At 43.6% G+C, this 113,236-nt stretch overlaps 25 protein-coding genes across 25 annotated transcripts; 14 read left to right on the top strand and 11 right to left on the bottom strand.

The window, feature by feature from the left end:
• Positions 1-33,693: 33,693 nt before the first annotated feature.
• Positions 33,694-36,019, top strand: CPAR01_12933 (bZIP transcription factor; the record flags this gene model as incomplete). The annotated part of the gene is made up of 5 exons (XM_060497187.1): positions 33,694-33,718; positions 33,823-33,902; positions 34,232-34,288; positions 34,388-35,255; positions 35,310-36,019. The coding sequence occupies 5 exons, from the start codon at positions 33,694-33,696 to the stop codon at positions 36,017-36,019; spliced, it is 1,740 nt and encodes a 579-aa protein (XP_060343580.1).
• Positions 36,020-36,786: 767 nt separating this feature from the next.
• CPAR01_12934 (uncharacterized protein) lies at positions 36,787-37,999 on the bottom strand (the record flags this gene model as incomplete). The annotated part of the gene is made up of 2 exons (XM_060497188.1): positions 36,787-37,830; positions 37,886-37,999. The coding sequence occupies 2 exons, from the start codon at positions 37,997-37,999 to the stop codon at positions 36,787-36,789; spliced, it is 1,158 nt and encodes a 385-aa protein (XP_060343581.1).
• Positions 38,000-38,753: 754 nt separating this feature from the next.
• CPAR01_12935 (protein transporter sec-13) lies at positions 38,754-39,947 on the top strand (the record flags this gene model as incomplete). The annotated part of the gene is made up of 4 exons (XM_060497189.1): positions 38,754-38,756; positions 38,815-38,859; positions 39,019-39,134; positions 39,200-39,947. 4 exons carry the CDS (start codon positions 38,754-38,756, stop codon positions 39,945-39,947), a joined length of 912 nt encoding a protein of 303 aa, XP_060343582.1.
• A 268-nt stretch (positions 39,948-40,215) lies between these two features.
• CPAR01_12936 (uncharacterized protein) lies at positions 40,216-41,806 on the bottom strand (the record flags this gene model as incomplete). The annotated part of the gene is made up of 3 exons (XM_060497190.1): positions 40,216-40,610; positions 40,669-41,419; positions 41,489-41,806. The coding sequence occupies 3 exons, from the start codon at positions 41,804-41,806 to the stop codon at positions 40,216-40,218; spliced, it is 1,464 nt and encodes a 487-aa protein (XP_060343583.1).
• Positions 41,807-42,701: 895 nt separating this feature from the next.
• CPAR01_12937 (dipeptidyl-peptidase III) lies at positions 42,702-44,977 on the bottom strand (the record flags this gene model as incomplete). Its single annotated transcript, XM_060497191.1, has 6 exons — positions 42,702-42,987; positions 43,045-43,391; positions 43,455-43,590; positions 43,648-43,684; positions 43,736-44,304; positions 44,808-44,977. The coding sequence occupies 6 exons, from the start codon at positions 44,975-44,977 to the stop codon at positions 42,702-42,704; spliced, it is 1,545 nt and encodes a 514-aa protein (XP_060343584.1).
• A 1,269-nt stretch (positions 44,978-46,246) lies between these two features.
• CPAR01_12938 (uncharacterized protein) lies at positions 46,247-48,476 on the bottom strand (the record flags this gene model as incomplete). Its single annotated transcript, XM_060497192.1, has 2 exons — positions 46,247-48,197; positions 48,268-48,476. 2 exons carry the CDS (start codon positions 48,474-48,476, stop codon positions 46,247-46,249), a joined length of 2,160 nt encoding a protein of 719 aa, XP_060343585.1.
• Positions 48,477-51,790: 3,314 nt separating this feature from the next.
• Positions 51,791-55,228, top strand: CPAR01_12939 (uncharacterized protein; the record flags this gene model as incomplete). Its single annotated transcript, XM_060497193.1, has 3 exons — positions 51,791-52,525; positions 52,613-53,246; positions 53,298-55,228. 3 exons carry the CDS (start codon positions 51,791-51,793, stop codon positions 55,226-55,228), a joined length of 3,300 nt encoding a protein of 1,099 aa, XP_060343586.1.
• A 1,787-nt stretch (positions 55,229-57,015) lies between these two features.
• Positions 57,016-58,347, top strand: CPAR01_12940 (cell differentiation family protein; the record flags this gene model as incomplete). Its single annotated transcript, XM_060497194.1, has 4 exons — positions 57,016-57,466; positions 57,521-57,676; positions 57,735-58,110; positions 58,164-58,347. 4 exons carry the CDS (start codon positions 57,016-57,018, stop codon positions 58,345-58,347), a joined length of 1,167 nt encoding a protein of 388 aa, XP_060343587.1.
• A 3,130-nt stretch (positions 58,348-61,477) lies between these two features.
• On the top strand, positions 61,478-62,197 carry CPAR01_12941 (uncharacterized protein; the record flags this gene model as incomplete). Its single annotated transcript, XM_060497195.1, has 1 exon — positions 61,478-62,197. The coding sequence occupies one exon, from the start codon at positions 61,478-61,480 to the stop codon at positions 62,195-62,197; it is 720 nt and encodes a 239-aa protein (XP_060343588.1).
• Positions 62,198-63,504: 1,307 nt separating this feature from the next.
• Positions 63,505-63,864, top strand: CPAR01_12942 (uncharacterized protein; the record flags this gene model as incomplete). Its single annotated transcript, XM_060497196.1, has 1 exon — positions 63,505-63,864. One exon carries the CDS (start codon positions 63,505-63,507, stop codon positions 63,862-63,864), a length of 360 nt encoding a protein of 119 aa, XP_060343589.1.
• A 4,515-nt stretch (positions 63,865-68,379) lies between these two features.
• Positions 68,380-68,754, bottom strand: CPAR01_12943 (uncharacterized protein; the record flags this gene model as incomplete). The annotated part of the gene is made up of 2 exons (XM_060497197.1): positions 68,380-68,464; positions 68,564-68,754. The coding sequence occupies 2 exons, from the start codon at positions 68,752-68,754 to the stop codon at positions 68,380-68,382; spliced, it is 276 nt and encodes a 91-aa protein (XP_060343590.1).
• Positions 68,755-71,358: 2,604 nt separating this feature from the next.
• CPAR01_12944 (uncharacterized protein) lies at positions 71,359-71,655 on the bottom strand (the record flags this gene model as incomplete). Its single annotated transcript, XM_060497198.1, has 1 exon — positions 71,359-71,655. One exon carries the CDS (start codon positions 71,653-71,655, stop codon positions 71,359-71,361), a length of 297 nt encoding a protein of 98 aa, XP_060343591.1.
• A 7,953-nt stretch (positions 71,656-79,608) lies between these two features.
• Positions 79,609-80,554, top strand: CPAR01_12945 (uncharacterized protein; the record flags this gene model as incomplete). The annotated part of the gene is made up of 3 exons (XM_060497199.1): positions 79,609-79,801; positions 79,863-80,380; positions 80,441-80,554. The coding sequence occupies 3 exons, from the start codon at positions 79,609-79,611 to the stop codon at positions 80,552-80,554; spliced, it is 825 nt and encodes a 274-aa protein (XP_060343592.1).
• Positions 80,555-83,149: 2,595 nt separating this feature from the next.
• Positions 83,150-83,350, top strand: CPAR01_12946 (uncharacterized protein; the record flags this gene model as incomplete). The annotated part of the gene is made up of 1 exon (XM_060497200.1): positions 83,150-83,350. One exon carries the CDS (start codon positions 83,150-83,152, stop codon positions 83,348-83,350), a length of 201 nt encoding a protein of 66 aa, XP_060343593.1.
• A 2,821-nt stretch (positions 83,351-86,171) lies between these two features.
• CPAR01_12947 (complex I intermediate-associated protein 30) lies at positions 86,172-87,009 on the top strand (the record flags this gene model as incomplete). The annotated part of the gene is made up of 3 exons (XM_060497201.1): positions 86,172-86,215; positions 86,325-86,768; positions 86,826-87,009. 3 exons carry the CDS (start codon positions 86,172-86,174, stop codon positions 87,007-87,009), a joined length of 672 nt encoding a protein of 223 aa, XP_060343594.1.
• Positions 87,010-87,138: 129 nt separating this feature from the next.
• CPAR01_12948 (homoserine dehydrogenase) lies at positions 87,139-88,331 on the bottom strand (the record flags this gene model as incomplete). Its single annotated transcript, XM_060497202.1, has 2 exons — positions 87,139-88,199; positions 88,295-88,331. The coding sequence occupies 2 exons, from the start codon at positions 88,329-88,331 to the stop codon at positions 87,139-87,141; spliced, it is 1,098 nt and encodes a 365-aa protein (XP_060343595.1).
• Positions 88,332-88,570: 239 nt separating this feature from the next.
• CPAR01_12949 (uncharacterized protein) lies at positions 88,571-89,963 on the top strand (the record flags this gene model as incomplete). Its single annotated transcript, XM_060497203.1, has 4 exons — positions 88,571-88,666; positions 88,719-89,166; positions 89,228-89,564; positions 89,669-89,963. The coding sequence occupies 4 exons, from the start codon at positions 88,571-88,573 to the stop codon at positions 89,961-89,963; spliced, it is 1,176 nt and encodes a 391-aa protein (XP_060343596.1).
• Positions 89,964-90,351: 388 nt separating this feature from the next.
• On the bottom strand, positions 90,352-91,500 carry CPAR01_12950 (fructose-1,6-bisphosphatase; the record flags this gene model as incomplete). The annotated part of the gene is made up of 3 exons (XM_060497204.1): positions 90,352-90,482; positions 90,540-91,321; positions 91,376-91,500. 3 exons carry the CDS (start codon positions 91,498-91,500, stop codon positions 90,352-90,354), a joined length of 1,038 nt encoding a protein of 345 aa, XP_060343597.1.
• Positions 91,501-91,999: 499 nt separating this feature from the next.
• On the top strand, positions 92,000-92,410 carry CPAR01_12951 (uncharacterized protein; the record flags this gene model as incomplete). The annotated part of the gene is made up of 1 exon (XM_060497205.1): positions 92,000-92,410. The coding sequence occupies one exon, from the start codon at positions 92,000-92,002 to the stop codon at positions 92,408-92,410; it is 411 nt and encodes a 136-aa protein (XP_060343598.1).
• A 1,277-nt stretch (positions 92,411-93,687) lies between these two features.
• On the top strand, positions 93,688-94,465 carry CPAR01_12952 (peroxisomal biogenesis factor 11; the record flags this gene model as incomplete). Its single annotated transcript, XM_060497206.1, has 2 exons — positions 93,688-94,229; positions 94,303-94,465. The coding sequence occupies 2 exons, from the start codon at positions 93,688-93,690 to the stop codon at positions 94,463-94,465; spliced, it is 705 nt and encodes a 234-aa protein (XP_060343599.1).
• An 876-nt stretch (positions 94,466-95,341) lies between these two features.
• Positions 95,342-97,014, bottom strand: CPAR01_12953 (pre-mRNA splicing factor; the record flags this gene model as incomplete). Its single annotated transcript, XM_060497207.1, has 5 exons — positions 95,342-95,761; positions 95,818-96,051; positions 96,447-96,619; positions 96,773-96,901; positions 96,963-97,014. The coding sequence occupies 5 exons, from the start codon at positions 97,012-97,014 to the stop codon at positions 95,342-95,344; spliced, it is 1,008 nt and encodes a 335-aa protein (XP_060343600.1).
• A 3,683-nt stretch (positions 97,015-100,697) lies between these two features.
• On the bottom strand, positions 100,698-105,969 carry CPAR01_12954 (uncharacterized protein; the record flags this gene model as incomplete). Its single annotated transcript, XM_060497208.1, has 4 exons — positions 100,698-104,583; positions 104,630-104,743; positions 105,219-105,702; positions 105,762-105,969. 4 exons carry the CDS (start codon positions 105,967-105,969, stop codon positions 100,698-100,700), a joined length of 4,692 nt encoding a protein of 1,563 aa, XP_060343601.1.
• Positions 105,970-107,415: 1,446 nt separating this feature from the next.
• On the top strand, positions 107,416-107,910 carry CPAR01_12955 (uncharacterized protein; the record flags this gene model as incomplete). Its single annotated transcript, XM_060497209.1, has 3 exons — positions 107,416-107,481; positions 107,536-107,748; positions 107,824-107,910. The coding sequence occupies 3 exons, from the start codon at positions 107,416-107,418 to the stop codon at positions 107,908-107,910; spliced, it is 366 nt and encodes a 121-aa protein (XP_060343602.1).
• Positions 107,911-108,565: 655 nt separating this feature from the next.
• CPAR01_12956 (uncharacterized protein) lies at positions 108,566-109,615 on the top strand (the record flags this gene model as incomplete). The annotated part of the gene is made up of 1 exon (XM_060497210.1): positions 108,566-109,615. One exon carries the CDS (start codon positions 108,566-108,568, stop codon positions 109,613-109,615), a length of 1,050 nt encoding a protein of 349 aa, XP_060343603.1.
• A 511-nt stretch (positions 109,616-110,126) lies between these two features.
• Positions 110,127-112,479, bottom strand: CPAR01_12957 (uncharacterized protein; the record flags this gene model as incomplete). Its single annotated transcript, XM_060497211.1, has 2 exons — positions 110,127-111,291; positions 111,347-112,479. The coding sequence occupies 2 exons, from the start codon at positions 112,477-112,479 to the stop codon at positions 110,127-110,129; spliced, it is 2,298 nt and encodes a 765-aa protein (XP_060343604.1).
• Positions 112,480-113,236: the final 757 nt, after the last annotated feature.

Genomic DNA, 113,236 nt, shown 5'->3' on the forward strand with positions numbered 1-113,236 from the left:
TTATTATTATTATTATTATTATTATTATTATTATTATTATTATTATTATTATTATTATTATTATTATTATTATTATTATTATTATTATTATTATTATTATTATTATTATTATTATTATTATTATTATCATCATTATTATTATTATTATCATCATTATTATTATTATTATCATCATTATTATTATTATTAAACTATCTACTTTAAAAATATTTAGAATACTTAAACGCTAACTCGTCGACTTATAAAGATATTTTAGGGGCTAGTAATTTAATTTTATTAGTATTATATTTAACGATCCTAATTTATAAAAAGATTATTTAAAGGAGTATAAACTAACTATTATCGATTTAAAAATAAAAAACGTATATATTCTTATAAATATCATTATTATTAATACCTAGCTTATAAAACATAATAGCTTTAAAATACCTAACTTACTCTTAAGTATTATTATATTTTAATATTATTATAATAAAATAGGAAATTTAGAAAGACTAAAAGAAAAATCTAGAGCTATTAACAAAAATAAAAAATAAGGGGTAGTTTTTAACTATTTAGAGGGCGATTAATATATTATAATAATAAGGTTATTAATAATATTTTAAGTTTAATATATATAATAAGCGAGTAAAATAGATAAGCGAGTAAAACACGAAATCGTAATTATAACGTAAATATAATTAAAAAGCCCCGCTAATAGTCTTATATTAATTTAAACTACTTAGTATCCTCTTTTTTAAATACTTTTTTAGCAATTTAATATATTTATATATTATAATTAGTATTTTTATAAATATTATATTATTATTAACCCGTTTTAATCCTTAGCTAACGACTATTACTCTAATACGTTTTTTTTTTAATCTAAGTCGTTATTTTTTTTTATAACTAAAAGTTTTTTTTATTAATTATTATAAAATTTCTGTTTTATTTAAGACGTATTTTTTTAGCCTTTTTATATTAGTTAAATAGGTTATTCTTTTTTTAAAAAAATCTAATTCTCTAATTTTAATAAAATAATTTAATATATAAATCCTCGTACTTTTCTTAATAAATACTTAATAATTTTAATAATCGAAGTTAAAGAGCTATTTTAATCTTAAAAGATTTATATTTTAATAAGTTTAAATTAAAAAAATACTTTTATTAAGTTATTTAGTATTTAAGAAGTCTAGTTTAGAAGTATTATTAAAAAAGATCCTAGGGGTATTAGAGTATATAACTTTACGTTAAGTTTAAATAGAATACTATTTATATTTATAAATATAAGCTTAGCTTTTTTAAATCCTCCTTAAATATTTCTTTCTATAATGATTTATATAAATATTTTATAAAATATAAAAAAGAAGTCCTCTTTTATAATATAAGTATTACCCCGTTATATTTTCTTTCTAATTTTTTAATTATATACCGTTTTTAAAAGCTTAAAATATTTAATATTTAAGGGCTATAATAAATAAGATAAATAAGTTAGTATATAAAGGGTAATAATATTATTCTTTTTATAATATAACTTAAAATTTATAGAGTAATAACTTTTATATTTATTAATAAATAAAAAATAATATTAACTTTTTATATATAGTTTTATATACTATTTAAAATACTTTACCTAATCTAAGCCTCTTTTATTTATTATTTATCCGTTTTAAAATATTATAATAACTTAGTTACGTGATAAACCGGATTTTATATATTAAATAGAGAAGTAATATTTACTTATAATAATAATATATAATAAGATACTATAGCCCGACGAATTAATAATTTAAATAACTATAACCTATTTATAATTATTAAGTTATATTACTTTCGTATTTAAACGCTTTTTTATATTCGTAACGACTATTCTAAATATAATCTAGCTTATTATAAAACTAATCTTATTAAAATTATAAATATTAGACTTTATAATATTATATTTTATAATTATCCCTTTGGGGTCCGACCTGCCTTATTGGGGACTATCTTTGCCTTTATGGGTAAGCTAGTCTATTAGGGTTAATATTAAGTATCTTTATTACATACTTTAATAAAACTTTATATTAACTAACGATAGCTAGCTATAGCTAGTATAGCTATTATTAATTATTAATATTAACTAAACTTAAGATATTATTAATAACCCCGCTGCCGTAGTATATTAATCGCCCTCTAATAGCTAAAAACTACCCCCTACTTTTTGCTTTTTTTAATAACTTTAAATTTTTTTTTTAGTTTTTTCGAATTTCTTATTTTATTATAGCGATATTAGAGTATTAATAATACTCGGGAGTCGGTTAGGTATATTAAAGTTATATTATATAAGCTAGGTATTAATAATAGCGATATTTATAAGGGTATATACGTCTTTTTAAATCTTTAAATTAATAGTAGCTAGTTTATACTCCTTTAAACAATCTTTTTATAGATTAGGATCGTTAAGTAGAATATTAATAGGATCGAATTACTAGCCCTTAAGGTATCCTTATAGGTCGATGAGTTAGCGTTTTAGTATTTTAAATATTCTTAAGAATAGGTAGACGGTTCGATAGTAATAGCAATAGTAATAGCGATAGCGATAATAATAGCGATAGTAATAGTAATAGTAATAGTAATAGTAATAATAATAGTAATAGTGCGATAACGATAAATAGCGAGGGAAGTAGCGTTTTTTAATTTTAATAAAAGAAACGAGGTAACGAATATATATATATATATATTAGGGTAGATATTAATAAGGTTAGTATTATTCTTAATAATAGTAACGAGGGTATCTCTAATACTATACTATTATAAGCTACTATTACTTAGAGGGGTAGTAAACTTAGCTAAGTACGTAGTAGGTTTATAAAGTAGTAGCGTCGGGCGCCTAGTATCGCTATTAATAATCTTAAACTTTATAAGAGAGAAAGTTAGAAAGGTAGAAAATTTAAAAAAAAAATAGTTTATTAAGATAGTAAGAGTATATATTAATACTATGTATTAATATTATATAAACGATATTAAGAATCGCCCGAGTAGTTAGTAAAGGTAGAATATAAAAATAAAAAAAATTAAAATTTTATAATTATATTTATTATAAAGTAAAACTACGTATTTATTATATTTAGATCTTTATATTAAGCCCTTTTATAATTATATTTATAAAAAAAACGTATTTAGAGCTATAATTAGCGTTTAACGAAATTAAAAACCTAGCGCTTCTTAATAATAAGTACGTCGTAGTTAGTAAATAATTAATTAGCTATATTTTTTATAGTATTAAAATAGGGAAGAAATAATTAAGAATCTAGATTAAGAATATACTTAACTAGCTTTTTTTTTAAGTAGTATTAAATTCTATAAATTAGGGGTAGTATTATAACGTAATTATATTCCCTTAAGTTTATAAATAAGCGTAACGTAGCTAATTAAATAGATCTTAGTTATAGCCTGAGCGCTTAGTTAAGGATTATTTCTAATAGCTTAGCAGGTAAGCTAAACCTAAGACTCTTTACTTAAGTATACTATAATATATTATAAAAGAAAAGTACCCGGTTACGTTAGAGTATTATAGTCGTGATTTTATATTTTACTTACTTATCTATTTTACTCGCTTATTATATACGTTAATTAGTATTAATAATTAATAATAGCTATAGTTAGTTATAGTTAGTTATAAAATCTTATTAAGTACGTAATAGAAACTTAATATTAACCCTAATAAACTAGCTTATTTATAAAAGTAAAAATAGCCCCTAATAAGGCGGACCGGACCCTAAAGGGGATTTAAATATAATAAACATATAGTTTTACCTCGTAATAAATATAATTATAAAATATAATATTATAAAATCTAACATTTATAACTTTAATAAAACTAGCTTTATAATAAGTTAGATTTTATTTAAAATAGTTATTACGAATATAAAAAGGCGTTTAAATACGAAAATAATTTAGCTTAGTAATTATAAATAAGTTATAATTATTTAAATTATTAACTTATTAAACTATAACGTCTTATTATATATCATTATTATAAATAAATATTACCTCTTTACTTCGTATATAGAATCCGGTTTATTATATAATTAAGTTATTATAATGTTTAAAAATAGAAAAATAATAAATAAAAAAGGCCTAAATTAAGTAAAATACTTTAAATAATATATAAAACTACGTAGAAAAAGTTAATCTTATTTTTTTATTATAAATAAATATATAAGTTACTACTCTATAGATTTTAAATTATATTATAAAAAGAATAATATTATTACCCTTTATATACTAGCTTATTCGTTTTATTTACTATAGCCTTTAAATATCTAATATTTTAAATTTTTAAAACCGGTATATAATTAAAAAATTAAAAATAAAATATAATAAAATAATATTTATATAATAAAAAGGGATTCTTTTTTTAGCATTTTATAAAATATTTATATAAATAATTATAAATAAAAATATTTAAAAAGGATTTTAAAAACTAAGCTTATATTTTTATATATAAAAAGTATTTTCCCTTTAGGGTCCGGTCTGCCTTATTAGGGGCCATCTTTGCCTTTATAGGTAAGCTAGTTTATTAAGGTTAATATTAAGTATCTTTATTACGTACTTTAATAAAACTTTATAACTAACTATAGCTAGCCGTAGCCGTTATTAAATACTAACGATCCTACCGTAATATATTAATTACCCTCTAAATAACTAAAACCTACCTCCTATTTTTTAACTTACTTAATAATTTTAAAATATTTTTTTTAGTCTCTCTAAACCTTTTATTTTATTATTATAATACTAAAGTATTAATTATATTCTATAATTAACTAGGTATTTTATTAAGGCTATATTATATTAGTTAGGGATTAATAAGGGTAATACTTATATCGATATATATATTTTAAATCTTTAAATTAATAGTATTTAATCCGTATTCCTTAAAACGACTTTATTATAATTTAAGGTCTTTTAGTATAATATTAATAGGATTGAATTACTAAGTATATCCCTTAAAGTATTCCTTTAAGTTAACGAGTTATTAATATCTTAGTATTTTAATAAGTAAGTAGACGGTTTAATAATAATAATAATAATAATAATAGTAGTAATAATACGATAATAATAAACGGCAAGGGAAGCGTTTTTTAATTTTAATAAAGAAAACGAAGTAACAAATATATATATATATATATATAAATAAAGTTAAAATAGGGTAAATATAGTGAGGTTAATATTATTCTTAATAACGGTAATGAGGGTATCTCCGATATTACTATCATAAGTTATAATTACTTAGAAAGGTAAGGAACTTAGCTAGGTGCGTAAGCTTATAAAGTAGTAATATTAGGCGCCTAATATTACTATTAATAATCCGTAGTTATAAACTTTATAAAAAAGAATATAAGAAGGAAAGTTAAAAAGATAGAAAATTTAAAAAAAATAGTCTATTAAGATAGTAGGAGTATTTATTTATACTATATATTAATACCGTATAAATAATACCGAGAACCGCCCGAGTAGCTAGTAAAAGTAAAATAAAAAAATAAATAAGAAGTATTTTATTTAAGTTTAATATAAAATTATTTATTTATCTATTTTGCCTTTACTAGCTACTCAGGTAGTTCTTAATATCGATTATACAGTATTAGTATATAGTATTAATAAATATTCTTACTATTTTAATAAACTATTTTTTTTAGATTTTCTTTAACTTTCCCTCTTATAAAGTTTATAATTACGGATTATTAACGGTAATATTAAGCACCCGACGCTACTACTTTATAAGCTTATATACCTAGCTAAGTTAGCTACCTTTCTAAGTATAATAGCTTATAATAGTAATATTAGAAATACCCTCGTTACTATCGTTAAGAATAATACTAACCTTATTAATATCTATTATACTTTTAACTTTAAGTCGTATATATATATATTTATTACCTCGTTTTTTTTATTAAAATTAAAAACGCTTCCTTTATTATTTATTATTATTACGCTATTATTATTACGCTATTACTATTATTATTACTATTTAACTATTTATTTTAAATATACTTTATTAAAATACTAAGACGTTACTAATAACTCGTCGACCCTTAGGGCTTCTTTAATAACTAGAAGTTCAATCTTATAAATATTATACTAAATAACCCCGAGTTATAAAAAGACCGCTTTAATAAATACTATATTTATAATATTAACTTATAAAAAATAAATAAATATATTATAATAAGCGTCGCCCTTATTAGTACCCTTTTAATATAATAAAATAATATAAATAAGCCTAGACTTAATAATATAATTAAGAGCTTAAAAAAAGTATAAGCGAGCGTATTAAATAAGAATATTAGGGAGAGGTTATTATTAAATAAAATAAAAAGAAAAAATAAGGGGTAATATTCGGTTATTAAAAGGGCGATTAATATATTATAGTAGGATTATTAATATTTAGTAATAACTACGGCTAGTTATAATTAATTATAAAATCTTATTAAGTATATAATAAAAACTCGATATTAACCCTAATAAACTAGCTTACTTATAAAGGCGAAAATAGCCCTTAATAAGGCGGACCGGACCCCAAAGGGAATATAAAATTATATACCCTAATATTTTTGAGATTTTTTTTAATAATACCCCTAGTTTAGACTTTTTAAATACTAAATAACTTAATAAAAGTATTATTATAATTATAACTTATTAAAAATCAAATTATTTAATATTAAAATAGCTTTTTAATTTTAATTATTAAAACTATAGAATATTTATTAAATAAAGCGCAAGGATTTATATATTAAATTATTTTTTTAAAATCGGAGTATTAAATCTTTTTTTTAAAAAAAATAACTTCTTTAATTAATATAAAAGGGCTAAAGAAAATACGTTTTAAATAAAAAAGAAGTTTTATAATAATTAATAAAAAAGACTTTTAGTTATAAAAAAAATAATAACTTAAATTAAAGAGGAAACGCGTCGGAGTAGTAATTATTAGCTAAGGATTAAGACGGGTTAATAATAATATAGCGTTTATAAAAATACTATTTTTTTTATTTTTTTTTACTTTTACTAGTTACTCAAGCGGTTCTTGTTATCAATTATATAGTATTAATATATAATTTTAATAAATATTCTTATTATTTTAATAGACTATTTTTTTTTTAGATTTTCTAACTTTTTAATTTTCCTTTTTCTAAAGTTTACAACTACGGATTATTAATAATAATATTGAGTACTTAACGCTATTATTTTACAAGCTATTAACTTAGCTAAGTTTACTACTTTTTAAGTAATAATAGCTTATAATAATATAATATTAGAGATACCCTCGTTACTATTATTAAGAATAATATTAATTACTAATATACGCTTTTAACTTCGACTCGTATATATATATATATATATATATTTATTACCTTATTTCTTTTATTAAAATTAAAAAACGCTACTTTCCTCGCTATTTATTATTATTACTTTATTACTATTACTTTATTATTATTACCCTATTACTATTATTATTAAATTATCTACTTGTTTTTAAATATTTGTTTTTTTATTTTGCTTTTACTAGCTACTCGGCCGGTTCTTAGTATCGTTTATACAGTATTAATATATAGTATTAATAAATACTCTTACTATCTTAATAGACTATTTTTTTAAAATTTTCTACCTTTTTAACTTTCCCTTTTATAAAGTTTAAGATTATTAACGGCGATATTAGGCGCTCGTTATTTTTAAATATATACTATTAAAATACTAAGATACTAACTTATTAATTTATAAAGATACTTTAAGGGCTAGAAGTTCGATTTTATAAATATTATATAAAAGGACCCCGAACTATAATACGATCGTCTTAAAGAATACGGATTCAATATTATTAACTTAAAAATTAAAAATATTAAGGTAACTATTATTATAATTAGTACTTAGATTAAATAATATAATAGCCTCGAAATACTTAACTAATTCTTAAGTATTATTAATATTTTAAAATTATTATATAAGAATAAATTAAAAAGAATTAAAAAAAAAATCTAACGTTATTAAAAAAAATAAAAAAATAGGGGGTAGTTTTTAATTATTTAAAGGGCGATTAATATATTATAATAAGGTTATTAATCTTTTAAGTTCGGTTAGTATTAATAATTAGTAACGGCTACGGCTAGTTATAAATAATTGTAAAGTCTTATTAAAGTACGTAATAAAGATATTTAATATTAACTTTAATAAATTAGCTTATTTATAAAAGCGAAGACGGCCCCTAATAAGGCAGGCCGGACCCTAAAAAGAAAATACTAATTATAATATACAAATATATTAAATTATTAAAAAATGTTTTAAAAAGAGGATATTAAATAGTTTTAATTAAATTACTTTTTTTTAATATGACTTTTTAGTTACGAATATAATCTAATCGTAGTTAAGTAGCTAGCTTACTTATCTAGCTAGCTCGCTTATTATATACGTTAACTCTTTTATAAAAATTAATATCTCAATAAAACTTACCCTGTAATAAGCTTATTATTTTAAATAGAATAAGGTTAAAGAGTTAAGTCTAAATAGTTATAACTCGTTAATACTAATAACTTTTTATTAATAACTAGGTATTACTTTGTTAACGTTTTATTTATTTTTATAATTTATTATTATTTATATTAATTATTTTATAAAAATAGAAGCTTTAAAATTATAAAAAATTAGGCTATAAATGCTTAATTAGCGAGGTTATAATATAAGTATAAACTATATTATAAAACTAAAGCTTATATAGTCATTTATACGGGCTCTATTTTATAAAAAGGTCTTTTATAATATAATTTATTTGATTTTATATCCTGCCTTTACTGGCTGCTCGGGCGGTTCTCAATATCGTTTCTACGGTATTAATACACAGTATTAGTGGATATTCATACTGCTTCGGTAGACTATTTTTTTTAAGATTTCTAACTTTAATTTAGATATATATATATATATATATATATTTATTACCTCGTTTCCTTTATTAAAATTAAAAAACGCTACTTCCCTCGCTATTTATTATTATTATGTTATTATTATTATTATTAAACCGTCTATTTTAAGAATATTTAAAATACTTAAACGCTAACTCGTTGATTTATAAAAATACTTTAAAAGCTAGTAGTTCGATCTTATTAATATTATATTTAATAATCCCGATTTATAAAAGAATTATCTAAAAAAATATAAACTAATTATTATTAATTTAAAGATCTAGAAAAACGTATATACTTTTATAAGTATTATTATTATTAGTACCGAACTTATATAATATAGCCTTAATATACTTAATAAACTTAGCAATATTATTAATATTTTAAGTTTAGTTAATATTAATAGCTACTTAATATTAGCTATAACTAGCTATAGCTAGCTATAGCTAGCTAGGGCCGGCTATAATGAGTTTTAAAGTCTTATTAAAATAATATATAATAAAAACTTAATATTAACTTTAATAAACTAGCTTACCCATAAAGGCGAAGATGGCCCTTAATAAGGCGGACCGTCAAAGGGACTTATTATAATATATTCATTCGTTTTTTATAAGTTAATACTATATATATAATATTATTCTTAAAAATAATAACGAGAGTATCTCTAATACTATTATTATGAACTACTACTACTTAGAGGGGCTATAAACTTAGCTAAATAAGTAGTTTAGAAAGTAATAGCCCCTTTAGGGTCCAGCCCGCCTTATTAAGGGCTATTTTTGCCTTTATAAATAAGCTAGTCTATTAGGGTTAATATTAAGTTTCTATTACGTACTTAATAAGACTTTATAACTGACTATAGCTAGCTATAGCCGTTATTAACTACTAATACTAACTAAACTTAAAATATTTTAAATAACCCCGTTATTATACTATATTACTTACTTTTTAAATAGCTAAAAACTACCCCCTATTTTTTACTTTCTTTAATAGCTTTAGATTTTTTTTAAACCTTTTTAAATTTCTTATTTTATTATAATAATATTAAAATATTAAAAATACTTAGAAATTAATTAAGTATTTCAAAATTATTATATTATATAAGCTACGTATTAATAATAATATCATTTATAAAAGTATATACGTTTTTTTAGATTTTTAAATTAATAATAATTAGTTTATACTTTTTTGAATAATTCTTTTACATTAGGATCGTCAAGTATAATATTAATAAAATCGAACTATTAGCCCTTAAGGTATTCCTATAAGTCGATAAATTAGCATTTTAATATTTTAAATATTCTTAAAATAGACGGTTTAATAATAATAATAATAGTAATAATAATAGTATAATAATAATAAATAACAAGGGAAGTAGCGTTTTTTAATTTTAATAAAAAACAAAGTAATAAATATATATATATATATACGAATTAAAGTTAAAAGCGTATATTAGTAATAAAAAGGTCGGTATTATTCTTAATAACGGTAATAAGGGTATTTTAAATACTATATTATTATAAGCTATTATTATTTAAAGGGTAGTAAACTTAGTTAAGTAGGCGGCTTATAAAGTAGTAGCGTCGGGTATTTAATGTTATTATTGAGAATTCGTATAGTTAAAAACTTTATAAGAGGGAATATTAAAAAGTGAAAAAATTTGAAAAAAAAAATAGTTTATTAAGATAATAAGAGTATTTATTAATATTATATATTAATACTATATAATTAATATTAAGAACTGCCCGAGTAAATTAATAAAAATAGAATATTAAATTAAATAAAATAGTAGCGTCGGGCGCTTGATATTACTATTAATAATCCGTAGTTGTAAACTTTATAAAGAGAAAATTTAAAAAAAAATCATAAAATTAGTCTATTAAAATAGTAAAGTATTTATTAATACTATGTATTAATACCGTATATATAATATTAAGAACTGCCCGAGTAGTTAGTAAAAGTATTATATTTGAAAAAAAAAAAACGTTAAGAATATTTTAAAAAAGGGGGTTCTAAAAGCTCTTTTCATAATTATATTATTATATTTATAATAATATAAATATTTTAAATTGGGCTTATTTAATATATTAATTTATAATATTTTTATATGAAAATTACTACTTATTTCTATAATGATAATTTAGTTTATTATTTAAATACTTATAAATTCTTTTTTAATTAGTTTATAATTATAAAAAGAGGCTTTTCATAATTTGAGTAACTTAAATACGTTATTAATTATTTGATAACTTATTTAATAAGCTCTTTATATTAATACCGTTTTTAATTTTAGTTTTTAAATATTATTTTTATTATTTTATAAAAATAAGTTATTATTAAGTTTATAAAGTTAATTAACCCTTTGGGGTCCGGCCCGCCTTATTAGGGGCTATCTTTGCCTTTATAAGCAAGCTAGTTTATTAAAATTAATATTAAGTTTTCATTACGTACTTTAATAATACTTTATATTAACTAATAATAACTAGCTATAACGTATATAATAAGCGAGTGGGCTAGATAAGCGAGTGGGCTACCTAACTATTATTAAGCTACTTATATTACTATAATACGTATTCCTTTATTAAGAAGAATAATAGCGCTAACTAAAAGTACCTAATTAAACCTAGCTATTTAAGCTATTTAGAAAGACCGAAATTTTATAATTCGGGCTATAATAAGCATTTATAATATTAATTATCCCTTTAGGGTTCGACCTACCTTATTAAGGGCCATCTTCGCCTTTACGGGTAAGCTAGTCTATTAGGGTTAATATTAAGTTTTTATTATATAATAAACTTTATAACTAAGTATAGCTAGCTATAGCCGTTATTAAAATACTAACTAAACTTAATATATTAATAACCCCGCTACTATAATATATTAATTACCTTTTTAATAACCGAATACTACCCTTTATTTTTTATTTTTTTTAATAATATTAGATTTTTCTTTTAATCCTTTTTAATTTATTTTTACGTAGCGATGTTAAAATATTAATAATACTTAAGAGTTAGTTAAGTATTTTAAAACTATTATATTATATAAGCTAGGCGCTAATTATAATAATAACTACGTTAATATTTTTAATTTTTAAATTAATAATATCTAATCCGTATTTTTTAAGATAACTATATTATAGTTCGGGGTCCTTTAATATAATACTTATAAAATCGAACTTCTAGCCCTTAAGGTATCCTTATAGATTAATAAGTTAGCGTTTCGGTATTTTAATAATATATATTTAAAATAGACGATTCGATAGTAATAATAATGGTAATAGTAATAGGGCGATAATAATGGGGTAATAGTAATAAGGTAATAATAATAAATAGTAAGAGAAGTAGCGTTTTTTAATTTTAATAAAAAAAACGAAGTAATAAATATATATACGTATATAAGTTAAAGTTAAGAGGTAAATATTATAAAGTCGGTATTATTTTTAATAATAGTAACGAGGGTATTTCCGATATTATATTATTATAAACTATTATTACTTAAAGGGTAATAAACTTAGCTAAATAAGTAGTTTATAAAATAATAGTATTAGGCGCCTAATATTACCGTTAATAATCCGTAGTTATAAACTTTATAAAAAAAAAAGTTAAAAAGTTAAAAAGTCTAAAAAAAATAGTCTATTAAAATAGTAGGAGTATTTATTAATACTATATATTAATACTATTTAATCGATATCGAGAACCGCCCGAGTAACTAACAAAGGCAAAATAAAAAAGAATAAATAATATTAATTATATTATTTTGAATTATGAATTAAATAGAATATTATTACGATATAATACTATTTTTAACTTATAAAAATTAATTATATTTAAAAAAGAAAAGCTAGTTAAGTATATTTTTAATCTAGATTCCCGATCGTTTCTTTTTTATTTCAATAATATAAAAAATAAAATTAATTAATTACTCGCTAATTAGAATGTGCTCCTTATTAAAAAGCGCTAGGTCTTTAATTTTATTAAGTAATAATTATAACTCTAGATACGCTTTTTTTATAAATATAATTATAAAAAAGCTTAATACGAAGATCTAAATATAATAAACGCGTAATCTCGCCTCGTAATAAATATAATTATAAAATATAATATTGTAAAATTTAATATTTATAACTTTTATAAAACTAGTTTTATAATAATTTAAATTATATTTAGAATAGTTATTTTAAGTATAAAAAAGCGTTTAAATACGAAAATAATATAACTTAATAATTGTAAATAAGTTAAAGTTATTTAAGTTATTAATTCGTCGGGCTATAGCGTCCCGCTATATATTATTATTATAAATAAATATTATTTCTCTACTTAGTATATAAAATCCGGTTCATTATATAATTAAGTTATTATAATGTTTAAAAACCAATAAATAATAAATAAAAGAGGCCTAGATTAAGTAAAATACTTTAAATAGTAAATAAAATTATGTATAAAAAGTTAATATTACTTTTTTATTATTAATAAATATAAAAGTTATTATTTTACGGATTTTAAATTATATTATAAGAAAATAATATTATTATTATTTATATACTAGCTTATTTATTTTATTTATTATAGCCCTTAAATATTAAATTTTTTAAATTTTTAAAAACGGCGTATAGCTAAGAAATTAAAAGAAAAAATATAATAAGGTAATATTTATATTTTAAAAAAAGACTTCTTTTTTACGTTTTATAAAATATTTATATAAATAATTTATAAAAAAAATATATTTAAAGAGAATTTAAAAAAGCCGGGCTTATATTTTAAAATATAAAGAGTATATAATAGTTTTTTTCCGGCTTTATAAGTATAAAAGCCCTTCAGGGTCCGGCCCGCCTTATTAGGGGCCATCTTCGCCTTCACGGGTAAGCTAGTTTATTAAGGTTAATATTAAGTTTTTATTACGTACTTTAATAAGACTTTATATTAACTAATAATAGCCGGCTATAGCCAGTATAGCCGTTATCGACTATTAATACTAACTAAACTTAAAATAATAATAACCCCGCTACCGTAGTATATTAATAACCCCGCTATTATAATATATTAATTACCCTCTAAATAGCTAAAAACTACCCCTTACTTTTTACCCTATTTAATAACTTTAAAATATCCTTTTTAATCCTTTTTACTCTACTCCTACGCTACGTTTTTAGAGTATTAATAATACTCTAGAATTAGTTAAGTATTTCGAGGCTACTATATTATATAAGCTAAGTACTAATTAGGGTAATAGTTATATTAATATACCTCTTTCCGATCTTTAAGTTAATAATATTTAATCTATATTTCTTAAGACGATCGTATTATAGTTCGGGGTCCTTTAGTATAATATTTATAAAATTAAACTTCTAGCTATTAAAGAAGTCCTAGGGGTCGATAATAACTAAATATTTTAGTATTTTAATAGTATATAGTTAAGATAAATAATTCAATAGTAATAGTAATAGGGTAATAATAATAGTAATAGGCTAATAATAATAAACGGCAAGGGAAGTGGCGTTTTTCGACTTTAATAAAAGAAACGAAGTAACGAATATATATATATATATACGACTTAAAATTAAAAGTATAATAAATATTATAAGGTTAATATTATTTAATAACGGTAACGAGGGTATCTCTAATACTACCGTTATAAACTACTATACTTAAAAAGGTAGCTAACTTAGCTAGGTACGCGGGCTTATAAAGTAGTAGTATCGGGTGCCTAATATTGCTATTAATAATCTTAAACTTTATAAGAGGGAAAGTTAGAAAAGTAAAAAATTTAAAAAAAAAATAATCTATTAAGATAGTAGGAGTATTTATTAATACTATATATTAATACTATATAACCGATATTGAGAATCGCCCGAGTAGCTAGCAAAGGTAAAAATAAAAAAACAAATAAGCATAAAAAATCGACTTTAATAGGATTATATTTTTAAAAGAAATTATATAATACGGTATACTTTTTAACTATATAATATATATAATATACCCTAAATACGTACTTAATATAATATAATAATTTTAATATAAAAACCGCTATATAATTTAGGATAAGTAAGTTGCCCTTTATATAGCGGTACTAACTAAAAAAGTTAATAATAAAAGTTAGTTATAAAAGTTAGAAGCGGCCTTTTTTAACTATAGAAGTTCTAAACTTTAATAGCGACGTAAAGGTTTTCAAAAAAAAAAGGGCTAAAAAGGCTAATATTTAGCTACTTAGAGCTCGTAAAAATTCTTTTTATTTTTATTATTTTTAATATTACCTAAAGCTCTATTTAAACTAAATAAATTTACTAAATAAACTTATTAAACGAACTTATTAATATATAAACTACTATTACCTCGTTAAAAACCTACTCTACTCTTAGTATATAATTAGTAACTAGCGGGCTAGGACTCTCTAAAAATACCCTTTAATAAGTCCCCCCCTCTAAGGCTTAATAGATTCTTAGGCCCCCTCGATACTTTAGCTATTATAATTAATATAAATATACTTAAGGAGTAGTATAGTATTTTTTAATAATATAAAATCTAGCTAGGTAATAATACGAACGCTATAAATAGCCGGGCTAATATAGATATTAAAATTTAATATATTAATATTAACTTAGAAATTATACTTTATAAAGTTAGAAAATTTTTTTAATATAAGTTATATTATAAATATAAGGGAATATATAAGGGGCTCTTTAACCCTTAATAAAAAGAAGTATATAATATAAGATTTAGTTACTTACGCAGGCTAGTATTAAGAGGTTTTATATATATTAAAATAAGTATAGCTCGCTCTTTAAATAAGTAATAAAAAGTTAGGAGCTATTTTAATTAGTAATTAAGTATAGAGCGTAATATACCTAGTTTTTTTTAATACGTAATATATAGTACGGCCCTAGCGAATTGCTCCGTTAGAGGGAAGTACAAAGAGTATATTATTTAAGTATAATATAAAATTATATACTCTAATATTTTTAAAATCCTTTCTAATAATACTACTAACTTAGACTTTTTAAATACTAAATAACTTAATAAAAATATTATTATAGTTATAACTTACCCTTTAGGGTCCGGCCCGCCTTATTAGGGGCTATTTTCGCTTTTATAAGTAAGCTAGTCTATTAAGGTTAATATTAAGTTTTTATTACGTACTTTAATAAGACTTTATATTAACTAATAATAGCTAGTTATAATTAGTATAGCTATTATTAATTATGAAGTTATTAATACTAACTAAACTTAGAACATTAATAACCCCGCTATTTTAATATACTAATTCGTCGGTATAAACTTCATAAGAGGGAAAGTTAAAAAAGTAGAAAATCTAAATAAAAAAAATAGTCTATCGAGACAGTGGGAGTATCCATTTATACTATGTATTAATACTATATAGTTAATATTAAGAACCACCCGAGCAGCTAGCAAAAGCAGAATAAAAAAAATAAATAATATATTAATTACGCTCTAAATAACTAAAAACTACCCCTTATTTTCCGCCCTATTTAATAACTTTAAAATATCCTTTTTAGTCTTTTTTACTCTACTCTTACGCTACGTTTTTAGAGTATTAATAATATTTTAAAGTTAATTAAATATTTCGAGGCTATTATATTATATAAACTAAGTACTAATTAAGGTAATAACTATATTAATATACCTCTTTTTAATTTTTAAGTTAATAATATTTAATCCGTATATTTTAAAATAATTATATTATAGTTCGGGGTCCTTTAGTATAATATTAATAGGATTAAACTTTCAGTTATTAAGAAAGTCCTAGGGGTCGATAATAACTAGGCGTCTCGGTATTTTACTAATATATATTTAAAATAGATAATTAGATAACGATAGTAATAGAGTAATAATAATAAAATAATAATAATAAACAGTAAGGGAAGCGTTTTTTAACTTTAATAAAAGAAACGAGGTAATAAATATAAATATATATACGAGTTAAAATTAAGAATATTAAAATAAATATTATAAAATTAATATTATTCTTAATAATAATAATAAGGATATTTTTAATATTATTATTATAAATTATAATTATTTAAAAAGGTAGGGAACAAAACTAAGTACGCAGGTTTATAAGGTAGTAACGTTAAGTACTTAATATTATTATTAATAATCCGTAGTTATAAACTTTATAAAACGGAAAGTTAAAAAAGTAGAAAATCTAAAAAGATAGTTTATTAAGATAGTAAGAGTATTTATTAATATTATATATTAATATTATATAAATAAATCGAGAACCGCCCGAGTAGCTAATAAAGGCAGAATAAAAAAAATAAATAGTTATAACTTATTAAAAATTAAATCGCTTATTATTAAAATAGCTTTTTAATTTTAATTATTAAAATTATAAAGTATTTATTAAAAAGGGCGTAAGGATTTATATATTAAATTATTATATTAAAATTAGAGAACTAAATTTTTTAAAAAAAGAATAACCTATTTAACTAATATAAAAGGGCTAAGAAAATATATTTTAAATAAAAAAGAAGTTTTATAATAACTAATAAAAAAGACCTTTAGTTATAAAAAAAAGTAATAACTTAAATTAAAAAAGAAATATATTAAAATAATAATTATTAATTAAGGACTAAGACGGTTTAATAATAATATAATATTTATAAAAATACTAGTTATGTGGTGGTTTTTTTCCGGCTTTATAGGCGCAAAAGATCGACCTTAACGGGATCACGCTTTCAAAGGAAATTACACGATACGGTACACTTTTTAACTACACAATACGCGCAATGTGCCCCAAGCACGCGCTCAACGCAATATAGTGATTTCGATACGAAAACCGCTATGCAATTCGGGATGGGCAAGCTGCCCTGCGGCGGCGCCGGCCGGAAAGGTCGACGGCAGAGGTCGGCCGCAAAGGTCGGAGAAATACTAGTTATAATACGTCAATACATTAAATTATTAAAAAAATGTTCTAAAAAAAAAGAATACTAAATAGTTTTAATTAAATTACTTTTTTAAGTATTACTTTTTAGTTATGAGTATAATATAGTTACGGTTAGGTAGCCTACTCGCTTATCTAGCCTACTTACTTATTATATACGTTAGTTAATATAACTATTATTAATTATAAATACTAACTAAACTTAAGATATTAATAACCACGCTATTATAATATATCAATAACCCTCTAAATAACTAAAAACTACCCCCTAATTTTTATTTTATTTAATAATTTTAAAATATTCTTTTTAGTTTTTTTTAACCTATTCTTACGCTACGGTTTTAAAATATTAATAATACTCTAGAATTAATTAAGTATTCTAAGCCCGTATTATATAAACTAAGTACTTATTAAAATAATAGCTATATTAGTATATATTTTTTTAGTTTTTAAATTAATAGTATTTAATCCGTATTCTTTAAAACGACCGTATTATAGTTCGGGGTCCTTTAGTATAATACTTATAAAATTAAATTTCTAGTTATTAAGGAAGCCCTAGAGGTTAATATTAACTAAGTATTTTAGTATTTTAATAAAATATACTTAAAGTAGACGATTTAATAATAATAGTAATAAGGTAATAGTAATAAATAGTAAGAGAAGTAGCGTTTCTTAACTTTAATAAAAAAAGACGAAGTAATAAATATATAGTATATAAGTTAATATATACTAAATATTAGTACTTATAGAGGTTAGCGCTAGCTATTTTTAATAATAGCGATAATAATATTTCTAATACTACTATTATAAGCTACTATTACCTAGAGGGCCCTAAACTTAGCTAAGTAAACGGACGGCTTATAAAGTAATAATATCGTACTTAATATCGCTATTAATCCGTAATTATAAACTTTATAAAATCGCCGTTAATGATCCGTAGTTATGTTATAAACTTTGTAGGAGGGAAAGTTAAGGAAAATTCAAAAAAATAGTTTACTAAGATAGTATAAGTATTTACTAATATCGTGTATTAATACCGTAGAAACGATATTAAGAACCGCCCGAGCAGCTAGTAAAGGCAGAATATAAAATCAAATAAACTTTATAAAAAAAAAGTTTAAAAAAGTAAAAAAATATTTTAAAAGAAAATAGTTTAATAAAATAGTAAGAGTATTTATTAATACTATATATTAATATTTTATAACTAGTATTAAAAATCGCCCGAATAGTTAGTAAAAGTAGAAATAAAAAAAATAAATAAAGTTTATTAAATTAGCTATTTTAATATTATTTACGCTTTTATATAGGGTTTTTTTTCCGGCTTTATAAGTATAAAAGATCGACCTTAACGGGATTACGCTTTTAAAGGAAATTATATAATATAATATATTTTTTAAATTATATAATATATATAATATACCCTAAGTATATGCTTAATATAATATAATAATTTTAATATAAAAACTACTATATAATTCGGGATAAGTAAGCTATTTTATTACTTAATAATAATAAGCTAAGTAATATACTTATATAATAGCGCTAGTTAGAAAAGTCGATAGTAAAGGTCGGCCGTAAAGGTTAGAAATAGCCTTCCTTAACTATAAAAGTTCTAAACTTTAATAGCGACGTAAAAGTTTTTAAAAAAAGGGCTTAAAGGGCTAATATTTAGCTATTTTATCATACTAAAGCTTATAAAAATTCTTTTTATCCTTATGATTTTTAATATTACTTAAAGCTCTATTTAAATTAAATAAATTTACTAAATAAACTTATTAAACGAACTTATTAATATATAAACTACTACTTAAAGATACCCCTCGATAGGTCCCCCCCTTTAGGGCTCAATAGATTTTTTTAATAAACTAGGCCCCCTCGACGCCCTAGCTATTATAACTAACGTAAGTACGCCTAAAGAGTAGCATAGTACTTTCTAATAATATAGAATCTAACTAAGTAATAATATAAATACTATAAATAGCCCGGCTAATACGGATATTAAAATCTAATATATTAACGCCGGTTTAAAAATTATATTTTATAAGACTAAAAATCCTTTTAATACGAGCTATATTATGAATATAAAAAAATATATAAAGGGCCCCCTAATTTTTAATAAAAAGGAGTATATAATATAGGATTTAGCCGCTTATATAGGCTAGTACTAAGAAGTCTTATTTATTTATATTTTCTACTTTTACTAATTACTCGGGCGGTTCTTAATATCGATTATATAGTATTAATACATAGTATTAATACATACTCCCACTATCTCGATAGACTATTTTTTAAAAATTTTCTACTTTTTTAATTCTCTTTTTTATAAAGTTTATAACTATAGCTAGATATCGAGCGGGCATTAGTATTTAATATTATTAATAGCAATATTAAGCGCCCAATGCCACTACTTTATAAGCCTGCCGCGCACTTAGCTAAGTTCCCTACCTTTCTAAGTAACTATAGCTCATAATAGTAATATTAAAAATGCCCTTATTGCTATCGTTAAAAATAATATTAACTTTATAATATCTACGCTAGTACTCTTAACTTTAACTTATATATATATATATATTTATTACCTCGTTTGTTTTATTAAAATTAAAAAACGTTTCCCTTATTATTTATTATTATTACCCTATTACTATTACTATTAAATCGTTTACTTTAAATATATATTATTAAAATATTAAAATACTTAATTATCGTTAACCCCTAGGACTTCCTTAATAACTAAAAGTTTAATTTTATAAATATTATACTAAAAGACCCCGAACTATAATACGATCGTCTTAAAGAATATAAATTAAATATTATTAAATTAAAGATCGGAAAGAGGTATTTTAATATAATTATTACCCCAATTAGCGCCTAGCTTATATAATATAATAGCCTCGAAATACCTAATTAACTCTAGAGTATTATTAATATTTTAAAACGTAATATAAAAATAGAATAAGAAAAACTAAAAAGGATATTCTAAAGTTATTAAATAGGGCGGAAAATAAGAGGTAATTTTCGGCTATTTAAAGAGCGATTAATATATTATAGTAATAAGGTTATTAATATCTTAAGTTTAATTAGTATTAATAGTTAATAATAGCTATACCGGCTATAGCCGGCTATCGTTAGTTAATATAAAGTTTTATTAAAATACGTAATAAAGACACTCGATATTAACCCTAATAAACTAGCTTACCCATAAAGGCGAAGATAGCCCCTAATGAGGCGGACCGGACCCCAAAGGGCTAAGAGGTCTTATATATATTAAAATAGGTATAGCTCGCCCTCTAAACGGGTAGTAAAAGGTCGGGAGTTTTAATTAGTAATTAAGTATAGAGCGCAATATACTTAGTTTTCCTTAATACGTAATATATAGTACGGCCCTAGCAGATTGCTCCGTTAGGGGGATAGATTTTATTTATATAACTTAACTTAATAAAACTATAAAACTATTATTTTACGAAATTAAATTTAGTTACTAGCCTCGACTATTTTTTAATTAAGTTATTAAAACTTAACGCTTTAACTTAATTAAAAGAAAGTTTAGTTATATTGAAACTTAAAAAAAAGCTTAGGGTATTTATAAGGTATAAGAAATTATTAAAAATAATATAGAGGTTATTTAAATAAAATATCAAAGATATACTAACTAACTACTACTAATAGCTCAATAATTTTAAAATTAATAACAAAGTATTTATAAATATATTCTATTAAAGAACTTAAGATATTAATAAATTATAATAGCCTTAGGCTAGCCCCTAGCTTATTATTAATATTAACTTGAATAGTATATAGATTATAAAACTACTTATAAGGAGATAAATTTATTTAAACCTGTTATTTAAATAAGCTAAAAAAGGTTATAAAGAACCCCTTATTTAAATAATACTAAGACCCCCCATTATTAATTTTTTATAACTTTAATAAGCTTAAATATAAAGTTTTATAAATAGTTAAATTATAAATATAATATAATAAGTTATAATATTAGGATAATTAAAAAGGATATAATAAGGACTTTATATAATATAATATAAAGAGCTTTTATAATATACTAGCGGCTTTATAAGCGTTTTATAAATAATATTCAACGGCCGTAGGATTATTAAAAAACCTCTTATTATAAATAGAGATAGTAGTTAATAATAACCCGGCCTTATTATAAACTAATAATAATATAATAATTACCCTTAATATAGGCTTATAAAAAGTAATTATAAAAAATTTGAATAGGGAATTAAGTATTATAAATAGCACTTTTTATATTAAAAGGGGGGGGGGTAATATTACGGTACTAAGTACTAGGCCCTTTAATACCTAGGCCTTAGGTACCTAACGAACCCTTTATAAATTACGTAATTACTAAATTACTAGGCCTAAAAGCTTAGTACCCTAGATTCTATTTATTAATTTACTTTTTCCCTCTTTATATTAAGTTATATTTATTAAGTTAATATAATAGCGTTCTAACTTATTTCGAGTTCCCTTTTATAATATATATATATATATATATATATATATATTTATTACTTCGTTTCTCTTATTAAAATTAAAAACGGTTCCCTTATTATTATTATTATTACTATTCTTATTATTATTAAACCGTTTATTTTAAATATATTTTATTAAAATCCTAAGACGTTAATGGCTTATCAACCCTTAAAGCTTTTTTAATAACTAGAAGTTTAATTTTATAAATACTATATTAAATAACCCTGAGTAATAAATAAACTACCTTAATAAATACTATATTTATAATATTAATTTATAAAAAATAAATAGATATATTATAATAAGTATTGTTCTTATTAGCGCCTTTTTAATATAATAAAATAATATAAATAGGCTTAGACTTAATAATATAATTAAGAATTTGAAAAGAGCATAATTAAATATATTAAATAAAAATATCAAAGAGAGGTTATTATTATATAAAATAAAAAGAGAAAATAAGGGGTAATGTTTAGCTATTTAGAGAGTAATTAATATACTATAATAAGATTATTAGTATTTAATAACGGCTATAGCCGGCTATAATTAGTTATAAAGTTTTATTTAAATATATAATAAAAATGCTTAATATTAACTCTAATAAACTAGCTTATTTATAAAGGTAAAAATAGCCCTTAATAAGGTAGGTCGGACCCTAAAGGGTTAGATTCCGTATATTAAATTAAGAAATAATATTTATTTATAATAATAATATATAATAAAATACTATAATTTAATAAGTTAATAACTTAAATAACTATAACGTATATAATAAGTAAGTAGGCTAAATAAGCGAGTAGGCTACCTAACCGCTATTAAGCTACTTATATTATTATAAGACGCATTTCTTTACTAAAAATAATAATAATACTAATTAAAAATACTTAATTAAACCTAGCTATTTAAGCTATTTAAAAAGACTAAAATCTTATTAATCGGGCTATAATAAGGATTTATAATATTAGTTATATTACTTTAAGTTATAAATTAAATAGAATATTATTATAACGTAATATTATTCTTAACTTATAGAAATTAACTATATTTAAAAAAAAAGAAGCTAGTTAAGTATATTCTCGATTTAGATTTTTAATCGTTTCTTTTTTATTTTAATAATATAAGAAATATAACTAATTAATTACTTACTAATTACGACGCGCCCTTTATTAAAAAGCGCTAAGTTTTTAATTTTATTAAGTACTAATTATAGTTCTAAATACGATTTTCTTATAAATATAATTATAAAAGGGCTTAATATAAAGATTTAAAAGTAATAAACGCGTAGTTTAAGTTTATAATAAATATAATTATAAAATATAGTATTATAAAATCTAATATTTATAATTTTAATAAGAATAGTTTTATAATAAACTAAATTATATTTAAAATAGTTATTATAAATATAAAAAGGCGTTTAAATACGAAAATAATATAGCTTAGTAATTATAAATAAGTTATAATTATTTAAGCTATTAACTCGTTAAGTTATAGCGTCTTATTATATATTATTATTATAAGTAAATATTACCTCTCTACTTAGTATATAAAATCCGGTTTATTATATAATTATATTATTATAATATTTAAAAACGAATAAATAATAAATAAAAAAGGCTTAGATTAGGTAAAATATTTTAAATAATATATAAAACTACGTATAAAAGGTTAATATTACCTGTTTATTATTAATAGATATATAAATTACTATTTTATAAATTTTAAATTATATTATTAAAAACATAATATTAGTACCCTTTATATACTAGCTTATTTATTTTACTTACTATAACCCTTAAATATTAAATATTTTAAACTTTTAAAAACGGTATATAACTAAGAAATTAAAAAAGAAATACAACGGGGTAATATTTATATTATAAAAAAGGACTTCTTCTTTACGTTTTATAAAGTATTTATATAAGTAATTCAAAAAGAAATATTTAAAAAGGATTTAAAAAAGCTAAGCTTATATTTTTAAATATAAAAAATATACTATTTAAATTAAATATAAAGTTATATTTTCTAACGTTTCTAAGATCCCTTTTAATAATATTATTAACTTGGACTTTTTAAATACTAAATAACTTAATAAAAGTATTATTATAGTTATAACTTACCCTTTAGGGTCCGGTCCGCCTTATTAGGGGCTATCTTCGCCTTTATAAGTAAGCTAGTCTATTAAGGTTAATATTAAGTATCTTTATTACGTACTTTAATAAAACTTTATAACTAACTATAGCCGGCCGTAGCCGTTACTAACTATCGATACTAACTAAACTTAAAATACTAACGATCCTACTTTAATTTATTAATTACCTTTTTAATAACTAAATACTACCCCTTACTTTCTCTTTTTATCTTATTTAATAATAACCTCTCTTTAATATTCCTATTTAATACGCTTACCTATGCTCTTTTTAAGCTCCTAATTATATTATTAAGTATAGGCTTATTTATATTACTTTATTATATTAAAAGGGCGCTAATAAAAGTAATACTTATTATAATATATCTATCCGTCCCCTTTGGGGTCCGACCTGCCTCATTAGGGGCCATCTTCGCCTTTATAAATAAGCTAGTTTATTAGGGTTAATATCGAGTTTTTATTACATAACAAACTTTATAATTAACTATAACTAGCCGTAGCTATTATTAAAATATTAACTAAACTTAATATATTAATAACCCTATTACTATAATATGATTTTTTTTCAATAGTACTAGATTTTTTTTTTAATCTTTTTTAATTTATTTTTACGTAGCGATTTTAAAATATTAATAATACTTAGGAATTAGTTAAGTATTTCGAGGCTATTATATTATATAAACTAAGTATTAATTATAATAATAACTACGTTAATATTTCCGATTTTTAAGTTAATAGTATTTAATCCGTATTTCTTAAGATAATTATATTATAGTTCGGGGTTTTTTAATATAATATTTATAAAATTAAACTTCTAGCCCTTAAAGTATCCCTATAAATCGATAAGTTAATATCTTAGTATTTTAATAATATATATTTAAGAATAAGTAAACGATTTAATAATAATAATAATAATAATAATAATAATAATAAAGTAATAGTAATAAAGTAATAGTAATAGGGTAATAATAATAAATAATAAGGGAAGCGTTTTTTAATTTTAATAAAAGAAACGAGGTAATAAATATATATATATATACGAGTTAAAGTTAAAATAGGGTAAATATCATAAAATTAGTATTATTTTTAACGATAGTAACGAGGGTATTTCCGATATTATATTATTATAAGCTATTATTATTTAAAGGGCGGTAAACTTAGCTAAGTAAGTAGCTTATAAAGTAGTAGCGTTAGGTGCTTAATATTATTATTAATAATCTATAGTTATAAACTTTATAAGAAGGAAAGTTAAAAAATTAAAAAATCTAAAACAATAGTTTATTAAGATAGTAAGAGTATTTATTAATACTATATATTAATATTATATAATCGATATTAAGAAATACCCGAGTAACTAATAAAAGTAGAATAAAAAAAATATCTATCCGTTTTTTATAAGTTAATATTATAAATATGATATTTATTAAAGCAGTCTTTTTATAGCTCGGGGTCGTTTAATATAATACTTATAAAATCGAACTTCTAATTATTAAAGAAGCCCTAAGGGTTAACGAGTTAACGTCTCGGTATTTTAATAAAATATACTTAAGGTAAATAGTTAAATAGCGATAGTAATAATAATAATAAGGGAAGTAGCGTTTTTAACTTTAATAAAAGAGACGAGGTAATGAATATATATATATATATACGAGTTAAAGTTAAAAATAATAGGGTAAATATCGTAAGGTTAATATTATTCTTAATAATAGTAACGAGGGTATTTTTAATACTATTATTATAAGCTATTATATTTAAAAAGGTAGCTAACTTAGCTAGGTACGTAGTAAGCTCATAAGGTAGTAGCGTTAGGCGCCTAATATTACCGTTAATAATCCGTAGTTATATTATAAACTTTATAAGAGGGAAAATTAAGGAAAATCTAAAAAAATAGTTTATTAAAATAGTATAAGTATTTATTAATACTATATATTAATATTATAAAAACGATATTGAGAACTGCCCGAGTAGTTAGTAAAAGTAGAATATAAAATTAAATAATTATAACTTATTAAAAATCGAATTACTTATTATTAAAATAGCTTTTTAATTTTAATTATTAAAGTTATTAAATATTTATTAAAAGGGGTATAAGGATTTATATACTAAATTACTTCATTAAAATTAAAACACTAAATTTCTTTTAAAAAAATAACCTCCTTAATTAACGTAAAAGGGCTAAGAAAATACGTTTTAAATAAAAAAAAAGTCTTATAATAATTAATAAAAAAGACTTTTAACTATAAGGAGAAGTAATAATTTAAATTAAAGAGGAAACGTATTAAAATAATAATCGTTAACTAAGGACTAAAATAGGTTAATAATAATATAGCGTTTATAAAAATATTAGTTATAATATATAAATATATTAAATTACTAAAGAAATATCTAAAAAAGAGGATACTAAATAGTTTTAATCAAATTACTTTTCTTAGTACTACTTTTTAATTACGAATATAATATAATTACGGTTAAGTAGCTTACTTACTTATTCAGCCTACTTGCTTATTATATACGTTAACTTATTTATGAATGTTAAATTATATTATTTTTATATTTAAATACCTTTTTATACTTATAACGATTATTCTAAATATAATCTAGCTTATTATAAAACTAGTTTTATTAAAATTATAAATATTAAAATTTATAATATTATATTTTATAGTGGTTTTTTTTTCGGCTTTATAAGTATAGAAAATCAATTTCAATAAGATTACGTTTTTAAAAAAAATTATATAATATAGTATATTTTTTTAATTATATAATACGTATAATATATCCTAAGTACGCGCTTAATATAATATAATAATTTTAATATAAAAACCACTACTTAATTTAAAATAAATAAGCTACCTTACGGTAGTACTAATTAAAAAAATTAATAATAAAAATTAATTATAATAATTAGCTGTAATAGTTAAAAACGGCCCTTAATTATAAAAGTTCTAAATTTCAGTAATAATATAAAAGTTTTTTAAAAAAGGGCTAAATAGGCTAATATTTACTACTTTTTAGAGCTCGTAAAGATTTTTTTTATCCTTATTGTTTTTAATATTACCTAAAGCTACTCTCTATTTAAACTAAATAAATTTACTAAATTAATTTATTAAATAAACTAGTTAATATATAAACTACTACCTAAATAGCTAGTTAAATAACTAATTAAGAAGTTAACTAATTAAAATACTATTTTAATAAGAACTTACTCTACTCTTAATATTTAGTTAGTAATTAATAAGCTAGAACTAAAAATACCCGTTAATGAGTCTACCCCTCTCGGGCTAAGTGCCCTCGGCTAGTTCGATACTATAATTATTATAATTAACATAAATACGCTTAAAAAGTAATAAAATACTTTTTAATAATATAAAATTTAGCTAAGTAATAGTATAAACGCTATAAATAGCCGGGCTAATACGAATATTAAGATTTAGTATATCAATATTAACTTAGTTATAATACTTATAATAAATAAGTTAAAAATATATAGGGTTAAAATAATAAGTTAATATTTTAAATAGCTCTTATAAAACCCCCTAAATAATAATAATAATATTTATATAAAAAAAGAAATTATATTAAACTTAATTATTTATATAGGCTAGTATTAAGAGGTCCTATATACGTTAAAATAAGTAAAGCTCGCTTTATAAGTAGTTAAAACTTAAGAAGATTATAATAAAAAGTTAGGAGCTATTTTAGTTAGTAGTTAAGTATAGAGCGTATTATACTTAGTTTTTTTTAATATGTAATATATAGTACGGCCCCGGTAGATTACTCTGTTGGGGGAATATTATATTTTATAATTATATTTATTATAAGACAAAACTAGGTATTTACTATATTTAAATCTTCGTATTAAGCCCTTTTATAATTATATTTATAAAAAAAAGTACATTTAAAGCTATAATTAATAGTTAATAAAGTTAAAACCCTAGCGCTTCTTAATAAGAGGCGCGTCGTAATTAATAAATAATTTTTTATTTTTTTATTTTTTTATTTTGCCTTTACTAGCTACTCGGGCGGTTCTCGGTATCGTTTATATAGTATTAATATATAGTATTAATAAATACTCCCACTATCTCGACAGACTATTTTTTTTAGATTTTCTACCTTTCTAACTTTTCTTTTTATAAAGTTTAGTTTTATTAACGGTAATTAATTAATTATATTTTTATATTATTAAAATAGGGAAAAAACGATTAGGAATTTAAATTAAAAATATACTTAACTAGCTTCTCTTTTTTAAATAGTATTAAATTTTATAAACCAAAGAGAGTATTATAACGTAATTGTATTTCCTTAAGTTTATAAATAAGTATAACGTAGCTAACTAAATATTTTCTACCTTTTTTAATAGCTTTAAATTTAGTTTTTTAATTCTTCTTAATTTATTTCTATATAATAATTTTAAAATAGTCATAATACTTAGGAATTAGTTAGGTATTTCAAAGTTATTATATTATATAAGCTAGGCACTAATTATAATAATAATTATATTTAATTTTATATTCTATCTTTACTAGTTACTCAGGTAGTTCTTAATATTAATTATATAATATTAATATATAGTAATAATAAATACTCTTACTATCTTAATAGACTATTTTTTAAAATTTTCTACCTTTTTAACTTTTTTTTTATAAAACTTAAAATTATTAATAGCGATACTAAGCGCTTGATACTACTATTTTATAAGCTTATTATATACTTAGCTAAGTTTATTACCCCTCTAAGTAATAATAGCTTATAATAATATAGTATTGGAAATACCCTTATTACTATTATTAAGAATAATATCAACTTTTTTATTACTAATATCTATCCTAACGCTCTTAACTTTAACTTATATATATATATATGTATTCGTTACCTCGTTTCCTTTATTAAAATTAAAAAACGCTTCCCTTATTATTTATTATTATTACGCTATTACTATTATTATTATTACTATTGAACCGTTTATTTTAAGAATATTTAGAATACTAAAACACTAACTCGTTGACTTATAAAAATACTTTAAGGGCTAATAGTTTAATTTTATTAATATTATACTTAATAATCCCGATTTATAAAAGAATTATTTAAAAGAATATAAACTAATTATTATTAATTTAAAAATCTAAAAAGATACATATATGTAGGAATTAATAAAGAGGTATATAGAATTAATACAGAGGTATATATTTTATAGCGGTATGCGCATCCGCTATTATAATTAGCTAAAATTTTAATTGTTAATATACTTAGATTTTACTACTTTTTTTTAAAAAAATACTTATCTTTTTTTATAATCTCCTTTACGTAATTATATTTTAAAGGAGCTTTATTACGAAGCTATAATCGACGTATTTTACGTCCTCTTTTTTTCAAAGCTATATTAGTTTATATATTATAAAATAGCTCTTTTAATAGCTTACGTACCGAGCCTACGTTACTAAGCTTAATTTAATAGCCTAGATAATTAAAACCGTCTTATAAAACGCTAACGCTCCGATAATAATATATTATTATTTTTTTTATTTTAAATAATAGCTATCTTAATATTAGCTAGTTTTATAAAGTTAGCGATTTTTATATATATAATAACTTAATAAATAACTTATTACCTAAGTTATTATAAAAAATACGACTTATTATTTTATTATTTATATTAATATATTAAAATAGAACTAACCCTCTATTTTAATTATAAATTTTTTAATAAAACTAATATTTTTTAGCTTTTTATTATTTTCTAATTCTTATTAGTATATAGTCCTCCCCCTTTTAATAAAAAGTTTAAATAGTTTATATTTTATTTTATATACCGTTTTTTAAGGGGGATATAAACTACTTAATATACTACCCTCCCCTAAATATTACTAAAGCTTAGTTCCTCTCCTTTTTTTAATAAATCTTAATAACCTACTTAGCTTATTATAGAATAGTTTAATAATATTCTTTAATTTATTATATAAGTTATTAAGATTAATAAAAGGTTAATAACTAGCTTTATTTAATAATATAAATAAAGCCGTTTATAATAAGAAACGTAGGGATTTTAAACGAACTTATTATTTTATTTACTTCTATAATAAAACCCTCTTTTAAGTCTATCGTTTTTTTAAACTATAGCTTCTTATCGTTCAAAATAATAAATCCTCCTCCCCTTTTTAAAATAAAACCCTAAATTTATTAATCCCTAGCGACCTAGAGCTAATAATAAATACTCTTTTTAATTAAGTTAATATTTTTATTAAAGTTAATAAGTTTAGTTTTATAAAATAATATAACCCCCCTGACGGAGTAATCTGCCGGGGCCGTACTATATATTACGTATTAAGGAAAACTAAGTATATTACGCTCTATACTTAATTATTAATTAAAATAGCTCTTAACCTTCTACTACCTATCTAGAGGGCGAGCTATACTTATTTTAATATATATAAGACCTCTTAATACTAGCTTATATAAGTAACTAGATCTTATATTATATACTTCTTTTTATTAAAAATTAAGGGGCCCTTTATATATTTTTTTATATTTATAATATAGCCCGTATTAAAAAGATTTTTAGTTTTATAAAATATAATTTTTAAATTAGTATTAATATACTAAATCTTAATATCTATATTAGCCCGGCTATTTACGGCGCTTTTATTATTATTTAGCTAGATTTTATATTATTAAAAAGTATTATACTACTCTTTAGGTATACTTATATTAGTTATAATAGTTAGGGCGTTAAGGGGGCCTAAGAATTTATCGAGCCCTAGAGGGGGGGACCTATCGAGGGGTATTTTTAATCCTAGCCCACTAGTTACTAACTATATATTAAGAGAGTAAGTTCTTAAGAATTATCTAATTAATTATCTAAGTAGTAGTTTATATATTAATAAGTTCGTTTAATAAGTTTATTTAGTAAATTTATTTAGTTTAAATAGAGCTTTAAATAATATTAAAAATAATAAAAATAAAAAGAATTTTTACGAGCTTTAGTATAATAAAATAGCTAAATATTAGCCCTTTTAGCCCTTTTTTTAAAAACCTCTATATTACTATTAAAATTTAGAACCTCTATAGTTAAGGGCCGCTTTTAATTTTTATAACTAACCTTTATTATTAATTTTTTTAACTAGCGTCTCTATATAAAAAGTAGCTTACTTATCCTAAATTATATAGTAGTTTTTATATTAAAATTATTATATTACGTTAAGCGCGTACTTAGGGTATATTGCGTATATTATATAGTTAAAAAGTATACTATATTATATAATTTTTTTAAAAAACGTAATCTTATTAAGGTCGATCTTTTATATTTATAAAGCTAAAAAAAAACTATTATATATATATATATATATACGAGTTAAAGTTAAAATAGAGTAAATATTATAAAGTTAATATTATTTTTAATAATAATAACGAGTATATTTTTAATATTATTATTATAAGTTATTATTATTTAAAAAGGCTACGAACTTAGCTAAGTACGTAGGCTTATAAAATAGTAATATTAAGTATTTAATATTATTATTAATAATTTATAAATATAAACTTTATAAGCCCTTTAGGGTCCGGCCCGCCTCATTAGGGGCTATCTTCGCTTTTACAAGTAAGCTAGTCTATTAGGGTTAATATCGAGTTTCTATTACGTACTTTAATAAGACTTTATATTAACTAATAATAGCTAGCTATAGTTAGTATAGCCGTTATTAACTATTAATACTAACTAAATTTAAAATATTAATAATCCTACTATAATATATTAATCGCCCTCTAAATAGTTAAAAATTACCCCTTACTTTCTACCTTATTTAATAATTCTAAAATATCCCTTTTAATTTTTCCTAACCTACTCTTACGCTACGTTTTTAAAATATTAATAATATTTTAAAATTAGTTAAGTATTTCGAGCCCGTATTATATAAACTTAGTACTTATTAAAGTAATAGCTATATTAATATATATCTTTCCGATCTTTAAATTAATAATATCTAATCTATATTTTTTAAAATAATTATATTATAGTTCGGGGTCCTCTAGTATAATACTTATAAAATTAAACTTTTAGTTATTAAAGAAGCCCTAGGGGTTAATAATAGCTAAGCGTCTTAGTATTTTAATAATATATATTTAAAATAAACGATTTAATAATAATAAGAATAAACGGTAAAGAAAGCGTTTTTTAGCTTTAATAAAAAAAATAAAATAATAAATATATATATATATATATATATATATATATATAAATAAAATTAAAAATATTAGGGTAAATATCGTACTTATAGAGGTCGATATTATTTAATAACGGTAACGAGGGTATCTCTAATATTATTATTATAAACTACTATACTTAAAAAGATAGTTAACTTAGCTAAGTATATAGTAAGCTTATAAAATAATAGCGTTAAGTATTTAGTATTATTATTAATAATCTTAAACGTTATAAAAGGGAAAGTTAGAAAAATAGAAAATCTAAAAAAATAGTCTATCGAGATAGTAAGAGTATATACTAATACTATATATCAATATTATATAAACGATACTAAAAATCGCCCGAGTAGTTAGTAAAAATAGAACATAAAAAATAAATAAACTTTATAAGAAAGAAAGTTAGAAAAATAAAAAACTTTTTTTAAAAAATAAAGTTTTTTTTAAAATAATAAGAGTATATACTAATATAATATATTAATATTATATAAATAATATTAAAAACCGCCTGAGTAGTTAATAAAAATAAAAAATAAAAATAAGTAATATATTATAAAAAAAAGTACTTAGTTACGTTAAAGTATTATAATTTAATTTCGTATTATATTTACTTATCTATTTTACTTACTTATTATATACGTTATATTAATACTATATATTAATATTTTAAAAATAATATTAAGAATTACTTAGTTATAAACTTTATAAGAGGGAAAGTTAAAAAGATAAAAACTTTAAAAAATAGACTATCTAAATAGTGCGAGTATTTACTAATGCTATGTATTAATACTATACAATTAATATCGAGAACTGCCTGAGTAACTAGCAAAGGCAGAACATAAAAATAAATAAGTGTTTTTGCAACATCTTTCGTGCTAACAGCCACGTCGGTGGGCTCTTTACAGCCAGGCTCCTATCCAGGTACTCTAATAGTCTCACTGGCACTGTGCGAGGGAGATGCAAAAAACTGAAGTAACTCCTACTAGAGTACTTTTTTTTAACTAAACCGTCAGACTGCAGCCAGATTCGGAGGAATCGTTGTCGATTGAAATGGTCGTGTTTCAGGTCGCCAATGGTCGGTCGCAAGCCATCCTCACTGACACGGAAGGAAATGCATATTACAAACCCCATCTTTCCTCCACGCCATTCCTTTGTGAACATAGAATATTTAAAGCAAAGCACCTGTGAGACTTTTGACTCCTTCCACAAACATGTACCGGCTTGAGACTTGTGGAACTCTCCAGCATTATTGGATTGCGGTCCGTGGGATTACTGTGTCGGTATGGCAAGAGCATCGACAGGTAAACAGTAGGAGTTGAGCGGTACGTTATTAGAGCAAATTCCGCATGTCAGCGCAGCGCGGAAGCTCTAGGTGCCACGTACCTACCTACCTTAAGCGAAGAAGATGCCCCTCATCGTACTACTTATCGGAGTTGATCATTGGCTGCTGTTGGAGCAATGCCTTTAGTCCGCACTGTATTCTGCCTGCCATCGTCACAAACCAATGAGAGCAAACGTCCCGTGCGCTCGGTCAAGCCGAATCAGGCTTAGCATCAGAAAGTGTGACTCACACTCTCATTCCGTGCAGGGGTACCACTTCCTTCCTGTGGGCGCAGTTGCCTGCCTTGCGCTCGATCTGGAGGTGGTACTTCTGTCTAGGTAGCGCACTTGCGATCTGAAGACCGATCCGTGCGCTTAATGACATGGCGGGATACAAAGCCCCGCTGTACCTTCCAGACAACAGGGCTTCGACAACTGCGCCCTTCGCCCTGCTTGCGTATCCGGAAGTGCCGTCCCACAACCACCCGCCCTTTTCGGGGGGAGGGGGGGGGGGTTTGGCCTGTTGCTGCCTTTCAGGCTACAAAAGCTCGCTAATCCCTCCGTGCCTGATTTTTACATACCCTTTTCCTCCTTCCTCCTCACCACCACAATTTTCCAAACTACAATCAAGAATCATTCAGCCATAGAGCCCCGCCAAAATGCGTTAAATCATCGTCTTCAGTTCGATCCCGCTTCAAAGCTCAACAAAATTCAGTCTACAACAATTCACGACTTTTCTCCGCTCTTCACTTCAGCTCAACCTTCCCAGGTCGACCTGAACTACACTACGGCTTCCAGCTCTAGCTTAAGTTCCGCCTCCGCAAACATTCTACCTCGAGACTTTTCAGTCTTCACAACGGATTCCCAATCATCATGGCTTCCCTCCAGTTCACCCAGCCTGCCGGCACAACCCGCGCAACAGCCTCAGTTCAGCCCACCGGAACAGTCTCCCCAGCAGGACTTCGTCTTGTTCGATCAGCCTCGTACCAGTCAACCTAGACACTTGGCAACCCATACCGCCATCGGTTTGAACCAACGTCGCCACTCGTCATATCATCTCCGACAGAACCAGCAAGGTCGCGTCCATTTTCAACAGAAGCATCGTCTTGCTCAGATCCAAGCTTCCGGATCTAATTCCCGGTCACCTTCAGTGTGCTCCCCCGCTCAGTCAGCTCAATTCTACGCTTCATCCGCTCCGTCGTCTTCAGCTGCTCTGAACCGCCGTCAGCGTCCTCCTGTACCATTGTTCGCTCAAAGTACTCAGGGCGTAACCAACAAGATGGATATTCAAGGTAAACCGCTCACACTCTGGTCTCGCCCAGGACTGTGCTCACATGTCTCTACAGACCTTGACCTTGACGACTTCACCGGCTTCGAGGGTGGTGCGTCTACCACCTACTCGTCGCCAGCCATGCCCTCGGTCTTCGATGTCGGTCCTAGCACCCTGGGCACCGTGTCTCCTCATGACCTTCTCATTCAGGAGCCCTTCATGTCTGCTCCCAACTCAACAGCTTTGACCGCCTTGACATCGCCTTCGATCTACAATGAGTCTCCTGACTTTAACGACGGTTACGATGTTTCCCCCAGTTTTGACTCGGGCGACTTCGGGTCGGCAGATTTTGACACCACTGCTGGTGATCCTTGGTTTCCCCTCTTTCCCCAGGAATCTACCGCTGTCACAAAGGACGTCACCGGTATCGAGGAGATCCAGAAACTGCAGACTGATCAGTCTCCCGCTCTCAAAGGCGATGATCTGGAGGTGGTCGAGTTCACTTCAACCTCGGGCCGCCGGAAATCTGTCAACTCTTCCCCAACTAGTTCTGCCCGCCACTCTTCAGTCTCGGGCGTGAGCTCTCGTCGACGAGACAAACCGCTGCCTCCTATCATTGTTGAGGATCCTAGTGATACCACTGCTATGAAGCGTGCCCGCAACACACTCGCTGCACGCAAGTCTCGCGAGCGCAAGGCCCAGCGGTTTGAAGATTTGGAAGAGAAAATTCGTAAGCTTGAAGAGGAGCGTGACCACTGGAAGAGCATTGCCCTTGGTCGATCCTGAACTGTTTCCTCACAGACCACTAAGGCACAACTGGATGAATTGGAGGGATTACGGTACATTTTGTGCATTTCCTTCAGCAATATCCATTTTCCTCATCGCTTATTGTTTTTGTTTGTGCTGCTTGTCATTCTCGGCTGTAGTTAATACAATTCACACATTAAAAATCTAACATCTGGACTATCGAGTAAACAAATAAGATGATTACATTCCCTCGTAAGCGGAGGATACTAAATACAAGGTACGGTAACTCGATCTAGGCTCGCAAGCGTCTGCATATCTATCCCTGCTTATTCCTCCTGTAATCCCAACCCCGATGTCGCAGATCGGCAGAATCACAGGTTGCTAAATTCCTCGTGCCATGCGCGTTTGTCCTTCAAATGCCACCAACAAGCCTTAGAGCTACCGACCGACCGACATTTCGCGTCGCCGCCAGGGCAGCATCAATTTCGCTGTCGTCTCGATGCGATCTCCAGCGTCCTCTTTACGCCAGTAATCACAAGCCCTGCCTGTTATTGGAAGTCTCTCGATGACGATTCGTCGTATCATACGTAACGGTACCGGATCGCCAGAGCATCAAGTGGTCTATAGCTGTGTCAACGATATTTGCTACAGCGTTCGGTAATATTCATTTTACATACAACAACGCCGAATGCCGTCTTTGCGCGATGAACCCCTTTCATAACGGCTCTTGTACCGGGCTTTGCGGTTGACATTAGCCATGATATCAACGTGGTTGGGTGGTGTTTAGGGCATTGGAGTTCTCGAGGTCAATTCCGGCCGATTCGCTCGCCGCCAACTTTGGTTTCGAGAATTTCGTTGTTGACGATGTCTTTGTTTCCATCCCGAAAGTCTTTCATCAGTGATAAGAACCGAGAATTCTTCCATTTGTCTCCTTGTTCATGTTGAACCGAGTCAAGTATCTGTCTCGCTGCCTCCGAAATGTCAGATGTTGACTGGACATGTTCTGCAGATGCTTGTTCCGCTTCGTCGAGCCCTAGACGTTCCAAGTCAGGCATGTGGTCTGGAAAACTCGCTCTTTTTGATACTCCGATGGTATCAATCCCAAGGACCGAGGATGCGCCGGGTATTTGTTGGTTTGTTGAAGCTGTAGCATCGAATGTTTGTATTCCTTGTGCTTCATCTTGGACAGAAACATCTAGAGAGGTCGTGAAAGTATCCACAGAGCTGCCGGTGGTATCTCTGGATGCTTGTGTAGCGGCCTCTGGTTGCTGCTCTTGTTCCAGTTCTCGCGCGAGTTGTTCCATAACAGTGTCGAGGTCCTCCATCTGTTCGTCTCCGTTGGCCGCCATCCACCGATTCATCTCAACATCAAAGTCAGCTTCGGTGTTTGTAACTCCGTGATTTGTGGCGGTTACAGAACCGCCTTGAGGCCCGAATAACCAAGGTCTTAAATGCGACCCCATCATATTCTGCGTAAAACCGGCTACAGGCGCTGGATATTGCGAAGAAGAAAACCCTGTTGTGTAGTTTCCAGCACCTGGCGGTGCCCTAGAGAGTGATGCAAAATCTTGTGCCCAACTCGATGTCCTCGGTGGCGACGCCATAGACACATTTTGCCGAGAAGCTGTCGGAATTTGTGACGTAGATTGGTAGAGATTGGGTGGGAGAATTCGATCGGCAGGGGCCGCTGATGATTGGAATGATTGCAACCCTCGAGGGAAGCTTGATGCGGGCGAGTTGAGAGTTTGGGGAGTGTTTATGCTGACTTGCCCAGCCCCGTTGGAGTCGAGGAATTGGCCAAAGCCTGCTTCAGCCGGCGCCGAGACGGTTTGACTTGTAGATCGAAAGCCCTGTCATTGTTAGGAGAACTGCGTGAGAGCACGGGGGCGGTACTGTAGGCCTTACTTGCTGGAGACTAGGAGTACTGGAAAACCGATCTCGGTGCAGACTTCGATCTTGGGCCCCATGGTCAACGAGGCCTTTGAACGGCGTAGAGCCGCTACAGGAACTGTCAGTCATTACGAGGGCGCCTGCGATGGCTTCGTACGGGAAATGATCAATGGTTCCAGTGCTTAGGATGTACAGTATTCGAGTGCGCACTCAAATTGCATGTGGTGTCTGAAGAGTGTGGCCTTTGGTGTTTGAGGCTGATCACAGTTCTAGCAGAAGCCTATGGCGTGTCGAGTAAAGGTGTCGACTGAGATGGTAAATTATTCCGTCGAGCGCCAAGGTAGCCGGGTACATGGAGTAGCACTGTAGAGAAAAGTATCGCAACGTAGTCTGTTATTCATGGGTCGGTAGGCAGTAATGAGGCTTTCATCGACTCTCACTTCGGTTTACCTCGGCATCGGCTTGTACGCACACTACCTCTGCGTCAGCGCGGCACCCACCCCGTTAACGGGACCGGAGCTGGGGGAGGGGGAGGGGAGACGTCTCACGTGCAAGAAACTGGAAGCTCCTAGCCGTCAATCTAAAGGAAGTCACGAGACTCAGGTCACGGGAAGAACATCCCACCGCCTTCCTCATACGGAACACCCTACTGGTGGTCCTGCAACACGGCCCCATCCCGTTGGCCAAATTGGATCTCAAGCTTGGGCTAAGGCCAGCTGGGAGCTTCGATTCCCTTAGGTGGCACTTACAGTGACGCCGTCCAGTCTGCCATTCAACATATACCCAAGTCTTACCCAGCTCTCGACCTTCCCGCATCAGCCCATATTAGATGTTCTGAATGAGCGCAGTCCTTGATTAACAACACCAGCTTCTACTTCACGCAATGGTATGGCTTCTCAATATATACTTGGCAATCCGCTCCGCTAACATGGCTCTTCACGCAGGCGTCTGCCCAGGTCATATCGAATTCTGGCCACGATGATATGATTGTAAGTGTCTTTTCGAGTGTTGCCCCACGTTCCCAATCGCCCAGTGGTTTTCGAGACGGGGAAATATATACCATCGACGCCTGTGTCATGATGTGCGATCGGCGGCCGCCTCCTTGTCCTACATGTTCGGTTAGGCTAATACTTCACCACCCTTACCAGCACGATGCCGTCCTCGATTACTACGGACGTCGCCTTGCGACATGCTCAAGCGACCGCACCATCAAAATATTCGAAATCGACGGGGACTCCCAACGACTTGTCGAGACCCTGAAAGGGTAAGCATTGCACATTCGAGACCTTCAGAAACACGAGCCTACTACTCCTGCTGACTCTGTTGCAGACATGATGGTGCAGTTTGGTGCGTTTCATGGGCGCACCCCAAGTATGGAAATATTCTGGCCTCCGCAGGTTACGACGGCAAGGTCTTCATCTGGAGGGAACAGAACAATCAGTGGCAGAAGATTTTCGATTTCGCTCTGCACAAAGCTTCCGTCAATATCGTCTCTTGGTCACCACACGAGTCTGGGTGCCTCCTGGCGTGCGCTTCTTCGGACGGCAACGTAAGCATACTCGAGTTCCGCGACAACAGCTTCGACCATGTGACATTCCCAGCCCACGGGTTGGGCGTCAACTCCGTCTCATGGGCCCCAGCCACGGCACCTGGAAGCATTGTCAGCAGTTCTCCTGGTCCTGGTTCAGCTGGGGTGAGGCGATTTGTCACGGGCGGCTGTGATAACTTGCTCAAAGTTTGGGTTTTCGATTCAGCATCGCAGTCGTACAAGCAGGAGCAGGAGCCTCTTGCCGGTCATACAGACTGGGTTCGTGACGTAGCATGGTCGCCGACGGTCTTGCAGAAGTCATACATTGCGTCAGCCTCCCAAGACAAGACGGTTCGCATTTGGACGTCGGATTCGTCGAGCCGTGGACAATGGAACTGCAAGGTCCTCAACTTCGATGCAGCTGTGTGGAGAGTCAGCTGGTCTCTGAGCGGCAATGTGCTCGCGGTCAGCGGAGGTGACAACAAGGTCTCGTTGTGGAAGGAGAACCTCAGAGGCGAGTGGGAGTGTGTCAAGAGCATCGAGGAATAATACAGACATCCATGTAACGTCATAGGCGAGGCGTTCGCGGCAAAATAGGGCATAAATGGGTCATCACGTATTTGAACTCGTGAATTTCATGTCGTCTTGGAGTTGGATCAATCGTTACGGATGATACAAACCCAGACTAGCAAGCCACCGTCGATTGTACACCGTAGATCATTGATTACATGAAGCAGCATACTCTTGGTACCAACTGAATATTTGTTGACTCTTTGAACCCGGCCATTCCCAGACTGAGAGTATATGAAGCTGAATCTCAGAGAAGGATCAGCCTGACCACGCCCGCACTTCCCATGAAAACAAATACTGAGACCGCAAGGCTGCCAAAAGAGGTGAGCCGGGAGGGGACTGAAGTTGCTGCAGCGTCGGATGATGATGTTGGAATAGGGATGGCCGGAGAACTGGTCGAGACTGAGACATCGGTCCGCTGAAGGACATAAATTTCACCCGTCGAATCTGATGTCATGAAGAGTCTCTGCTGACTGTCCCAAGCAAGTCCTACCGGGCGAAAGCAGTGGTCAGGGCAGCTGCTGGTGTCTGCGTTACTTAAAATATCAGTAATTGGTGTCCGGCTATCAGCTGACTCTGCAGGCTCTCCGTTCGAGAAACGTATGCTAGATAGCTTGTAGCCGACTGCCTCGTCTCGGTTCCCTAGGCCGGTGTAAGTCATGGGACTAAATGTGGACAATAGAGCCCTGGCACCACTCACAACTGCCATGGAATGTTACAAAGGCTTCTGAGCCATCGGGCGTGAATTTTATATCCAATGGAGCAGTGTGCGCCTGGAAAGATAGTCTCGGGGGCACATAGGCGGAATTGCAAGTTGTATCGTTCAGGGTGCGTGATGGGTTGAGACTGAACTGATCTCCCGTCGTCATGTTGCCTTTATCGGGAAATCCCTCGGTCGACCAAACAGCAAAGCAACCTGGATATCCATAATTGCCGCCCTGATCCTTGTTAGAATCACTGAGGTGCCCGTGGAAGTTGAGTTCTTCGGCAGGATTGTCAGTGTGAATATCAACATTGTTCCTCCTCAACTGGTCCGCTGAATTCTCTACTGTCCATACACCGCCTGTGACGGGCTCTTCTGCCACGCCAACTGAGTTCCGCAATCCCCAGCCGAGCATCCTTCCCTCAGTTGGAAAGTTGAGCGGCCCAGAATTCTCACCGAGGCTCCCGATATCAAAGGCGCGAAGCTGGGAATGCCCAGTCGACTGGCGGGTCGCAGCCTCGTCAATGTTGGACGCGCTACCCCTCGACACCAAGAGTATGCCTGGACTTTTTTTGGATAGAAGTAACGTCCGGGTGATATGATCGGTATTGCTCATGTTCGCTATGAGTGTCCTATTCCTATCGCCAACGGTGGCAGCACTGCCATTGTATGCCCAGGAATATACCTTGTCGGCGGTCGAGGCATACAGAGTCTTCCCATCCGGGGAGAGGGCTATTCCGTGGTTCAACTTTGGGTCGCCGGACACATTACAATAAGTAAGCTCGCTACACATACTCGGCCTCTAGAGTTGCCATACCTCTGGAGAGTCAATAATCGTCCGTTTCTCGGCCACAGATAAGCAAGTGCCGCCATCGTCAGTCAGCTTCAGATGTTTTACTCCAGAGTTAGCATCGACAACCAGGAGAGCTCCCTGGTTGTCGAAAAGTATGCTTCTGGGTCGAGTGAGTCCGTTCGCGATCAGGCGATATGTCCAGCCACCGGCAGCAATGGGCGAGGTATACGTTGCTTTCAACGTATTTCTGCACTCCTGGGCCAAGGCCACAGAAATTTGAGTGGCGGCAAGAATATGCAAAGAAAGTAAGAAATTCATGCTGTTGGTAGTGGACACGTACATACTGGAACGGAGAAGCACGGTGAATGTAGAAAGGGCCGTATGGCGAATAACCGGATCGGACCTGAAGCCGCTGTTATAGTGCGGAGAGGCAGGCGTCACTATTCTGCGACGGAAGACCACCCTGTGTTGCACTGAAACTTAGCCTGGACCAACGGTCCAGCCAAGAAATGATGCCACACTTGTTTGTGCCGGGGGAACTTGGCTAGGATTGGGGGCTGATTAGTGTGCCCTGACGCTGATTATCCCCAAGTGAATGATTATGGGGAAGAAGGTGCGATGTCCCCTTCGTATGAGGGCTGCTTCTGTCTCCAAATAAAACATAGCTAGCATTGAGGTGCAAGGCATTTTCTCCTCATTGTCCAGGAGCCCAGTGGGGTGAAGGATGCGACAGTATGAGCAGGAGTTAGATGAAGACTACCTACCCATCTATACTGACAGATTGAGAACACAGCTGGCAGCGGCCCCGAGCCAAGACAACATAGACTTGAAGTCACTACACCTGAAATTATTCAATGGTCCATTCCGTTAAGACGATGGCGAGAACGTCACTACTGGGTTCCTCACAAGTATCAATCATGAGCCCACGTATCTAAGTGACAGTCATGATCAAGAAAACGCTTCTGTTTGATTATGTCAGAACTGACCTATGACTAATGTTTGCTTGGTCTGACGCACCTATGAACACGCTCAATATCAGCCTCAGATAGCGGTCTCGCCATTGAAAACGAATGTTGTCTATGCGTGGCCGACGAAGCCCACGAACCATTTCGCGCATGTGTTGAAAGAAGTAGACGGAAGGAAACCCATATTTCAGCCCACAAAGCCAGGCTGCGCTACACTATTACGCCCATTCCTGACCTCTCGCCGCACAAGATAGTAACCAAGCTTGTCGGCCTCATCGGAGGCCGATCACGCTCATTTCCAGGGTCCAAACGCGCCTGATCCAGACCTTCAGCTTCCCCTCAATACCCTCAACGTTGTCAAGCTCCACGCCTTCCCACCAGCAGCGTCTCGCAGGCTTCCTCCAAAAGAGGAGCAGCTTTTGCGCCATGCCAACGGCATTGCTGCCCATATCATTACCTCTGATATCGCTTCGTAGGCGTGCCAATGCTAAGCTACAAACGACCGCCTTGTTCGGTTCTCCTGCTCTGTGTCCCCAGTTGTCGTCATGGTTGAACCCGCTGGTGAATGGTTAGCTCTTGTCAAGGGCCGGACATTGTCATGCCGGGGGAACTTACCCTGCTGTGAGCATTTCGATGAGGTGAGCTTCCGTAGTACCCGGCTCATCACTGCGCTTCAGACCTGAGAAAATGCCCGTCTGTTGAAGAAGGGCTCTCCCCGCAGCTCTCTTGACTTCCATCATTTCAGGCTGCGTGATTTCGGCCCGCGGTGGTATGACGTAGAAGTCAAGATCCTCTCTCAGAACGATGATGCCAGCTCTCTTGGATGAGTCGTCTCGTGAGCCCATTGGGTCTCCCGTCGCAGGATCCTCCTCCTGAGAAACACTCGGAGATGAGTCAACAGGTATCGACTGCGCAACGGTGCGAAAGAAGTCCAGCATATACTGCAGGGATGCCGGGTCGTACTGCCGAGAAGTTGTCAATAATTAAAGTGCACTATGTAGGTCACTGTGAGAATCTGTACTCACGTCCACTTGCACTGCATCGCCCTCAGTAAATCCCCCCATATGCCCCTCGGGGAAAAGGCCGTTAGGGAACAACGATAAGAGGACAAATTCGGGCAGCGTCAAGAGTTCGTCTCGCGACAGAACAAATCGGGTGCCCCTGCAGATCACAACGGTTAGCGTTCAGGATAGGACGTCGAGTAGAAGCAAACCCTACCGAAGGTCCATCGCGATCGTCTCGTCGGCACCGACATCTGCCATTACGTTAGTCTTATTCGATTTGTCCTGGTCGAGTAGCAACTCACCTCCAATCGCATTGATAGGCGGCCCTCCTTGTTGCACCTGAGTAATGATACTCGACGCGCCTCCGGCGGTAGCCATCAGAAAGGCAAACGATTGGAGTGGACTGGGTCCCTCCGAGTATGCGGGGGGTGGTTCGGCGTTGTCGTCCTTTCCGGATGAGCCCCCTTTGGTGTCTCGAGGGAGCGCACGCTTTGTTTCTGTAAGAGCGTGATCAAAGGAAGTCGGAACCGATTGTTCTGTAGAGAAGCCTGGAGCTAGAGATGCATACGACGGTGCAGCAGGGGGTATTCCAGCGACTGTGACTGTGATCGCAGAGCGGGGGTCGTGAGCCGGTTCGGAGGGGTTTTCGAGCGAATCGCACACTGAAGAGAAGGGTGGCGGCCGGGAGGTTGATGCTTCGGAGGAGGGATACTGAGGAGGAGGAGGAGGCGGAGGAGGAGGAGGAAGAGGTGACGGGGCGCTGAGGCTGGACTCTCCTGCACTTTCTTGCTCGGTCTTTGCTGGTAGCTGAGGAGGATCTTCTTCTTCAGAGGCGGTGACTGTACGCCGGGCGGACACGGGCTGCCCGTTCCTGACGTGTTGCGAGCCTGGCAACGTGTTGGCGGTTTCGACAAGGTATCGAGTATCGGATCGTAGTTAGATACAACTAAGTAGGGTGCACCACTCGACCTCTTAGCTAGTTCCAATTGATGGCATTCGTTAACAGAGTTTGTAATCAGGCGCCAATGCGAAAGCCAAACGTATGGTTTATTTGTGCCGCTCCTAGCTCGGATGGCGAAGATGAGTTCAGTGAACAAAGTGGTTTGCGAAGGACAGACGTGTAGAGAGAGGGAGAGAGGGAGAGAGGGAGAGAGGAAGAGCGACGGGATGCTCGCCAAAGGTTAGTTCGTTTAGTCGAGTGCGAAACGGGGTAAAGGTCGCCTTGCAAGCGCAGGGGTGGCAGGCGTATGCTAGGCCTAGAGAAACCAATGGTTGATTGCGAGTGTCCGAGCAAATGGTGGATGGGAAATTGGTCGTTGGGGGGCAGTTTGATGAGGTAGAACAGGCAGGGGAGGATGGCGGCTATTTCCTTACCTTAGGTAGGTAGTGACCAAAGAGGCAAGCCCAAGTCCAGAGCACTTTTGCCCTCCAGTCCCAGTATTACGTCTACGCGCCTGCAGTAGTCTACTACCCCAGGAGTGAGTGGTCACCCGTTGACGGATCTCCGCTTTAAGGCATGGCAAATCGTAGCTTGCTTTGTTCATTATTATTGTTTTCAAAACAAATGACGCTAATGACATAAGTTAGACTAGACTGTTTTTTTCCTTCTACAAATTCGATTTATATAGAGTATTTTATGTGTATTTTATCTATTAAATACTAGGATTTAATAATTAAAAGCTAAACTATATAATATTCAATACAAATATTATAATAACTACTTAAATATTTACACAGCTTTCTCTAGTATAAGTCTAAATAATATAGTTTCAATAATACTTATGTCTTATTTAAAAAGAACTCTTATATTGCAAAGAGAATCGGCTAAACGGAGTGAACCGTCGTGTAAGTGAAGGACGCACCCAGACTAACAGGAACAGTTTATGGGCTATCTTACTGCGACTACAAAGTTGCTTGAGCACCCCTTTGAGGGCGGGGAACTACTTGCTTTTGTACCCAGACTAGGTACCTGAAGGCTGACGGAGGGAGATGGTTGGTGCAGCCAACCAACGCACCTCGGAGGCCCAGCGTGCCCGTAAAAATGGACGTAGCCCAGGTATCGTTATGAGATATTGCTTACCTTCCTCACAACCATTTTCCTTCTAGATGACGGCCAACAAAATTCAAGGCAAGTCACCATGTCATTAGTCACATGATTGGCCATGGGGATGTTATCGCGGGGCTTTCATGCATCGAAATAACATGTGATGACCTCACGTGCTATGCCGATAGTCTAGTCTGACGCTCCGAACACCTGCAGTGTCGACTTCCCTTACCGCTACGGTAGCTATAGCACAAACATAGGCATAGGTGTAAAGCTGTATGAAGAAACTACTAGTAGGAAGGTCTAGATTGCCCGCGGCGCCCGGTTCCAAGATAGTGTCGTTTCCCCATCTCATCTAGCAAATGCATTGCCCGTGCTTTTATGCCCGACATAACTGAGTTCCTGCCCGCTGTGTATTATCATTCCGAGCATGGCAGCACTTTCTTGGAATACCCCAGGTTCCTCAGCTCTATCGGCATCTATTGTTGGCCCTGTGGTATAAACGATTGTGAACTTTCAAAGCGCGATTTTCTTACGGAGGCATTTCAGTCAATCCCCGTATCTCGGCTTCCGCGAATACATCCAAAGCCGGTATGTGGAGCACCAGCCCTTCCGGTCCTGTGCTGCAAACACCTTGCTATATTCCTTGAGAGTCTAAGTCGAAGGTGATGGGTTTTGTATACAAGCAAGGCCCCTCTGCGAAGTATGGCTCTAGGCTTTCTGGTATACGTCATGGCGTCAGTCTCAGTGAAGACAGTTGATACTTACTTCATTCAGCCTCATCGCTGCTGTCACCAAAGATCGATTTGAAGATGTCGTTGCTTGGTCGCGAGACCTCGCCGGCCTCGCTTCCGAGCTTTGAGATGTCGGCCGTCTGCGTCGACAACTGCTTCGCCATATCGAAACCCAGCATGTCATCCATATCTGAGTTCGTTTCACGACTGAGCGGTTCGTGAGGTGTGACCTCACTCGCAGGTACTCCGTAGGAAGTCTTACGAGGCTCTAATGGAAATGCCGCATCTGAATCTGGTTGCGAATGAGCCGGGGGCCGGACATTGAACCGCTTGCACAGTAATCTGGTTGGAAAGAAGTCTGCAGTCAGCCTCGTCATGCGCCCATACATTCCCATCTTGGCCGCCGTTTCAATATGATCTGCCTGCCCAACTGGCCTCGGGACCTGCTGCGCATTGTGAGAAGAGCCTGCGTCTACGCCCTCCCCAGACCCAGTCGAAGCTGTCGTGAACCGTGTTGCCATAAAGCCCGTCATTGGCTTGAATAGCCGAGCACACCCGTAAAACTCTTCGATCTCCTTAACATAGTCATCTTCGGTCATGCCTGAAGGCTTGAGAGGAGCTGAACCCCCGAATCCCGCGGCATCCTGTAAATACAGTCGATATCTTGCCTGCTTGGCCTCGTTGTTTGCATAAGGCCCTCCTGTGCCTGATCCTCGACTCATTGCGGCAATGGCCGTCTCTTTGGCCAAGACAGGTATGTTCCCTAGCATATCCTGTAACTTTTGCTCTGCCGTGCGCGCATACTCTGCGGGAATCTCGCCTTTAGCGGGGGGAAGATTTTTTCTCCCAGTGGCCGCGGCCAGTCGCTCGCGAGCAGCGGATGACATGTAGTCAAAGATTGATTTGCCGGGCAACGTCGACTCACCCAGGAGCAGCGCGCGAGATCTGGGATCATGTTGAGCCGTCTTGGCAGCGTCTGCTGTAGAGATATACACTGCTGTTGTGTTCCCACCGACAGGGCGCTTCGTTGATATCCAGTGATCGGGTACGGTTGGGGGACGATATGACACCGCGAGTTGTCCAGTCAGCCGAGACTCTGTACTGCGGCCAAGGGCGAATCCCTTGAGCGGCAGCTTGCCGTCAAGACATCGTTTCTGGCCATAGGCATTTGCCGACGAGGATTTGGCGATGAAGACTGGTTTCGACCCCACGGTGGGGTTCGCAGACAGACTAGCTGGTTGCCTCTTCTTCTTCCTACTTTTGTCTCCACCTAGAACTCGATTGTATGATATTCGTGGCCCAATATCGTACGGATCTTCGTCATCTGAGCCGGTGTCATTCAGTATGCCCACACCCAACCCCCCACGCGGCGCTGCCTGGACTGGCTTTCCTGTCCTGCGTGAGATGCCGAGTGCGGGTTGGAGGCCATCCGAGAGTTCATTGCCGTTGCTCGCCTCGTCATCCACGCCAAATTGATCTCGACTCGCCCGTATGATGCCTGGACCAGAGAGCTGTGAGAGTTTTTGCTCTCCTATGAAACCCAAGCCTTGGCGGTTTCGCTTGCGATCGAACTCTATCATGTTGACATCATCTGGAGCGAACAAGTGAGTGTTTCCACTGGTTACATCTTGAGTGCTGGTCATGATACCCAGGCGAGCGGTCCGCCGTACTTTGGGGCCAATGCCCTGCCCGTCCTTCCAGCCCATCTTCCTCAGAAGCTTGAGGCCCATGGTATCGCCATAAGCTCTCGCTAAACCAGTGGAATCGTTCGCGTGATGTCTGTCATGGCTAGAAGCTCCGAGAGAGGAAAACGGATCAGTTGTCTGGATGTTCTGAGTGGCAGCGGTATCTGCGAGATCCTCTTCGTCCATGTAATCCTCTGGCCGTTGTCGGCTCGTACGTGGCTCGTTTTTTTGACGGTTTGTGCGACTTGAGACGAACGTAGATGGCGTCCATCCTTCTTTGGAGCCAACGGTGTTGAAGTATCTGGGTTCCTTATGTCAGTCAAGTGATGACTGAGTTTGATTCAGTGCCGGGGGTCTTGTGGGAGACAAACCCTGCACTCCATCCACCTGTAAAAGCGCCGTGAAGACGTCGCCTTCCGTGTTCATCCCTTACTTCCTGCTTATGTACTGGGATGTAGGCGCCATCATCGCGCACTTCCGGGCCAAGTGGCGGGAGAGGGGTGCCAAAGGCGACGTGTACGGCGGCTTCATCGTGCAAGTCAGCCTCGTAAGTAGCATGCGACCTCTTGCTACGCGACATGTAATGACGACGGTGAACGATTTTGTAGGCTTTCGTAGCTAGTCAATGTGTCGCTGCCTACATTCGCTTAGACGAATCGAGCGGACGCCTGCGTAAGATACGTCAGGTTTGCGGTAGGAAATAAGGCAATCGGGTGGAAGGACCTTGACATTGACAATGTCGGAAGCTTAGGGCCCAGAGGTTAGGTGAAATACCTGCCTAGGTCGGAACCTAAGGTACCTAGGTAGGCAAAGGTGGATTTGCTATCGATAAGATAAGATAAGATAAGAGCTCAATCCGCTATCTCAACCTACCTAAGGTACCTGTAATTAGAGGTTGATTAGTTACGGTACCTAAGGTAGGTAAAGACCTGTACCTTCAAAGATATCTTGAGTGCCTCACTACCTCAGTCATGGACAGCGCATGGCGGCTTTTCATTGCGTAAAGTAGTACGGATACCTGAATGTAGCGCAATACATTGAGCTTATTAGTCACGGATGGTGTAAAGGGAAAGAGTGCGGTTGAACTTGTCTATCACCTCTGGGAAGGTTCTTGCAGTGTAGCGAATAGTCTTGAAGGATCGACAATGCTCAGGTCTACAATTGAAATGCGGGAAAGGGGACAAACAGCAAGGTGGATCTCGCGATGCTTGTTTTGCAGTCCCAATCTTTCCTCGCAGCCGTTGCCCGGTATAGAGTACAGTGATCTACCATTGAGCATAGCTGCATTTTCAATTCTCACGAACGCGTGTTGTCACGTAATTTGCCTCCAGCGTGCGCTTGGTGGATGCTGGGAAAGGTGCTGCCCCGCCTATGGTTCTGTACGTGTACTTTGTACTTGATCAGCATGGCTGAGGGTGGGATGACATGCTAAACAAAAGATGACCGCGAATGCCCGTGTTAAGCAACTGTACGTAATCACGAGCCATCTCCCATCCTATAATGAGGTGTTGCAGTCCCGGTCTATATAGCACCCACACCGTGATTGATGAAGAACCGGAAGCTAGGGCAAGCTGGGATAGGAATCAAAGGGTACTTGAACTCTGCTCTGCATCAATCTCGGTCCAGAGACTCTTGGCTGCATCCGTACGGATACCGGTATTCTTGTCTTGGAAATAGACCTCGTCTGGTTCCTCCTGCTTGCTCTTGGGTACCTGACTGCTGTGTAGGGAAGTCCGTGCAGTTGTTGCTCGGCCTGGCCTAGACCCAGGTCGTCCGTGATTCCTCCAGTTACATGTACTTCATCGTCGGTGTATTCACGAATACCTACCATGCTAAGGTACCGTGTTACTTCGTACCTAACCCTGCTCTGTCTTTTAACTAAGGTAGGCCCAATCATATCACACTCTGGGAGTCGGGACTGGCATTGGGCAACTGCTCCAAATTGAACGCGGATACCCGATTTAATCATATCCAGATGCTGATCAGCGCGGCTTGATGTCCTCCAGGGCCCTAGTATCGTGTGCGAGACTCGAACGTTGAGCCGGTACGTAGCCCCCTGCTTGTCTTTTTCAGAGATCCGGAGATTCTACGGATAAATCTACGGCGCATCGTGGAGTTGTTCCCTGATGCTGTCCGAATATCCGACTTAAGGAATAAGTTGCCGCATGGTTGCTCAATGTTCCCTTCCTGTCTTGGCTTGTCTCGCTTGAGATACCTTGAGGTACGGACTATCTAGGCAGCGTGCCTAGGTTGGTCAGTACGGTCTGGTGAGGACTGGACGTTCTGTCCGAGGTACCCACGTAGTACGTTCCATACCGAAGGCAGGGCAGGGGACGTTGTGAACCTTGGGCCCTAGCAAAGAAGGCTCTGCGACCAAATGAATCCGAGGTTCTCCAGCGCGGGGTCTGCATTCCTATCCACGGCGTCTGTCGTCATCTCTGATGGGCTTGCTTTTGTCTAACTCGTTTCCGCCATCCTTGGCCCAATTTACCAGAGGATGGGATGAGAGGTATTAGATATCCGTGTCCATAGATGTAGATAACCAGACACAGGCATTCTACGGATACATCGTACCTCACTATTCGAATTTGGAGCGCCTGCCACCCGACACTAATTTCCCAAGGTGCAGAAAGATGCGTGCCCCCTGACGTCCGAGGCAAGGTAATGTGAGGTAGGTCGACATGGCACCACGCCAACAATGAGGTGGCTTGCCCCGTCAAACAAAGACACTGGAAAAGGAGATTTCATGTCGACCTCGCTCACAAATACTATACCTTGGCAACATGGAAAATCTAGTTCAAGCCAATGCACGTGCCATCAGTAACGAAGTGGCCATGTCTATTCATACCTATTTTAGGTACCTATCGTAGAGTATTGGGGGCTTGGCCGGGTATCGCTGGGGGGTTGCCAGTTGAAAGCGAGAGGCATTCGCAAGTAAGGCAGGTACGGATGGATACCTTACCTGACCTGGAACCTGACGGTAAGGCACCTAAGAAGGTCAGGTAAGGCAAGGCAGGCAACCGATAAGCGCCGGGCAAACACAACTTGAAGTCTTGAACAACTTAAGACAAGGTACCAGAAGTTGTAATCCGACTTTCTACCTACCTTACTCAAGTTTTCCACAATTCTTCTCTCCTTCTACAGATAATGTATTGCTTTCCCCGCCCTTTCAAGGTCATCCTCACTCCCATGCTTCTTTTGCGTGCAAACACACACAGACAGCACTCACGCCCGCACACCCGCATCAGACGAGACTGAACGTCTGCCTTCCTTGCTTTGCCTGGTGTGGATACCTCAGCTCTCAAATCATCCTTGCAGGGGTTGTTCACTGCCGCTCACTCTTGAGTTTCTATGAGTCTTGTTGCGCACACCTCCTCTCTCCCCCGCCTGCCACTGCGAATACTCTTCAACCATTTGTCGCTGTTTTCTCCCCCCCTCTCTCTCTCTCTTTCATTCACTCTCTGTGCGTCTGACCGCTCGTCTGCTTCGGTGCCTCATCCCCGACAAATTTCTACTTTCGCTTCAGACAGTGCAGCGCTTGCCCTCCTCAGTACCTCGACTCCTAGCCCCCCCCTCCCTCACTCTCCTCCACTCCCCTTCAACCATACGGACACCTTATTCTTGTTTGGAAGACTTGGTTGAAGTAAGCAGTGGAGCCGGTGGTTCCCCAGCCCCCCCATACCTTCCTTACTCCGTACTTACCCTCCCATCCCATCCCATCCCATCCTGAAAGTGTCCTACCGTACCTGACCTCACTGTTCGGTCCACGTTCTGCCTCTCCCCCTCTCGTGTCGCCAGAGGAGCCGGAAACTGTGCCAGCGCCAGCGTCAGTGCCAGTGCCAGTTCACACAGCGAACCCTCGCAGTGTCACACCCCCGTTTCCTCTCTCCTGCAATGACAACAGCAATCCCGGTCACCACTGATCTGCCAGCACATCCTCCTCCCCAGGCTCCCCTTCCTCTGTCTCGCTCTCAATCTCAATCCCAATCTCAACCATCGACTGCGCACCGCTCCCTCTCCACCCGAACCCGGCCTCCTGTCTCCGCCTCTGGCTCTGGTCCTCCTTTACAGCGTGGCTCCTCCACCTCCAATCAACAACACAACCACCACCAGCGCCGTCACCAATACAGCGGGAGCGAGCAACTCCAACACCGCTCTCACTCTCGACAACCTTCCTCCACCTCCGCCACCGTTCCTGCTGCTGTCGCTTCCGCTGCCTCAGCTGCTTCTCGTTTCGCTCAAGACATCCCCCCACGACATGAGTATGAAACACCAGAAGTAGTCCTTCACTCCAAGCGAAACGCCCCAAGCCAACACCCGCCCTCATCGACCCGCGCCGACGCCTCGCGTCCCCAGCGGCACAGCAGTACCAGATCAAATCATCGATACAATCACGCTGCCGACATGCCCGCGAGCACCGCAGTTGCCAACAACGCCGGGCCTGCTCCTGTCAGCAACCATGGCGGGCCCGATCCCCGGAGCCCAGGCGCACCCACTACCTCGAAGCACACGAGTAGATCACGCACCACGATACCAACCCCATCTGGAAAATGGATCTTGGGCAAAACAATCGGTGCCGGTAGCATGGGAAAGGTGAAGCTGGCCCGTAAAGAGGATACAGGCGAGCAGGTATGTTTCTTCCCCCTCCCATGGCGTACCGTGCTTATCGGCCCAAACATGTCGTGCTTGCTAACCTATGCTCCTCTCTAATCGCAGGTCGCCTGCAAGATTATTCCCCGTGGCTCAACGGAAGATACACAACATCAGACTCGAGCGGACAAGGAGAGAGCGGACCAATCTAAGGAAATCAGGACCGCCCGAGAGGCCGCCATCGTCACTCTCTTGAGCCATCCCAACATCTGCGGTATGCGAGACGTTGTGCGCACCAACTACCATTGGTACATGCTCTGCGAGTACGTCAATGGCGGCCAGATGCTTGACTACATCATTTCGCACGGCAAGTTGAAGGAGAAGCAAGCCCGCAAGTTCAGCCGTCAAATCGCCAGCGCTCTTGACTATTGTCACCGGAACAGCATTGTCCACCGAGACCTCAAGATCGAAAATATTCTCATCAGTAAAAATGGAGACATCAAGATCATTGATTTCGGGCTTAGCAATCTATTTGCTCCACGTGGTCATCTCAAAACTTTTTGCGGCAGCCTTTACTTCGCTGCCCCAGAGCTACTTCAGGCGAGAGCCTATACCGGGCCCGAGGTGGACGTATGGAGTTTCGGCATCGTTCTTTACGTTTTGGTGTGTGGAAAGGTGCCCTTTGACGACCAGAGTATGCCTGCCCTACACGCCAAAATCAAAAAGGGGTTGGTGGACTATCCAAGTTGGCTCTCAAGTGGTAAGTTGCTCAGACTTGTACTGCGTCTGGTCTCCATCTAACCTGATGCAGAATGCAAGCACCTGCTATCTCGGATGCTTGTAACGGATCCCAAGCAACGTGCAACCATGCAGGAAGTCATGGTCCATCCGTGGATGACGAAGGGTTACAACAGCCCATTGGACAACGGATTGCCTCCACGAGAACCCCTCTCTCTCCCCTTGGACACCGATGTTGTCAACGCCATGACTGGATTCAATTTTGGCTCACCAGACGCCATCAAGGCCCAGCTGGAACGGACAATCGAGTCCGAGGATTACCAACGCGCAGTCAAACTCTATCAGCGCGAAAAAGAGCTCCCTCAGCCTGCCAAAGACGTTGAGAAAAAGCGCGGCTTTGGCTTTGACTTTTACAAGAGGAGGAACTCAGGCACCAGTCGCGACACGTTGACGGCTCCTAGTTCTGAGGCCCTCCAGCTCGGCAACGATCCTCTCAACGCCTTCAGTCCGTTGGTCTCGATCTACTACCTGGTACGAGAAAAACAAGATCGCGATCGTGTTGAGAAGAACCCCGGAGCTGCCAGTGCTCATAAGGAGAAGGAGAAGCCTGCAATCCCGGAGATTACACCGCCGCAGGAGGCTCATACCAACTCCTCTACTTACGAAATGCCCGGCGAACGGGTCACGGGCGGCCGTTCTCGTCCTCGTGCAAGGACTCACGGTGAAGACGAAGCTCCCGACACCGTGAAGAACTCTCAACTTTCACCAACAACGCCCCTTTCCCCAGAGGTACCGCCCGAGCCACTCCCAAAGAAGGAGAGTACCGCTGCAGGCATCCTCCGTCGCTTCAGTACTCGAAGACGCCGGGATCCGGAAAGGTCGGATAGAGATCGATCTCATCCGCCTGTAGTCCAGGTTCACTCACCCTCCGAGGCCCCTCCTGCACCGATGCCCCGGAAAAGCTTCAGCATACGTCGCGGCAGACGGGAACGAGAAGAACCGGACCCCCTCCCGCTCAGATCCGGTAGCAGTCAGCCACAACACGGTGATCTTCTCAGCCCTCCTTTATCGGCCGGAGGTCAATCGTCACGGCGCAAAGGTTTGGGCCGATCTACAAGCGTAAATTCTGCAGACTTGCGTCGCCGTGGGTCGACGCGGACACCGAAAGAGCCACCGCCGACGAGCGGCTCAGACCAATCTACGGCCACCGATCGACCACCGCCCGCGTCTAGAGACAGCCAGCAAACACGGGCTGCATCCATGAGAGCGAAATCACTCGGTCATGCCAGGCGCGAGAGTATTCAGCAGCGCAGGCTTCGCCGGGAGGAAGCTCGAGAGGCTAACGTGCCGGAGGAAACGGATCAAGAGCAAGGCGACCAGAGTGGCGTGTCCACCGACAGGCTGGACAGCTCAGATTTGGCTAAGCCCGTTTTCCTCAAAGGCTTGTTTAGCGTTTCAACTACTTCTACCAAGAACGTCACAGAGATCCGGGCGGATATCAAGCGGGTGCTCAAGGGCCTAGGAGTCGACTACACCGAGATCAAGGGTGGCTTCTTGTGCAAGCATACACCTAGTATTGACCTCAAGAAAGTACCAGAGGTTCCCGGTAGCCCGGGACAAGCGCCACCAGGTCACAGGAGACGCTTCAGTTTTGGGGCAATCAGAGGTGGCGACCGGGAACGAGAAGACTTGCCAGCAACTGAACGAGGACCGAGTACGCCGCGTGGCTCTGGGCGTACTGAGGCAGATCACAGTTACTCCAACTCGGACGTCTCGGTTGATAGTGTCTCGCGGGAAGCGGGAGTGTCATCCAGAAGAGTACCCGGCGAGACGAGCACTCACGTTCAGAGTGATCTTGGCGGAAGCATGGTCCTCGAGTTTGAGATATTCATTGTCAAGGTCCCGTTGTTGTCTCTTCACGGAATCCAATTCAAGCGACTGGTGGGAAACACGTGGCAATACAAGAATATGGCCGATCAGGTTTTGAGGGAGCTTCGTCTTTAGATGGGGCGGAAGCGTTCAGATGAAAAGCGCGGAGAACATAAGTGGTCAAGGATTAGCTTCGATTTGGGAGCCCGACTCCGGGATACCAGAGCGGGTGGAGGGTATCGAGGGCAAACAATCTCATCGTACGACCTTTTTGACCTTTAAGTTATTTGTTTTCTTTTCTCGGTCGCCTCGGCGTCAATCGAGGTGTTTTAGTAGCCAACTGCCAGTCAGTAAGCACCTTTCTGCCTTGGCGAAGGAACGGCATTACTTGAATAGGTGTCCATCGATGCATGCAGCGGCGGTTGGGTAATGTCAACTAATTCAATAGGTGAACGTGTATAGAGAAGTTTAGAGACGATAATTGTGTGTACGTATGTGCGTGCACTTGGTTCTTTCTGAAAGCAGCTGGCCGTATAATTTGCTACTCCGTCTACGCTACATCGGTGTTGGGGCAGAGATGGTTCAAGTCAGTAGCTATCACTCAGCCATTGGATGCCGGCAAGCATGAGATATCCGGAGGCTCCACGAGGAGGGCTATTGGGATTCTGCTGGATGTAGCTTAGAATTATGATGTTGGCGCGGACAGGCGCGTCAGCCCAATATGAGCAATGGGCAATGATCATCCTTCTCTACGTTGCTGGGCAGACTCGGAAACTTGGAGACATGACCAGCCAAAGTGACTTCCCTCTATGTTAGTTGAATCCATAATACTCCGCACCAAAGAGCCTATTTCAGGACTTGAGCCGCACGGGCAACCGCAACATTGAACGCAGAAAGCTATGACAGCAATTTCGGTCCGGTCTTACAAGTCTCCTAGGCACACCGGTCACATTGAGGCTAGGCGTGACACTGGACTGCCGCTTCCTCCTCTCCTGTACCTAGGTCTTCTATGTTGTGGAATGTAGGTACTTCATGCTGGCCAAGGTAAGGTCATTGGAGAAAGGGATTTAAGCAATCACCTAGTCATTGCTATATGCTGTGCTATGTGCCCCCTGTCATTATAGGATTGCCTTGCTCTCCAGCCTTAAGTTAAGGCGATGTATGAGAGGCACCTTATGTGGTCGAAGGACAGGCAGCTTAGGTAAGTACACGCCAGTCAGGAGGGGGGGGGTGGGGGACTTGGGGTGATTCAAGGTGAGAAAGTAGGTAAGAGCAAGAGCAACGGTGCTGACTAACCCGCCCTGATGCTGGTCTAGGTAGTTGCGCGCTATTTCATCCATGCCCGTGCATGGGGCACCTGTGCTCCCTGCCTCCAACGCTCTCCATAGATACACCTGACCTTAGCCTGACTACCGACCAATTACCTAACCCTGTCTCGCCTTGCCTTCCTCTGTGTGTGCCTCATCCTCTCAACCTTCCCTGCCCAGTTTATTGTTCACAACCTCGACCCTGATTGAGTACGCACATTTGTCACCTTGACTACGAAGCACCCGCCAAAGGTTTGAAGTTTGCGCCACCACGAAATAACGACGGCTCAATTTTCGGGCCTTTGAACCCATTACGAATCTGCGATTAAGTCTTCCAACGGCCTCGCGCGCAAGAGCCCAAAGCCCAAATCGCCCCCCCCACGAAGTTGACATCCTCGATCCGCCGCCGCCCGCCGCCCACAGATCAACACTCCGACGAAGTACTGCAGCTCATCGTCGTTCCTGTTGCTGAAGTGCCATTTGGAGAAGATTTCTCATTAGGAAACTGCGATAGAAATACTTGGCTACGATCGGTGCAGTGGCTACCATCGTTTCAACACCACACATATTCGTCGAGAACATACTCTGTGAAGCACACGGATCTGGGATTCGAAGATGATGCCCGCTCAGCACGTTTACGGACACCATCAGTTTAATCCACAGACTGACTCGGCATGGATGCATCAGCAGTCTAATCAACATCACCATGCTCAGCAAGCTGCTGCTGCCGCCGCTTCTGCCGTACAGCAGCAGCAACAGCAACAGCAGCAGCAGCAGCAGCAGCAACAACAACAACAACAACAACAACAACAACAGCAACAACAGCAGCAACAGCAGCAGCAGCAGCACTACAATAGACTTGCTAGTGGGCATTCTGCGGTTCCATCTCTTGGCAATGCGCATGCCCCGGAAGGCAGCCACGACAATATATCCGAGGATAATCGAAGAACAATGGCTTACATTGCTGATCTGCTCAGCGAGAGCACCCGTGAGGCAGCTCTTCTGGAGCTGAGCAAGAAGCGAGAACAGGTTCCCGAGCTTGCGCTCATATTGTGGCATTCGTTCGGTAAGCTTTCATGTCTGGAGACCAGTATGACTGACGCATACTAAACCCACGTAGGAGTCATGACATCGCTACTACAGGAGATCATCTCGGTCTACACTCTCTTGAACCCTTCCCAACTCACTGCTGCGGCTTCCAATAGGGTATGCAACGCGCTAGCACTTCTTCAGTGTGTTGCCTCCCACAATGATACGCGCACGTTGTTTCTTAATGGTACGCCGTCCAGGTGATCCCCTTAAATATTACCTGTCCCTGAGCTCACATCTCTCAGCCCATATTCCTTTATTCCTGTATCCCTTCCTCAACACGACCTCGAAATCGAGACCTTTCGAATACCTACGCCTGACGTCGCTAGGCGTCATTGGCGCCCTCGTCAAGAACGACTCTTCCGAGGTCATCAACTTTTTGCTCACCACAGAGATCATTCCTCTCTGCCTACGTATTATGGAGACAGGCTCAGAGCTGAGCAAAACTGTGGCGATTTTCATTGTGCAAAAGATCTTATTGGACGACAATGGGCTCAACTACATTTGCGCTACCTACGAACGCTTTTACGCGGTGGGCACTGTCCTCAGCAACATGGTTGCTCAACTCGTCGAGCAGCAGACAGCTCGGCTTCTGAAGCACGTTGTCAGATGCTTTCTCCGGTGAGTTCTCCGATACAAGTCGATTGGGCCAGCCTCTCACTAATGCCGCATAGATTGAGCGACAACGCGCGCGCGCGCGAGGCTTTGCGCCAGTGCCTCCCAGAACCCCTCCGAGATGCGACCTTTTCTTCGGTACTTCGAGACGACGCTGCGACCAAGAGATGTTTGGCCCAGCTCCTTATAAACCTGTCAGACAATGTCGTCGAACCGACCCAAGGGGGGCACCCTGGTCTTTGAGGAAAGGCCAGGGATACCTGACATATTGTAAACGTTCTGGGGCCAACATAGACTCATGCATAACTCGGCGACTTGGAGGTCAGTGATTTCATCGGAAAACGCAAAGCATCGTAGACGTATTGATACCCGCTTTCTCTGCCCAGATGGGGGCATATCAGGCTGATCTGGGATGCATCTTCAACTTGCGCGGACTCTCTTTCTCTCTTTTTCTCTCTTCATATGTAGCATCGAAAAGGCAGGGGACAAAAGCAAGGGTTTCTTTTCTCGTTTGGTATTGGCGATGGGGTTGTGTCATTTTGATTATACGGTAACGAGCAGGCGGACCTGGAACTGGCGCCGGAGGCTGGGGATGACGTCTCGGGCTTTATGGACACGGCTCAAAGATTTCTGTTGCTAACATACTTCCTATCCGGGGTCGCGCATGGTAGTATTGGCTTCAGTCGGGCGGTATACTTGTATGAACTGTTCTTCTTGGCAGTGTGGTAGGGGTTGTCATGCCACATGGCTTGACCTACCCGTGTATGTGTAGAGGCTCAGGTCCATGAATCCAATCTTTTCAACTCATTACCTGTTCCCCAACGATGCTTTCCAGTGCTCTCCGACATTCAAGTGAGTGATGTACCCGTCAGATAAGACGATGTCTCCGCAATGAATTTCCTGGCCATCTAGCTCAAATCATTGCGGGATAGCATGACAGCTGTGCGGGGGTGAGGGAGAGGTACCAGGCAGAGATTCACAGACCCAGACACTCCTACTCGACTTTGGATGCATGATGAAGGCTTTCTGGGCGTGACTACAGACAGTTTTGCTCGTTGTTACATGCTGGGAACGTCGGCAGCGACGTCGTGGGCCGCTTGGATGTATTCTGCTCGAATCTTGGCAATTCGGTGCAGCGTGACTCACCTCGGTGCCTGCAAAGGTTAAGTCGTCACCCTCTCAAGGTAGAGAAGGCGCGTTGAGGTAAGGGGGCCACTCTATCGGAGTAGGCATTTTCTGTAACTTACCTCTTCCTTTCTTCTTCTCTCTTCTTTCCCCTTCTTTCAACCTCGCAACCTCGTAGCAAATCTTCGCACAAACAACTTTTTGTTCATTCGCATCACGTTCCGGCATTCAAATCATGTCAACATTTTCCAAAGCCTCTATGGCTCCTTTGGAAGCTTTTATTGAGCTCAAAACAAAACCAACACCAAGTTTGAGTTCGCTGCTCTCCGAAGGCCCATCGAAACGTTCTACGAGCAGCATCAACGAGATACCGAGAGTGTTCAGACTCTATACTATATTCCCCCAGCGTTACGGGAGACGGTCAGCAGGCTCAGCCGGGACATCAATCAAATTAGACAGGTTTTAATCACTTAGCATCTAACAAGTTCGTGTCCCCTCCAGACATTCACGAGGAAACATTCACTATCAGCAACATGCAGTGAAACAGTTCGGACTCCAAACAGAGCTCCATGCTCCGATGAATCCCACCACCCGCGGGTGCAATAGAGTGGTTGTTCCCGGCAACACCGCTGGGAAGCCTAGGACCTGGAGTATCCAATGGTCATAGGAAAGCCACATGTGGGACATCGATTATCTCCTTATTACATGCCTTTGAGCTGGTGTTGCCCTGGTTTTTACTGCGAATGCGCTGGAAATGATGAGTTCAAGACGACAAGTCTCTATGTGAGGAAGATCTATAGTCTCTAATAAAATTATCTATAGTACCCTTGACCTTATTACTAAAGCTACCCATCGTCAATCTACTATGCCTCACCGTATACACATACAAAAGCCTAATGTAATAAAAATAACAAGGACAGGAGGGATCCATTGAGTGTCTTTTGTGTTTTATACTCGATGGCAGTTGAAGTCAACGGATGAGCTCAATCAGATCGGTGGCCAATTGGCAACACGGGCAGGGTGTCGCACTGGGTCTGGTCATGTTCTCAGGAAACACAGATTGGTGGTCAGCCTCTCGGCTTCTTTATATGAAATCAGTCAGAGATCTAACGGAAATGGTGAAGGAGGCAATATACGGCCAGACCTAGGCATCGGTAGTTGGACTTATCGTGAATATCTGAGAGTTTACTACACTCGACGCAACAGCATATGCCCAGTAAGAATGGAGGCACACTTCCTTCGCCGTCCTCAATTCTATCGATTGTGAGTCAAAGGGTACTACACAAGCCTCGCGAAGGGTTTCTCCGTGAGAATGTCTCAGTGATCAAGCATTCGACGGCTAAAGAAAACATGGAAAATTTGCCTCAACAGCTTGATCCCCGGCTGAGCTCAACAAACGAGCATCGTTATGCATTGGATTTTCGCATATTTCCTCTAGCATCAGCGGGTGACGGTAGTGGTTGGTTCTTCTCTCAATATTTCCAGCATACAGTCGTTCTGTTTAACTTGGGATTCGAGGGGAAAGATTATTATTCTTTCTTGAGTACTTCAGTTGGGTAGGGATGGGTGTATATGAAGGCTTTGACAAAGTGGCCTGGTCCGTCGTTGGGCTTGATTAGTTCAATAACGCTATGTACTCGAGCCTCGCATGTATTATGGACATCCTACGCAATTCCAGCATCCGTAGGTATTACTGGCGTTTATATGTTCATTCTACGTGTCTAACATCCAGTTATCCTGTTCAAGTTGCGGCACCAGTGAGTGGGCAATGAACAATTTCTTGGCAGTCACTTTGATTGGAACTTGAAAACAACAATCTAGCGATTAGAATTAGCTTCGGGGAGGTAGACGAGAAGCAGAAAATAAATGCCCGGTATCCTTCACAATGGCACACGATGTCTACGAGCCCCATACCTATGAATGTTTGTCCACGGGCAAGTAATGAGGGCACCTTTACTACATAGATACTTGTTTGGAGCCACATGATCCTAGTACTTCTCGGACCTATGCTGACCCCTCGGAGGAAGAATGGAGGATTCCGTCAGCCCTACGGCCTAACGTATTCCCAATAGGGTTCTGAGGTAACTCAGCCACCAAAGACATGCTCCAGGAAACCGGGTCTCCCAATCACAAGGTCTGTCCGCTACCAAGTGCTCCCTCATGTCGCTATGAGAGGTAAACGGTTCAGAAGACCTTGATAGAGGTAGCTCTCTAAGAGTGAAATATCAACATCGCATTTTATTTAACCATGACAGTGAGTTTGATAATTGAAGATGCTACCTATTACGGCAAAACGCCAGCAACTCAAGTTCTTTGCGCCGGCAGAAGCGTCCTCACGGCTCAGGATTCCTTGTTTGAGAAGTCAACAACTCTCACGAAGTGTCAGACTCCAAATCGCAGTGTTCGACGAGTAGTATGTGGAGATGGCCGGGAGAGCAAGTTTGTATCCGTGCCTGCCCCAGTTGGGACTGTGCAACGCAGCAGAGCTGAAATCAGAGCATACCCTTCCAAGGCAAAGCAGGAGATGAGGCTCAAAGAATGGCCCCCAGTCGACCAGACGAGTCTAGCATACGCTCGAAGCCTGATAGATTCCTTCATTTCTCACGTGGGGTCTAGAATACATCTGTTGGCGCGGATAGGCCGAAAGGCCCATGTGAAGCGAAGAGTGTGTGGAATTTCGTTCGGGGGCCTCGGGGCCTTTTGTGAGCCAAGCTCCTATTGGAGGCGAGTACGAAGACACTATAGGATGTCGGCGGAAGGATTGATCGTCACAGTTACCACGGGGCATCGTGGGCATGTCTGGGCCAGCGTGTGCGTCGTCGTGTGTGCGTGTTGGGCGCGCGCGAGTATTCAGTTAGAGAGAGCAAGGGGTAGAGTAAAGGAGCCAACTCTTCGACATCCAGACCCAAGGACAAAGTCTATGAGTTTGGCCGGAAGGCTAGTCAGAGGCTTACAAACTCAGCCTTAAAATACACTTCCAATCATCTGCCGGAGCCTGGCGCTCCTCCACGCGGGCCATATTAGGCTCATAACCGATAGCCAATTTGGAATAGATGCATATTTCCCAGCCCCAAGGCAGTTATGACTGATTCGTCGCCACGCACGAAGGAAGGCAGTATGTTTCGTGTATTCAAGATTGCTCGAGGGTGAAGTAGACGAAGGTCGGGCGGAGATGGTTGTGTCATCGACAGCGGCAGCGATGATGGGCCTGCAGCTACCTACCTTGAGTGATGTAAACTCCGCCGCACTTTCCGTCGTGGATACAAGACATTGGCAACTTGTGCCTGCGTATTGGGGTCCAAAACGAACGGACCACGAGAACGTGTGACACAAGAGATGGAAGTAAAGTTAAGGATAGCGGACGCTATTCGCCAGCCCTACGAGCTTGCGTCTCACTTTCCGTGACAAGTCCAACGGGCCCGGCTCACTTTCGTCCTCGTCGAATGAGTAGAGGAGGAAACGATGCCTTGTGTCCCGCCTCAAGTCTGCTGCCTGATATGCGCAAGGCGGCTACGTCGTTCATTGGGCTGCACTGTACCAAGAGACAAAATGTAGGTGCACCTCGAGTTCTCTAGATACCAATCTACAGTAGTGAGTGTCTTGCTAATTAATGGGCAATTATGAATCAATTCGACGGAGAGCCCACTAGTGAGTCAACCGCAAGCTTTTTCTCAAGGAACGAAATAGCATCCACTGCATTGAGGCAATATGGTAGGTAGATGGGTTCAAGGCCAGCTGTAGTTGACCATGAGACAAGTATCTGTAGTCCGCCAATACGGTACTAATCGAGCTAGTACGAAAACGGGCACCGTCTTCTCGAGTCACACAAAACGGTATGGGTTCCAAGGTTCCGAGGAAGGCGCAGTGCGGGTGCAGGTTCACTTGCAGTTGCAGGTTAGGTAGCGCACGGTGCAGGTGAGGTGCAGAGCGGGTGCGGGTGGGTGTGAGGTGGAGCGGAGAAGCAATGGAAGGTAAGTACGTATTGGATCCGTACTTCGTCCGGAAAGTGAGAGACAGAATAGTGCAGGGGTCGTTACGTCCAGTCCTTTTCTGTACCTTAGCTCATTGCAGTCCAGACCCCAGTCTTCCGCCTTTTCACCACCAAAGCTCGACGAGGCACACCAAAATCTGGCGGGAATTGGCGGTGGCTCGTCCTCGTCAAATTTCGGAGGGGGGAAAAGATGGCCGCGACCTAATTGGCTAACATGCCGTTTGTCCGGACACAGCGAGTTGAACCCCCCCCCCCCTCTGCAGTCGTACCTGAGGTTCCTCACCATGGCCTCATATTCCATACCTCGTCATTTCGTACAAACTCGGCTCTATACTACATCACACCTCGCGGATTACGGATACAACTCATTCTCGCCATTGTATCTTGCCTTGCCTTGCCGTGCCTTGCCGTGCCTTGCCCTACTTACAAATTGCCTACGTATGCCCGGTGGCATAGGTATGATGGTGCCATCAATGTCCTTTCTCGGTACGCCGTTGAAGCTCACTTTATTACAAATTGGGCCATGCAGTCAGTCAATAGGTATCAGCAGTTGTCTGGATCAGTGGATGCCCGCCCATACGGCTACAACGTGCTGGGGTCCATCGTCATGTTCTCCCTGCCCTTGTGTCACAGGCCATCACTGACTGCCTAGATCTTTTGTTGCCCATGACTCCATGAGAGGCGGCCGCTCGACGACGTTGCACGCGCAGACAAGACGATACACGCGATTGGTCATATCGCACTAACATACGGATACCCGTACGCAGATGCCTTGCCCGACTGTCTTGACAGACATGGATACAGATTAGGACGCGATTGCATTCATCGATACCCATACGCACCTGAACCCCAATTGCAGTAACGGCGCAATGGCCCTGCGTGTCCCGCACTAGTGGCCGATTTTCTTTGCGATCGGGGGCCATGAACGACAAATGACAACGGCATGATGGGTCCCCTTTCGCCGCACAGCCGCCCAAAGGCACAGGAAGAAACAGCCACGAGTTCGTAGCCACGTCTTGCCGGCAGCTGTCCTGGTGCGAGACGGATGCAGAGATAGAGTGATACACTCAGACATGGAGAAGAACAAGCAGATGCCCGGCACGAGTTGATTTGAGAATTAGAGAAGCACTTCAGGCTACCTCCGCCGGAGCGGCACCCATTGCCTAGTCCCGGTGTGACTCTTCAAGATACGGGCCAGCCACGTGTAGCTTATAGGCACGAACGGATGAACCGCATCGGGGTTCCGAGTCCTGCACCATTTTTATCATGTTTTTGATAGCCAAGCCAGACCACCATCTGCCCAATGGTCTCTACACTACAAGCTCTGTATGCGTTGACAATTGCTATTACCCGTCACTCCGGAACTTGAGTGCGGATCACAAGGCTTTCACAGTCACTCGCATTTGTGCCCATCGTTGTTTCACGTCCGTCCGCTGAGCCGCAGTTGTATTGCTGTTGGGGCAGGCTCGCCAACCCTGGGAAAACACCAAAAAGCCATGGCGAACGTTGCGTTTCATCTCTCTGCCGATTCACATTGTGACGACACAGGCCGGTATTAATTGGTTGAGAGGGACGATGCCTCATCAAAAGTGTTTGCCTGCACGAATCTTGACCAGGCGAGGCGAGGCTACGAATACCTAGGTACCATCCAAATGATCCAATGCTTCCAGGTGGTCTATTGTGGCGCCACCACCACCGGCGCCGGGAGCCCCCGACGTTACAACGACTGCGTCGGTGTTTGTCCCCTGGTAAATCCAAACACCGAGTCACTAGGATGGATCAAACATCTTGTCTGATCAAACGCCGTCTTATTGATATTCCCATCAAAGGGCACGTATGGATACTACTGTTTCAATTGCTGTTTAGCCCTGGAGGCATGCTTGCCTCTCCTTTTCGTCGTTAGATGAGATGTAAATGAGCAAGAAGCCGACAAGACACGGCGTGCTCCCTTACTCTGGCTTCTCTAGACACTTAGGTTTATCAGCAAGCGGCTTGCGGGTATGCACATCTTCATGGCGAGGACACCCGCGTGTGATGCGTAGTTACATGTGTAACACCTTGGATGTCTCTGTGCGCGAAGGACATTTCGGTCGATCATCACCAATGCACCTAGGTATGTACTGGCATGAGGTGGCCATGGTGGTGTACTTCCACGGGTTCCTAGATTACAAAGCATGTGCTGTTGCTCAATCCGGCCGAGGGCTGCTGCGGGCGTTGCCGCCGAAGATACGCCCAAGAAAGCGATGACAGGTTATATGTCGCATGAATGCCCAGGAACTCCGTAGATCTTCAGGAAGACATGCATAGCAGTGCTTAGGGAAAAGTCTAGTTATCCGTACTTGCGGAGTTTAGAAGAGGCCTTGGTCGGGAGACGGGGTGAAGCAGCGGGACTCGGGGAAGCTCGGACAGCTAGGCGTGAGGTGGCAGGGTGCCAGAACAGCGGGCGGCTCTCAGATAGGCAAATTGCAGTACGGATACCTCTACGCAGTACTCCGTACTGAATATGTTTTTTGCCATGGGGAACGATATACCTGCCTCCCTCACCTTGGCAGCAGTGTGCCACATTCACAGCCTCCTGGAGTACCTAGGTCCTGGGCCTGCGGGGAGGATGAGGGTATTCGTGTACGTACCGTAGTAAGGTAGGTACCTAGGTAGGTACCTTACTTCGTACCGTCATGCAGGCAAGGCAAGGTACCCAGATACCGCAGGTAACCAGCAAGCGAGAAAGGTTGAGGTTACACAAGCTCTTGAAGCAAACAGACCAATCAACTACGTCCCACGGCCATTCCTTCAGCCCTACGGCCCCTCGTTTTCTGGCGGCGTCACCGAAAGCTTGGCATCTGCAGTCTGCACCCAAGCTCCTTTGACCCCGCCTGGTGGTCTCCTGGTCTCTCCGCCTCTTGCCTGGACCTGCTCCCATTTCCCATCTGCCTCACCCCAGTCCATGAACTTCTTCAAGCCCTGTGTAACCTGCTTCCTCCGCCTTTTCCCCTCCCTGCTTCCTCGTCATCCACCCTCCGCGTCGGCTGTGCGCGCGTAGGTACGAGTTACACCAGTCTGTTCCGTACTCTTCTGCTTCGTCGGCCCCGTTGTGTAACAATTTCGTTTGTTCCATGGAATCATTCCCTCGCTTCTCTTTACCTGTCGTTTCACACCCCCCGGGACAACACAGCAAACCCAAGCGAATCATCAGCATCACGAATGCAGTCTAAGACAGCTCGCTCCCCTGCCAGTCCACACCAGGCTCGGGGTCGACCCCGATTCCCCATTGTCTCGCCCGTTTGTCCCCCTCTTATCGAGTACCTACCTACAGGCTACACGCACAAGATTCTACGACGGGAGTCTTATGCTGCAGCAAGTTGATGCACGAACAAAAGACCTTGTATGCTCTGCGCATCATCGTCAACGAGATCAACTGTGGCCAGCACGTCTCATGCTGCTTTGGGAAATTCCAATTAGATAGCTACACCGCTAGAAAGACTGAGTCTACGACATGGACGCAGGTCATGTCTTGTACGGACAGAAACGCCTTCGATTATGCCTTACAGCTGTCTCGACGGAACGGGGGTGCTGCTCCCTTTCCTCCGTGCATGCCGGCCACATAAGCCCGGATCTTCGGGGTGACTGCGGCGCGACCGGTACATCCACCGCATCATAAGCGAAGTTGAAAGCAATCAGCTATCCCAACAGTCATCCCGATATCCCAGTGGCTTATGGAAGCTAGCCCTACGGGCATCCATCTGGCAATTAAGCATCTCACTGGCGCATCGAAATGGCGGACCAGTGAGGTACATGACTGGTGGAGTTGCCATGTTCCCGCAAGCAGGTCAAGTCCAGGTCAATGGATGACTACTTTGTCATCACTGGAACTTTTGGTGTCTACTGGGCGTGGCAGACATGCTACAGCAGGAACTTGGATTTCCAGTACGGGCAGAGCATGGTAGGCGATTGTCAAGCCACGTCTGTCCCAGATTGTATGGAGCCGATACCTATGTGAACAGTCTAGGTAAGGTAGACTAAAGACAGGGTGCTCAGAGGCTGGAGTTGTATTGACATAGGCAGAAGTTTTGGTCCTTTGAGAGTCTGGGTCCTGCGACTGGTTCGTCGTGGCTTGCGGTTGAGAGAGGATTCCCATTGGCTCACACCACGAGTTACCGCATCGAGACGAGCTAACAAGTCTACGAGATACGTTACGGTCCACGGATACGCAGTGATTACGCTGTACGCACATTTTGGCACCCCAGCCGGGCCGTTGTCGTCTGATTACCAATCGTGGAGCTTCTTAAATCCTCTCGCGGGCGCTGAGCCGTCCATAGCGCGACATGGGCAGTTCTCCAGAGCTCCCTTGCCTTGTTACTCCTGTTGTGAATGGGATAATTACGGTTAGATTAGCAGCAGGCCGAGCAGACAGCTTCGTTTCTTGTTCTCTTGAGTCTCGGGAGTGCTGATCTATTGATTACTTAAGCACAGACCACTTCACTCGAACGATTACTACGTAAAGATACTTGCTACATCGCTTGACCAAAATAGGCAAACCCTTTCCCCGGAGGAGGGTTGGTGGTTCAAACCTCGAACGATGTATAGCGACACACCCCTTGCCCTGCCCTCTGGCTGTTGCTTTCAACTGGTGGCCAGGACGGGACTCCCAACACCCTGGGTTTTGGAACCGACAAGGCGAGGGTGCGGCGTATTATCCGTCATGATTCCAAGGCAATCGCAATCTGCAGACATCGTGAGTGTGACATCGCGACTCCAAGCACGGACAGACAAGAAAAAGCACAGGTATCACTGCAATCCCTTCCCTTTTCCTCCCGCTGAGGTTGTTCAAACTTTCAGTCCTGGTTGACAAGGGTTAGGGATTCCACATCATCCACCATGATGGGGTTTCCTCCCGGTGGGCTTTAATCACAATCATCCATGGGATGGCATCTCTCTACCCACAACTTTGTACGAACTATGTACGAATACCCTCAGCTTCCCTTTTACCCTTTGAGCCTCCACGAGGGGGCTCCACCCTGCACTGCAAAATATGCCCAGATCAAGAAATCAATTGGGGGCAGCTCATCCTCCAAATCCACTTTCGCGATTCACCGCCGCAACGAAACTTCATCCATGATCCAACATCGAGAGACTGGCGCTGGGTCGAGGAGATTTGCTGCTTAGCCATGACAAGCGAAGCGGAGCCTAAAGACCAAACGCCCACCGGTCGCTCCCAGGCAGCAGTATGATGGCCTTGGAAAATGCCTGTCCAGATTTTCAACGACGTGATTTTCAGGAACTTTTTTGCATCAACGAATATGTACCGAGGCCAGCAAACACGCCATCTCCACATTGTTCGCCTACCTTAACCTTGTATCTGATTCCTGCATGCCAGTTCTGGAATCCGATGAATTTGTGATTGAGGCAGTGATTGTGTTGCTACTATTACTTCGTCCTATTATGTGTGCTCTCCATTTGACTTGTGGCCGACCGGGCATGACGATAATGGTGTATTGCGGTGACCAAAGCAAGCAACGCAGGCAAAAGGAGGGCATATTTCCTTGCGACTCTGAGCCAAACCATTCTCGATTGTTACTATCATATGTCCCCATATTGCACCCTGCGGTTTGGCGATTTCGTGGTTTGTGGTTCACGGTTAGGTCGCGTTGCATGGCCCGCAGCAGAAACGAAAGAAACGCTGCGCTGCCCTTTCACCCCAACCCCGGACAGTGGAGGCCCCACGCAACAAATGCGAGCCGGCCAGTCGCAGCTATTCGTCCCCGCTTGCTGTGGGTCTCGGAACCCTGACGACCGTCACGACCCCCGGGGCGTCCCCCTTTCCCCCCTGGCTCTCCTGCGCCCCGATCGACTCCGGAGCTTTGAAGCGGACGGGAATGGACGACTCCTACGGACTACTACGACATACCTTACGGAGTACCTCAACTGCCCATCTCATCTGCCAATCTGCCACCTGCCATCTGGTGCCCTGTGCTCTGCTGTGCTGTGCTTGTGCTTGTGGGTGTCGCCCGCTCCATGTGCCCGCTATGACCCGCTGTTGCCCCGAACCCAACGGCCTTCCGGAGACAACACCGTACCTGCTGCCAATCCCGGCGATCCTTGTTTGCCTCCTCATCTCTCTCCAAGACTTCCAACCAGCCCATATCGTATGCGTGCCCATGGTCGTATGGATATTCAATAGCCTCAGCAACCGCGCAACCAAGGAGAATGAGGAGAAGGAGGAGAAATCGCGCACCTTGGCCCGGTCTGGACTGCCTTGGACTTCTCAGACCTACCCTTGCTCTCCCTCGAATCTGGCAGCCTAATGCTGCCTCTCTCTTGCTCTCCATCTCCATCTCCATATTCTTAGCCAAGGTAGCTCTATCCGTACCTCCCTCTCTTGGCCAAGACCCATCAACATTATACACAGTAATGCGATGAAAAATGGTTACATCCCAGCATGCCACCCCTTCTCCGTATGCATGTGACGATGGTATACCTATACTGACCACAATGAGGCCAAGTCCCGTAAAAGAAGAAAACGGCTAGTACAATCAGCCACACCCGCGACATTTCTGCACCCTGCTGGCAAAGCAACCCCAATGTTCGGGCTTGGCAACCAACCCAGTACGGATACCAGGCTGTCCCTCACCTTGTGTGTGGACATCGTCAGAACCTAAAAAAAACACACCCTCTTCAGATTTCCCCCAGAGCTTCAGCTGGCACATTTCTTAGCAGGTAGCCGTCTCGTGAAACATGGCCTGGTACCCAATCGTTCAATCGCCCACCCGTCGTAAACCCCCATGTCGATGAGAGCCTTGTGGCCTGTACGGATAGCCTGTAGAGGGGGACCAGCGCAGCGCCCCCTTTCCTTTCCTGGCCGGGGCCCGTGTAGCAGTGTAATCCTACTGGCCCACCGCTACATCCTCCAAGCCCGAGAGTTCGGTGTGGTGGGCTGGGGTTCGTTCGCTGGAGGAGGATGCAGTCGTTATGCGCCCATCTGTCTGTCCCCCCCTAGGATGGATGAAGCCAATCTAGATGGCGTAGGGCTGGATATTCAGGAGAAGGCATAACATGTAGAACACCATGGTCCCTTACGGCTCGAGCTTGGCCACCTTTACGAACCTTTATCCGCAGTGCCGGGCTCAATTGATCAATGGGAAAAGAATCGTTAGCAACTGATGTTTATTGATCATCCAAGGTTTACATTGGAGGGAGAGACCATGTTGTCGTTGAAGTTGAGTAAATTGGAGGCAGACCACAAGGCAGCTCGCAAGTTTGGCTCCTGCTTCTGCCTCAATCATGTATCTAGGTAGTCAAAGGCGACGCAAATGGAATAGGATCTGCTGCCCAAAGAGGAGAATGTGAGGACTACCGAATCGTGGACACGTTGGATTATCGTCATGACCGACAGTGCTGCGCCATCATCTCGCGCAACTACCTAGACAATGCGCACGTCTGACGGCATGGCACGGTGCGTTGTGTTTCTCGATTTGGACAGCTCTGCTCTGTTCGGAGCGAAGGTGATGACAACGTCTGCATGGCATCTTTGGTCCGCGCTGCCATGACAGGGTGACGGACCGGCCGCCGTTGGATTGCTGACAAGTGCAGATGGATAGATAAACGGCCTCTAAAGGGAGCTAGATGGCGCCCGCCTTTTTGGTGGACAAGTGCGTCCAACGGTTTTTTGCGGCGTTGTGATGCCCCTCCCTGCAAATCGAAGTCGGAAGCTACGTTGTATCGCATCGTACAGATGGAGAAGTGCAGTGCTGACAAGCTCGGCAATAGCATCGAGAAGATAAACCGTGGCTGGGGTATCAATTTGATCCTCCTTCGTCTGGCGGTCCAGTGATATCCTTATTGGGCCCGGGGCTGGAGAGGACGGCAGCGACGCATAACAGGCAGCATCTAAAAGTGAGCAGCTAAATAATTAGGTCTTGTTACACTCTGGGACCTTATTTCGGAGATGGATATCGCCAAGTCAACGTGTCATGCAACGGCGGGCCACTCAGAGATGGAGATTGTGATGGTGATGGTGATGGCATACTATAGGCGTTCTCGGTGCGACAGAGGAGGGGTGGTTACTGGCGCGTAAATAAGTCGTTAGAAGCCAGGTCAGGTCAGGTCAGGTGTGCGCTTGATGATGTCTGAACCCGACGGGCTTAATGGCGCGTCCCTGCAATAGCATCAAGCGATGGGAAATGCAGCCCTGTTGGAGCTGTACAGCAATTACAGATACTCCGTAGAGAAAATACACGTTTTGTTGGGTGCCTATTCGTACCCTCTCCTGTGGAACCCAAGTCCGAGGTCCCCACCCATTGCGAGCTTTCGACCTTGCGGCTTGCCCAGGCTGCGACGAAGATCCAGGGACAAGGGGTGTTTTGGCGATGGAGCCGGCTGGCCGGCGTAGACAGGGGTTGGGTGGTAGGGTAGGTATTGCGGGCGTCGATGGTTTCCATGGACGGGGTTATGGTATAGGTTACCGTACGATACAGGTCCAGCGAAGAGAGAGCGAGAGAAGGATGTTTGAAGGTGTGGTGATTCTTGGGAAGGGGGCCGGTCGGGGTCGGGGACGGGGTTAGGACAGAAGGGTTAGATGGGTACGAAGTACGGATACATTCCCAGTTTACTGTGCACGATGGGATGGGTCACTTCGTCCGAAGGAGCGCAGGTGAAGGTTGTATCCGCGCATCCACGGTTGAGGTAGATGGAAGAATATGCGGAGGATTTTGGGGGGGGGGGGGCAAGGCAGGTACTTTGTTGTGTGACTGCAAGCAAGTACGGACGAATAGGAGGGCAGGCATCGTCTTGCTAATCGACTTTGCAAAAATAGACGTCTTACAAAGCACGTGGAAGCCTTCGTCATTTGGCCCCCTCCTGGCAGACTTTGGGGTCCTTGGAGAGGCACGGGAAGGGTAGACCGCACTACCGTAAGGTAGGCGTACGGCGTAGTTCTCAGAAGTACCTCTTCCTAGTCTACATACCACCCCTAATTACCCAGTCACCAGTAGACACACACCTACGCCTACAGACTACAGAGAGCCAGAGCCTAGAGTCACCATCGCTGGTTGGGGGCCGAGAACGAGCGTCCCAAACAAGCAGATGAAGCGCACGTTGCAGTTGCAAGTCAACATGGGGGAAGGGGAAGGCCCTGTCTCGAGATTGATAATTCATAGTTACACACACCAGACCAGCGCGGCTGTCGGCCGACCTAAAGCACCTTGCGCCCTTTCCAGCGTCCAGGATTGTTTCGACACCTTGTCCATTTTGGCCTCCTGTATCGACTATTCGTGACTGGTCCCGCTCTGAAGGATTCGCGATGTCGAGGATCCAGACCGAGGGGGTAGGATTTAGGACGACCAAGGTGATGGTGATGATGATGATGATCAAAAAGAAATTCGTACGAATTACCGGAATTCGCCAACGATAGCCGGAGCAAGACGTGGCCCCAATCTCACCAGTCTCTTCCACGACACATCACTCTATCTTATTCCCGTCTGCACGGATCAATCTGTGTCTCGACCGCTTTCTTGGATCCAAGTATCCTTGCAATGAACGATGTTGAAGTTCGGATGCTCAATATATCTTCACACACACACACACACACACACCTATCTACAGGCAGGGATCCATGGAAACTCCGGACGTGGTCCATCCAGGTCTCCCATGGCGATTCGATAATGCCATATCCGAATTTGTTGTTTGCAAATAGCAAGATATCAACAAATCGTGCCAAGTACGCGCATTCAGTGTTCCGTGATACGAGTCACCTCTTGTCCACACATGTCAAATAGACCAACCGCCAGAACGTAAGCCAGCGGTAGGACGTTGACACGGGTAAGGATTCAGGAAAGACGTGACGATGTGCCGTGTGTGCCTTGCGGGCGGGACACCGCCAAAACGGCGCTGGCGCACCTCGCCCTGTGGCTTGGTAGCCGGAATAGCCTCGTCCCGCCTCTAGGCTGGAGAGACTTGGGGTTGGGTGGTAGGCTGTCCCCTTGGGCCTTGGGGTGTACCGTGTGTCCCGCCCTTGAATCCTTTTTACCTCTTTGGTGATGACGTCTCGGCAGGGGAGAGAGAGCACCCTTGGTTTTACACTACACTAGACCACAGTATGGGGTTGAAGGTTCCCTGGTCTCTGGAGTCGGGTCCGGGACTGGGGCTGGGTAGGACTCTTTTTCCAGTCAACTCACATGGGAAGATCCAATGGAAGAAATCCCATGGATTCCCCACCCTGTCTGCGCCTCTTCGCGGGCGCAAGATGAGAAATACCACAGCACAGCACTGCGTAGCGAAGAAAAAAGATCAACGACGGGCTCTCACTGGCTGCTCCGTTCGTTAATGACCAAGCTCGGCCACGAGACTCCCCCACTCGACTCTAGGCAATCGAATTCTCGTGATGCTGGTTGGACCACACGCTTCAGTGTTTAATATAGCCAAGGCAAGATTAGGGGTAGAGTGGTCCAGCTAGTGTATCCCAAGTCTGAGTCCCCCTCCCTTTGGGTTGGACACACCCGGCCAGTACTCCGTAGACCCAGCATCTGGCATTGAGCACCTGCCGCCTAGCATTAGCACCGCAACCGCAGTCGGTGGTCCGTGGAACCTCAAGATTGAGAAGAGCAGAAAAAAAAAAGAAGAAAAAAAAAAGGATCCTGGACCCCAAAGCATCACCCATCTGCGTTGCAAATCATCAGAAAAGTTTAGTGCACTGACCCGTGTTTTGGGAACACTCACCTCCCGTCTCCACGGAGTACCTAGGTACTTACACAGGCTCATACTCCGTAGGGTCTGCAAAGCTTGGCCCGCGGAAAGAGGCTAAAAACCAGGGGCTTTGGAGCTTCGGGATTGGCCCGTCTTACGAAGCTACATCTTGGGACTAGCGTCGCTCCGCTCCATCCCGGGATCGGCCCACTTTTGTCCCGTCCTTATTGCCGGCTGGCCACGGATGCTTCAATCAACTTTTCCAGGCAATGGCCCTGTCTGCGAACACCTAGCTCCCGCTCCGGCTCAATATTACAGGCGCGAGATTGCGGGATTGACTGTGATCAATTCGGGAACCCTTTCGAGATTCGCCAAGGGTTTCCCGATATCGTGCTGTGTCCGGCCCCATCGCAAGCGGGGTCTTCACATCCTACGCGTCCACGATGAACGAACCTGCCAAAATGTCTGCTGGTGTACGGATAAACGAACAAACTGGGAGTCCAGACGAAAGCTGTATCCGTAGATGGAGTCACTTCGAAAGAGTTTCCGTGCCATGGGTTGATCCATGCTTCTACTGTCCAAGACTCCCAATCCCACCGGCTCTGCCTTGACCATCCGCAGCTAGACTTGGGACTTGATCTTTAGGGTTCAAGGCCAAGGTGGATGCCATCATCCTCATCTCCCCTCTTTCCGATATCGTCAGTACCAAGACGTCGTCAATTTGTTGTCCACGGAAACGGTGCTAGCCTGAAGAAATAGCCACTGCACCGTCCGACCTTCTGACAGCATCTTCCCGGGCACACTGCTTGCCCACGGACCTGGTCACGACCTCATTCGGATTACCAACCAGCCGTGCCAACCAACTAGCCCGCGCCTCTCGGGACGTATTATGTCAATGGGAGCAGCAGACAGCAGTGCTCGACCGTCAACGTCCATACGGATCTGCGCTCGCCCTTTTCGCGCCTCCACTAGGACGGTACACCTGTGAGGCGCAGGGTCGTTGCCGATGATCCTTCGAACCCAGCAAATGCCGCCAGTGTCAACTCTATTGCATGGTACGCCTTTGGTTAGCCATCTCCCGTTCGGGACTCATTCTGCGCGAGTGCGCGCGCCCGCGCAAGAGAAGCCAATCTAACCACACTTCAACTACACGAGCAATAGAGCTCGTCCGTTGTTTGGGTCGGAGACTATATCTTAACCCCCAAGAGAAGATTTCGGTCGTTGTCCGGGGAGGGGGTGGGGGGTAATTGACGTGGAGCATCTAGATCTGCCAAGCACACCTTGAATTGACAAGGGGTGCCTCTGTATCAGAATATTGAGAGCTCGCCACGGAGCCGTGGCCTTCATCCACGGCAGCGGCATGTTCTTTTGCTAGTGAACGATGACCAGCCACTGGCCGAGGTAGGACGAAACACTCGTCACTGGGCCCGGGAAATGCCATCGTGAGTTCTTGTCAAACATTGGTCCGTATAGGCGGAGTCTAAGGTGTCAGGGCGCGGAGACTTACCAGATGGTTTACTGTGTCTCTAGTGGCATCGATGGTTCCAATGATGAAGGCCAGGTAAGGTGTGAGGCATAGCCGCATAGGTACAGAATCCTACCCGATTCCATCTCGGGAGGGACGTTATGGCGCGGCAGAGAGAAGCCGCCACAAAACTCAAGGTGTGTGTGTGAGTGTTTTGGTGGTTCAAGACGACGCATCTTAGCCCTATGTGAGGAACTTTGGGAGAAGCTAGGCCTTGTGTGCGGGCTGAGCTAGGTAGCTTGGGGAGCAGTGGTTTTGAAACCTCCCCCCAAAAACCCCAAGTTGCTACAGATTAGCTACTGCGCTACGTACCTTACTTTCACCTTAAGGTGTACCTTGCCGCGTATGGATTCTGGGCGACGGCGGCCTGGAATGGGCCCAAAGGCCACAGCTCACCACCAAGTGGGCGGTGGTGACTGGTGGAGGGATCGGCCGCCCTACAGAACGCCAGGCGAAAGCTTGGATCTGAACGGTGGCCCCCAAATGGGGCAGCAGTTCCCGCGTCGGGGTAAGGGCGATTCTGCCGCAACAGCGCATACCAATTACCTTAGCTGACAAGGTACTCTCTGTAGACTGAGGTGATTCCAGGAGCCAGGGCGGCGCTGCCTTTCTGTTGCTTGACATGGCATGACTAGGTACGAATAGGCGGATGTTGGCGACGAACGGCGCGGACTGAACTGTGCATTCTGCCGTTTACCATTTCCCAAACACCCCCCCCCCCCCCGAGGGCCCCAAGGACCCCAAGGTGCTTCTGCGCTGGCAGATCCTTCAACGAGAGAGGCGCCGAGCAAAGGATGAGCGCGAGGGGGAGGCGGCGAGAGAAACGGGATCTCTCTGCGCGTGCGTGCGTGCAGCCCTACGGGACGGACATAAGGTACGGAGTAAGGTGTTTATTGTCGCTCTGTATCCGTGTCCGTAGCACATACGGATGGGATAAAGCCTGTCTGCGCCAATATCCGTACGAACTCCCTGCCCTGTCCTTTCTTGTGTAACACCAGAAGTTGGCAGGGGATGCGATCCTTGGTACCAGTACAGGACTGTAGGTACGGGTGTACTCCGTACGTGAGTACGTTCTTCGTGGGTGGGGCGCTGTGAGTCCTCGATGGTAGGTTGGTTTCCTCAAGGGCTGGCTACCTAGAAATCTAGGACTATTGTCGAAGCATTGAAGCAGAGCAAGGCGTCCACGAGGTTATTCCTAACTTCCTGCATATGAGATATATCGAGAGCAACTTACAAAGCAAGACAGCTGGCTCAAAGGAGCGAAACCTTGACGCTATGTCATCCAATGTGAACCGAGCGAATTGCTCATTCGATTTGTTGGCGACCCGATTGACGCGGGAAGTCCGACAGTTGTCACCTGGTCCATCGTCATCCATGAACCCGAAGTCTGGCCAGCCTGGAGCTTCAAGATGAAGGATGGATTGATTGATGCACAATGGATACCAAAATAAGATGGGTAAACCCAGACTGCCTTTGACTTGACGCGCTTGATTCGCGATGGCATCTCGAGGTAGCATTTCGCAGGTATTGATAGAAGGAGACGAATGCAAGTGGGCAAAATTAGCCCAGGCTAGTAACCGTAGAGCCAATGAGAATGCTTCTGCTGTGCCGCGTGCTGCCACCAACCAAGGTATTAGCCCTCCAAGTCGACTTGGTCCCACGGACGATGTTGAATGGCCCATCTACTATTATTATTGAGCATCTCGATATATCATGGTGGTGCTGTCGGGTTCTAACAATACCCAAATGCCTCTCCCAAGATTGGTAGACAAAATTGGCTTCCCGAAGGGGTTTTCTAATTCTGAACTTGATAGAGTACATCCGGGGGTGTTTCCGAGGATGCCATATGATGAGGAGTGGCTAGGCGCCAGCGATTGTCTAGGTCCCCTCGTCGAAATGGAGATGATGTCGTAGGGATTGATGGACACCAAACCCTTTTGCGTTCGTCGTACAAGTGATGCAGTCATTGGTATTTGAGGTGGATGATTTGGATTATCTAGCGAGCAGGAGTGGACAAGTACCAATGTTGCTTTGCCTTAGGTAAGTAAGGTAGGTAAGGTCGGATGATTCGAGGCATTCGTAAGGGAAGGAAGGTATCCGTAAAGTAAGAGTCCCCGGGGCTTGGTGGTGCCGTCGGGTTGGCGCTGCCGCTGCCGCTGCCGCAGCCGCAGTTTAAACCCCGAGGAGCAGCGCCTTCCTTGGAGGTCCAGCCACCTACGGATACCTACCAAAGGCGAGTGCCCCTGCCCCCGCGCTGAGTATTCCATTGTACGGAGTACGGATACACAGTAGGTAGTCTGGATGGAGTCGTGAGGAAGTTGCGGTTGATGGGCGTTGCTTTCCTCCCCTGGTCGTAGGACTCTCCACCCCCTGGGCCCTCGTAGGTAGCAAGGTAGGTATGGTGCCTACACAGTACGTAGCGTATCCGTAGGTTCTCCGTACCGGGCCACCAGCGTCAGAGCCAGTGCCACCCTTCCCTTGTCCCCAATGAGCAATGATACGTACTCCAAAAGATACATAGTCTTTGGTGTGAGTCTGTGTCTCCCCTCGACGTGGAGACTCAAAACTTATCGCGAACCCTTGAACGACAGCCGCGGTGCACTCACAGCTTCTCTCGACCCGGTCGGGTGGAGCCATCAAAGGAAGTGCGAGATGGAGATGCAAGGTACGTACCTCCACCGCCGTCTCTGTTCAACTTACCTGACGGACGGATACTCTTCCACTCTTCCATGTCTTTGAGAATGAGAATGACTGAAAATGACACTCAAACACAACACCACTGTCGGACCCGACCCCTGCAACACAGCAACAGACTACTCCATCCATTACCGAGTATTGCCATCTTCATCTCCTCTTTTCAGTCTCTCTCTCTGTCTCCTTCATGCTTTCCCCCCGCCCAGCCTGGACACTCTCCGAGTCCAACCTTGTCCTCCACCGGCCTAGATGCAGTGCAGCGCAGCATCCGTCCAGTGTGCATGTGTGTGTGCTGCCGCCTTTCATCGCCTACCGGACTGCAGCCTGGCCGTCAATCTGTGTGTGTTTGGCCTCTTCCAGCTCCGTCAAATCTCCTTGCTGCGGCCCAGCCCAGCTGATCCCTTACCGGTGCGCCCATCTCTCCTGTGCTGGTGTGCTGGTGCCAGCCTACAGCCTACCGCATACACTCACCTCTCTCCCAAGCCGTCCCGTCGTAAAGAGCTCCCGTTGAAACTGAGGCGCCCAGTATCTGTAAACGGAGAGGGGAACGAGGCGTTGCTCTTGGCTTGCTCCGTTTAAACCAAAAGGTCATCAGGCACCTTCTCGACCACCCACTTGTCTCTTGTGTCTGCGGACTGTTGCCGTTCTCTCTCTCTCTTTCACACACACACACACTCTCTCTCTCTCTCTCTCTCGCTCTATCTCTGCCCTATGGTCCCTTCACCCCCCCCCCACCCCTTTCACTTTACTATTAACACACCCGTATCCTCAACCCTCTACTCTCTCTCTCTCTTTCTATACCTTTGCCTCTCTGTCTCTGTGTCTAGGTCTGTTTCTTCCTCGCTCTCTTGCCCCTCCCCCCCTCCTTATTCCTTCCCATGCGCCCCCATCTCCATCCCTAGGCATCGTGGTATCCTACCTTACCTGAGATGGGTAATTCGTAGGCTTCCTCACTTCACCCACACCACATCACACCCCCCTTCCACACAGCCGCACGCCCTCCCCCTGCCTCCCCTCCCATCCCCTCCTCGTCTTCTGGCGTAAGGCACGGTACCTGTACGAATACCCTTCATCTGCTTGCACGTCTCTCTTGCTGCGATACCTTGTACTAGTGTAGGGTCGCCAGGCTATGTGGAACCTATCTACATAGTTACAACTCCACGCCCTGCGAGGCACCCCTGCTTGTACTTGGTGGTCCTTCGCACTCACGCCGCCAGCCCTGTCGTTGCTGCCAGCCATGTCATTGCTCCCGGCTTGCTGGGCGGTTCGGGCTGAGCTCCTGTGAAGCCTTTGGGCTACTTTTTATTTAATAGCTTGCTCTCCCCTTCCTCTGCCACATCTTGCCTCATCATCCAGACTTCCAACAATCTAGACTTGATATAAGTTGCGACTTGTCAACTATCACCAAGCTTCCTCTTCTACATCTTGAACCAACATCCCCCCCATAATCCTCTTACACCAAGAAGCGCGACAACACCACAGCCCGCTCACAATGTCAATGTTCACCATGTCCCAACATCACCAATACGCCTACCCGGCAACAGCCCCCGCTCCCAGAGCATACTCTGGACACGGAACCAGCAGCGCCTTCAGCAGCTCCGCCAACCCTGATGAAGACTGGACCAAGATCTCCGACCTCGCTGAGCGCAGGAGGATCCAGAACCGCATTGCCCAGCGCAACTACCGTACGTCAAAGTCATAGCCACCCAACGATACAAGCACGCAAATACTAACACCGACTTACAGGCAAGAAGCTCAAGAGACGCCTTGAGGACCTCGAGAGACGCGCTGGTCAGGAAGGCACATCCCCCACCGAGAAGCCCGCGGCAACCAAGAGCACCAAAAGCAAAGCGGCGGGCAAGACACAAAAGACGCCCCCACCAACAAAGACCATGAACCAGGGCCAATTCACTCCTCCTATGAACAACGACGACGAGGTCTTCTTCGCACAACAGCACTACGAGGATGACCGCGGGAGATCCATCACTCCTCCGTTCCTCACATACTCAACCTACCCCCCGGCTGAAGAGATGATCATGGCACCCGCATACACCACACAACCGTACCCCATGTCTGCCGCCGAGTATCCCACATATCTCGCCGCAACGGTACCGGTCACGCTACCGCCCATGAACCACTTCCAAGACGCCATCAAGCGCGAATCGTACCACAGCGACGACGGTCTTTCTCCCTACATGAACTACGCGTACATGCCCAGCATGGACATGAACGCGCAAAACTCCTACGACCCCACGAACCCTCATGTGAGTTATATGCGACAACCGCCTTCCCGCGATACATGATGCTGATGGGTTGATGAGCAGACTCCTCCGCTCTCACACTCGTTTGACCACTCGGCCAACTGTTCCGACGCCGGCTACGAGTATCCCACAACACCACTCTCCATGCCGGGATCTCCTGGCATGATCCAGCAATAGAGAGCGCAGCGCGAAGGAGGAGGAAAAACGAATATGCAACATCCCTGTCTATCGGAGCGTAGCATTTCTGGCGACCACAATTTGGGTTTCCATCACCACTTGGTTCTTTTTCATCCACGACCCCCCTTTTTTTCCTTTTGCACATGTTCAGCGTGGCTTTGGCCAGGAGTTCGGGGGCGTACGGATCGCATGTATTGGTCGAAGCGCTCGACCTCACGGAGATATGACTGGGAATAGGCGACGGCGTTTCACTTTGGGCAGACTGATCACATCGAGGGTCGTCTTGTTACGAGGTTTGATACGGCAGTCCAAAATTTAAAAGACGAGATTGTCCCAAACATTCTTTGTACTACTATAGAGAGCAACCTCAAAAAAGTAACACGATATCAATCACATGAGTGGAGCATCCGCCTTGACTGTTGAGAGGTGTTCGTGCTTGGAAAGGTGTCCGATGACGAGATGGGCGTTGGTATGGGGGCCGAAAGGGCGGCAGCAATAGGACGGGACAGCCTGGTAACGAGAAACAGCAAGTTCTAGCCCGCCGTGGACGACTAGACGTATCGTAGGATTATACGAAGGGTGCAGGGAAGGCGGAGTTAAACATCAGTCTCGCCGAGGCGGGTGCGGAGAAAATAGCTTAAAGTTTCTTAACTCCTAGTATTCGTGTGGACTCGGGACAAAGCTCGAGACTCGAGATACGAACTACAAGTCTTGGCCAAGGTCAAGGCAGCTGACAAAGCACTTTGAGGAGCAGACCTTTTGCGGTTGAGGATGAGGGTGGTGCTGGGTTATTCGTAGCATGCGTAGAGACTAAGACACGTCCATGGGGGAAGAGGTAGACAGGAACTTAGACACCATGCTTCAGGATTTTTACCGAACTGTGGGAGGAATTGTTTCCATGATACCTCACTTCTGAAGAAGACGGTGATTGTCGATAAATGGAAAGACCGGGATTCCAGCAATCCTAAGCAAAGCAGTACACTAGAGATGAACGATGTTGCGGTACCACCCACGAATGAGCCTCTGCCGCAAGCGAGTACTCGACAGGGATCAGAGACCAAGACAACTGGAGGGAGCGGAATGGGGGGAACGAGGGGCGGAAAGCATATACGCGAGAATACCTATCGTCCCTCCATTTTCTTCAACATAACGCGCAACATAACGCACAACAAGGCTCCGCAAAAGTACCTGAAACAAGATTACGAAGACATCAGGGAGATTCACGAGCAAACAACGTAGAAACCAGTGCAGCCTGATAGAATACCCACGTGATTTCACGGAATAAGAGGGAATCTGTGCTTTGGACAAATTCCCGACGGGCGGATGTTCGCCCGTAGCCCGGTCGGATCTTGTGAATCTTCGTCATATGCCTTTACGTGTCTTGGGGCCGGACGCCGTGGCGGTGGAACGGCTTTGGTAGTCGTGGCCTTCAGCCAAAAGTCCCAAAAGATAGCACTTTCTGAGGATTGTCTGTAGATAACTCATATAGGGTACATTGGGTCGGGATAGGAAGAAGGGGAGGGTGGAAGGGCGCTTTCAGAAGCATGCCTTACACGGCAAAGTCCGAACAGCCTGCCGCCGCGTTTTACTTGCCCCCTTCTATGAGGAGCATGAGAGGAGAGTTCTTACACATGACAAATGGAGCGGGAATACGGCGTGTCAAGAGCATGAAATGGGTGTCTGGACGGATATTACGAAGACGATACGGATAATTCGTACACGGCGGCAGGGCAGAGCCGGGCGTCGAGAAGGTCTCAATACATCATGTCAAAAGGGAACTTTGGCTGCTGTTGCAGGGCATTGGCAAGGTGTGGCATGGCATGGGATCAACGCCTTCATGGGTCGATGATGGTTGGGCGGACGGTCCGGGGATGGCATTCGGATGGCCCAAGGGAAGTACGGGATTTGAACCGCTTCGCTTGTCACCCTTCCCTACTGCTGCGAGCTGCGTTTATTTCTCGATTAGGGAAGCATGGCCATTGTCGTACAAAGAGAGAGAGGCCGACCCGCCCCAGGGTTATCACTCGGGCTCTGGGCCAAGGTGACACAGGGAGGATTCGAGTCGGCTGTCAGGTTGCGTACTGCTCTTGTCACCCCCCCCCCCCCTCCCGCAAGCGCAGAAAAAGGACCAAGCATTAGGAGAAGAGGGGAGGGGAGAGAAGCAAGACTGACTGATAGCGCGTGCAAGAGTTGCCGGCGACCGCATGATGTGTCACCAACGACTTTCATCCTTACCGGTTTGCCAAGGGGGGACGGCCGCGAGTTCGGTTTGGTGACACAGCATTCGAACGTAGACGCAGAAGGGGAACTGACTTGCACGTATTGGAGGCGCTTTGCCGCGAAACCCTGGAACGTCGGTCGAAGAGGAGGAGTAGGGGGTGTGGGGTGTAATCGGGGGAGCCCAAACGGTCGGTCGGTTCAGTCAGTCTGGGGTAAAGGTTGTTGATGAGGCCATGCTCCCCTTGGCACTGATTGACTACAAGAGATTGGGGAACTTATGGGAGGCGTTTCTAAACTTTACCACGGCCAGTCTCCAAAAGCTTAGCAACTTTTGGGCTAGTTTCTACCACCAGTCTTGTATCCGAACGCCTACGGATGTTGTTCAACTGGGGGAAGTCGCCGGAAAGTCGCCGAGGGCGGCAGAACGCCATCTTTTTGGAGGGAGGAGGAAGACAGCCGAGTGGGAGGGGAGTGCGGGATAAGGAGACAGAGAGGCTCGAGGGTGGCCGTGAAAGAGACGGGAGAGAGAGATCCCGGGGGGCGTGTGCCGTGTGCGAGCTTGTCTTCCGGAGTTAAGCCCCGACTGCTTTCTGCCAACCCGTGCCATCACTGCCGTGTCAAGTCGTGCGAGAGTAGAGCCTCCTCTTCTTAGTAAGGATTCCATCCGAAGTGCGAGCATCTCAGGATAGGGAAGTTAATCTGTGGGCCGAGATGGGGCGGGGACAATTCACTTTCACCGGACAACAATCCATGGTACTCGCGTTAGTCTGGAAGTCGCGAGATATTCTTCTGAGTTGTACAACCCATCAGCATGATAGGAGTTGTTCTGTAATAATGCCATGTACCTAAGGTACGCAGTGCCGGCAAATGTGCATAATAATGCCGCTAGAGGTCTCACTTTCGCGTGTCCTTTAAATAGAGTCGCGGCCTTTGGAGGAACAAAACACTTTCCCACCACCTCATCTTATGTCTCTGCCCTATCTCTCTCTCTCTCTCTCTCTCTCTCTCTTCGAACCAAAAACAGGTAGCGCTATTACTAGTAACTGTGAACCGTGACGCTGCGCACGGCCTAGGCTGGTACGACAGGTTGCATATGTCGGCGAGATTTTGAAAGGTGCCGAAGTTACGGAGTAGACTCTTGCAATTCGTCGCTATGATGATGGCTGCCGAAATATCCATAACTCAGATTGAACGTTTTCCGGTACTTACCTTTAGGCTCCAGTGGTCCCAAAGGATCATCCGACAAATGGAAGAACGGTGGGATGTGCAGGCTTTCCTTCTGTACTCCGTAGGTGGAAACAGAATCGGGACCGGGGCCGGAATAAGATCGGACGGAGTTAGGGGCCGTTCAACAACAGAAGGCATTACCCCAAAGTTTCTTCCATCGATACAATGCTCAACCATATTCAACCACGTCTGCGCAGCCAAGTCCCAAGTCTTGGATCAAGGTTCCTTGAAAAGAGTAGACAAATACTTGGAGTGTGTTTGTTGTATACTTGATGAACTGTTGACTAGTGGATAAATCATGCGACTGAATAGGCACGTTCTAGACCTCCAGCCTACTCCAATATTCAACCCGATTTTGTCCCTTTACTTCGTCTCAAAACTCATCGGGGAGATCTGGAACCGTCGTCATCCCGTCTCAGTCGGCTTCAGCCATGAACCATATTAGGCCGTCAAAAGGCCTTGCCCGCCTCCCCGTCTTACTAAGTCACGAGTCTTCAGAACCGCCATCTTCCTGGTTACACACTCGGGGCCGATCCGGCAGAAGACGGAGGCACAAGACCGGCCCCCGTCAGCTCGAACGCCCGTCCCCATAATCCCGTCACTGCGCTAAAACAACATCCGTCCACGGTCATTTCATGCCTTCTCCAAGGGCGCAATCAAGACAAGCTCTTGGGATCTGCTTACAACAATAGGGGTGGTCGGGGAGCTGCAGAATACAGAGAAGAAAATGGTTAGTGATTAGTGATGAACATACACCTCACCACTCAGGTGCAACTCTCCCCACAAACATCAATGTCAAGATCCATCAGCAACAAGGAATACCCCTTACGTTGCCTTACCTGGTCGTGTCTACCAAGTCGAATGTGAGCCGGATCATCCCAAACAGACATCGTAACGCCCCGCACCGAGGCGATGAATCGTGAAAATTAAGACGATGAGAAAGTGGTGTCGCTCATCCGAATCCGTCGAGGCGAGCATTAAGTTAAGCCTCAGCTATTTTCGAGTTTAGCCCACGCTAGGCTCTCAAAGACATATGAGCTTGAGCCCGGCGTGCCGTCTTGAGGCTAAAGCTGCCTTTGGAACATTGACACAACACACGCAGACAAACTAAGGGCCTTGTGGCTCAACCTAAGATTGATCTCATTCGTCGTTGCATTTTACACTTGAGTTTCGCGCTCGCCTTCGCGACCTCGCCCAGCTCGCCCCTCGGTGTCGCTCGCGCTGAGCCGCACCATTTCAACTTCAGCAAACCACCGTCTATGTAGTGAAGTTTCAGTTGCATTCTAAAGTTAACCTTCTCGCGTGACATAGCGTGTAAAACCGTTCTTAGCCGTGAAGCAAAACTCGTTCAATCATCTCCAACGGGTGAGCAATCCTGTCAATTGGCTGGCTCGAAGATTGACACCATTTGCCCTAGCGTTTCTCGGCCTTCCTTCTCGGCTCCTTGGCGGAACAGGCCGTGATGATCTCCACAGTCTGAGTCTTGATTCAAACGTTCTGACAAACCGCCTTTTTCCAAATGCATAGGCTCAGCTTCGTAGTGCTTCGGGGTAATTTGAGACAATGACACAGCGATCGAGATGCCACTCCCACCTCCAAGGACGACTATGTACGTCCTTTTGCCAATTATGGAGCCGAACCCATATGGATTCAATCGACCCTAGGCAGCAATTAGAAGTAAATAGGGAGGCACTGGTGCTTTATTTGAACTAAGGTATGCGCTGTGATGTGAAGGAGGGAGGATGAACATCACAGCCGTTGTACAGCCACAATTCAGGACGTCTGTGGGAGCTTAGGTAACTAGATTGCTGAGCCACAATAGCTACCGGGACCCATTCTGGTGGGGCCATGCTGCACGCCTCTGCCCACCCATCCTATTGGCCAGGATTTATGTGGGAGCTCACCAGCCTCGCGAACGCTCAGATGAGGTCGTCATGATCCTTCGCGCTCTTCAACGACTATTGTCCACCGTCGACCGGTCACGACACAGCCCTATTTTGGGGCCAATTCCGTCTCTAACGCCAATAGTTGAACTTCGTCACTGGTTTTTGGCCCGTTTTCTGCCAATTGACCAGCTCGAATCTTCGTGCCATCAGTTCTGTTCCGAACCCGCGCCTCAGTGCAACTGCCGATATAGCCACAGCTTTGCCAACCCGCCAAAGCGCACATCATGCCTCCCGATTGGAAATTGCTCTACCTTTACGGTGGCGACAAGTCAGTGTGTCCAAGTTTGCTTCACAAGCGTTGCTCGTGGTCATGCCTGACCATCCGGCCTCGTTTTCTGATTCCCGTGTGAAATTGCATTGTTGACCATCAGGTGCAGCCCCTGGGACTCAAGTCTGTGGACCGATTCAGATGACAGAGTACGTGGCGGTAAGAGCCAGTCCCATTTGCACTGCGAGTCACCGGAGAAGGCTGAGTTCTTCGGCAACTTGGACATCACCGCTCTGGGAGGAGCAGGATTTGCGTCGCAGAGGACACTCGGCACACTTGACCTAGACTTGAGTCAGTACGACGGGCTTGCTATCAGAGTCTTGAAGAGCGATTCCAAGAAGTACACAGTCACTATCAAGGATGAAATCCTTCCCCCGAGAGAGGATGGCCGCGACCAGAGCACCATCAGCTGGGAGTATGACTTTGTTCCCGAGGAGGGCGAAGTGAAGATCCCGTGGGAGCAGTTCAAGGCAACCTACAGAGGCAGGGACAAGCCTGATGCCAAGCCACTGGACATTGCCAACATTAAGAGAATCAGCTTCATGATGCGAAGGTAGGACGCAAGCCTGTTTGCGAAACAATCCCTCGGCTGTTATTAACACCATCGCAGCTTCTTTGGCACCCAGTCAGGTGATTTCAGCTTCACCGTTGGCTACCTGGCGGCTTTCAGCAACCGTCGCGAGTCATCGGGCTCCGATGTCTCGTTCCAAAAGGAATATGTCGCTGCACCTGCACCGGCTAAGTCATCATCATGGTTGAGTTGGCTTTGCGGATGGGGAGATAAACGAGTTTAAGATGCTAAGGCGACTGCAAAGCTGTATGGCAAGGCGGGTAGGAAATCACTATTGTTATTTGACATCCCAAGATATTCCATGGCGTCAGGGTAGGCAAGTGAATTTCATTCCATAAGGCTACATAGAGCTTTAAGCAATCTGGCCCAATACCTTGATCAAGTCAGCAGTAACACCCATGGCCGTGACATCGCCACCGGCACCTGCACCCTGGACGATGAGAGGGTTGCTGCCGTAACGTTCCGTGTAGAAGCTGATGATGTTGTCGCTACCCTTGAGGGCGGCGATGGGGTGAGATGCGTCGAACTGCTCTAGGCCAACCTTGACCTGCTTGCTGGCAACATCGATGCTGCCAACAAAGCGAACGACCTTGCCCTGCTTTTCCGCAGCAGCCTTGGTCTCCTCCATTTGACTGTCAAACTCTGGCAGTTTCTGAAGGAACTCGTCTCCACTCGAGCACGACTCGAGCTCCTTAGGAATCAAGCTCTGGACGGGGAACGAGGTGGGCGATTCGACGGGGAGTCCTGCCAGTCTGGCGAGAATGGTGAGCTTGCGGGCGACGTCGAGGCCGTTGAGGTCGTCTCTCGGGTCGGGCTCCGTGTAGCCCAGCTCCTTGGCCTTGGCCACCTCGGCAGACCACTTGCCGCCGGCGCCCGATGTCGGAGCGAAAGAGTTGAAGAGAAAAGACATGGTGCCGCTGAAGACACCCTCAATCTTGGTGACGCGGTCACCCGTGTCGACGAGGTCCTTGAGGGTCGAGATGACGGGCAGACCCGCGCCGACGGAAGATTCGTGGTAGACCTTGGCGCCGGAGGTCGAGGCCGCGTTGAAGATATCCTGCCACAGCTTATAAGAGCCAGAGAAGGCCTTCTTGTTCGGGGTCACGATGCTGATTCCCTTGCCGAGGAAGACGGGGTATGCGTCGGCGACATCCTGGGAGCTGGTGTTGTCGACTAAGACAACCTTGGCCGGGGCGGCGGCAAGGTAGTCGGCGAGCTGAGGGAGAGGGGGAGGGGCTTGCGAAGCGCGAGACAGTTCCTCGATGGCGCCGGCAAAAGGGGTAGGGGTGTACTTCGCATCGTACAGGGCCTTCTTGCTAGTCGAGATGTAGATCAAGTTGAGCTTCGGGGAGGGTCTGCGAGTGGCCAAGGCCTCGAGCTGGGACAGGAAGCACTTTCCGACACCACCAGCACCTGTAACACCCCGGTTGGTCAACCCAAGTTTGCTAACACGTGCAGTAGGAGGAAGAAAAGCCTTGAGGTTGTTTTGAGAGGTGAGCAATTCTTACCGATGATGGCGATGAAAACTTGCTTGGAGGAGGCCATTGTTACTTGCTTGATTGACTTTCGTCGATTGACTCAGATGTACTGGCAGAAGAGTATGTTATGCAAGTGTACGTTGGGAAATAGACTCATTTTCGAAGCCCCTCCGACCGCGGGGCAGCTCTTAGTGGGGTAAAAGTCATTCAGACCCCGATAATCTGTCGGTGAGTGCGGGGTCGGTGTTCCACTCACCGAGGACAACACCGAACTACTCACCGAGCGACCGCATCCGGCAGACGGGCATGTCGGCATTCCGCACCTTTCTGAAGACCGAAGTCCAGGGAGCTTGGGCCCTCCTTGGCCAGGTCGTGTCGTCATTCACTCCAGTCTCACCAGGGGTGAGCTTCGGCCGAGTGGACTTCATACAAAGCCATAGGGCTGACTCTACAGCAAGCTCAATTCGATTCTGTAGCTCATAAAGGGTTGCTTGTCCCCGATCTTGCACCGTGGTGGGAGACAGGCGGTTTCCTCGCAACAGCATCGCCCATCATGTCCCTACTACAATCTCTTCTGCACCTCACCAACTTCAAGAACCCTCTGCTGCGGACTCTGATCCCCGCCGTCTCAGCAGCATATGCGATCCAGGCAGCCTTTGCTGTACCGTCAATCGTCGCCCAAAATGAACGTTTCTACGACTTCTCCGGGTCGCTGACCTACTTGTCCGTCACTGCTCTGAGCTTATACCTGCCCTCTCTCCGTGCCAAATACTCCTCGGCCGTTGCCAGTTCAGCACCGCTCCCTGGTCTGCTCGAAGCGTTCACCAAGCCCGGTGGCGTTGGAGCCCTCAACTGGAGACAAGTCGTCATCAGCGGTGCCGTCGCGTTCTGGGCTGTCAGACGTAATATGCCACTCCTCTAGCCGCGCGTGATGGCCAAAAACTGACTGATTGTGAACCGCAGTCGGATCATACCTCTTTCAGCGCATATTGGAAGAAGGTAAAGACTCTAGATTCGACGAGATCAAAAAGTCCCCGGCGAAGTTTGCTGGCGCCTGGTTCGCCCAAGCAACCTGGGTTTCCCTCTGTCTCATGCCCGTCATCGCTTTGAACTCCGTACCAGCCGCCGCCTTCGCCTCCCTTCCCGCTTTCAAGATCACGGACGCCATTGGCCTGTTCGTCTACGTCGCTGGCTTCGCATTCGAGATCACGGCAGACAGGCAGAAGAGCAAGTGGCTGCGCGAGAAGCGCGCAAAGGCCCACGACGAGGAGTTCATGACCAAGGGTCTGTGGAGTGTTAGGTATGTCTGGCGATTACACCTGAGCGGTGCGCGTGCTGCAAGACCGCATGCGACGCTACCCTTTGACGCTGCGAGAACAAGACACAAGCTGACCCTCTCTGTAGCCAATACCCCAACTACTTTGGTGAGATGTCACTCTGGACAGGTATCGCGACTGCGTCGGCTGGAGTACTTGTGACACAACCCATTCAATTGGCCCTCGGCTTGTCGTCTGGTGTCACCGGGCCACTTACTGCGATGGCCATGTCCTATGTGAGCCCGGCCTTTGTCAGCTTCCTTCTCCTCAAGGTGTCGGGAGTGCCCATGAGCGAGAAGAAATACGACAAGCGCTACGGTGACCGCAAGGACTACCAGGAGTGGAAGAAGAACACACCCAAGTTGTTCCCCAAGATCTTCTAAGTGCGCAGGTACTGCTGTGGGCATCATAATCTTCAATGCATCTATCATGATTTGGGATATACTCAATGGTCAGCGAGCTTCACTCTGTAGATGACTCAAACGTGCAATCAATTCAATGCATATCCTATTCCTGGCCAACGCAAGGTTACGATCTACGGCCAGACAATTATCCTTGAGCTCGCAACAGGGAATCCTCAATCCAATCCCTTCTTGGCACGTAGCCAGCCATCCTCATGTTCATTGCATTTGTCCCGAAGCGCCACATTAAAGAAGAATAAACCACCCGCCGGGTTTCAGTAAATCACGAAATGCGCCGTGTTCTCCCACATTTTGGTGTAAGATGGTATGTAGCACGAGGACACCAGTCGTTCTTCCCCAGCAATGTACTTTACTGGTGGAACTTCTTGACCTTCTCAACCTCGTCGAAGCTGCCCATGAAGATTCCAGCCCTGTCGTGAATACCCTCGGGAACGACGTCCAGCATTCTCCTCATTTGGCTGTCTACCGCTTGGCCACCGGCTGTGATGATGTTGTTAGCATGCTGTGATTCAATCGGTCTAACAGGCTGCAACTAACCATTCTCAAATACCAAGGCCATGGGCGCGCACTCGTACAGGATACGAAGCTTGCCCTTGGGGCTCTTTTTATCCGCCGGGTAGGCAAAGACACCTCCGTACAGCAACGTACGGTAGGCGTCGGCGACCATGGAACCAATGTAACGCGCGCTGTAGGGCTTGCCGTTCTCCTGCGGCGTCTTCAACGAGTTGAAGTAGTTGTTGGTGCTGTCCTCCCAGTAGAGCGAGTTACCCTCGTTGACGGAGTAGATGGCGCGGGACTGGGGCAGGCGCATGTCCGGGTGGGTGAGGATGAACTCGCCGACGCCGTTGTCGAGGGTGAAGCCGTTAACGGTGCCGCCCTTCATGGTGAGGACGAGCTGCGTCGAGGCGCCGTACATGGTGAAGCCGGCGGCCAGCAGCTCGGAGCCGGGCTTGAGGATGTCCTCCTTTGTGCCGGTGGAGCCCTCGGGCAGCTTGTGGATGCCAAAGATGGTGCCGACGGAGACACCGGCGTCGAGGTTGGAGGAGCCGTCGATGGGGTCGCAGGCGACGGCATAGCGGGCGCCGGTGGCGTCCTTGAAGAAGATGATCTCCTCCTCCTCTTCCGATACGAGCAAGGCGCAGCGGCCAGAGGACCTCATGGCTTCGATGAAGAGGTCATTGGAGATGACGTCGAGCTTCTTTTGGTCGTCGCCCGTGATGTTGGAGGAACCGGCCAGACCCGTCAGGTTGACCAGGGTAGCTCGGCGGATGTAGTATGCGATGGACTTGAAGGAGAATTGCAGAGCGTGACACAGAAGACTGGACTATCGTTAGGAGCTATCACGGGGGCTTGGAAGCGCGTATGAGACCTACGTGAAATCTCCGGTGGCTTCCTTGTGCTTGGTTTGCTCTTCCGTCAGGAAACGGGTCAAGGTGATAATGTTGGTGTTGATCTTCTCGGTCTCTTGTTCACCGGCGTTCGTTGTGTAGGCTGACATGATGGGCTAGAATTTGGTCTACAGGTACCGAGTCTTAGCTATCAATGGTAGAGGAGGAATGGTCTGGACAGCTTGTGAACAGAGAGAGAAAACTTACGGAATAATTCCAATGGAGGACGAGGGGTTGACACTTGCGATGGCGGGGTTCACGGGAGCTCTAACAAAGAGTGTTGCGCACTGACACAATGGTTCGGGATGTAAACCGAAGGATAGTAGAGGATAAGTAGATGAAGGGAAATGTTGCAGGAGGAAGGGAGGGAGAGAGAGCAGAGAGAGAGAGAGAAATAGTCAAGAGATGCGATCACGAAGGAGGAATTGGAAGGGGAATGGACCTTGTTTGTAGTCCCCGGGTCTTGGGGCATGGACTATTACTAGGTAATTACCTGAGACTTCAATCATCAGCGTTGCCGGAAGCTCTCGTGTGTGTACTTCCGTACCAAGGGGTCCTCTTCTGGCTCTCGATGGGCAAAAGCATGGTCCATGGCCCAGCCATGGGAAAATGCCCCTCAGTTCGGCATACGGCTATCACAGGGCCACACGTCCTATTATCGCGCTCGATCCCGAGTCACCACGACAAAGTGGAGTCAACCGCAGGCACCTCCGGCCGAGGGGAACCCGAGACATGGGGACGCGGGCGCAACAAGGAGAGGACGCAAGGCGTCCCTCGAGGATTTCTCGGAAACCCTCGGCGCGGTGTGCAGCGAGCACACACGATGGCTGCGGCAGTCTACGGGTGGCTTTGGGAAAGCAGACTCTGAGAGGGCGGCTGGGTTGGAACAGAGAACCTTGCCTTTGGCGGGGGCGGGGGGGCCACGCCGCACCTTTGTGTGGGCAACGCAGCTTAACAACACTAATAACTCGCGTCGAGGGGGAGGGGCTCCAGAGCCAGAGGCAACTCTTTCGGGGATAGGAGATGAGCAGATAGAGGAGCGGCAGAGAAGCACGGCGGATAAGACATGACCGATGGACGAGGTGACATCATGCGGGCGATGGGATGAAAGTGTTCTGGAGTCTGAACCCTAGCACCTTTTTCTTTCGGCTTCCAAGCCGTTGGATCTGACGGATATGTAATAATTGCTGTTTCGGCGTATTACCCCGATAATATTCTCCTCTCTGAATAAGGATGTTGGGATGTTGAGATGTTGTATTTTTCATGTTCTTTCCCAGTCTGTGGTGAGAAAAAGGTGTTGACTTTGTCCGGACCAGTGTGCTTCTTGTTGCTCCACGGGACGGACGGGGGTCGATTCTCCAGTAGGTGCCGGATGGAAATAGAAAGACACGAGAAGTGGGATGGATAGTGAATGACAAGGGGGTTTCCGCGAACCCACTGCTTACAATTACCATAGGAGGAAAAACTAGTCATTGTGTAGTCATGAGAATTCAGCCTCTCCATACTGGTTGTGGAGAGGGAAGATCCAATATCCGTACCTTACCTCATAGAGAGCAGTTGGTTGCTCATGACTGGAAAAACGGTAAAGATTCAAATCAGAAGCGAAACGCTTTAACGCCTCATTGCCAGGCATAACTGGAGAATATTCTTGGCGTAGATGCTACCTCCCTACGCAGGACCTTAGCCGCAAAGGGAATTATTCCGTATGCACTTGGTAATTAGGATATAAGTTGCCGATGACTGGCCCCTTAGGCCTTGGGTAAAACGTACTGCCGTCAATTGTCACGGGTCACTCAATTTCCCCAGCGAACCCCCCCACCTCCTTAGCTAAGCTGACCGAGTCGAAGAAAGTCTCTAGGCACGTGAGAGCCTTCTCCGCACCCGGCTGCTGCTGCTGTTGGCGTTATGGCTGCCCAGGTGCGCGTCCTTCCGTCTGTCTGGCCCCCCGGGTCCCCAGGCTCCCAGCCAGCACCCTAAGCCCCAGCTCTGGCGATGTCTCGGGTTCGCTGGCGGACCTCGGCATGTGGCAGCTCGTCTTTGAGCCGGTCGGCTTGCCCAATGCTCTGCTCTCTCTTTCTCTCTCTAAACCGCACCACCCCCGATAAGACTCCCTATTTGCTTTCGATACCATATTTGAATGCTACAACCTCCGCGTGAAGACCAGCCCACTCATCCATCTCGTGCTGCTTCCCCATCCAAAAAGGGCCATCTCCATAATCCAGCAAAACATCATCATCTAACTCCACCATCGCATCCATCCCATCCGGTGATTTGCAATCCCATCAAGAACCGCCAAAATGGTCGCCGACGCCCTCATCTACCACCCGTCCGTATCGCACTACAACAAGTTCGTAGCCACCACCGTCGGCCGCGACAAGATCCTCCGCACCCTCCAGTACTTTGCCCGCTTCTACGCCTGGTACCTCTTCCGCACCAATGGCTCCAAGGCCGAGATCGCCCCCTGGGACGCCATCAAGAAGCAGTTCGGCCTGACCCGCAAGATCATGCGCATCGGCAAAAATGTCGAGCACTTCAAGGCCGCTGCCGTCGCCTCCGACGCAAAGACGATGGATCCCGTCCTCCGCTACGCCGCTGTCGGCCGCCAGCTGGGCTACGCCGGCTACCTGACCTTTGACGCCGCCACCGTCCTCGACGCCGCCGGCATCAGAAAGTGGGAGGGCGCAAAGAGGCTGCAAAAGGAGGCCTACCGCTTCTGGGCCATTGGCATCCTCTTCAGCGTCGTCGCCCAGACCTACACCCTCTACCGCCTCCAGCAGCGTGAGGCCAAGGTCGATAAGAAGGAGGGCGAGGGTGTCGTCGAGGCCAAGAGAATAGCAATGTACGTTCCGCATAGTCCCTCAAATGCTTTTTCCAAAGTTCTGGCAACACCAAGCTGACAAAACAAACAACAGTGAGCGCGCCGCCGGCCGTCTGCAGCTCATCTCCGACCTCTGCGACTTGACTGTCCCCACCTCTGCCCTCGCGTGGGCCAACTTCGACGACGGCATCGTCGGCCTTGCTGGCACCGTAAGCAGTTTGATTGGCGTGTATACCCAGTGGAAGAAGACGGCATAATCGCGTTGCCGCACGGAACAAAGGAAAGATAGTACGTTGTATATGTATGCTTGTGATGAATTGTGTTGTATGTCGGATAACGAGATGCGTCGTTGGAGCGATTGGTATTGTACTTGTCTACTAAATTGAAGAGGAGGAACGTTAGGGGTTGAGCTTGACTGAGGCAATGCTTTTGAAATCTTTTGGGCGTTCGGTATGCACCTAGCCTGAGCTGAAGGCATGGTGCTATGATGGGCGGGACAAGGTAGACAGACTGCCAGCTACTCCCTGCTGTCGATGCGGACAATATAGTCGGCTTGGATACCAAGTAATCCTCTTTCACCAACATCGAATATTCAAGATATTTACGAACGGAGATATCTCTTGCTCTTGCTGATGGCAAGTGGTTTCAATCGCCCTCAGTCGCTACAACTCATTTGGAAGAAAACCGGTCTGAGCCATGACACATGTCATTGTTCGATTGACTCGAAAGCCGGCCCCCAAAGACCAAAATTGTGCTCATAAAGCGAATACGCCATTTCATTGTTGGTGGATATCCATGCATGTAATCGTACAATATACATCAGGCACTCGACATTTTTTCCCTCCTGAACTCAACGGACCCAGTATCGTTGCATCCGCAGCTGTGTTGTTGATGATGCTTTGACAAAAATCGCAATTTGAAACATGCCTCGAACGTCTGCTCGACGAACACCGTAGAGGCAGGCGTAAGCCTAACGCTGCTCAACCACCTCATCCTATTTCATTCTCACGGAACACCGCTTGTTGCCATTGATATTTACCATTGTGGCTGGAGCCACTAGTGTGGAGGTGCTTCCAGCATCTATTCAGAGTCAAGGACAGCCCCTATGAGGCAAGTTTATGAGCAGGAGTGAGTTACCAGTAACGGCCACCACGTTCATACTCGCGAGGGTACCCATCACGCGGGTAACCTGCTTCCCTGGGAGGGAAGTCTCTAGGGGGGCGATCATACGGCCCTCTGCCGTTGACATAAGGGTCGGGCGGCGGGGGGTAGTCCCGTCGGTAAGGGTCGTCGTAGCGGCCTCGTGGAGGGGGGTAATCGTCCATGGGGCGACGCGGAGGAGATCGGTAACGAGCACGCTCGTCGTAGTACTCGCGGCGGGGACTACGCTCACGGTATCCCTCACGATAACCATCTCTGCGTGGGCTGTAGCCTCTCGGGGGACCACGTCGGTCGTAGTCGTCGACTGGAGGCGGGTAGGGTCGACGGCCGCCGCCGGGGGAACGAGACCGAGCGCTGCGCATGTCGCCACGAGGCGGCATGTCCGGTTGAGTCTGGTAAAACGTGAGTACAAAAATTCTCTCATCATCGGTCATCTGCTCTTGCTTACGTCTGCTACGCAGGTGACGCGGCTTCCCTTGAATTCCCGGCCATCAAGCTTCTCGACAGCGGTTCTCAAGTCCGCCGCAGTCTCGAATTCAACGAAGCTGGATCGAGTCTTGGTCAGCAAACGCAAAATTGCAGGTGTTGGGCTAAGGTCAACATACCCGCGCCCGTTGCCGTCGCGGGGCGTTTCCGAGTAGACAACGTCAAGGCTTGACTGACGAGCAAAGTCTTTGAGGTCCTATATCCAGAATCCATGTAAGTTGGTGTCCAGGATCGGTATGATGGGCCGAAGAGGGCTGGTAATCCAGGATTCATAGACCAGTCGGCAGCAAGCCAAGGGGATTGAAGCCAGGAGTGGTGTCGTCCGGCATTGGGGTTCCGTCGCTGCTTTGGCAGGCCCGCGCCGGTTCAAAGAAACGGCCATGGACTTGGGAAAGCAAGGTTCAGGAGCGCAGCACGGTCCGGACTAGTCGACTGACAGGCCGCCAATGGCTTGGAGCTGAGGCTATACAGCATGCCGAAAAGTCCACAGTCCACCTCGAAGGGTACGATGAAGGTCCAGGCGCGCCATAGGCGCAAGAAGAGAAGGGAATCCAGGAATCCAGCTTAGAGAATGGGGAGAGAACAACAGACCTGCCAACTGGTATCGGTGGGAAGTCCCGTGATCTGCATTCGGTGGGGAGTGCGGCGAGGCCTGGGAGGAGCGCGCTCATTGTTGCCAAAGCCACCGGCACTGCCGCCCTCCCTGTGACGGGTTCCACGGGCAAATTGTACGGTCAAGCGTTCGCCCATGAAGTCGGATCCATCTTTTCAACGCTATGGTTAGCGCACCAGAAATGAAGGGATATCGTTACGCGGTGGGACGGCGCAGTAGGACATACGGAAGGCTAGGCAAGGAAGAAGTTAGCAACAGAGTAATGCATATAGGCGCAATCGTAATTAGAGCTGGGATCACCTACCAGGAACAACATCGCGAGCATCCATGGCATCCTTGTACTCGATGAAGCCGAATCCGTTCATGAGCTTTATTTCGGTAATTTCGCCGGTGCCATGGGTCGCGAAATGGGCCTCGACATCAGCCTTGGTGGCTACGAAGGTTAGCCGGGTTGCGATAAGAACGCGCCGGATGATGCGCAAGGTTGAGCTTACCATTGCGAGGGAGATTTCCCAGGTACAGCCTGGTGGAGGATACCTCGGTCATTGTGGCGTTGAATATGATGCGTCCTTGGATAAACAGTCAGGGTCGGTCGTTGGATAGAAACAAAGGTTGGCCCAAGATTCCGGTCTGGATGGAGGAGAATTCGCGAAGGCGATGGTCCGCAGACCGGGCAGGGAGAGATGTCCAAAGGGTTTCCAGAGCAGTCCTAACGGAATAGCTGCGAAGGCAGAGAATGGGGCGACTGGGCCGGGGAGGACGAGGCTTCAACGACACAGGCCGGCTTTGACCAAGGCGCAAAGATTGAGGTATACTGACGATTCAGGAAGACGAGATGCCCGGTCTAGTCGTCGCTCGACGTCTACGAGAGGGGAATTGAATCGACGGGGGACGGTTGGTGGGCGGGGATATTATGAGGACGGGGATTTCGACGCTGACCCGGTCGGTCGAGTCGCGATGCGATTGGTCGGAGCAGAGATGGAATCTGACTGTGTGAGAGGTCAAGGGCGCAGGATTCGGAAGAGGAGGAAGAGGAGGGGTTCTGGAATGGTTGTGGTTGTGGTGGTTTGAGGAGAATGGGACAAGGTGAGGTAGGTAGGTAGGTGTGGTGGTTAGGCAAATGGAAGGTATTTGATATTGCTTAGGTAGGTTGGCATCCGTACCTCAGGTAGCTACACAGTAAGGTAAGGTAGGTACCCTTGGGCAGGCGGTAAAGTTCCTTACCTCTGCGACGGGAGGTACCGCGGTACAAACAGTGGATACCTGATAAACCTATGTTCCTTGCGATTCGGTAGGCAGGAACTTAGGAAGAAGAGGATGAGAAGGAGCCTTATTTCTTCCTTTTCCTCTTGAATGGAAAAAAAAAAAAAAGAAGGAGCAGGGGAAACAGCAGGAGGCTAGGAGCTGTGAGTTCGAAAGGAAGGAGGGTGGAGCGAAAAAGAGAATCAGACATGGGCCTGGAGGGGAGGCGAGGAGGAGAAGACTGAATCTGGGCGTGATGGGCCGCCAGCCGCGCCCCAGAGCACAGCTGCGGCCTTCTGCTTCTGGTCCCAAGGGACCTTTGAGCAATGAGGAGAGCGCCTGCCCCCCCCCCCCCGGCGCACTAGACGTAGCATCAGCCAATGATCGCGTTTGATTCAGTCTCCTCGACCATAGTGATCCTGGCTCGTACCTGACGATGGTGGGAACCTGAGGTAGGTAGGGAACCTCACCTCACTCCAAAGGTACTTTTTGAAGGTACACGAGCTCGGGTTCTTTCTTTGAGTCGCAGAACAGCCAACACCTTGCTTTCTTCATCACTCAAAATACTCAGCCAATCCCGTCTACCTAAGAGCTCTTGTGCCCAAGTCCTGAAGGTATCATTACCCTAAGAGTCCATCTTCATTGATTCACTCATTCATTACAACAGCGATGGCCTGAAAACCCCGGGAAGATGAACCAAAAGCCTCTGGCTTGTTGGACATCTCACCTCGAGGAAGGAACCTTGCCGTTCAGCCAGATCAGTTACATCGCTCTAACCCGGCTCAGGTACGGATACCTCGCCAGACCAGGGTCTGCGAAAGGGGAACATCATGTCCGAGGGTTCGCTTTCATCCGATCAAGCTTCCATTCGGCTCCACGAGTCTATCTCACCAGAAATCTTGTGGCTAAGAGGGCAGCCAACTTTCGTTCTTGTTGTGTTGCAAAGTCTAGACCTCATCTCGACTCAGCTTTGCGACAAATCCAGGGGAAGTCGCTCTATGCGCACAGGTACCTCACTAAAGGTATTCATACTGGTCATTGATCACGGCTAAAAGAAAAGGCGTTCCAATTTCGGGCTAGCTCATGCACGTTGAATTTGACACTCTTCATTTTGAAGGCCGTCACCTGTGGCTAGCTCCAACGGTCACTGTGGCGCTTTCCCTCCGCATCCTCCTTCTTCTTACGTTTAATTTCTTTTGTTTCTTTAATGGATCCAACTGTCCCAGAGAGGAGGAGAATAGAAGGAGTCGCCGGCGCAACTTCAAACTCCCCTTAACGTCCCAAAACAGAGAGGGGACGAAATAAGGAAGATCTCCGTCAAGGATGACAACCTCCTCTTGGCTTCGGTCCTATTCCGATTGCCAACATCGCACTGCCCAGCCGGGCCTTGTATCCACGTTGGTTACAAAGTGAACACGGGATGCACCAGTGTTCGGCAACTATTATCACAGTAGAAAGTCTCAGCGAGAGACAGAGACAACAGAGACACGCCGGGCGACCTCGTCTCCAGATCGGTGCCACCCCGGCGCTCTGGCACCCCCCTTTTTTCCCGTACGACCCTCGCTACATTTGGTAACCAAGCCCAGGCAGTTCCAGGACCTGTTCGTTTCACCAACCCGCAATAGGACAGTCGACACCAGGCAACGTCTCAATTCATAGTCACATTTGAAGAGAAAACCAAGCCGAGATTACCGTGACCATGAGGGAAATCGGAAGATCAATGACAAGGAGCCAAGTCTGCCAAGACAGTTCGGATACTGCAACAGGCTGACTTTACTCGATACGTTGTGACTTGTGGAACGAACCAACTTCCCTCTCCACCCTTTCTCCCGCAACAACTATCCATGGCAAATCAGGGATGACTTGAGAGAGCGAGTCGGTCGCGCGCATGCCATCCGATTATCTTACACTACTTTGACACACAATCTGATTAATCACGGTCGATTGATTGATAGAATAGATACTTGGTTGTCGCCATATCACCCAACCAAGCTTCACAATCCGATGTGCGGTACCACAAACACGCAAGCTAAACCCATCCAAGACGTGACGAACGTTCGGTAAAAGATACACCCTGGAGTAATACCGAGTATTCTTAATCATCAAAACCTCCACCAAGCCGTCCGCTCTGAGGGGATGGTGGGACCCCGAAGCCCGAGGTTAGCCTGGCCTCGAAACTCAGACGGCCCAGCAAAGATATCTATTATTCGCATCCGACCTGGTTCCGTAACAGAGACGGGCCTCCTTACTCCTGCCTATTCCACACATATTCTCCTTTCCTCTGCCGACCTATATGTCAACGGACAAGCAAATCTAAACCACCGCTCTCGCGGGTAGGAACTTCAGACTTATTGTTCCATGAGCCAAGGTGCAATTTCCTGTGCTGGCTTTCGGATCGCACGCTTTTAAGGTTGTCACCATTGACTTGAATGTGTCTTGAGCTTCATCAATCTCGCGCGTGTGGGGGTTCCTGCCTAGCTTCTTTATGTAAGTTTACGTATCTAGTTGACTAGACAATCCATCGCGATTCCTGGGGAACCGCATATCCTTCTGTAGGCTTCATAGGACACAGTCTCGTGCCTCTTGTCGCTTCATTACATCTTTCCGTGAATAGATCCCTGTCAGGACTTTTGCATTATATGCCACTTCTTGGGCCATCCGCCTTCCTCTCTCCTGACATGAGGGTGTATAAGTATGTATGTACTTCCGGAAGAAGAAATATCAAACCAGACGCCTGCTCATGCAACCTCATAATCGTTTCCGGCGTATGCCGCCGGTTTGGGCTGAATGATCGTACTCCCATCGCCGCATCACCTGTAAACACATCCGAATGGTATCAAACTGACCAAGTAAGCAAAGCCTGCGCGTCTTAACCAAACAAAGTTTCTATCAATTCATCCATGAACGTAAAGGCTAAGTGTGCGCTGAGAAAAGATGTCTTGTTAGCCACGTGACAACCAACGGCAATTCAGCTTTGCACCGACAACTTACTTGAGTCTCGAATTGTTGAAGGTTGCGAACACACGCCGGCTGGCTGCTTGTGCATTCACTCTTCCGACAACGCTTCCTGCTAGGTCGGGTATAAGAGTAGCCAACATCAAGCTGGCTTCCGTCCTCGTCTTCTTCTTCTCTGATGCCGTCCTCGGTTGCTTGTTCTTATTCATTTCACCACCGGGCCACATGCTATCCTTGAGCAGGGCGATGTACTTGATGATGGCATCTTCCTGTACAAGCATCTTGACATTGTCTCGAACCTTGCGCTCGATTGTGCCGCCCAGTAGCTGTTGAAGGACAACAACCACAGCACGCCCTCGAAGCCAGTTGTTTCCTCGGTTGAGTTCAAAGACTTCTAAGAAGATGTCGCAGATAGGCTTGATGAAAGACTCTAGCTCCTTGTTCTCGAAAGCGTTCAGTTCAGCCTCGGCCTCAGCAGCGCTGACACCATCCTCGTTAACAGGTAGTGGCATAGCGTTCAGCTGGTTAGTGGCTGCTGCGATGAGATTCTGACCAGCCACAGACAATTGATCCAAGACAGGAATGTTGCCGAGGATGTCTTCCATTCCATCCGTAACGGAGTCGTAGAACCTTGTGATCATGTCTTTCTTGTCCTCGCGATCCACAAGATCTTGGCCTTGCGCTATCACACTTTGCGACAAGAATGCTCGCAGATCTCGACTCCTGCACGCCTCTGGAAGCTGAAGGAGATCTCGGAGATACTTCTCAAGGGCCGTCCGTCGTTTGCGTAGAAATTCACTCTGGAACTTCATAACCATCCTTCGCCTGGGAAATTCTAAGTTCCGAACAGAAGGATATCTTGAGCGAAGTCTCTGATGCAGATCGTGGAACTCGCTATACCGGCGAGTAACCATCCATGTCGCGGCTGGCATCTTCTCGCCAGCATCTCTTTGCACCTCGATCACATACAGGGCAAATTCCCTTCCATCGTCTTCCTTGCCGACTTGGATGGCCTTGATCTTGATCGTTGACCGCCCATACAAGCTGTTGTCGCTTTCTTGAACAACGTACTGTTGCCTTTGAAGTTCTTTGCGACGGATCTCACGTTGCAGACTCGCCTTGGACTTCCGCAGGATACGGAGCTCAGCCGTGTTGTTCGTGAGGTCCGCCTTCTTTGTTAGTGACTCGACAATAGCATCTTGTGCTATGAGGCGGTCAATATCATTGGACAACGCCGTGATAGCTTCTGCTAGCCCGAGGTCACCAGGGGCTGCTTCCTGGATTTCGTCCTCAACATTGCCTTTTGTTTCTTCCTCTGGATCGTCTCGTTCGTCAGAAAGGTACTTTTCCTCATCACCAAAAAGATCGTCATCTACAAACACTCCAATGCGAGATGCCGCACTAACGAGGCCAAGAGATGCAAGGCTTGGTTTGTCGGTTTCCTTGGAGGAAGCTGCAGGTCTTGACATTTCAAGTGATCCACGAAGGGATTCGTTATCTCCAGAAAATAAACTTGACCTGTCGACTTGATCATCCGCCCCAAACAATGATTCTCGAAACTCTTCAGCCGTTTGCGGCCGATTGTCCTCCATTATGTTGTTCAGAGCTTCTTCCATTGCTTGTACCACGTTCGTATCTGGCACAGGAGGCTTGCCTGCGTCCTGGTCAAGACTAGCGACCGAGTCCATCATGCCCTCCTGATCGAAATCGTCGTCGTCAAATAGCGGGGTTGAAACATCTTCCTCGAAAGAACGACGTTGCTTAGAGAGCGATTCAGAACCGTTCCCGTTTAGAGCGAGGCTGGCCAGATCCGATGCAGAACCAGCTCGCCTTGATAGCGGTCGTGTTAACCTCGGGGCTATACGGGTGACAGGGCTGGGCTTGAATTGGAAGGAATGAGAGCTTCGATGCGTCGGTGGGTGTGCTGGAGTAGACGCTGACGGCTCTGCAGCGGGTAGTGGTGCACTTTTCGCCGACGCTTCTTGTGAGGCTAAACACTTGTAGAATAGATCAGACTTCTTGAAGGCCTGGAAGAATTGGGCTTGCATCGCGTCCAAGACAGCTGTCTGGGCCCTCAGGATTGCTCTGCGAGCCCTATAGTACTGCTCGGGAGTGGCTATCTTGCCGGCGTTCAGGAAAGCGCGCACCTCATCTCGGGAGGCTTTCGAGACCTTCAGTTCGGGTTTAGATAGATATGCGTGGTCAATCTGGCCCAAATCCTCACGGTCAGAACTGGTCCACATTGGTAGATTGGACGGTAGATGCTCGTCATCTTGGCCCTCATCCTCCAAAGGATTGCGAAAGCCATCAACAACCAGCCAAAATTGGACCAGAGGCATCATGTGGTGACGATCCATGAACTCCATGAAATACGACAAGCCTGATGCATCTCGGAGCAGGTCAACAAGAGATGCATGCTCCAGCTTGGAGGGTGCCTGAGGAACACCGGAAGGGCGGGCGGGCAAAGTCGCGGAGGACTGTCGACTTCCACCGGCAGCAAGAAGCTGGACGCGTTCATCCAGTAGTCGCTTGCCCATTTCTAGTCGTCTGAGGTAGACCTGATCCTGATTTTCCTCCAAGGAATCCCGCTTCAGCTGGCTCGCGACCTCGCTCCGTAGCCGCCTTGCATCCGAGAGATTGCCGACTTTCCGTATAGCGCGGATGAACTTCTCAAACTTTCTCTCACTATCGGTGGGCGAGAGACGGGGTATAATGGCAGCCTTGCCTGATCTTGGTGCTGGAGAAGCATGTTGATCCAACGCCGCCCTGAGCTTCCGGACTGTCGACCGATCTTGCAACATCGAACGCCCGTAGTTTTCCATAACTTGATTCCAGGTGTCCGGCTCGGCTAGGATTTGCATTACGGGAAATAGCACAGCGCAGGCGACGATCTCTCGGATGATACTCGAGACGGCTCGACTGGCAAGCATGTTTGGCGGTAGGACTTTTGGCAGAATTCCAGACACCATCTTTCGTAAATAATCTTGCTGCACGAGCTTTGTGTCGGGGAATGACAACGAAGCTGCGGGATGGAGCTTCCCATCCTTGTATTTAGAGGCAATTGCGAGGTCCAGCTCCTCCGATTCCGTCACCGATCGATTGAGTTTCTTCCCTCGGACAGCTCGCTCGGCCTCGTAGAAATCGCGGAAATGGGCGTTGAGCATCGGTACGATTCGAGTGGTGACGATGTCGACGAGGTCAAGCTCCAAGAGGCGCTCTCGAATGTTGATGAGGGCATCGCGCACAGCTTTATCGACCTCGTTGGAGAAGACTGGGTTCTTGCTGATGTTGGAATACCACGAGCTGACAAAATCCCGTATGATGAGTTCGAGGAGGTCGTCGAGGGCTTTGGATATGCGTTTGGAGTTCGGGTCGAGAGCGACTTTCGTATAAGCCTGTCTTGTTTGAAGGCTTGAGACCTGTCGGGCCCAGGCCTTGGGTGCGAGGAATGCAGGGCCATTTGGTCGCGGGGATCGGTGTCGCAAACCGTGTCCGAAGCCGCGCGACGTAACGAGGACGAGGGCGAGAAAGGCGACAACGGTCAAGATGACCCCTCCAACCAAGGCGTATCCTACCCATCTCAAGACCGGGACCCAGCTAACAGCATAGCCCCAGGCTATGAAGCATGTGACGGCGGCAAGGATCAGTTCTCTTCCTTGCAAGGCCATATCCAGATCGGTTGTGAAGGGCGATAGGCTGTCGCTACATCGTACGTCGTCGATAACTGCGGTACTCTCGGGAGCTGCTGGGTTGGGAGATCTGGAGGAGAAGAAGAATAGGTCGGCTTGGCTGGGCCTTATCGATTTCAGGGGACGTGAAGGTGCGGGTCGAGAGACACGTGTGGATGGTGGATGGCGGATGATGTTGAGGTGTGACCGTTGGACGCTTGTTCCCGGTGCTTGCAAGGTGAGGGAGCACCTAGGCGTGTACCTCGGTGAAGTGTACCTGACCTCACCGTACTTACGTGCACATTACCTCGATTTGGGAGGTACCGTTTGTACTCTGCATAGCAGGTACAGCAGGGTACCTAGGCACTGACCTCAGAATACTAGCGGCTTTTGCAATACTCTTACCGTTGCTGCAGGCGCGCAGCAGGGTTGGGTGCATGAGGTGAGTCCCGGTGGGGCCCTGCCACTTGAGGTACCTCCGTATGCTTAAAATGCGCTTGCCTTTCAGCGGAAAGCTACCATTAGGGCATGAGTTGCGTCGAGAATAGAGTTGGATGTATGCAACTATGCGGACTTTTTTGCTAGTGCATGAAGCTATAGCGGTGAAAAGCCCATGGGACTGAACGTATTGTAAATAGCCTCGACCATCGTCGAGCTTGCATGTACGATAGTAAGAGTTAAACATAAAGTGGTCTGTCAACGGCCTCTGACATACGTATTTTGAAGTTCAGTATTCCATCAAGACCAGGGCACAACATAGTCATCTCTGTGAATCTACGACAAGAGGAAAGGGGTATTATTTGGACTTTTTCGAGCCTCAGCACCGGAGTCTCTCTTCCCGGAGAGCCATGCCGTCATCACTCTGGTCAAGTCCTTGCCATTCACCATGGAGGATCTTCCAGCCTGCGGAAAAGCGCAATGTGCTTCTGGCCCTGATTCCGCGTCACCTTCTTGCTCTCCTCCGTCTCGGACGCCATCACCTTGACACACTCGTCCGCCTCCTGTTCTTCCTCGGACACACGCTCGAATGCAGGATGGGCATTGAAGTGGCCCACCATCCACTGATGCAAGGGTTCGACGTCTGTAATGGTGTACACGATGCCTCCTGGGCGCAGCGCAAAGGCGTATTCGGAGTTGAGCGTCGTTGATACGATTCTGGCCTTGTGTTTCCGTGCCTTGAAGTGCGGGTCGGGGAAGCAGATGAAGATCTTGGAGAGCTGTGCCTTTTTGAAAAAGTTGGGGAGAAACTTCATGCTGTTGGCTCGGAGGCAGCTGATGTTCTGGTACCCGCCAGTCTCCTGATTCTGAACTCTGAGGGCCTTGATGCGCTCCTGGACATATTCGGTAACCGAAGTGCGGATCTCGAGGCCTGTAGAGGGAAGAAGGGTCAGCACACTCACCGGTTGCGAGCTTAGAGAGTCCACCTACCGAGAATGAGGGTCTCTGGGAGGATCGGTGACAGAGCTACGGTCAAGCCTCCGAAGCCGCAGCCAATGTCAACAACCTCCACATCCTTCGTTAGACTGCGCGTTTTCGGCTTCGAAGCATCCAGGGTCATGGATTCCGTGACTGTAGGATCGGTGGAGGGAGTCTCATCGTTGGCTGCGAAGGCGGGATAGTACTGCGTCCAGTTCATGGAGTCTGGACTGGCCGGGCTTTATTTGGGACGGTGACAGTTAGCGAGAGAGTAGAGATCAGAGGGCGGCATGACCATTGAGACTCAACTAGACTAATTGATGGTCCGAGAAAGGGTTTGCATGGGCGCGTTGGCGGTAGAACTTCTTTTTGGGCAGTTCAGCCACGCCATCTTGGTTGCGCGCATTGCGATACTCCTCCCTCTTTGTGGTTTTGTTTTTCTTTTCCAGTCTACTCATGGCCGGTCGCTGGTCGAATCCGATCAATTACCTATGAAAAGAGCCGTAGAGAACGATTAGACACGTTCAAGCTGTCTTCGGGCACAGAGACGGCTTGGGTGGGGAGTCGTCTGGTATGCGCTCAAAGTGAACAATTGGCCGCCTGAAAATCAAAAGTTGCGATGGGAGCGGGCGGTGATGCTTGGCGGGGGAAGATGAAAGCTGCCGATTGGGCAGGCGGTGAAAATCGACACTCGACCTCCCCCGTGAACCTCAGGGTATCGGTACCTGAGTGATAAGCGATAAGAGCTGAAGGCCCGCCCGACGCACCCGTGCCCGCTGCGGGTTCCTAGGTAGCTGCGTCACTCGTTCCGGGTGATCAGCCACCCGCCAGTGTACCTTACAAGTTAAGGTATGTTTTCCAACGCTGAAGAGGGGCCGAGGGCGCCCCTTTTGCCATCCAGAACACGACGGGAGGGTTTCCTAGATACAGGTGTAGGATATATCAGTGATGGATTTGTGAGAGAACAGAAAAGGCTCAGAAGGGAGCGGGGTGACTAAACTACCTTGGCCTTAAGGCATGGGAAGACATATAATATAGCCCCAGCTTCCATCGAATGGAAAGAGGGGGGGGGGGCGCTCTCGGAAGATTACCAAAATGCCTTGTCACTTACAGAGTGAGAAAGTCGTTGCACCGTGGCCGCTTGATCTGGACTAAACACTAAAACGTGACGGAGGCGTCGGTCGGTCATCCCATGCTCTCTCCGCGCATCCTCATAAGCATCTATATCAATGCCTCCCTTTGCCTGATTATCCACCTCGGCACCCAACACCTGACTGTCTCACGACTGGCCCGCCCAAGAACATGGCCGAGGGGAATATTTATTAACATAGAGATCCCCCCAATTGCATCCCTCGGCGCAAAGGGTCCAACATCCCCAGCAACGACCCTCTACCTGATTGCTCAATCACGTCTCGTCATACCACTCTCAACATCCCTTTCGCTACCTGCCGTCAGACTACATTAGATTTCTGCCGTTACACACGCGACTGCACCAACCGGCCATTGCGATTCAAGAACACCCCGCCGCATTACTCCCTCCCGTCATTCTCCCATCATCGTCATCTTTCTTCAATCAATATCAATCTAAATAGCCAACGGCCTTCGCCGTTGCTCCAGCAATCCCCTGATGAATACTCACGCGCAAACCGTCTCGTGGTACGACACCATGATGACCTACTCGTTACTACACTCCGACTATCCTACCATTGTCAGATACATTTCAGGCGCCTTTGTAAGCCCAGTAAAATTCATCCCAGCCGCCGCGTCGCTAACACTCCTTCAATAGATCGCACTGGGATTCTGCTTCTTTGGCCCTATCCTCCTCCTGATCGGTGTAGACATCGCTATCTACACCTATAGAATATGTTGGAGCCGTCCATGGAACCAAAACCAAAATCAGACGTCTTCGCGCGAGCCGAGGCACCTGTCGCAACCGCAGAAGGCACAACCGCCGCCACCACTGGAAGCCTCGGGTGGAACGACGGCCGTCCCTTCGACAGTGACAGATTCAGCGCGGAAACGTATACAGCATCCGAGCGAGTCCGGGACCGGGCACAGCTCATTTTCTGGGTAGAGCGAATGCGAGGTTATGATCAAGGGGCTGTGCTTTGAGCGCAAGGTTTTTGCGAGAGACCAGAGCAGTAGCTCAATGGGCGTATAGGTCACGGTTGCGTAATGAGCTGCGAAAAGCGTTTCTCTCCTGATCCAGCGTTTTGTTTTTCTTCTTTCCAATGTGTTTACTTTATCGGGCTCCTAATCGTATCTGGGCCGTTCTCATGATTGAAGGGGAGGCTCGCTTCTCGTCTCGTTTGTTGAGGTTCCCTCGTGAATGGGATGTTAAATATTTACTATGAAGCGACAGGGGCAGCAGACACGAGTACCAGTACGGAAAGCTACCTTCCTCTTGCATGGAATTTCGGGGTGCCATAAGGTTCCAACTGGGCCTCCTAAAATATAGATCCGTAAACAGAACTTACGGGAAATAGCAATGTTTTCAAGGAATACGAGTAGTGGGCGGTTTCAAATTATTTGAAGACATCATTTCTAGGGTACCTGTGGCGGTTTAAATTCTGTTTCTTGCTTTGAGGTAGCACCTTGGTGTCGCCTGCCTGACGTCCCTGCTATTCCGATAACGATAAGGGACTTTGGGGTGGGATTTCCACAGCGCTCACTGCGCACGCATGCGTCCAGGCAAGATCCTCCCACCTACACCACCTCCTCGACGAACGCCACCATTGTACACAGCGACGTCAAACACAGCAAGCATTCCTTTGGATTTCTGATCAACCCGAGTGATACTCTCGGAGCACACCAAGATGCAGCACACCAAGACCCCGCAAGATCCAAACCTCTACGGTCAACCGCCGCCCAAGAAGCGCAAAAACGACACGGCCCTCGGCAGCTCGCTCGACTTCACAGCCCAACTCACCTCCCTCATGTCGGCCACGCCCTCCTCAACATCCTCCGCACCAGCACGGCCTCGGCCCTCCAAGGCACGATCAAGCCTCTTTGGCGGGAAAGGAAGAGATGACGACAGGCAGAAAAAGAAATCCGCAGACGCAGCTAGCAGCAGCAACAAGTTGAACCTAAAAGACCCGCTCGGCACGGAAGAAGAAACGTCAAACCTCGCCAGCGCACGGCGCAAGATGGAAGAGAAGGCACGCCTCTACGCAGCCATGAAGCGGGGCGACTACGTCCCCAATGAGAACGAGGCGGCGCCCCTCATCGACTTTGACCGAAAATGGGCCGAATCCGAGGACAAGAAGAACGGCCGCCGGGAGGATGCGAGCTCAAGCGGCTCCGACGATAACGAGTCCGACGGCGACGGCAACGACGAGGACAACACAATCATAGAATACGAAGACGAATTCGGCCGTCTCCGCCGCGGCACAAAAGCAGACAAGGAACGCCTCGAGCGCCAGCGCCGGCGCGGCCTCCTCGGCGCCGAAGAGCTCGAACGCATGTCGGCCCGCCCCGCGGCCCCGGCCAAGCTGCTGTACGGCGACGCCATCCAGACCATGGCCTTCAACCCGGAGGACCCCGAAAAGATGGCCGAGCTGGCCAAGAAGCGGGACCGCAGCGCCACGCCGCCCGAGGCCAGGCACTACGACGCCGACAGCGAGATCCGCACAAAGGGCACGGGCTTTTACAAGTTTAGCAAGGACGAGGAGACGAGGCAAAAGGAGTTTCAGGGGCTCGAAGAAGAAAGAGTGCGGACGGAGGCGGCGAGGAAGGAGAGGGAGGAGAAGAAGGAGGCGAGGCGCAAGGAGATTGAGCAGCGGCGGAAAGAGGTCGAGGCCAGGAGAGCCAAGAAGATGGCTGAGAACTTTTTGGACGGGCTGGCCGCCGACATGAAGGAAGAGTGACGGTTGAGGAAGGCGGTGATTTGAAAATGATACCCAGTAGGCAGCACATTTGCATTATGAGAGCAAGGCCGTTTTGCCATACAATGTGGTTTCTTTCACGTGTGACTTTGAATTCCTCTATGCCTACCGCTCTACACATAACACTACGACTAAGATAGGAAGACTTGCAACATGAATAAATCTCTTTAGGTAAGTGTGTGGCCTACTCTGAGAGGAATCGGCAGGCTATATAAGTAAACCTTTCTGCCGTCCTACAAGTGGCTTTTTGGGGGCATCTTTGCCCATCCATAGGTATTTGCCAAATATGTTTACAATCGCCTGCCTAATTGCGCCTACTGAATGACGCCCATAGATGCTCATCCATATCTCAATTGACGCCCCCAAACAAAAGAAGTCAACAGCCGCATTAACGAACACAGACTGTTGACGCAAAAATGGTGTGTGGTACATTAATCCGTACAGTAAATCATGGTTGTGGTAGTGACTTTGTCCGTCATGGTCAAAATGGGTGTTATGTGAACCACCATATACATCCACAGTCGCTAAGTTGACTTGTCCTTGATGGCCGGTCTCGAGGTGATACCAAGAGGCTGTCTTCGTGTATCCAGCGTTTGCTCGAGTCTGCAATTGCTACCGTTTGCCGGTTTTCCATGATCATGACCTCAATTGGCTGGCCCTGATCGTCTAGTACGGGCACGGTGTTCTGGCCGTCATCGCAGACTTCGACTTGTCGGCAGTAGGCATTCTTCGTTTGGTCGAGCGAAACACGTCGCTCTTCAAATTTGATGACCTGAGGGTAAGGTGGTGGTGGGGCACGGCGTGGCCTATCAGTCGGGATTGGACTTGATTGGGGAGACTGGGTTTGCAATCCGCGGACCAAGAACTGCGTCGATGTTGAAGGAGGGAATGTTGCTGCCGCCGGAGGCCTGGACGTCGTAGTAGAAGGCTTTCTTTGATAGCTGTTGTTCTGGGCAGGGTAGACGAAGACTTCGAGAAGGGTTCCGGGCCAAGTACAGATCCAAGGCCGATCGCCGGCCTGTGCTCCTTTGACCCCTTTCCTACTGAATTCAGACATACCAGGCGGTGGTCCATCCCATGATCCGCCTCGTTTGGACTGTGGCTGTTGCTTCTTGGGGGTTGAGACGACGCCAGGGAACCTATCCTCAGGTACAACCACGGTCTTGTTGTATGTCATCTGGGCGAACCATGCGGCGCCGCGGCCTTGTTCTGAGGTGTCATTGACAAGACGCATCTTTAGAGGATCCATGATCAGTGGTGGTTGAGTACCCCACGAGAACATGTTGATCCTAGAGTTATCGTCGTGGTCGCTGTCATTGAAAGTAGTAAGTTTTAAGGTGTAATCAGATATAGGTAGTTCATTGGCGATTCTGGAGACGCCCATGACGTAGCTGGTAAAAGGAATGTTGCAAGTCCAGGCTTGGGCTTGCGTTGTGTCGTTGAAACAAGTACTTGGTGCCTGGCTTGCAATGAGAGGCGGCAGACCGAAGGTACCAATCTCCATTGGTGGAAGATCCGGTGGAAGAGTAGCAAGGGGCTTCACATCAACCGTGGCTGTTGGGATGACCACTGGTATAGGCTCATCGTCCTGATGCTTGCCGGGCGGCTTTTTATGCTTGGCGAAGAATGTTCCGATGACAGCACCGAGAATAATACCCCTAAATATGGTTAGTGACATCAAATAGAGAAGGGAAGAATTTTATATCAACTCACATCATCACCAGTCCAACCGCCAACAAGCAGATAGCCCAGTAAGGAACGACACCAAACAACCTCTTCTTTGCCCTCTTCTGCCATTTGCGGTCGGACGCGTTTTCGCCCTTCTCGGCGTAGGACTCGGCAGCAGTGTTGATCTCGTGTTGGCTAGCAGTCTCATCATTCAGCGTCCGAGAAGATGTCCGGGATGGCGATGAAAGACGTAAATCCTCTCGTGACTCAAACTCGGGGTTGCGTGTCGCAAGTCCGATGCCGCCGGCGCCAGCAGGAATGGCGGGTACCGTTGCAGTCATGACAGTGACGGCAGTTTGTTGTGCCGGAGGTTGTTGCTGCTCTGGCTGCCGTTGTTGCTCTTGTTGAGATTGGACCGGAGGCGTCGATGATTGTGGTTGTTCACCAGGCTGTTTCCTTGTATAGGCCTGCTCGGGATACCGAGTGTAGGGCGGAAGCTCTTCGGTATGGCCCAATGGTCCGATCAGGTCAGCAGCTTCCTCTCCATCTGGCCCAATGCGGCGGTGATATCCATCGGAGCGACCAGCAAATCCCACAGGGATGCTGTCACCATCGTTCGTGTCGGGGGTTACGGTGTTTTGCGTGTAGAGTGTATATGGGTGTGTCGGTCCGCGAGGCCCGGCGTATGATCTTTCAGACATGCGAGCGGTGTTTGACGTCGCGACACTGTTGGTACGTTGCGGGTACATTTGGTACGGGAAGGACGGTCCAGATGGTCCCTCGTAGGGGCTCTCGGACCTGATTATTGGCGAATCGCTCGAGGCACTGGAGACACGAGACATTGGGGCGCCGTTGGATTGGGATTGAGACGTCGAGCCATCGTGACGGAGGGCTAGCGGATCGTGGGAACGAGGAGGTTTTGAAATGCTGGAAGGTCGGGGTGGTGTGACGCGCTGAGGCACGGGAGATTCTCGTGACACAACCGCCGAGCCAGTCGAAGGGTTGGTTATCGAGTTGATGGGTTGATGGGAAGCAGAGACGTTGGCTGGGCGAAAGCCGTCCGAGATGCCCATTGCGGCTAGGTCGTAGTCATCATCGTCGGCGGTCAAAGAAGCCCTCGCTGACATCCTGAGGGAAGCCCTCCGCTCGTTGCCTGCCTTGTCGTGGAATGGATCCATGGTGATGGCGATTCGATGGTCGGGTTTCGATGTCGACGACGAGCTGCGGCCTGTTGAGAGTGTGGTGGCACCAAGTTCACAACATGGGCGTCCGCCGCTGACCCCGTCGGCCCAAATCCAGATCCAGTCCCGGCCTCAACCGGCGGTTGCCTGCGTCGTTAACCCTCTGCCGATTGTGCCGCGCTCCGAACCAGTCGTCGCCCAAGATAGTCGAAAAGAATCGATCGAGTGAGTCGACAGAATTGTGATTACGAGGTTGTCGGGATTTTGGTGGTGAGTGGTGGACAGGTGTGGAATCAGTAGTGTGCAAGAAAGAGAGGCAGGGCGTGGGTAGTTGGGTCGTGGAGGAGAAAGAGAGGAATAGGCGTAGGACAGGGCGAAAGAGGGAGTGAGCAGGAGAGTGCGGGTGCGGGAGGGTAATACCAGACAAGGTTGGACGATTCAGGAACAGTTTGGGTTTGGGGTCCGACACGAAGCGTCCGAGACGTTGATTGGTGGGAGGCCAGGGGTTCCTCTTTTTTCCCTTCTCTACCGGCTGCGGAGGCAGGATACCCAGGGGCCGTATTCAGAAGCGAGAGAAGCCAACCCGTTGGAGACTTTCCTGCTGGAACCAAGAAACGACCGGGGCTCCCTTGACGGTGGAGAGGAAGTGGTACTTATGGGTACCTGGCCTTTAGGCACATCACGGCGTGATCAATCTGTATTGGAAGTGTTATCCAAATTTGTCCAGGCCAGCCCGGGGGGGGGGGGGGAGGGA

This window comes from Colletotrichum paranaense (genome assembly GCF_030867605.1).
Source record: "Colletotrichum paranaense strain IMI 384185 chromosome Unknown Scaffold_12.1, whole genome shotgun sequence".
Classification (NCBI taxonomy): Eukaryota; Fungi; Ascomycota; class Sordariomycetes; order Glomerellales; family Glomerellaceae; genus Colletotrichum; species Colletotrichum paranaense.